We start from the raw sequence: 144,179 nt of genomic DNA on the forward strand, positions 1-144,179 counted from the left end.
CTCTTCCACGCAGGGGGTGCTTAGGAAGATTCGTAATGCGTCTTAGTATGGTGTTCACAGAAAAATATTCAAGAGGGAATTTAAAACAGAGCGCAGCACGTTGATTCATTTCTGTCCTTTTTCAACATTACTTCTGATGCTGATGCAGCGATGACATAAAAGTGACACTTTATTTTCGTCAAGGAAACTAGTACCCTTTTTTAAAGGAATGAACTATAAAAGTGGTTTAAATACACTACTAATCATAGTGATGCATTGCCTTGGATTCTCTGCATTTCAAAATGCTTGTGTAGATGACATACGTACACATTAAGGTTGGGGGTGCTGGAATGATTTACCCATAAAGTGTTATTATCTTTGCATTTGTCTATTTTGAAAAACTCTGAAAAAAGCAGATCGTCTCCGCCAAAAATGCTTTCAAAGAGGAATAAAAATTTAGCATGTTGTCTCTTAGATATTTCTAAATGCATAGAAATTGCCTTGTGCTATTTATCTCTAGAGGCTATAGTAATATATTTTCATATTTTAGATATACAGAGATGGCTAGTGGGACTCTCAGATTTCCATCTTAGCTCTTGTTTCTATTTTTTTTTAATTCTCTAGATAAATTACTCTTTTCTTGGGGCCTTACATTTCTAATCTACAGAACAGGGAAAATGCTGATAGTTCTCTACTGTAGCTTTGTCGGACTCTGTAAGGTAGATAGAGATATTCATAGTTTCTGCACTCAGCACTCCTTGCACACTCATCCCCTCAGGGTACCTCTAGCTGGTGATAACTAAAGCTCTGACAGATTTCTGCCATCCGTTCAACACTCCGTTCTTTGGCACTCCGGACTGACAGTTATCTCTAAGAAACCTCATAGGAAGTTTCTTGGATACTTACACTCAGATCAAGTCTTGTAATCAATTCTGAAAAGCGAGGTTTCTTGTAGCAGAAACAGATGGTGAGCTCTAATGTTGTGATGCTGGACTGTTAGCTTACTGGGTTTTCCTGCCTCCCATAGAACATCCAAACAAGCCTTCAGGTGCCAAAGGGGTATTTCCTCCTTGATCAACATACTTGAAATGCTCCTCACTCTATCTGTATGAGGCAGTTACTGAATTCTTACATTACGTAATGAGCTGCTGACTGAAAAAAAAAAAAAAAAAAACACAGGGAGATATCTGAAAATTTGCTTTAGATCAGGAATCAGGATTACTGATCCTATTCTTAACCCTATAAATCAATCACCCCAGGAACAGGCAAACTTTCATAGAATACTTGAATTGCTTACTAAATTTTATGGAATAAACTAAAACTAGTGTATCAATGTTATGTCTATGATTAAATGTTTTAAATAAAATTAAAGCTAATTAAGAGCTACATTATGTACTGTCAGAAAATTTGAATGAAACATTCAGTAAATATTTATTGAGAGCCAAAGAAATGTGTAAAGTGATCTTCATGATTTTAAAAATATGGTAATGAGGAAAAGTTACCATAAAAATTACTAATTTGTTTGCATGCCATATTGGAAATTACTACCCAAACAACGTGATGTCAATAAATTAGAACAAGAGAATAATTAACATGTTGTCAAAATAAGATTGATGCAGCCTATTGTCTTAGATTGTCTTAGATTGCCTTGTGTTGCTGGATTAAATTCTGACCAAAAGTGACTTTGGGAGGACAGAGTGCGTATGCCTTCCATGACTCTGTCATGGCCCATGTCTTTATTAATTTTGGTAAAGTGGGAGTTTTAGTATAATTTGAAATTTGTTGTTTTGTTTTATTTTTGATTTTGCTTTTGCTGTAAAAGGGTTGATTTTCTTGACTCAACCTGTAATTATATTATTACTCTTCATGAAGTCTGGGACCCCATAGACATAAACTGTATCATTATACTGTTTACCATTATGAATAATGAAAGTTTGGGTGTAAGAGTGTGAGTGTGTGAACTGTATATTGAAATATGTCCTATTAAATCCAGAGAGAACAGAATGATATGTGAGTGTGTGTGTAAATATGTATTTTAAGTCAATAAAAAAAGTTGGGCAAATCACCAGAAAGTCTGAAAAAGAATATTTAATATCATTGTCTTAATTTCTGTTCCATTGCTATAAAAAGACACCAGAAGCAAGGCAACTCTTTCAAACCAAAGCATTTTATTAGGATTGGGAGCTTTCTTAAGGTTTTAGAGAGTTGGTGCACAAACATCATGGCAAGAAGCAGACAGGCATAACACTGAGAGGTTTATATCTGATCCCTAGGCAGCAGGCAGAGAGAGAGAGAGAGAGAGAGAGAGAGAGAGAGAGAGAGAGAGAGAGAGAGAGAGAGAGAGAGAGAGAGAGACAGAGAGAGAGACTAAGCCTAGAGTGGGCCATTAAAACATCAAAGCCCACTCATCATCACTTCAAGGCCCACAGCTTCTAATCATTCTGTCCTTCTCAGACAACTCTACTCTCTGGTTACTGAGCATTCAAGCATTTAAACTTATGGTCTATTCTTATTGAAAGTACCACTGTCACCAGTCATCACAGAGCTTCAAGCTGAAGCCACAAGGAGATATTTCTTGACATGTGTTGGTCATTACGTGAAAGAGAGAATTTTTTGTGGAATTCAAGTAGGATTGGAAATTAGTATTTGCACAATGAAAAGTAGTCAGGAAGTTACTTAAAACTTAGAACCACCACATAATATAGTGATCGCACTTCTAAATACTTGATCTAAGGAAATGAGCTAAGGATGTCAGAAACTCCTGCATCCTTACACTCATTCATCATTATTTACATTTTAGATGTAGCATCAACTAGAGTATGCACCAACAAGTAAGCAGGCAAAGACAACATGATACATATGTATACATACTGCCCATCCTTAAACAAGATGGAAATTATGTCTGCTGCCTGTGTAAATATAGATGAACCTGGGGGACATTATGCTATCCATCATGAAAACATTGTTTACCTACATGTGAGGCCTAAAAATGTCAAGATTTCATAAGCAGAGACTGGAAGGATAGTAGTAGGTGATGTTTGTACTTAGGCCAATGTGGAGGTGTTGGGCAAAGCCTACAACATTTTAATCAGTTAGGAGAACTTAGTTTTTGGTGGTTTATTTTCTAGTATGCTGAGTGTAATTAATACTAATGCTTCTACAGGTGAGGATTGCTGAGTGTGGATGATGAATGTGCGTGTCACACACAAAAATTAATGAGAATGTGGATGGTCTGTTATTAGTCAGCTTAATCATTTGCAATATAAACATCTATCAACATATCATGTTGTGAACAGTAAGTGTACATATTTCATTTGGCAATCATACCTTAATAAAAATGAAAAAAAATTAACAAAACTTTCATTTCTTTACCATCTTTCACAGTAGAATTCAAGGTCAAGGAAAACAAAGCATTTTGTGTGTGTCATTTATCAATGCCTTTTCCTGAGGCTAGAACTAGATATTTAGCAGATATTTGCCAAAATAATAATGGGAAAATTAATAGTTTCTACCTTCGGTCTTTTTTCTTTTATATCCATTCCTTTCTCTCTTTGGCCTATAATGGTCTTCAGGGATATAACTATCTAGATTGAATTTTAGGGTCAACAACGATAAACAGGGGGCTTTCAAACTATAGGAATGTCTTGAGCCTGTCCACAAGTCAGTTTCTTGTCATAAACAAACACAAATGCTACTCGGCTGACTTTCCAATTCACCACATACATCAGAGTTTCCCACCATGCAATTCTCTCAAGTCTCTCACCCATGCAACCTACACCCATGCAGTCCTTGGCATCTCAGAAAGGCAGTGTCTTCTTTATAAGAGATTCCATTACTTGCTCAATGAGAATCAGGTTTACAAAGGAAATCATTTATATAGGAGTAGAAGTCCAGAATGCTTGGATGATACACATACGTGAACTGTGTGATTTGATCTTAGGTCATTGAGGAAAGACCATTGTAAACAAGGTACAATGGTCTGAAACAGGAAAACAATCTGAATTTGTCAGTGATGGTTGGCATAAGGGGACAGAGATGGATCTGCACACTTCATAGCTTTATGATGTAAGAAAACAAACTACTGTAGTCCATACTTTTCTCCATATTCAGATAAAATTTCCAAATCAGTGTGTTAGTATTAGCAGAATACCATGGTGAGGCTAACTAATCTCCGTGTGCTGTTCACTGTCTTAACAAGTTCTCTAGAATATGGATCCACCTATACGTCCATGTCAGACCTCAGCTGCAGTCCTAAGGTGGGCTGATCGTCACCTGTCTATTCCACTCCCACGCTCAGCACCGTTTCTCATCTTCCCACCCCTACTACTTGGAACCTCCCTGTTGGTTTAACTCAGCAGCATAAACCGAGGCAACAGCAGTCTGCTCACAGCCCTGCAGCATTTGAAAGATGCTTGATTCTCTTATGAGCAAGGGCCCTTTTTCATTCATCATTTCATTAAATCATGATTCTGTCCTCTCTCCCCTGAGGAAATCTAATTAGCAAACTCAGGCCCTTCGAAAACAGATTGAAACAGGCTAAGAAGTAATGACCTATTATCTACTAGAAAATAACAGCTTGAGAACTTAGGGTCAATTTTGTTCTTTATCTTCCCAGGAAATCCATCTCAACATCTCCAATGTGCGAAAACCAGTTTTCCTTGAGGGTGAAGAGAGCTATTAAGCTCACATTCTCATTCTCTAAAGCAGAAAGTACTTACTAGAATTAGAAGGGATCAGTTTCCACCGCCAAGCATCTGGACTTAGATGGTCTTATCCACATAGAGAAGATATCCAATAAAGCATTTTCCTGAAATAATCATTGAAGATGCTTAGAATCACCAGTTGCCATGAAAATGTAGGCAAAGCAGGCCCATTGTTTTAAAATCTTTAGGAATAAACCTAATTTCCCCCTTGAGTATGTCATAATTATTAAAATGTTAATAACATCAACAATCCTAAAAAGCTGTAATTCCCAAGGTTTTCTATCACATAATTATACTCCTAAATAGGGAATTCGACATCTCCCATCGATGTTTACATTTGTAAAGAAATGACAACTCCACCCTCAGTTTTTTTGAAGTTTCCTTTCACATTTAAGCCTTGTGACTGCATGCAGAGCCATGCATTCTAGGTACACATTTTTAAGCAGTGTTTACTCAGCTCAGTCCATACCCTTGACAATGTGGCCGACATATTATGGGAAAATGCTTTCTACTGTTTCTTTATCAAGCAAGAATTTGGAAGAGTCTACGAGATTCTGTAGTAAATCGGGCATGCAATGAATTAATCCACCCACAAAGCAGGTCTAACTCCAGTATGTATGATTGTGCCCTGGTAAACAGATTGAAGTCCCCCTACATTCCATCTTCCAAACTGTTAACAGTTCTGCAAAATCTTTGTACATACAGAACAAATGGGTGTCATGAATTAAGGCGGTTTTCAAATACTTTGGGTGAAAACCTTAAGTAGTCGGGTTATATCTAAGGGAGGAAATCTCTTCTGTAGATCTCAGATGCTAAGCAATGTGATCTTCATGGGGTTGGTAGAAGCTGGCAGTATTTTACATTAATACATTCAGGACTTATGTACTCCATAGGATACTCTCAAGGATATTATATCAGAGACACACAGTCAATAAATGGGCTAAAGATAACTCAAGATAAAAATTTGACTCTACAACCTTTCAACTCTCCACAATGACATAAGTCCAGTCAATCCTGTAGAACCTTTAACACAACTGTGGCCTCTTTTATAGCTACTTCAGCCCTTACGAGTTTCAACATTTGGTTCCCATCTGATGGTGTTGACTGAGACAAGTGTGGAACTTTTAGGAGGTAGTATCTAACTAGAATAAGTAGATTCGTGGGCACTGGCAGGGAAGTTTCATGGCCATACCCCACTTCCCGTCTCATCCTAGACTAGCCACTGTTATGCCTGCTGGCATATGGAAAGCATCCACTAGAACCTCAGCCAGAGACAATCCTTTCTCTTTAAATTTCATCTTGCCAGATATTAGGTCACAGCAATGCAAAATATTGTGAATACAATCTGGGCAATCCTGAGATCTCCTGTTTATTTCTGTTCTGGCACACACAATACGACTCCCATGTCTCCAACAAGGATCTCCATCCACACCTCCAGTAACTTGCTTACCCCCAAGAATTTCAATCGCACAGTTTAAACCATCGTTTTACAACCCGGAAAACCCTTCTTCCCACAGCTCTCACCAACCTGCCGAGGACGTGCTGTTTATAGCCTTCCTAATTAGTACTTAAGGCTAATATCGTCCATTGCTCTAATTTGATGGGAATTTATTGACATCCTTTTGACAGTAAGTATCAGACTTACTTTCAGAAAGCAGATGCGGTAGAAGAAAATTGAGACACATCTAGGCAGGGTGAAATGAACATGAACGTGCAGTCATACCCTGGCTGAGGACACTGCTGACTGGGGTAAGGAACATCTCGTTCATCTGGCTGTAGTGAAGGGTAGAACCCCGCCCCCGGGACAGCTGCTGGGTTACAGCCTCGGTTTGCAGCGGGTTCCCCATGCCCCTTCCTTTCTTTTGGAGATTATCCCTGTTTGCTCAGTCCTTCCTCTCCAGCACCTTTACACTACTGTTCATCATGAACAGCACAGGATTGACCAGCACTGAGTGATGGTGCCAGAGCCAAGAGAAATTTCGGATCAACCGCTCTCAATCCCTTGTTCATAGTAGCTTTGTCTAGGTTAGATAAATATGGTCAAAGCAACTCATGCATCTGGTGTACGTTTGTTGCTGCAGATGCCCCAAGAAGTACAGCTAGCCTGAAAAATCAACAGTAGCAGAGGATTGCTCAAGGTATCTGTCACATTTTACCTGGGACAGTACCATTTTTAACTGAGTATTTTATGTATTTACATTTTCAATGTTTTCCCCTTTCCCAGTTTCCCTATCGCAATTCCTCTGATATCTAATTCCCCCTCCCTTGCTTCTATGAGGGTGCTCCCCCACCCACTCTCACTTCACTGCCCTGGCATTTCCTACACTGAAGGATGGAGCCTTCACAGGACCAAGGGCCTCTCCTCCCATTGATGATAGACAATGCCATCCTCTGTTACATATGCAGCTGGGGCCGGTGGGTCTCTCCATATGTACTCTTTGGTTGGTGGTTTAGTCCCTGGGAGATTAGGGGGGGTCTGGTTAGTTGAAATTGTTGTTCTTCCTATGGGATTGCAAACCCCTTCAGCTCCTTCACTCCTTTCTCTAACTCCTCCATTGGGGACACCATGCTCAGTCCAGTGGTTGGCTGTGAGCATCTGCCTCTGCATTTGTCATGATCTAGCAGAGCCTCTCTGGAGAAAAGTATAACAGGCTCCTTTCAGCATGCACTTCTTGGGATCCACAATAGTGTCTGGGTTTGGTGTCTGTATATGGGATGGATCCCCACGTGGGGCAGTCTCCGGTCGGCCTTTCCTTCAGTCTCTGCTCTATGCCTAGTCCTTGTATTTCCTTTAGACAGGAGCAATTCTGGATTGAAAATCTGGAGATGAGTGGGTGGCCCTACTACCCAGCCTGTGACCTTTCTTAACCTCTGGATAAGGTCTCTAGAGGTTCTCTCTCCCCTTTGTTGGGCATTTCACCTAATCTCATCCTGTTGGGTTCTGGGAGTCTCTTGTTTTTCTGGCATCTGAGACTTGCTGGTGGCTACCACAAGGTTCCCATTCCCCATTATTACACACCTTGTTTCAAGTTCGTGACCCTCTGTATATCATACCCATCTTCTTCCATACCTTATTCTGCCACATTTTCCCCTCCCAATCCTCTCTTCCTTCCAAGTCCCTCCTACCATCTACCTACTGTACATATTTTGTTCTCCCTTCTAAGAACAGAATCATTTACACTTTGGTCTTCTTTCTTCTTGAGATTCATATGGTCTGTGAATTGTATCTTGAGTATTCTGAGATTTTGGACTCATATTCAGTTATCAGTGAGTGAATAGCATGTATGTTCTAGAAGAGAAAGTAGGGAAGAGGGTTGAGCATATGGGCACAGGGGAAATTTTTTCTGAACAGAACAACAATGGCTTATGCTCTAATATCAATAATAGACAAATGGGACCTTATAAAATTGCAAATCTTAAGTCAAAGGACAATGTTACTAGGACAAATGACAACCAAGAGTTTGAGAAAAGATCTTTACCAATCTTACTCTGACAAAGGGCTAATATCTAATATATACAAAGAACTCAAGAATGAGAGTCCAGAGAACCAAATAATCTTATTAAAAATGAGGTACATCTTGCAGCTAACTATCACTGAACATGAGGACCCCAATGAAGGAACAAAAAAATGGGTACAGAGCTAAACAAAGAATTCTCAACTAAGGAATATCAAATGACTGAGAATAACCTAAAGAAATGATCACTATCTTTAGTCATCAGAGAAATGCAAATAAAAACAACCCTGAGAGTCTATGTCACACCGGTCAGAGTGGCTAAGATCAAAAACTCAGGTGACAGCAGATGCTGGAAAGGATGTGGAGACAAAGAAACACTCCTCCACTGTTGGTGGGATTGTAAGCTAATACAACCACTCTGGAAATCAGTCTGTCAGTTCCTCAGAAAAAGGGACATAGGACCTGAGGACCCAGCTATTCCACTCCTGGGCTTATACCCAAAAGATGCTCCAACATATAACAAGGACACATGCTCCACCATGTTCATAGCAGCCTTATTTATAATTCCCAGAAGCTGGAAAGAACCCAGATGTCCTTCAACAGAGGAATGGATACAGAAAATGGTACATTTACACAATGGAGTACTACTCAGCTATTAGAAACAATGGCTTTATGAAATTCTTAGGCAAAGGGATGGAACTAGAAAATATCATCTGAATGAGGTAACTCAGACACAAAAGAGCACACATGAACAGTATCTTCAGTTGAGCTCTAAGAGGAAAAAAAACATTAGACAGCTGTTATGACCAGTATATATCATAGGACTTCATGTAGAGGACTATGCAATCCCACACGTTAAAAGACCACCAACCCTATTAATATTTAAAACTTGAAGTATTTACAATATGTTTATTGTTTCTGCGTTTGTTGAATAGAATCTTTCTCTGGAGTCCAAGCTGTCCTTAGAACACATCACTTACTCCAGCTAAGCAGCACAAGCACGCTTCAAACTTGTGATCCTTCTGTCTCTACTTGCTAAATTTGATTAACTTTAAAACAAAGCACAAAAACAAAAAAGTTATCATTAATCTATCTGGGCAAAAAGCTACTCACTAAACTTATATTAGTATGAGATACCTGCCAATAAGAAAGGCAGAAATGCCTTAGTAGTTAGGAGTCCTTGTTGCCCTTGCAGGCAACCCAATTTCAGGGTGCAGCCACATCAAGGCAGTTTACATACAATTCGATGAATCTCCTGCCCTCTCGTGGCCTCCGGAGGAACTACAGTTACGGGGTGCACAGACATACACAGGAAAACCCAGATACAAAGCAAGCATTATTTTTATCTTTTTAAAGTCTTCTGTATATATAAAAAAAGAAAATCAATTGCAGTTTACAAAAGATTTCTAACAACCAGTTTACTCAGTGTTCTCTAGAAGTCGTGTAAAAATCAATGTGGGGTCAAGACTTTCCAGTCTTTTCCATCATCACTACACATTCACAGGAGCGGGTTCATTTCTTTGTCCTTTTGTTGCGGTTGTTGAGAGTTATTGTTGCTGTTGTTTTGGTGTTGTTGTTGATGATGATGCGTGCCTTGGGTAGGCACACAGGCAGGCAGACAGACAGAAAGACACACACACACACACACACACACACACACACACACACACACACACACACACGGCATTTTTAAACAAAGTATGTTTTAGTAGGATCTGCTTCCCCCACCTCTTCCACTCCCCCTGCAGCCCCTAATTTACCCCTTTGTGTCTTTTGGTCCACTCCATCCTCCCTTATCACCTAACTACCTCTCTCCGTGTCCTTTGTACTCTAGGTTTTACATCCATTTACGTACATTTTCTGTATACAATATATTACAAACTCAGACCCATATGTGAGAGAGAATACAGATTTTGTCTTTCTGACCTTAGGTCACCTCACTTAATATACTTTCCAAATCCACTTTTTTTTTTTACCTTGCAAAACATAATTTGTGTTCCCCCCTTTCAGTGAAATAAAATTCCACTGTGTGCATGAGCCTCCTTCCCTTTGACCATTTGCCTATTAATAGGCATTTAGGCTGCTTTCCTCACTGTCCTGAAAAAAGCAGCAAGAAACATGGATGTAGCTTTATTTGGAAAATATCAGAACAAAATTTTGTTTTAAGTTTTGATTCCTCTGCCTAAGAGATCCATACATCCAAAATGCCTCTAATCTGTAAGCCCCTGGCACACGGACAGACACTCTCACAATGCTGGATGCTACAGTTTATGTCTCAGTCCTGTAAACAAGTCTGTGACCCAATGGTGCCTGCTGATCTTGCTCAGATGAGGTTGGGAAGTTTGTAGGCAGGAACTATGTCCGGATGTATGCCTGCCCCTGATTAGACACAGGCAGGAGGCATGCAGGCAGAAAGTACATCAGGGTGTATGCTTACCCCCCTGATTGAGCCAAGTGGTCTTGCCTTTGTAACCCTCTGCACATTGAGATTCATTACATTTCCTGGGAACTGTAGAACAGAGTTGGCCAGATTACATCATTTCTGGCCAATGTTTCATTAAAGCTGGCTGCAAATTTGTCTCAAAATTGTCCTAGTGGTCTTACTCCCAAACAGTTGGATTGACAATATGTGCCCATGTTATAGCTGGGTCACAGGACGTTTTTCCAGTTTTTGATGAACCTCCAAACTGAGTTCTATGGTTGTTTTTTTTTTTTTTTTTAATTTTGGCTTGTTTATGCTCTCCACAGCAATGAAAATGGTCCTCACCAGCCTTTATTGTCAGATCTCTTTATGGTAATATAGACTGATGTGAGGTGTGCTCAGAAGTAGCTTTAAATCGCATTTTCCTAGTGGCAAAGCATGCTTCTCAATTTTATCATGAACATTAGTCATTTGCATTGCTCCTCTTGAGAAGAATGTATTCATTTCCTTAGTTTATTTGTTGTTTGGCAGGATGTGTGTGTGTGTGTGTGTGTGTGTGTGTGTTTCTGGTCTGCAATTCTTTGTATATTCTGAATATTATCCCTCTCTGAGGAATAGATGAAGATTTTCCTCCCCTCAGCGAGCTGCTCTTTTCTTTTGCTGTGCGGAAACTTTTTACAAAATTTGTCTTAACCTTTTTTTTTAAAATGGTTTTGAACCCTTATACTAAGTTTTCACACATGTAGGCACCACTGGAAACACGTTATACACATTTTATTAAGGCCTTTTTAGACTCTCCTGAGATCGATGCAGACAGCGCCACGTGACTTACAGAAGGGGAATTGACCAGTGCCTCGGTGATTCATGGCCCAGTGGTGGTAGGATGGTCCAGTCTCCCCAGGAAGGCTCCCTTGGTAGCCGTGCATCTCTCTGAGAACCTTTGATAAGCACTGGTCTTGGATGCCATCTGCCTTTCTTTTGGTACTAGAAGCAGTCAGAGCAGAACTGCTAACATATTCATTTTTAAGACAACTTAAAAGATCAAAAGTCTACGAAAATGCATCCCAGACATAGTAAAACCTAATTATTTTTCTTATAGACTACATAAATTTAGTAAGCTTTCCCAAAGACTATTATTAAGTTCTTTTCTATCTCTTTAGCCAAAATTTTAATAAAATTTTGAGCAGTATGTTACTTAAAGTTGTCAGTTCAAGTAGGTAAACATTAAAAATTCATATTAAGTTGATTTTTTTTTAGCTGTGATTTTTTTTCTTCTTAAAAGTTAAAATACAGAGCTAAGGATAAAAAAAAAAGTCAAACCCATGTTTTTCTAAACTAGTGTTCAGCCAGATTCTTAGAAGAAGCATGTGATCTTCCTTTGAAATAAAGAGTCTTTGCAGCCATAAGAGGCTAAGATTAAGTTATAATCGAACTCAATGACTAAAATGTCAATGAGGACTCTGCAAGGAAAGGCACACCGGAAGTATGGTCACAACCCCTCAAAGCCAAGCAGAGGGCTCCATTTTGCAGATGCCTGGCTTTTACATTCCAATGCTGTGAGGGAATCAATATGTATAGTTTGAAGTTACCATGTTGCTAAGGAGCTCCTGCAATGGAAAAGTACAGATATAGACACCAAAGTCAGTTTCCAGTACTTCAAGATTTACATGAACATTTTCTAAAACACCAGTTGTTTAAACATTAGCAAAACACAGTTTTAAAGCATCCTTGTTTCTTTGTTTCTACATATGTGGTCTTAATTTATCTAAAATGAACTTCTTCACAGCACTATTTAAAAACACTATTTAGACCTCTAAATAAACAATTGCTTAAATAAATCCTTTATGCACAGTAATATGTAGTTGTATGCATTCCACCAGCATTAGTGATGGATTAGTTTGTTCCTTCATGACAAATAATGCTTTAGGCTTTTCATACCTTACAAGGAATTTCATAGAGCCCTTGATGAAGGACAGGGCAGACCTGCACACTGACAGCTCTAAACAATGACCTTGATCTCTCCAGTCTTCAGTCAAGATCACATAACAGCTTGGTAGCAGTTCCCACAGCCGAGTTTAATTCATTCATCAATTAAATGTGAAATTATCGGATGATGAATTCATCAATTGTTTTATTAAGGAAAAAGAAGACAGGAATTTCTAAGTCAGCTTTGATCACATGAGTCCATTTAATAGCTACACAAAGACACACACGTCTCTTTTTTGTTGTTGGTGTTCTAAGAATTTTCACTTTGAAATTAAAAGCTAAAAAAATATACTCACAGTTAGATTTTGCCTTTGATATGACTTGGCAATCATAGTAAACTACAAAATACAAATTAAGGACGGACACTAAGTACCCTGCAACATTAACTGGACCTCTCAGTTCCTCAGCATCCTCTCCCTCTTTTTAAGAGAAACTTCTTGATATTTTGTTTTGAGAAATACTAGTTGAGAGACTAAATGTATTTCCAAGTAACAGGAAAAAATATGTCATTTTCCAGCTGGTGTGAAAGTAATATTTACTATTTGAGTAGTTTTTCAAATGTTGCATTTGGGATAACATGTGCTTAAGTTCTTGGAAAAGTTTGCCTGTTGTTGATATCAGCTACAGAACTGAAGACTTTCTGGCATTCTGTCTCCGACGCAAATAACAGGAAAAGATTATGAAGAATATGAGATAAAGACTCTGAATGCTTCCTTTTTTTAGCTATGAAAATATAAACTTTTTATTTGTGAGATGATTACAATAAAATTGTAAAATAGAATGATATTTCATTATTTTTTTCAGATTTAAAGTAATGACATAGCTATAATTTCTTGGCAACATGGTGATACAGTAAAATCCTAAAATGATTTTCTCTTCCAATTTTAGGCTGGTGATATATGCAAACAAATTCATCTCTATCATTCTATATGAGGATGGGATCTGTTGACATTCCTCTTTATTAAAAGGCACCATTGCTTCTCCTAGGTTCTCAGCCACATGTCCCATTGATATTTATGGTACAGTTCTCAGGGAACTAATATAACAGTTTCTGTGATGATTCTTAGTGGCTACGAAAAGCTCTATACAAAAGAAAAAAATTTCACTACCTTTTCTTTTGTAAGTTGTTTAAAAACATAAAAATTAGGTAAATTATTGTTTAGAATAAACATCTTTTTAAATTGTTACTCTTGTGAAATGGGGCTGGAGAAATAGACATCTGAATGGTTAAGAACATGGACTATTCTTCTCTTCTAGAAGACCTGGATTTGATTCCCAGCACCCACATGGTTCCTCATAATTATTTGGGACTCCAGTTCTAATGGATCTGCTGTCATCTTCTGGCCTTCATTAGCACCGGATGCAGTGGTCTACAGATACATACACACGAAACACCCATTTTGATGGTTAACTTATGCTTGGCCCATGGAGTGGCACTATTAGAAGGTGTGGCCTTATTGAAGGAAGTGTGTCACTCTGGGGGTGGGCTTGGAGACACTTCTAGTTGCCTGAGAATTCTCAGTCTGCTCCTGGTTTCCTTCAAATGAAGAGGTAGAACTCTCAGCTCCTCCTGCACCATGCCTGCCTGGAAGCTGCCATGCTTCTCACCTTGATGATACTAAACTGAACTTCTGAACCTGTAAGCCATCCCCAATTAAATGTTGTCATTTATAAGACTTGCCTTGGTCATGGTATCTGTTCACAGCAATAAAACCCTAACTAAGATACTCATGCCCTTAAAAATAAAAATAAACAAATTAAATTAAAAAACAATCAGAACTAACATGATCAGAAACCTATAGTATGCACTGTATTTTATGTGAAGATTAGCAAACCAGTCTAGGAGAATGACAGGTGGAATGGGCAGCAGGGGGTTATAGCCAGGTTTGCTGGAAAGGACAGATCACATGTCACTTGAAGTGCAAGAAATATGCCAAGGATAATGCCTGATGGATGTATAATCAGCTTCAGGTGAAAATGTACAGGTATTTTGTTTTAAATTAGTGAATCATTATCAAAAACTAAGGTCATTTATAGACATGCAGATGAAGGAAGGAAAATTATTGGTATCCTGGTTCCCCTTCTGTTGGGTGAGTCTGGGTCTATGTAACTTGACAGCAATGAAGAAAATGAAAACTAAAGGGGAACAGGACTTCTGACTACAGTGAATACCTATTGAGAGTTGGGATACAGAATAACATCACTGAACCAGTCAAGCATTCAGATCAAGATGTGCCCACAGTCACTGAAATTCAGTACAAGTTTGAGCGTTTCATTGTTCCAGACAAACAGGCTGGGCAGAGTTTAGACTTACTGCTAATGTCCTCGTTCCACATCTCCAGGCAACAAGCACCCACTGCATCTTCAGTCTGCAGTACCCTAACCCGGCATCATCAGGATTCAGTGAAACATCTTAGCTTGGCTACTGCAGAAACGGTGAAGATGGGGAACGTGCTCATCCAGACAGAACCAATAAGCCATTCATCTTGACCCCAGTTACCTGCCTTATCAGGATTCAGTAACGCCAGTCAAGAAAATGTTAAATCTCAGTCAGTTCATTAGCAAGAAGGGGGGAATCAAGAAGGGAAACATGGTTTTTGTGGTTCATTGGTATTTGCAATAATTTTTTTGTGATTTTACCCATAAGGTCAGGAGAACTTTGTAAGACATCCAGACAGAAGAAACTGACCTTGACTATCTGGTGGTGTCAAACTATCATACTATCTCATACTATCCAAAGGTCAAAATTTTTAATGAATGTGTGCATACTAAACAAAATGCATGTTTAAGAAAACAGTCAATATTTTTTACTGGCAGTACTATGCAGTAGACCCAATTGCTTACTTTTCTAAATATAGAACTTAACTTTTTCCAAGCTCTTTCCCTGATTCTTATTAATCAGGCATCTTGCCTTTGGATACCTTCATAAACTTCTGTATGAGCTTTTACAATATAAAACCCATGGGGGAGGGGTACTTGCTACAAGTACTTGAAACTTAGCCACACCTTTTATTTAAAAAAATCAGAAATATTTATTTTTATTCAGTGTATTCTAATAAAGGTATCTCCTCCCTCTGCAAAGTCCTCTCAAAGCCACACTCTTTGTATTAAAAAGACAATGTTTTCTCTCATCTCTCAAAATAGTTTCTGGTTCAAGCTTAACTAGACAGATGTTGGACTGAGAGCACATGCTTGTGAATTTGACCTGCTGCTAATGTGCGAACAAGCGGCAGAAATGGCTGCTGGGAGAAATACCTTGTCTGCCCCTGCCAGAAATAACAGAATCAAGAGGCCAAAAAACACAGCTGCCAGTGACTTGCAATTTTACTTTTTTTTCCGTATTTACCTAATGATTTATTTTCATGTTTGCAGAGCATATTTTTGCATGCCTCTAAAGTTTTTTTTTGAAGTTGCCTAGGAAATATGCCAAATAAACTGAGTTTGCTAACTCCAGGTTTTTCCCAGAAGCCCTCACAGGGAATGAAGGATCAGAAAATCAACCAGGGCTGTTGGAGTATATTTTCCTTTTACGGCAATGACAAGAATTCACCTTAGCTCAGATGGTTATTCCTTTCTGCCTAATATATGCTATTAGTTTGTCACAAGTCAAATCCATAAAAGCAAACCTTGCCTGATTATCTTAAGGTTAGGGGTATGGGTGGGACAGTTCAGCACGGATTACTTCAGCTTTCTTTTGTGAAACAGACTACCTAGTCTTTCCTTACACTTCAAGACAGAATACTTGAATCATGGGAGTTGAAAGAATTTCTACTTCCTCTGATACCTTTTAATATCTCATACATTGAACGTTCTAGCGAGGCTTCAACTACCTCTGTTCCTTTCTCAGAAGTGGAAGATAACACATGGAGATTCAGTCTTTGGGCGACTAAGGTAAGACTTAGGTTTTAATTGCCAGCTTCCTGCTCAGTGGCAATGTGAATGGTGGGAAGGAAATGAAGGAATGGAGTGAGTGGGTCAGATGATTTAGTACCTCTCAATTCCTACCTGAATGACATCACAATTATGCCAACATGATGCCTATGTAAAGCAAGTACAGGTGGCCAAAGAACTTGAGTAACATTTATGAGCAGAGCCACCTGTGGTAAAAGTGCTGCTACATTGCCTCTGCACAGGAAGAAGCAAAGATGTCCTATGGAATATTAGTCATGATTTCCTTTCCACGGATACATTACAAGATGGCAACGGAGTGAAATATGCAAGGCCTTTCTTCTTGTTAAAGTTCTTATAGTCTGTGGGTGATTCTGTACATTTTGGCTACCATCCACTTATCAGTGAATATAAACCATGTATATCCTTCTGGGTCTGAGTCACCTCACTCAGGATGGTATTTTCTAGTTCCATCCACTTGCCTGCAAAGTTCATGATGTCCTTGTTTTTAATAGCTGAAGAATATTCTGTTGTGTAAATGTACCACATTTTCTGTATCAATTTTTCTGTTGTGGGACATATGGGTTATTTCCATCTTATGGTTATTACAAATAAGGCCATTGTGAACATCATAGAGTACATGTCCCTCTGGTATGATGTGGGCATCTTTTGGGTATATGCTCAAGAGTGCTATATCTGGGTCTTTAATCCCACTTAGTGGGGGGGGCGGAAATAATCCCGAGAGAGGCAGAGTAATGGAGGGATTTGGGCAGGAGAGGGGAGGAGGAGGGGAAAGGAGAATAGGATTAGGTATAGGGCAAACAGAATGAATGGAAGTATGCAGCCTCAGAAGGTGGGAGGTAAGGAGCCCCTCAGAGAGTACCAGGGACCTGGGAGGTGAGAGACTTTCAGGACTCAATGGGAGTGACCTTAGATAATGTGACCGACCAACAGTTGAGAGAAGGAACTTGGAGTCCACCTCCAGTAAAAAGATGGAACCCCAAGAAGAGGGATGGTCATACCACCCACATTCGAAATGACTGACCCAGAAGCATTCCTGTCTTTAAGAACTGCAGGGACAAAAATGAAGAAAAGACTAAAGGAAAGCGACCTGTTCAACTGGGGACCCACCTGATGGGGAAACACCGAGGCCTGACACTATTACTGATGCTATGGTGTGGTTGTAAACAAGAGCCTAGCATGGCTGTCCTATGAGAGGCTCAGCAAGCAGATACTTACACCCAACCGTTGGACAAAAATTGGGGACTCCTGTGGTTGAAGTAGAGGAAGAATGGAAAGGCAAAAGAGCAGAGTGATCTCATAGAAAGACCAGCAATCTCAACTCACTCAGACCTCTGGGAGCTCCCAGACACTGCTACCAACCAGGCATCATACAGAAGCTGGTCTAAGGCCACTGACACATATATAGCAGAGGACTCCCTGGTCTGGTCTCAGTGGAAAAAGCTGTGCTGGAGAACCTTGAGTTCCCCAGGAAGTGGGGAGGTCTGGTTGTGGTGGAACATCCTCTTGGTGGGGGGTTGGGGGAAGCAGGGAGGAAGAATGGGCCACAGAATTGTGTGAGGGGAATTGGGGACAGGGGAGGGGTAACGGTGGATGTAAATAAAAAAAAAGATAGCCAGTTATAAAAAATATGAAAGACCAGAGTATTCTTTCTTTTTTAAAGACGTTTTTCTTTTATTTAATATTTTCTTTATTTATATTTCGAGTGTTATCCCCTTTCTCAGTTTCCCCTCTGGAAACCTGCTATCCCATCTTCGGTCATCTTCCTGCTTCTATAAGGGTGCTCCCCCCCACCTATCAACTCCTTCCCACATCCCCACCCTGGCATTCCCCTATGAGTCTTCACAGGACAAAGGCCCTCTCTTCACACTGATGACAGACAAAGCCATCCTCTGCTACATATGGGTCTGGAGCCATGGCTCCCTCCATGTGTGCTCTTTGATTGGCGGTTTAGTTTAAGAAAGCTCTGGGTAGGGTCTGGTTGGTTGATAGTGTTTTTCTTCTTATGGGGTTGCTAACCCCTTGGCTCCTTCAGTCCTTTCTCTAATGCCTACAGAACTCCAAATAGACTGGACCAGAAAAGAAACTTCTGCTGTCACTTAATAATCAAAACACCAAATCCACAAAACAAAGAAAGTATATTAAAAGCTCTAAGGGAAAAAGATCAAGTAACATATAAAGGCAAACCTATCAGAATTACACCAGACTTTTCACCAGAGACTCTAAAAGCCAGCAGGTCCTGGACAGATCTCATACAGACTGGAAGAGAACAGAAATGGCAGCCCAGAGTATTCTTTCTTAAAATTTGTATTTCACACATATATATTTAGATCGATTTATATTTTAGGATAAATGTACTTCTTTCCATAGTTCTAGTCAGAAATAAAATTAAACAGTTAAAATGTTCTTCTTTGGGGGATTCTCTGTTATTGAATAGCTGCAGTCTATAGGCTCCAGAAGCAATGCTTTCTGGAGATACAATTATCTGATGAGGATGTTTCATGTTTTTCCTCTAAGACTGGAGAATAGTAGGACTTCTGGCTCAAACAATTCCCCCATGTAGTATTCAGAAATCTCCCAGTGTGAATCTACAAAAGACAGCTGCAGCTCTAGTTTCAGGGTTTGTAATTTACTTTAAAATACTTGAGCCCAGACAACCTGATGCACCCCTACAGAGGGTTGGAAAGTGTGTATTCATGGATGCAGTTTCTTAACATGGGATGCTAATAAAGGTAGAGCCCTAGGTGTGAATGCCTACACCAGAGATGCTCCATCATCCCTTAGACTCACAGACCCAGGAAACTCACCCTGGCTGAACATTCATCATCTGAGGTATAAGCTACATTATTTCATTTTCAATTATCATTCAATACAAGCAATCTTATAGTTTATTTGTTGAAGGCAACTCATTGAAGTCCATGGCATGTATGGATTCGTATAATCACCTCTTCAATCAGAATTAAGATCCTCACCAAGCTTCACTGTGTGTTTTATTTATGTAGAATCTTAGTATCGCTGCGATGACATTGGTTGGGATGATGCTGTTGCTGTTTTTCTTTTAAGTAAATACTAGTGCTTAGGCTTTTCTCTCATGATTCTCATCTAATCATATTGAGAAAAAGCTTGAACAAAGCAACACAAGAAAACAAAAAACCAAAAATTCATTACCAAGTGACGATCCACATCTATTAAAATCATCTAATAATTTTCAACAAATGAATTGGCTTAAGCTTCTCCAGCACACTGGGATGAACTCCACCTTTTATACTAGTGTAGGGGTGCCTGGCTAGACAGCCCCTGGTTGTGTTACTGTATGCCATAGTCACACTGTGTAGCTCACTTTTTATTTATAAGTATCTGAACATAGGTACCATACCAACTGCTGTGTACCCAATTCTCTGAAATCTAGGGGAGACTGGGAAGATTGGTTTTAGGCCATTCTGCTGAGTTGCTCATGACATACAATCAAATTGCTTCATCTGAAGGTTTGACAGGATTTGAAGTTTTACTCAATCCATGTTCTCTAGTGTTGCCTTTGTTAGGAAACACCAGCTCCTTTCTGTGTGGATATCAGCCTCCTTCAAAGGCTGGTGAAGTGTCCCTGGGGTGTGGTGGGTGGGATGATCATAGTGAGAGACCCAAAAGCCAGAGTAAGGAGAATGCATTGCCTTTTATGGCTTGACTCTGAGTCCCACATGGTTATTGCTATTAATCTTTTTTGTTTGTTTCTTAAGTCAGTAAGCCAATCTTTTGAATAACCAAGAGAAGGAAAGCTAGAGAGACACCAGATTTCTTCAGCAGATTTTCAAACCATCGAAGGAAAGTAATTAGCTAGGATTGAGGGGTATAAATCTAGGATTGAGGGGTATAAATGCCCCTTTTTTGACAGCATTTATTGGAATGCCTAAGGGAGGGCCAAAGGGGGTAGCTCAGTTGGTAATGTGCTTGTTTTATAGGTATAAGCAGCTGAGTTTGATTCTTAGGCCCTATATTTTAGAAGTATTAGGCAGAGTGATACTCACATATAATCCCCATGTTACAGAGGGGAACACAGGCATGTCTGTGGGGCTCAGTGTCCAGCCAACCTAACCTACTTGGCAAGTTCCAGACCCAGGGAAACAAATGAAAGAAACTTTTTATTTGAACAGCAAGGTAGAGAGCTTCCGGGAAATGACACCTGGGCTTGTCTTCTGAACCCCACATGCACATTTACACATGCTTTTATGACTCCTTCTACTGACAGGAGCTATACTTGGCCATCTTCAAACACTCACATATGTACATCTAAGCCATGCTCAGACCTTGCAAGCCATTAATTCCAACTGCTAGATGACTGAAGCTAGGAGAATCCAAAGTTCAAACCCAACCTGAGTAATTTAACAAGCCCACATCTCTACATTAAAATAAATCAATCAATAAAACATTTTAATGACTAATTCTTGTAGAGTACATAAATTTGACAAAAGTCAAATATCTACCAAGGCCAAAGCTCCCAAAGCTGCAATCAATGAACAGGATAATTGTTACACAGTATAGCCAGCAGAATTATTACACATACTTTAAATTGTCAGAGAAGAAAGGGCATACCAAATCAAAAGACATCATCTGGTCTTGTTCAAGCCTATGTTGCCCAATGAACCAGTTCTTTAGAAGGCATGTACTTTTGAGGCAATGCTGTATATGTGTTAATAGAAAAACAGAAATGTGTTAACAGATAAACAGAAATGACATTTAATTTCAAGCTCCATTAGTAACAAACAGAGAATGGAGAGAACAAGGTCAGCCAAGATGGTAAAGGACAAATACATTTTGTTTCCAATTACTTAAAATGGTGTATGGATGTAGCAGCCCAGAGAATGTTGGGTGTGTGCCAACTAAAAAGTCAAAGGGATAATAACAAAGCAATAGAAATCTGTATCTGAAGACCACCAAATCTCGTTTACTACTGAAATAATGTTTTCACCAGAGTATCTGTGCCGTATAGACCAGCATTCTTCAGGGGTGAGCCAGACCCACTCTGCCTTTTCATAAAGCTTTATGAGAGTGAAGACACCCTTATCCTTCTCCCTGTTGTACACAGCAGCTCTCACTGGGTGCCAGTGACTCCTCAGTGCAGGTCTCTGTGCACCACAACTGTTCACTAAGCATATTCCAACTTAAAAATCAGTCCCCAGAGGAACTGGTACTTAAGGTGAGACAGAAAGCAGTCATCTAGCAACGGAAAGAAATAGGTAACCTTGTAAACTGCTGATGGGATATATTGCTCTCTATCTTAGGAAACTATCGTTTTATAAACATTCATATGGGAAACTTGTCCAAATCTTGGCCTAAGGGCAAACCAGAAGACAACCTCTATCCCGTGGTTCTGAGTCATATATCTCTAGCTTTGAAGGCAGCTACTAGTTCTACTAATATTCTTGAAAATATAATTCCCAATGAACACTGTTACAATTTATCCAGAGATTCCATGTTAAAATTGCCTTCCAAAAAGTAATAACCCAAAGAGGAAATCAAGTTGAAATGTGTTCACTCAAGTATCTGTTCTGTCTGGATCATGTGCTTTTTGCAAATCAATGGGGTAGTATCATCAGCTCTGCTAGTTGATTTCTTATTCAGAGAACACAGCCAAGGCCTGTTATCTAGAACATCAGGGGAAGATGTGTTTGACTTAGACAAATTATACTATTATAGTTCATTAGATATTAATTATACAGCTGAAGAATTCAGATGGGGCTAAATCATGAAGTATTGTGTAGTAGACCATGTTCAAAAGTTCTGTATTTTTCCAACATGCAATGGCCGTTTCTTAAATAATTGCACAATGGAGTGGTGTTAAGCTTACCCTTATAGCTCTACTGGCTCAGACTTTAGAGATTAGGAGGAAGGAAGAGAAGAAAGGAACAGGTAAATATTGATAAGTGAGGGAGGCCTAGACCAGGACAATGAGCAAACAGAAAGGATGCTGATAGGGACCTATGGGATGAGATACAGGGTTAAGGATGGACTTCACGTGTGTATTTGGCAATATATAATGAAAGGAGACACAATTTAGAAAGAGAAGGTTTTATTTATTGAGAAAGATTCTACAAGGTAAAGGAAATATAGTTTTAAAAATTATGACTTTGAAGGTAGTAAAAAGAACATTAAAAAAATGATGAAATGAATGAGACCTGGGAGGAGGGTCACACAGAGACAGGTCTCGGGTATAAAACTTGAAAAGAACAAGGGTTTAAAGAGGAGGTATAAGAAGCTATCACATTGACTGACTGTCTTAGGGTTTCCATTGCTGTGAAGAGACACTATGACCAATGCTTACAAAGGACATTTAATTGAGGCTAGTTTATGTTCCTGAGGTTCAGTTATTATCATAATGTCTGGAAGCAGACACTGCACTGGAGAAGGAACTGAGTGTTCTACATCTTGATATGGAGGGCATCCAGAAAAGCCTGTTCTACAGATAGCTAGGAGAAGGTTCTCTCTGCACTGGGTAGAGCTTGAGCCCTAGGAATCCTCTAAGTCCACTGCCACAGTGACACAATTCCTGCAACAAGGCTCAAGCTATTCTAACAAGGCCACCACTATAATAGTGTCATTTACTGTGGGCAGTGCATTCAAACACATATGTCTATGGGGCTAAACCTATTCACTACACTGAGAGAACAGTCAGTCAGGAAATACATATGGACAAATCAAGAGATAGACAGAAGAGCTGCGGGAAGGTATCCAAATGGAAGAGGCATAAGCCACTCCTTTGCAACTTGCCATACTACGAATGGATCATAATGTGATCAAAGGTACACACGAAATGATAAACCCAAAAGAGGTAAGCAATTTCAGATGTTCTAGTGGAAGCTCCATAAACTTTAAGAGAAATGCCCTCAGTGTTAAGGGAGCAGTGGGAATGGAAGAGGGTCCAAGTCACCTAGCTCCCACATTCAATACATGTATGTTATTTTCCTTGGTAAGATTGAACCACTGGTGCCTGTGGCTAAGGTTATACTCTATAGTGCTCTATCTTGTCTGATCATTCTTGCAAATAAGCAGTCATTATGTGTGTACTCTTTCGTGCTACAGTGAACATATGACAAATTATCTGTACTTATCATCCTCTTATGTTTTGAAGCAGGGTCTCTCTCTGAACTTGGAACTCACTGGTTCAGCTACACTGAGCCCCAGGGATCCCCTTGTTTATGTGTTCCCAATGCTAAAATGACAGGTGCACCTGGTTCTTTGGATAGGTGCTAGGGATCTAACTCAAGTCCACATGCTGGTAAAGCAAGCTCTGAACCAACTGTAGAGCCCTCTAGAGCCCTCCTCTGACTTTTGGCCAGCCAAAAGTGACAAAGTAATTGGCAAGATGAATTTGTGATCATTTATGTCTACTCTGGTCACTAATGGAAGTCAGGTCTGATTTAGCTCTCACTAGAATGTTCTTTCAACAAGGTGTTAGAAATATTCTAGAATGGTTTGTGATTGCTGCTTTAATGGAGAGATTTACATATGAATTGTGGATACAACATTCATACTTTTACATACTTCTTTAACTCAGTTTCTTATTCTTTTTAGCCCTTAAAGATAGTGAACATTATTAGCTTCTTTTTTTAAGGAAAGGGCTCAGGATGAGAAGTCAAGAGCCAGTTAAAGCAGAAAAAGAAAGAAAAATGAAGCAGTTTGATGAAGGCATTTAATAATTCATTAATTTATAATGTCCTATAAAGAAAAATCATAGATCACAAACCATTAAAAAATCATATGCTTTAAAAGACTTACCCTTAACTTTTTATAGCTTTATTGATTATTACTCAAGTTTCAATATGTTTCAAATAATTAAATACTGCAAAGGGACATTAAAAATACAAACTAATTTACCAAAATAATTGTATTTTGAGTATTATGTACAATATAATACATTTTACATTACATATGGAGCATTTATACATAAAGATGAGATTTGATTTATGGTTACTGGAAATTCAAACTAAATTTGAACAGAACATTTCTATGCATACATACACAATTGCTCAGCTGGAAAAACCGAAATCATACGTCAGTGTGGTTATTAAAAACTAAAACTACATCTACCCGATAATAACAGAAAATGAAATTTGCCTTATTTTGAAAGTACCACACACAGATTAACTGTGGCCCAGTTCAATGTGTTTGACAATATCAATGATCTACAGTAAAATATGTGCTCATTTCAGGGAAATATTTCCAGTTTGAGTTTTCTTTTAAAGAACGAATTATTCTTTATAGACATTAGAATGCCTCACACATGGGCAAAGGCAGGTCAATTCTGGGTAAATAGTAAAGCCTATCACAGTGCTATAGATATTGTACCATATGCTCTGAAAAATAATCCTATTAAACTGTAGTTTTGCATCCTTTCCTGTCCATAACTGGAAACCAAATGTTTACATACCAAGGCACAGAGCTTAAGAGAGAAACATATGCTGTAGAAAGCGGATACTGGTGAGCAGGTAACTTAGAGACTTTAGAGATGGAATGGAGACTGGGAGTTCACCCGGGAAGTGTCATCACACATACTACACCTCTTTTCAAGTGTGTCAGTTCCTTTGGCCTCTATAGCAGGACTGACTTCGTGATACTTTCATAGCGGTATTAATATTACTCAACTTTCATCCTTGATTCCTCTCAAGCAAGACAGCCATGATTTAAAGCATTGCTATGCACTCTTGTAAGTGATCTGAAAGTTTGAAAAACAATGTCTTTATACACACACACACACACACACACACTCACACACACACACTTTCTAATTGCATGTCAACTGTGCAGATGGATCTCATTCGCCAATACCTGCAGTAGTGACATCCTTTCAGAGCTGTGAACCTGCAAGAGCAGTTGCTAGGCCACCAGCCATTCCTTTGATGTTTGCACAGTGCTTTTCAGTACATCTTTTTTCTATATCCTGCATTTTATCTGAGATAAACAGTAGACTACCCAGAAGCTAGAAAACAAAATAGTGCTGAGCTGAGACATGCACCAAGATCAAGTCCATCATCATCCTACCATGGCTGAGCAATGGGATTGAGACCTGAAGGCAAGTCTTACTGGTTTTCTTCTTGTCCATGTTTACCTTGACTATAAAAGAAGTTCTCACCTAAGGTATCAAAATATATTCATATAAATGTATAGCATTTCTAATAAAAAAAGTTAAAAAAGTCTAAACCCTTACTTTTGTATGTAATTAAATACTCTAGAATTCAGTAGGAGGGATTTGTTTTAGAGCAGCTTGGAACAAAAACTGTTGGCTGAGCGCAGGCTAGAAACTGGGTCCAGTTACATTTCAGCTCTACGATGTGATTTTTCAGCAATGGCGGCCCCATCTTCTTCATCTTCCTCCTCTTCATAATTCTCCTGTCTTCCTTTGGGATGGGCACCACGATGAACTCCTTGTTCTTCAACATCATTATTCTTTTCATCAGGCTAAAAGATAAAAGAAAAAAAAAACAATTACGAGAAGATGTAAGAGGATCTTTTAACAAAGGATGAAACATAATTCATTTTTGAGGAGTAAAGGATGTGAAGGAAAATGATCTCATAAACAACACTGTCACAGCCTCAGTTTTCCAGTTAGCATAACTTTTCTTAATTATAGTATATATATAACTATCACATGCACACACATGTATACATCCTGGCACAATTACACACATATGCACATGTGCAAGGACATAAACATACATTTTCACCATATGTCTCTTCAGCGTTATGCTCCAATTCCCTTTTTTTCTCTTCAGTCAAATCTTCCTGAACCTAAAACAGACCACAAAGACTGAGTGCTACTTTCCCATTTAAATACTTGTAACAAAATATTCCTATTCCTGAGATATTAACTCAAAATAGCACATCTTTAGAAAAATGAATTAAAATTAAAGATGAAAAAAGACTAACGTCAAAATTTTGACTTGTCAGCTAGATATAAAGAACTGTGTGATATGCCTCTGTAGACATTATTGGCAGTTCCTAGCAGTTGAAGGAACAGGTGTCATTTTCTTCAGTTACGTAGCCACTGATGACATGACTTTGCTCTGATAAATTACCTCCCCTCACACTTGGACAAGAAACTGATTAGAGTCAGTGGGCCACACTTGACAGGAAGACATGACAGTAAGACGAAGACGGGTTGAAAGACAGCATCCCAGAAGGAAAGGAAGTTGGATGAGGGAAGAAGATGTGGAAGGGTTGTGGGGAGTTAAGTGATTAAAATGTATTAAATAAATATATGAAATTCTCAAATAATAAGGAAATTGTTATAGTCAATATGACTGTCAAAGAAAGACACCTGGATTTGAATTTCTCATTTGTTTGGATATGAATTAATTCTACAAAGTCAATAGCTAGAGATGCAGGTCTCTTTACAAACTGTTGTACTTCTTCTTACAAATGGGAAAGCTCTAGAAATCTTTCTGTCAGGCAGGATGGAAGTCCTAGAAAGACAAAATAGCCTGTTCTATGCTCTGCACATACAGTCTTAACACTGTACAGTGTTCTGCCTGCCTATGCTGCTGAAAGCCAGAAGAGGGCACCAGATCCCATTACAGATGGTTGGGAGCCACCATGTGTTTGCTAGGAACTGAACTCACGACCTCGAAAAGAGCAGGAGAAACCCAGAGGGGCTTGAGGACTCTTGTGCTAGAGGGGTCAGGGACACCCCAGAAGACCTACAGAGGCAACTCTCCTTAGCCATGCTCACAGAGACTAAACCATCAACCAAAGAGCATGCATAGACAGGACCCATATTTGTAGCAGATGTGCAACTGAGGTTTGCTGGGAACTACAGAACTGAAGAAAAGGCAGGGCATGAAAGAGTAGTAAAGGTGAGTGGGAACTGGATATGAGCATACACAAAGGCATGCCAGTGATCTGTTTCCATTGTATTGGCAAGGCCCCTGGACGTGCTTGCGATGACAGAGTAAGGCTGTGCTTAGTCAGTGACTGCAGATGGCCAACCCAGTCACTCCACAGAAAGGTCCCTGACTTCTGTTCATTCAGTGACATCATTCATGACTATGTGTGTTTTGTTTGTTTTTTTGTTATAATCAACACCAAGTCACTCTCTGTAGCCCTGGCTGTCCTGGACTTCACTCAATAGACAAGTCTGGCCTCAATCTCACAGAGATCCAAATGCCTCTGCCACCTGAGAGCTGGGATTAAAGATGTCACTTCCCAGTTATAACTGTGTCTTAAGTCAATTGTTTTATTTAAGAGTCACAGCATGGTGACTTTCTGTTTCTATTATTTTTCTATATAAATTTCCACCAAGAACTTAACAATACTTAACATAAAATAAAATACTTAACAATGTCAACCTTATGCCAGGCCTGGGTAAGCTATATTTAGAGTTTAATTATAAATTATGTGATTCTGAAAATTTAACTGTCCTTTCTGAATCTCAAAGTTCTTATGCATGAAAGTGCTGAATAAAAGTCCATGGCCTAGGTGTTTATGTGTGTTTTGGGGGAAAAAGTGGTCTGAGAGTTGTGGACCCCTTTAAGCATCTACTGAGAAAATTTTTAGCAAATGGGTGGAACCACTCACACCAGTTCTAGGGGTCACAATTTGCAAAGAGGTCATCTGCAGTTGCTTTTACTAGGATGACTTATCTAAATAGAGGTTCCCAAAATAGCATTATTTACTTGGTGCAAGGTAGAGCTTTTAAAGGGCTCTGATTTCTAGGGCCCTTGAAAGATAAGTTGCAGTTTCCAGCAGGGAACCTTTGGTGTATTTTTCATGAACTTCTCTAGGTGACTCTTGGTCACAGCTGAGACAGGACGATACTTCCTGGAGTACAATGAATGCTAGTTAGAAATGTCTGGCTCGGGAGATAACAACCTTTCTAAGAATGTTTTCCCTTTTCTCTACTCATTGGATCTATTGTAGAGATTTTAGCTTACATCCCGGTTGCCATTTGAATTATAGTTGGGAGCTGATGATTTAAATGGGCCTCTCATTTGAGGAATCAAAAATGATGTTCTATAATAATTGAGCCATAGAGACAATAGGCTCCCACAAATATAATAGCATCACAGTCATCATGCTTGAGGCAAAAAGCAAAGCGAGCTCATTTTAATTACCTTACTAAATAAGAACAGATGATGTCATGTTTCTGAGCTTTGCAGGATGCTTAAGTGGATAGCCCAGGGTCAAAAGTTCACCTCTGACCATTTACATCATCCACAACACCTGGCTTAACATCCCACTAGGGCAGCAAGCTCCCCTGAACACATCCCCGAGACGCTGCTTCTCATGTGCAGCCCTGAAGTCTGTCTGTGCTTCTGAAAGAGGAGAAAAGAATTCAACCAGATGGGGGCAAACTCTGTGTCTGTGTGTCGTGTTGTCTCGCTATCTTGTGCCATCATAGGCAGTCAAGAGTTGCTTCATAGGAGAGAAACTGTGTCCTAGCTGCGAACCGGGAGGCATCACCTTCAGAAGCCAAGCATGGAAGGATCCAGAGCTGGTGGCATGTGACAGTCAAAAGCTTTCAGCATTAGCTACAGTGGCTGATCTGATCTACAAGGTCTAAGAGCTGTTCCCATTTCAAAGCTGCCCTACCCTCTCTCCCTCCTTCCCTCTCTTCTTCCTTTTCTCCTTCTCTCTCTCCCTCCCTCTTCCTCCCCACCTCCCTCACTCCCTTCTTCCTTCTCTCCTTCTCTCTCTCTCCCTCCCTCTCTCCTCCCTCCCTCCCTCCTGCCTTTCCTTTCTCCCTCCCACCCTCTTTCCTTTGTAGCAGGACCTCATATACCTAGATGGGCTCAAATTTACTGTGGAACTAAGAACAACCTTGAACTTCTGATCCCCCTGCCTCTATTCCCAGAGTGCTGGGATTCAAAGTGTGCACCCCGACACCCAGCTTGCCAAAGAACTATAAGCTTCCTATTTGTTGGCCAAGAACTCTACCAGCTGAGCCATACTCTCAGCCCTGGAAAAGTTTCTTGACATATAGATCATGTGACCATGTCACATCAGGTGTCAATTGTGTGCTCCTTTGGCTACAGAAGGTAAGCAAGTAGCCTTTTCCTTCTCTCTGTGAATATTCTTATTAATCTATTTTTTGTTGTCCAGGAGTCATGAAAATATTCAAATTGTTCATGAGCTCATTTAAACTATTTTCAACATTTAAATACTTTAAAATACCTAATACTTTTTAGTTAGGTAATAATGCCTCTTCACTCAAAATTAGATAAAACATCTAGAATGCTAGCAATAAGAGAGAGATATTACCATAAGTATTTTTGCTCTAAAAATAGTAAACAAATAAACAAGGTGGGCAGGTCAGGAATCGACAGTTTTGTGTCTTAGAAAGAGAACATGCTGGGATACGAGAAGTGAAGAGCTGGGGGCATAGTGCAGTCATCAAAGTGTTTACTGGATAAGCAATCGGACCACATGCCAATCCTCAGAACCTACGTACAAAGGCCTCACTGGTGGTATGCACATAATCCCAGCACTGGTGAGGCAGCGACAGGCAGATTCCTGGGGCTTTCTGGACAGGCAGCATGTCTACCTGACGACTGCTTGGCCAAATGACAGACCTTATTTCTGAAAACTAAGGTGATGTCCCTGGAGAGAGAGATGACATGCAAGACTGCCCTCTGGCCCCCACTCTCATGGTGTTCCTTCATCACATATGTGTTCCCATTCATCAGAATATACACATGTACACACACACACAAGCTCTCTCTCCCCTTCCTCCCTCTTTCTCCCCTCCATTCCTTTGCTTCCCATTCTCAAGCTAGGAAGTCTAATGATTGCAGCTCTGACTGATGTAAGGCTGATGGGATACAGTTCTCAAGGACTAAACAGTAATACCAGTGCATCTGAGTGTTGTCCTGGAGGGAAAGGAACTGAGGGCACTTAGAAGTCTACAGCTCAGCAGCTACAGAGCAGCTGAAACTCGGAGGCTATAAAAAGAAGAGGATGAAGCCACTTTGGAATTTCACTGATTTTATAATCCACAAGTGCTGCCTAACCACACACTGAAACAATGATCTATGCTTTTAGTTCACCGCTCCTCTTGCTTCAGGCTGCTCAGTAATGTCTCGTCTCTGTCACTAATACTCAAGAAATGTGACATCTCCTCTTTCCTCTCCTGTATGGGAAGTCTGGGAGCACTGGAAAGAGCTGGCAGAAATCAAACCAGCAAGGGATACTCAGTGGACAGGGAAAGAAAAGCTTTTCGGAGAGTTGCAGGAAGTAATTGTAGTCTCTCTCTCTCTCTCTGTGTGTGTGTGTGTGTGTGTGTGTGTGTGTGTGTGAGAGAGAGAGAGAGAGAGAGAGAGAGAGAGAGAGAGAGAGAGAGAGAGAGACAGAGAGAGACAGAGACAGAGAGAGACAGACAGAGACAGAGAGAGAGAGAGAAAGAGAGAGAGAGAGAGAGAGAGAGAGAGAGAGAGAGAGAGAGAGAGAGAGAGAGAGAGAGAGAGAGAGAGACTTCAGAACTAATGCAGCAGGGGATTAGAAAGTACAGACACTGACCTTCCATAAGACTCTGAGGAAGCGCCTCGGGCTTTGTATAACAAGACAGTGCTATAGCAGCAGAAGCGCCCAGAGGAGAGGACTACTGGGCACAAGGGAGGGGAAGGATGCTCTCGGGGAGAAGGCTGCAGTGGACAGCACAAGCCTTTGTCATTTTGCAGGCTCTTGCTTGCATTTCTTGTCCTCTGTCCCTATCCCTCTCCCATCTCAGGATTGCCCCCCTTCACCTTAACTGCTCATACTACAGGGCTGAGAAGGAATCAGCAAACACTGATTAAACTTTTATGTTTACCCTTCTGAATTTTTAAAAGGAAGCCAAGGTGAACCCTTTCTCTCTTAATCCCTCAAAGTTGCCCCCCCCCTTTGACATAAGGAAACAAAGGACTATTAGTCTAGACATCTTGCTACAAGAGCAGTTCTGATGAATCGCTCTCTCTAGCAAATGTCTTAATATTCAAGGCTGCTTTTTGCTCTTCCTGGGAAGACAATTTCTGGGTCTTCATGAAGACAAACAGCAGGAGGGGAAATGTGACAGAATGCTAAGCTCAAGCGTGTCATAAGGAACGGCATGCTTTTCTCTTTCCTTGGGAAAAGTACCGCAGTAAAATGCTAACCAAGATGCACTCACTCACAGGAGTCCACTCAAGAGACAGCTGCATCACACAGGCTCCTACACGCTTACCTTACCAGCTATCTCGTCACAAGAAGGAGACACTATGATAGGGTTTCTATACGAGTCACTGATGATAATGAGCCAAAAGTTTACAATGGAACGAAAATTAAAATTTATTATTAAAATTAGACCTAAATGTATCTTGTTCAAACTTTTTGATATTTTACCTCCTTTCTTTTCCTTTTGGTGGAGGAGGTGGGCTAGACGCCTCCTCGCCCTTGACAGGTGGCCCTTATTATTAAGTTTAATTAAGAAGTTGCATTCATGTGAGGAAAGAGGTCAGAATGAAAGACTGATACATCTCTAGGAACATTTGCAGTTAGCTGGGTTCCATTTCACTCTGTGGGGTGTAGAGGAATTTTTAATCCAGCAACATAGCTTCTCTGGCAAGGAATGACACCCAAAGACCTAGGTCTGTGTGACCCAGCTGGAATGCACACATGCCACACCCCTTTAATACTCCTCTCTGGCACACACATACACCCTTAGCATATACCTTTAAGGTAAAATTAGTTTATAGAAAGAAGCAGTCATGTTGGAAAGTGACATCTAATTGAGGGTCAAAGGGACACGTCAGAGAAAGATTGGGCAGAATGAGCCAGATATAGGTTTGTCCAGCTGTCAGGAGAAATGCTGTTGAAGAACAGCACATGGAGAGCTCGGGTGCATCAGGAGTTGATTAGTTGGGAGTCGGTACAGTGAGTGCAGTGCCTTCTGGTGCAGTGAGGGTGAGTGTGTTCCTGAGTTGATGCAGGTCAGCAGACGCAGTTGAAGCCGGAGAATAAGAAGGAGCCAGAAGATTAGAACGAATTGCCAGGGTTACTTTCAAGTCATGCAGAGAAATTCAGTCAGAAGCTGTGAGAAGCCAATTTGAATCAGTCAGCTTGAAGAAGAGTTTGAGCCAGAACGACTGAGTTGAACCAGCCAGCCAGAGTTCAGAAAGAACTAAAAATGGTAAAGTTATTCAACAGTAAGCCTGCTAGATGAGAATTCCATCAGGTGAAAACAATTTATTGTCACAGTGACAATAATTTCTGTGACAGGCATGGGAAGATCCCACAGAAAAAGCTCAAGGGGTCAGTCCATACTCACAGGATACATGAGAAAATACATGTATGGCTACTCCCAGAGAGATCACATAAATCTCAGTATGCCACAGGTCCTCTCAGTTCCACATCTGTGATCATTTAAAGTTACTCTGCTTTACCTTCTGAGCCTTTCAACTGCCATGATCCATATATAGTCCTCAAAATCCCTCCTACCTTTTTCTCATTCCATTTAAGTCTGAATGTTACGGTCCACAGAACTGAGATTTGTTTGAGGGTAGCATGCCCAGTGTGCCCTGTCCCATGCTAATCCTATACCTCTTCCTCTCCTTCTTCCTGGTACTGCTCGTCAACATTATCCTCCTGCTGGTCTGGGTTCCCTGCCATCTGTGGAAACAAAAGGAGAGGCTCACGTTACTATACCTTGCAGAATCGTCTCACAGGATACTGGGTCAAAGAATAAACATACCACGATGAAAAGTACACTTGCAATTGCATCAGCAGCCAGAAGATGCTGAATGTTCATTTCTCAAGTGGAGTGTGGGTCATCCCTTGCCTGGTTCTGGGATACAGGCTTCCAAGCACAGCATCTCACATAAGGGTCCATGACTTATTAATGTGGCAAATCTTCTCTAACCCACCCAAATACTAGGCATTTCCTAAAATGCTCAGGATGAATGACTCTTCACCCCAGGCATTATCTCACCACAAGGTGCTCATCCATTTCTACATTCCCTTGCTTTGCCTCGCTTTGTTTTTGCTCTTCACTTTCCTCTGGCAAATTTTCTTCTCTCACTTGCTCGGCTTCCTCAAATTCATCTTCACCTTGATTGTTGGGGTCATCTGCTGGGTTTATGTCCTCCACAGCTGCCCTCTGCAAAATGTTCATAAAAAGCATCCACCACGTTAAGACCGAGGCTCAAGTTTAATCTCGCTGAGAAAAGATCATACAATGGCAGAAAATGAGTTCACCCTTCATGGGACTGTTCACATCACTCTTTCCCAAGACATGCAAAGATGGAATTCTTGCTTTGTCAGTGTTTCAGGAATTAGATCGATTGAGGAGGTACAAAGAGTACTTCATTTGTGCAAGTGGTTCCTCGAAATTCTAGCAGTAAGTAAGCAGGCATCACGGCAAAGCCAGCAGTGGTGAGAGAAGTCAGAGGGGAAGCATCAAGTCAGTCATAATCAAGAGGAGCAAGTGAGATGGGCAAATAACTCTTTTTTTCTGATCTGGTGACTTTCACACAAACTTCACTTTTTGAGAAATTTGTGTGAGAGAGGTGTGTATTGGTTCCAAGTGTGTGCACTTGCAGATATATGCACCTGCTGGGGGTAGGGGGGTGGTACTAGAGTGGAGACCAGAGGTGAACTTCAAGTGTCACTCATCAGAAACCATTGACAGTCAATTTTTAGATGGGATATCTTATAGTGAGACATGAGGCCCATCCATTAAGCTAGACTGCCTTGTTATCAAGCTCTTGAGTATCCAGTTACCAGCTCCCCAGCGCTGGGCTTAAAGCATGTACCACCACATCCGATTTTATGTGTGGGTGCTGGAGACTGAGTGTGTATCTATCTCTTCAGCCGGGAAAGAAAGCCCACATGCCACAGTAAAAGGTCCTTTTGTAGCATGGCCAAATTCCTTTAACAGCTAGGCCTACTGTGAAGAAGAGGAATATTGCTTTAGAAATGGATAGGAAAAAATCAGACAATACATCACCAGAGATATTTCACAGGAGTTCTCCGTAATTGTGTTGGCTTCACAATTACTTCAGTCATCCATTTAAGCACCCAGGATTCTGGTTAAATCATACCCATCCTCAAGAAGATCCTGAGATGGGCAGATGAACCGTTGCTGCTTATGGGTGTCCCCAATCCTTTGGTAAGCCTTGGGAAACTGACTGAAGTGGGAATTGCTCTCATGAGATGCCGAAGCCACAGAGTAGGATTCAGTCTTTCAGCATTGGGCAGACAAGGGGCTCTTGCTACCATTCACTGTGCCACTTGACCATGGTCAAGAGCTCCCTGCAGTGTCAGATGGCTTATTACTGAGCAGCCTTTGCCTCAAGTTTCAAGTGCAAATGACCACTGCTCTCAATATAAATGATAAGCCATCACCTTCATATCCATTTCCAATTATTCTACAGTCTCTTGTTTTATAGGCTTTCTTGTATGAATTATTCATGATTTGAGTAAAGAGTAAAGAAAAAAGTGTAACCCACTCCAAGCAGGAGAAAAAAAAAAAACTTTAAATATCATTCTTTAAGTTCATAAAAATGCAAATGCTAGCTCCAACTTTAACCAAGCAGCAATTAGGGGGTTACAGAGAAAAAAAATGTTTCATCACATAAAATAGTGAATACAGATTTGAATCAGAGGTAACTCACAATCTCTGGTTAAAAGAAGAGAGGTAAAAAGCCTCCATCTTTTCCAGTGCATTGAATGGAATATACAGAAAGATGTCAGGAGAGTAAAGAATGCTACAGGTCAGGGAGCAGATTCTAAACCTAAGTGCCTGTGGGACCCACCTGTCCCCACTGGCAGCATTCTCCTCCTACACACTCACAGGCGTTTCTGCTCTGGCTTTCTTATTCTCAGGGGATAAATCTCATGCCCTCACATGTTCCTCCTCTATTATTGGAAATAGTTCAATGCTAGGCTCACAGATACATATTTCCCTAAAGGTTATTGCAGACAGAATAAAACAAAAAAAAGGCATTCTGAAAGCTAAGTAGGAAAGCCATCTGCAATCAAGGTGCTCCAAGTCACTACCAAATCATGCTGGCACCAATAATCAGAATTTCGGAATCAGTTTATACAGAGTTCAGGGACTGAATGCCATCCCAACATGTCTTTTGATTTATTAGCAGTATTTGCTAGGAGAGCTAAAGTAGACTGCAAACATCATCTACACAAAACAGGATTGCATCTACTCCAAAACTGCTTGCATTTCTTCTGCATAGGGCTAAGGACCTGGACTGCCCAACCTGAAAGGTGAGGGTCCTGATTTCAGTCAACAGAAAGACTAACCAGACATCTACATAATTGCACTCTAAAGTGTGTATACTATCTTGGCATCTGATGACCTCTTTTCAAACCTGCAGCACACATCCCTATTCATTGTTCTCAGCGTGGTCACAAAGCATAGAAGAAAGGCACGTAACACACTTAACAGACCCCCATGACACGATCAGCAAACATGAAGTCTCTTCTCCTGTCCCTGCTCTAACCTGGCTTGTCCCCTCCTCTTCATCTTTTACAGTCACTGTATTTTTCAATACTTCTCCATTTTGCAGTTCTAAGCTAAAGTCTTATCAGTATAAAAGATGCCAAAGTTGATGCTCTTTTTAATCCCGAGAACAACCTTCTGCCCATCTCCTCATGGTTCCACCATGGAAAGCACAGCCTAGAATGATCACTGGAGAAACCAGAATTCTTAAGCACATAGACCTGCTGTCTTCACTGGAAAGATGAGATTCCTGGTCTGGAATGCAGGAATGATGCGCTCAAACAACCCGGTGATTGTTTGCTTTTCTATTAGGGATCAGCCTTCACCTGAATTTCCCCCAAACTCTGAGAATTATTTAGGCACTGATCCTGGACTTTGTCTTTCAGAGAATAGAACTTATCCTTAAAAGACCCCACGTGTTGGGATTCAGATCAGGCCAAAGGCTGAGGTGTATATTTTTATATCGAAGTGGACACTGGATCCAGGTTCTCTCAGCATCCTTCAATCCCAACATGTTACAGGGCATGTCTGGTACCCTCTGCCCAATACCCAGAACTTTCAAGCCCAGGAGCTGGGCTTCCTCTCTCCTAGAAGCTCTTCTAATTATAATCTATACATTTTGGTTTTTCTTTCCTTTCTCCCTCTGCTACATTTTTTCTCTGTGTGTGCACATGTTCTTTCTCATGTCCCTTGCCTTTGTCACCCTCCTCATGGCAACTTCCCTGCCAGAGAGCAGCTTCCCAATAAACCTGCCTTAATATCCTTTAATTTGACTTGTGCTGGCTCATTCCACTGATGAAGAATACGTATCAGCATGTACTTGGCATCCTCCATCAACAGAACTCATCTGTACTACAATTTATTTTTCCCTCTAGATATGAGCCTTGGGCACTGCTCCCCAGTCAATAGACTAATCCTTATAGAAAAGGTCTCAGGTCCTTTTCTATAGCAGTACATTATGTGAAGGAATTCCAATATGGCCGTCCCTGAAGCTTGGTTGTGAGGATTGTTACATGGAGACTCTCCTACCCACACACCAAAGTTCTACTGTGTTTAAATGTATAAGAATTCTCTAGAAGGTTTGATCTAGTCTGAACAACCAAGGCTGACTGTACCACACTTCATTTTCATTTCTTTGTGCTTGTTTCTTTGTTAGGTGTGATTCCTACAGGGAATCTGCCATTCCCAACATCCCACCTAATGCTTCGCTGTTAAATCCTTTTGATTTGTTCCTATACAGTTACTGAAGATGCCCTCATCTGTCTGATGAGAAAGCACATCTGAAGCCAGGAGCTTGAGAACGGCACAGGTTCTTGTGAGTTACTAACTTTAAGAGCCAGAGGAGAACACTTACATCTGCTTCAGCTTCTGGGTCGCCTTCTTGGTGTCCTGGTTCATGAATTTCCTGTCTGTTGCCTGGGTCTCCTTCAGCTTCATCTTGGCGTTGGTTATCTCTTTCATAGGCTAGCAAAGCAAAGGAAGCAAAATCAGCCCTGCATGGATTGGACAGGATTTTTCCTCTGGAAAAGCAACCTACAAAATGTCTATCTCATCCCTATCACGAGCCCTGTCATGTCTGTGCTTTGGGGTTGGGCTTTGTTTGGTTTTGTTTCTTGTTTTTCCTGAACAGTTTCTGTTCTTTATCTGCATGTCAAAGGGATGGGTAAATGTCCCATTCTATCCCTCTTAAGGAACAGTTATAGCAAAGGCTGGCCTTTCCCTACCAAATATAAAAACAATAGTCAAAACTTGCATAATAAAAGAAATTTGACAGATTTTTTTTTCTTTCTTTTTCTTTTTTTTTTTTTTTGGCTATTGAATGTCAGGAGAAAAGAGAGTTTACCAAGATTAGGACAAGTGCTTCTGGGAACTCAGAAGCAGACAGACCGCTGCACAGCCCGTGCTTAAATTGCTTAGCGAGAGTTTATTTGCTAGTCTTTGAGGCAGGGGAAGTGGTGAGATTAGCAGAATTATAAGAGCTCACAAGAATTGTAAGTCCTTTGAAAAGTAAGGTATAAGACAGAAGGTTAAGCATATAGAGACAGATTTAGTTTGTAGATGAAAAAGAAGTGGGGAGCCTGCTGGGGCAAGCTGCAAGTGCTCAGAGGGACTTATTAAACAAGAAGGGAGCAAACAACTCTCAGTCTTATGAACAGGAAGTGGAAGAAGTTAAAGTAACCCATGGGGGACATAAATGCAACAATTTCCTGACTCTTAGCGTTATGAAATACAACAACAGGCTGCCAATGGAGCGCGAGCCTTTGGTTTTCTCTAAACACTTTCTAGAAAAATCAAACACTCCTAAGACTCGGTGGTACCAAGGAGAGTTAACTGCAGCTCTGTCTTCACAGGAAGCAGCGTTTGACAATTTCATACTAGATGTTTGCTATAAATATTGACAAGGGTATGCCATTTCTAAGTTAAGTAGGAAACAAGGAAATCCGCTAAAGAATACCAACCCTAAGATTGGTTATCTGAAACAACTGTTAAGCACACAAGGGGATTCCACAGACCGGGTAATGATGTACCAGGGTCTCCATCTTGATCAGGTTTCAGTACTGGTATATGTTTTTACTAGCACCTAGTGTGGCAACTGTACTAGCATGGGTCAGAGCTGTCCTCTGCATTTACTGGGAACACAGTAGGCCTGTTGGAGCTACAGTACGCGCTCCTTGCTATGGGTCATATGACCAAATAGTTTGTCTAGAGTCATCATCTAAGAAGTCTTACCACCTCCCTCTTCTTCAGGGATTCCCTGGTCCTCCGCTCCCTGTGCGACTTCATTCTCCACCGCATTGTAATGAGCTTGCTGCCTGCCAGGGACCCGAATCCAGACATAACAATCAGCCAGCACAGTTTGACAAAGGTCATTTATCTTTCAAGACAGGAATAAATAAAGACTTCAGCTTTCAGAATAAGCCATAACTTGTTCCTGAGATTTAGACATGTAATAAATTGTCATCCCCTGATGAAATAAAATTAGGACTGAGGATGCTAGACTGATTTGAGATTGCTTGCTTTTATTTTCCAGGTGTCCGGTGCACATGCATGTACGTCTTGTGAGGGTGCAACAATGAGCAGCCGCACATGCAGCTTCCGCAGCGCTGGAGACAACCTTGCATGTTGTCCTTGCCTTCAACCCTGTTTGACTCAGAGCCTCACTTCTGCTGTTTGCTGGCACACAGTCCATGCTGATTGGCTGAAAACTTCCAGAAATTCTCCTTCTCCCCATCCCATACTAACGAACTAGCCTGAATTATAGACTGAATGCCACCATACTTAGAGTTACAGAGATTCTGGCGATTTGAATGTAGGTTCTAATGTTTGTGTGGTAAGCCCCTTTATCACCAAGACTTCTTCTTAATTGATGAGTATCAAGTTTAGGCAGAAAAAAAATTATCCATAAAATTAAGTATCTAGCATTTAATTCCCTAATACTTTTTTTTCTATCTTGTCTTCACAAGCAAAATGAGTTTGAATGCTTGCCAAATGCCACACGTAGACAATGCTGATTTGACACCGGAGGAAGGACTGTCCACCAAGGAAAGGGGCAGCCTACCTTAGCTGCTTCTGGTGCTGCTGCTGGCCTTCCTCATGGTCGGCCTGCTTCTGCTGAGCCATCTCTCTGGCCAGGAACTGCTGCTGCTGCTGTTGTCGTAGCAACTGTCCATGGAGCCTCTGTTGATGCAAAGCTTCCTGATGTTCTCTGAGCCGCTGGGCTTCCTCATCTCTCCTTGCTGCCAGTCTCTGCTGTTCCAGCTGCTCCTCATATGGGGATCGGAAGTTTGTAGCTGCCTTGGTTGAATGCTCAACCTAGAATCAAAGGGGTTCATTCTGAGCTAGAAGGGTTAGACCCTCCCCACTCCATCTGCTTATCAGGACAAACTCAGGAGGAAGGATAGGCTCCTAGACACTTTACATTCAGGTAAATGCTAATTGCACATGAAACCCAAGATCTTGCAATTTTTCTAAATGGACTTGGCTTTCTTCTGGACCTGTCAGCTGGAGGGCCACCTCTGAGTGCACTCCAGCCCCAATGCTACAGGGCACAATACAATAAATCAGTTCCAACCGGAATTACATTTATGCTTTTAGGTTCTGAATCAAGCTGGTTACCCCACACTACCTGCACAATTTGGGAGGCTAAGGCTTTGTCTAGGAATCGTTAAAGACCCAAGGATGCTACGTCCATAAATGCATATGTCAGTCTCTGGCTAAAGAAAATGTCAAATTTCAGCTTATACTGGTGAAGACAGTACACAAAGAAAGAGAGGGGGAGAGAGAGCTAAAGACAGATGAGAAATAGAAAAAGACAGAGAGGAGGGAGAAACTGTGTGTGTGTGTGTGTGTGTGTGTGTGTGTGTGTGTGTGTGTGTGTATGTGTGTGTCTCAAGTGTCCTTATTTAAGTACTATTCACCTTGCTTTTAAAGGCATGATCTCTCTCTCTCTCTGAAACCTGGGCTTTCTTGTCAGGTTAGCTTGGCTGGGAAGGACTATAGGAACATATCACTACACCCAGCTTTTTACACAGAAATCTGGAATCAAACTAAGGTTTAGCTTGTACTTCAGTGACTGAGCATCTCCACAGCCCCGGTATATGATTATGATTACTATTAGTAGTAGTAGTGTTTAAACCTAAAGCCAAGCTCCCTGCCACTGAGAACTTCTAGTGAGCACCCATGCACCTCAGCTTGAGGGTGGCCGTCCAGGAGGTGGGCTGCGTTCCGTCCCTGCTGATCGCTCCACTCTCGATCCTGCTCCTCTGGTAACGGGTCATGTTCTTCCTCTAGATGCTCCGCCTGCCCCACTTGCTCCATTTCCTCCTCCTCCAGTGCCTTCCTGTGCTCCTCTTCCACGTGACGCTCCTCTGGCTCTCTGGCTTCTACTTGATGCTGCTCTTCTGGAGCCTGAAATCCGGCTTCCTTCTGCCTGGATGACAAAGGTTTCTCTTCCATTCTTCGAGGCATCTCCTCATGGTTCTGCTGCACCTTGTTATTTCAAGATAATCACATCACAAGAGATGACACTTTTCTATTTCAAATGCGGTGACATTATGCTTCTGTTACCACATCGAAAGGGCTACAGCACAAGCAAAATCCTGGAGTCTAGAAATATACAGTCATGACTAAAAAGGAAGAGAGGTGCGAGGGAGCTATTTCATTCGCGCTGTGTCATAGCACCCGGAGACAGAAATAATCTAGGCAGCATTTTATCTCAGAGAATGCTTAGAGACCAGGGATCCGAAGCCTACAGTAAGCATGGAATAGAAAAACACTTCCCTCAAAGGCCATCTGACTCCAGCTCTGCTTAGACTGGAAAAGAAATAAACAAGTGAAAAATAATAAAAATTGCTAATCTTCAATCCTCATGCCTATGAAAGCTACTCCAAGGTCAGTCTTCTTCTTGACAGATATTTGAACGAACCAGGATAAGCTTTAAGATTCAGTTGAAGGGGTTGATTTCTCATTTTCTTCATTTCCTAGTAAGGAGAAGGGGCTTGCACTACCAATGGACATTCATGTTCTTTTAAAATAGTTTCAGCTAAGTGAGACAGAAACTATATTACGACATTTCAATTTGTGCTAGCCAGTGTACAGACACACAGACATTTATGTTGGGAGAGCATGTGGGAAGATGTGGAACATATTGCCAGTCTCAGGTCACACTTCTCAGGAGGCTGACATCTTCGGAATTTAGACACGGTCCCTCATTAGGATCCCCAGGGAAAGGAATTCGACTAGACTGGCTGGCAAAAAAGCCTCCTGTCTCTGCTTCTCCAATACTAACATTATAGGCACATCCCACATAAAAATTAGCCTTTTATGTGGGATTCAACTCAGGCTTGTGGCAGAAATTTTACTGAATCACCTTCCCAGGCCCAGTCAAATATTAATGCATCTTGTTTCATCTTTTTTGTAAACCAAAGGCAGTATATCCATTTATTATAATAAGCAATGCAATTATATATGATATTATTATAATACATAATACATTGACAGGATAAACACTGTCAAAACAGAAAACTAAACCAAGGAAATAAAAACTTGTTTAGAAAATATCTTCCATTAATTTGTTGAGTCCTAGCCAAATCTTCTGGTAAGTTCCACTCTTTCTTTAATCTCTATTAGCTTGGAGGATGGAACACTGATGGGAAATTTTGTGGTGCCCTTTCCTCTTCTCTATCGAAAGAAGTTACTTCTGTGGTCAGATTAACTTCTTATAATTGAGATGCTTAAGGGAGCACAGCATCAGCAAATTGAAACAAGAAACCCTCTTCTGGAGCTAGCAGGGAGATACTTATCACTCTTGTAAAAGTCAAGAGTGTAAGGCATGATGTGGGGAGAAAAGTTTTCCTTTGGATAGCTGAGACCTTCTAGAGGTGTATATTTGAAGAAGTCCTATGGCAAGCTGTAACACTGCCTTGTAGAACGTGTTTCCCTCAAGGGTTCTGAGGACTTTCAGACATCTGCTGTTTACCTCCACTCTGTCTGTGAGGAAGAAGGGCAAATCACTTCTAACTCCCAATCACAGTTGGAGAAGACCAAGCTCTGAATCATGAGATGGTGATCGCAGTGAGCTGGAAGCCAGATTAGCAGGACACAGAATCAAATGACAGGCCTGCTTTTCTATCGCGCTGTTGAAATTGCTGGATATAATATCCCAGAGAACTGGACTGCAAGAACCCCAAGCCTGTTTTGGAAGGAATGCCCTGCTCCTGATGAAAACACTCATACTGCCAACTCTATCCATGTTGACTTCATCATCCACATAAGATGGCCAGCCACTTGCAGTCAAGACTTCTCAAACATTTACTGTAAACCTGCCACAGCATGCACGTGGAGATGCCAGGACAACTCCTAACCTTCCTCCACTCGGGTCCTATGAACTGAACTCAGGCCATTAATCTTGAGAGCAGGGGCCTTCACCCGCACAGCCATTTCACCAGCCCATACAAAGAACTTTCTAAGAATTAGCGATAAGCAAGACCATATGGTAATGTTATACTTTTGAAACATAGTCAAGCACATGTTGATTTTCATGAAGAATAAAGTGAACTGTGACCAGGTTACAAAGGTATTTTAGTATGATTTGGTGAGTTCTATAAGACACCAGAAGTGTGCCAAGTTCTCTTAGATTAGCGTTAATGTGGAAGTGGGCTGCTACATAATATCTCATGCTGTCCAAAACCTGTCCACCTATTCAAAGGAGAGAAAAACTATCTCACCTGCAAATACTCAGAGACCAGAGCTCCTTTAATACAAGTAAATTTACATGGATACAGACAAAGGCAGAAAATTCTTTCCCGGTAAATGCTACAGATTTAATTATCAACGTGTTCCCCAGACTAGCTGAACTGGTTGGAAATACAAATCCCCAAGCCAAATCTCAAATTAACTGAATTGCAAAGTAGAGCTGTGGCCGAGAAGCCTGTGGTGTTTTTATCTACCCCACTGGGGATTCTACTGTGTAAGAACTTCTAGGAATCTGCTTGGTAGGAAAAGTGGGCCATACAGAGGACAGTTCTCAGGACAGCTTCACCGGGAACTTCAGCTCCCAGAGATCCCCAGGTTGAACCGCTCACCTCGGGTAGCTCTCCAGTCAGCTTCTCTCTTGCGTTGTAACCTTGAGGAGAGTGGCCGCCATGGGTAAGGGTGGCATTTTGCTGCTCAGCTGGGTCAGGATTTCGGAAGCTGGGAATCCTGTTCAGTGTATCTTTCAGCTGTTTATATTCTGCAACTTGACTCTGGATATCAATGGTACAGTTGACAGAAAATTGCACCATTTGAGGGAAGATAAAAAAAGAACATTCATTCATAAGTCATTAGATGGGCCTCAGGTTCACTGGACGACTAGAAAAAGCATTAAACTTAGGTTTGTTAGCAAAGCTGCAGATTGCCTTCGTGCACTGGTGCTGCCTCAGTGGACATGCTTGACCATTTCTGAGCACATGCAAATTAGCATCAGAATTAAGAGACAAAAAGAGCAACAACAACAAACCCCCAAAACAAAAAAAAAGACATGTTAGTTTTCAAGGCCATGGGAGACAAAATAAGATCTTTGTCAATTATTCTATTATAAACATATTTTATTAAAAGGCACCTATGTAATCAATGCTTTATCACATTAAAAGGCTACTTGAAGACTTACATAATTATTCAAATTGAGACCCATTAACAGTATGTCCTGCGTATCTCCTGGGTTACAGCTTTCAAGGAATGCTATCTTTCTATCATCTGTCTGTCTATCTACCTATGCATCCATCCATCTATCCATCCATCCTTCCATCCATCCATCCATCCATCCATCCATCCATCCATCCATCCATTCATCCATCCATCTCTCTAACTCTCTAACTCTCTCTCTCTCTCTCTCTCTCTCTCTCTCTCTCTCTCTCTCTCTCTCTCTCTCTTTCTCTCTCCATCCACCCATTCATCTATCTATCTTTGCTCAGCTTCTCCTTAGGTAATTTACGCTCAACTATGGCTATTTACTTGCTATACTGATTACTTTCTATACTGTGCTCTGAGGTAGCAGAGATCAGCAAAACAAGGGAGAAGTGAATCTGGGTTTTACTCATCAAATCTGAATGTCCTTTTGGCTTAAAATGATTAAAACAGCATATGACTTTAAGCTTGGTAGAGGGCATGCACGTACATTTGGTAGGGGAGATACAAAGGAGTGTGCCACTTTTTTTTTAAACAAAAAATCAGGAAGGTAGAAAAATAAACCAATAACTTCAACAAAATCAGTATAAACATTTCATGTACACTACCCCTCTTATTTGAAAACCAGAATTACTGTGTAATAAACTTACATCAAACCTCTGTAATTCTATGCTTGGAGAAAAGCAGTCTTTTAGCTCTTCTTCTTTTTTAATATGTACATATATGTGTGCGGTGTTGTGTCCACATATAATATACATATAGGGTATGGGCATATGTGCATATACGTGTGCAGGTACATGTGTGCCCATGCATGTGGAAGCCCAAGGTCTACGTCAAGTGGCTTTTCTCTATCATTATTTATCACGTTTGTTTTTTTTTTTTTTTTTTTTAAAGACAAGGTCTCTCATTGATCTGAATCACACTGATTCGGTTAGCAGGCTGGCCAATGAGCTCAGAGGTCTACTTGTCTTGACTTCAGTCTACTCACAGCTGGGATTATAAGTATATGCTTCCATATCTGCCCTTTTTGTGGGGATTGGGGATCCAAACTCTGGTCCTCATGATTCCATGGCAGGCACTCTACTGCCTGAGTCATCGTCCTAGCTGTGTAGTCTCTTCTTGTTTCCAAACAGTGAAGGCATTAGCTGGTGAAATACATGTCACAGGAGTGCTAGCATATAGTTTGTATAAAAATGTAACATATAGCTGGCAGTGGGTTGTACTTGAGAAATCAATCAGAACATTTGGTATTCAACTTTGGAGCCCAAAACAAAACAAAAAAACATATACAAAAACAACAACAAAACACCCAAAACAAAACCAACAAAATAAAACAAAACACAACAAATGACATCCGGATAGCCATGCTCTCACATGGAGAGATACAGAAAACTCAATTCCATCCATTATTTTTCTCTTCCTTTAAGGCAGTGGTTGTCAACCCATGCATTGCGACCCCTTTGTGTGTGGGGGGGTGGGTCTCAGATGACACTTTCACAAGGGTCACTAGGACCATCTGCACATCATATGCTCACACTACAAATCATAACTATAGCAAAATTACAATTATGGAGTAGTAACAAAAGCGATGTTATACTTGGGGTTCACCACAGTATAAAGAAATGTATTAAGGTGTTGCAACATTAGGAAGGCTAAAAACTACTGCTCTAAGGTGTACAACCCATGAAGGTAGTAAAGTTGTGGTTCTGTGTACACTAAGAATCATATTGAAATAGTAGAGACTATGCCCTTTCCTCCAGAAATAATATATTTAAAAAAACTTATGTGTGTATGGGGGGGAAGAGGGGGAGAGAAAGGGAGAGAAGGGAAGAGAAGGAAAGAGGGAGAGAGAGAGAGAGAAAGATGCTACATGCCTCAGCATCTTTGTGGGTATCAGAGGACTTTCCTTTCATTTCTGGTTGATTCTGGGCATCAAAGTATGATTGAAAGGCCCATGTGACAAGCATTTTTCCCATTAAACCATCAATAAGCCCTAGATTTGCTTAAAGAATTTTGCACATGATAATACCAGAAAGAGCAATTTTCCCTCTTTTGGAGAATTGGATAACTGTGTGATATAATGTTATATGCTCAATGTATGTACCCTTCAAAATTTGTGTATCTGAAATTTGATCTTTTTATTTTTGATACCAACCAAGGACCAAAGGTTGGTGTATTAGAAGGTACTCAGGTACTAAGGGTATAATCCTCATAAATGAAGTTAGCGCCATGACAATAGAAAACCAGAAAGCATTCTCAGTCTCCTTCTACAACATGACAATAGAAGAAGCTAGGAACAACCAAGGCAGACTCGAGGCCTCACAGGAATCTAAATGTAGGCAGTGCAATGGAGAACTCCCTGCCTCTGAGGACTGATTTGTCAAGTCTAGGTCACTAGTCAATGGTGTTTTCTTACATCAGCCCAAATTAATAAAGACATATGGCGCTAATTAAGGCAATTAAGGGATGTACTAGTTATAGAATAAATATTAAGATTAAACAAATGCCCTCAAAAGGCAGACCTTTTATCATTCTCTTAATAAAATCTTTAAGGTTGCACAAGCAGTTAACAATACTAAATAATTAAATAGAACACAATACACAGGTTCTTTGTGTATATTTATTTTTTTCTATTATAAGACTCTTTGAGGTCTGGGGAAGGGAAACTATGTGGATTCCTGGGGGTGAGTGGAAACAGGGAGTTCCAGACCAATGAGAGACCGTCTCAAAGTGGAGGATGTCCCAAGGGGTGACCCTTGCGGTTGACCTTCTGGCTTCTACTGACACACACGTGTGCACAGTCACACATATAATAATGACAGGAACCCTGAAAGCTGGCTCAGTAGTCCTACTAATATGCTACTTCAGAATTGGTTTGGGTCATTAAAGAAAATATTCAAATTCCAGTTCCGCACATTTTCAGACTGTTGCTTCTTGTAATATTTATGGCTAGTGCAGCACAATGTTCAGCTCAGCTCCCCACATTTTACTGCGGGAGCCTCACAGAAAAGAACACTCGGCAAACCTTAAAATTTGGAACGCAACAATGCTTAGAAAACAATCAGTTCATACCCAGGTAAACACCACCCCAGGCAGTACAGGAACAGAGAGGCAGCAAGGTCCCCAAGTAGGGGCAGTTTACAGTGCCCTAGCCCTAGCTGAGGAAGTTATGGGTGGGTGGTTGATGGCATCTGAAGAAGGATAATCATGTTTCTCCGTGATTGTGGCAACAGTTAGGTTTCTAGTGTTTCAGCATATAGACCCAAACCTGTGTCCATACAGGCAGCAAATTGGGTGCGATGAGATAAAATGGAAAAGGAAGGGGACATGAAGTTGGGTGGGAGATGGGTCAGTGACTCAAAGGGATTTGAGGGAAAAATGCCAGCTGACTGTCATCATATATTGCAGATATGTATAAAACCATTAAGGAGTAACTTAAAATATTAAAGGAAAAAAACGTAACGTGAAAACACACTTAGAAAACTGCAGAGCAAATTGATTCTTTTTATAATGTAAAAACGAATACCGTAGTCCCTTAAATGCAAACAGGAGCCATTGAAAGAGATGGAAACAGGCATGAGCCCAATGTATTGCAGCTTTTAGTAATTTTTCAAAGTCAAAACTGAGTGAGGAAGCTAGGCAGCCCTATGTCTCCTGCTCTCCAGCTGTGAAATATGCATCTGGACATCACCCAGCCAAGCTCTCCATCATTAACAGTTGTGTACCGTGAGAGCAGCTTATTCCAAGGGCTATTCCAGTCACTGAAGAAATGGAGATAATGACTTGGTTTTCTATTCCACTGCCTTTTCTGCTTTTCTGTAGTATGGACAGCCCTATATAAACCTTATTCTAAAAGGAGTACGCATATAGGTTGGGATGCTGGGAATAAAGGAAAGAGAGAACTCAAGGTCTTGGAATGGTTTATTTAGAAAGTCAGCGTCACAAACACTACACCTACTTTACCAAGAGTTGACCAGAGAGATGCAAAAGTCCAGATTCACAGGTCACACTGTGACTTAAGTAAGAGAATCTTTCACGTAGGGCATAGCAGAGGCAGATGCAGTTATGTATAAAAAGCAATGGAGAGTGTATTTAGTAGTCTCTTTGGTGACTTTGAAAAGCATGCATTTCCCCGGGATTAGGAGTGCTGTCATAACCCTCTGAAGACTGTGTTGTCAGAAACCGACATGCACAGAAGAGATTCAGAAATAGTAAGCTGACTTCAAAAGGACCCAACAGAGGCTGCTCCCTCCTAACCTGCGCAGCAGCCAGTGCACTCTTGTGGTCTTCCAAAGTCACTACAAGCTGTTCATGCTCGGAGAGTAAATTCTTATGCTGTTGCTACACAAAAAAGAAGTTTACACATTGAGCTAAATGAACATCACAAAACAAAACTCTTTGGCGTGGTCACCCAAATGTTGTCTGCTCATTTGATGGAAGTGACAGCAGCATTCGTTAGGTTGAAAAATCACTGGAGAACAGGCATGAGAGTATTCTAAAATCTCTCAGAGCTGCTGCCCTGCTACCCAGACACACCTTTCACTAGAAGCTAGCCTTTGCAAGGAAAAAGCATCATACACCGTATTTATCCAACAAAACAATGAGTTCAGTATCTATAGAAATATTCAGATGTCCCAGGACACCTTTAATTTATGATACCAAAGTGGTAAAAGTATCAAATATACTCCAGGAATGCAAACCTCATGTCAGTGATGAGTTTGCAAAGCAGATCAATTAAGGAATAAATTTTTAAAAGAAATTTTTTAAAAATTGTGTGTGTGTGTGTGTGTTGTGTGTGTGTGTGTGTGTGTGTCCACAGAGGATCAACAAGGACATTATATTCCCTAGCGTTGGGGTTACATGTGGTTGTGAGCTACAGTGCTAGGGGCCAAATGTGGTTCTTCTGCAACAGCGGCAAGTACTCATAATCTCTCAGCCATCTTTCCAGCTCCCAGGAATGATCTCTGAAGCCATTCTGCAAAGTAAGGGAAACAAATGCCCCAGAGCCAAGTGTCTGATTCATCTTACCTTGACATCTTGAAGCTGTGTGTGAATGTCTTGGTGTGCTTTTCTTAGTTGTCTATTTTCTTCTCTCAAGTTATATACAGTTTCTGTTTTACAGGAACAACCATACATAAACACTGAGATTTTTATGACATTATTTGAAACTTGAAAACCCATTTAAAGATGTATTTTGAACTTCAACAGTAAAATATTCCAAGTCAACAAAAGACCACAGCATATAGGCATATAACATGGGTTTAAAGGCTCACTGTAAAATGACCTGGGTCATTGACTTAAGCCTCTGCAAACTATTTATGTATTTCATATGAACTCAATAATCACACTGCTGTTGAAAATGAAATATTTCTGTTAATTAACAATCCCTTGGGACTGAATGTTATGGGCAAGTGGTCTCAGATTTGAGGACCTTCACAAACAAAAAGTAGTTATAAACAGAACAGACATTATTTCTCATAGTATGAATAATTTTTACATCCCTTCAGAAGAGACTAGAGATAATAGAAACTCGACTTATCTGATGATAACCTCTAACTTTTTTCTTAGTTCTATCATTGAGTTCTTGGTTGATCTGAAGGTGACTCTGAGTAGGTCTTTTCCAAGCTAGAATATGAGAGTGTGGAGACAGAGCAAAGTCCCAAAACCTCTTCACCCCATTCGGGTACCAGCCTGCTCTTGCAAATTCTAGATTGACATCTCTACTTTTAGGAGCCCTGTCATTACATGTGTTTTACATGTGAAACACTATTCAAGCTTACAGACTTGGTCGTCTCTAGAAAAAAAAAAAACGTGCCAATGTAGTGTTTTCCATCTTTGTGTTCTCATCACTGTTTAAAAATGGATCTAATAATATCTGTCAGTATTAGGCCAATGCACGCATGACAATACATAACACAACGGAAGCTAAGTCCTGGCTTGGTGATTTTATAAATTATTTTGAAAGAGGCTTTGCTTTGCTTTGCTCTAGAGAATCATGCTTGTGGTGCACAGGCACGTGTGCAGGCAAAACACCCTTTACATAAAACAAAAATTAGAAGAGTAAAAAAATGAGTGGATTATGCATAAGAGAGATTGCTATTCAGTGTGATTATTAAAGTTAAATGCACTAAATAATCTAAAGGCCTTAAAGTAGGTCAGCATCATAGCTCTTGTGTGTGTTCTCGTTGAAACGGTGTACAAAGACACTTGTCCCTGTCTGATACCTTTTAGCTTAGAAAGTTCTTGTTCCTTTTCTTGCTGAAGCTGCAGGTATCTCTGCTTGTGGTCATTGAATGTTCTACTGAAATCTTCCCCTTGCTTACGATGTTCCTCCTCCAGGTCACTGTGCTGTTTCTTCAGCTCCTCATGCTGACTCTGCAAGATGAGCATTTGAGCAGCCAAGTTTTCGAAATAGCACATGCGTTTACTTCTGGACACACAAGCCTTTATTTCTTCACTGAGTGGCCTTTCTCTTATCAGAATGTGAGAATCAGGACAGAATAAGCTCAGGTCTCAAGGCTGTGTTCTGTTTCTGTGTCCTGGTCATTTCTTTTCATTTCAATTGAGTAGTTGGAGATAATGTCCAAACATAAACCTCCTATTGGTTTTAAACATCCAAATGAATAAGAAGCTGGCACAAGCTACAGAAAGGAGGGGGGATCTGGGACAATTTTCCTAGAGTCAAATGACCATAGAAAGGAGGTAAAGGTAATAATAAATTTGACCTTGGCTACTTTGTGTATCTTCTCTAGTTGACAAGCAGGATCGAGGATCCAGAATATTCATGAATATCATGGGAGGTTCCACAATTACTCTAGCTAAGCTACCTAAATCTATAAATGCTCAAGACTCTTCATGATATCGCATTTGCACATGTCTGCCACTAAGCTTTCAACCTTTTGGACATTGCTTGTTCTTCCTAATTCAAGATAAACGCTACGCAAACCACTGACGTTATACTGGCTACAATGTCTAAGAAATAATGGCAAGAAAAAGTCTGCTTATGTTCAATGTGTACACAATCCTTTTCTAGATATTTTAGAAACACTCAAAGGCAGGACCATTGACTACAAAGGACCATCTTATTCAACATTTCTTTGATTCTCAGTTTTCCAGTGACCCAGTTTGAGAGGAGTCGCAGAAGTGAAAAGGTGGAAGGGGACAATCTTGCCACTGGGGAAAGCAATGAATTGTTTCGAGAATTAATTTTTATTTATTAGATTTCATATCAGAATTTACCATCGTTACAAGTGTGTTAAATTCTACAGTCTCCAAATGCTTATATGGAAGGATGGCCTGCTGTAAGTACTGCACTCTTGAAGATGGGAAAGGTTCTGGTTTCAACATAAGGTGTGTTCCCTTATGATGTGAAGTAATAGGAAGCAGAAAATTAACACACAGGACTAACGTGGGGCAGAGACCATGGAAGGATTTGCACATGGTGCTGAAAGCTGTGTTACTGTCTATCGGGTTGACTGAATTACTGACTCATATTTTGTGGTTTTGATCTTCCTTTGACACTTGAGAGTGAGTTTTTACCAAGGCCCAAAGAAGGAAAATATTCAAATAATAAATTTTGATCTTTGAGTAGCTAAAAGTACACTTCTGAGCCATTAGTCACACAAAGATTTTGAGTTCTACACACTCCAGTCTGTGTAAAATAAAAGAAACCCCACTGTGAGAGACTAAGCAAACCAGGAACTCCAAAGATATCAAAGAGTACAAAATTAAAAAAAAAAATAGGTAACCAGAAAGCCCAATTATTGTATGAAAAAGTAAGTAATACATTAATCACATTTTTAACAAAAAAGTAACGCTCATGCTGAGATATTAAACAATTGACAATTTCTAGGCAACTATGACAATACACACCAAGTCACCTTTCTCTAGACCTTCTTGTTTATTATATTAAACATCATTAACCGGTTCAAATGTCACCTGCTCTTTTTTCATTCAAACAGGAAAGTTTAGGTTACTTACTTTTAGCATCTGATGTTGAACATTCAATGCACTGTATCTGCTATTGGAATCTTGCTGTAAATAAAAGAAAACGAAATTAACAAAAAGATAGACAGCCGATCTGGTTCTTTTGCTGTGGACAGTTTCATTCCCTATTAAAAGATTTTCGTTTCACTTTTGCTTTTGTAACCTAACATAAATTCTGTGTTAGAGACAGGGTGTCTTTAGGCCATTTCTTTGATTTTTTAAGTTAGCAGTACTGGAAATTGAACTCAGGACCTTGCATATACTAGGCAATCACTCTACCCATGAGCCACCCTCTTAGAAGTCCCATTTCTAATTGAACAGCAGAAATGAGGCTTCAATGTTCTTCTGGGTTTCTAAGTTCTGAGTAATAAAAAAAGATTAGACATGGAATACTAAAATGATAGGTTGACAGGACCCTTAGAATTGTTTGGTTCTGTTTTTCATAATCCAAGGAAGCCTACAGGTCCAGACATTCAATGACCTTCTGAAAGGCACTATATATGGCTAATACTGGGTTTCGTGCCCAGGACAGGTGAGATGGATGGGGGGTACATCAATCAAGGGCAGACCTCACAGGTCTTAAGGAAGGAATCAAAAGACTGCTCTCTTTCCTCAACTTCAGTGGGTATTCCCATAATCTTCACTGCATCACCACAGCGGAAAAAACCAGAACCAACACCAGTACTTTACACAGAAGGAAAGGGAGAAATACAGGTTGAGCCCAAGCTGATGAGGGATGAAGTCTTCCGTTCTGATCCCACATTCTAGAACATCCCTGTGGTCTAAGGTAGCAGCCGCCCTGACAGCCCTCCTGGTTCCAAACTCCTAGGCTGCCACTCCCTTGTCTGGGTTGATTTGTTTTGCGCAGTGTGACTCTAGCATTTTCTTCTTATAACTTGTAAAATAAACTACACTCCTGGTTGGTCATTTCATCTCCTGTCTTATTATTTCTTTCTTTCTTTTTGTTTATAAAGAAATTACACTACAAAGTATACATTTGTGTACACTTAGGTCTGGTTGGGGGCTGAACATGTCCTTCAGGCAATTCAAAGAACTGACTTTCCTCAGCTTAGAAATTACTAAACATTAATGTATTATTCAATTAGCCCTCATGCATTTTTCTAGTGTAAGACAAAGACTGGCTTTTCTCAAGCCAATTTTAACCTTAAAATATTTTAAAATGGCAACATCACTCATCCGGCCCATATCTCATTCTTCAGATTCCTGCAGTGTCAACTCTAAGACAGTTCTCCTGTTGACAGTACATTGTAAGCAAACAGAAGGTGTACATGTCATAGAAAAGAGACACATGAGCAAATAATAGGGAATAAAAATGCCTTCCGTGCTGGCACACATGGGAGCACTTACCTGTAATCCCAGCACTAGGGAAGGAAAGGAAGGAGGATAAGGATTCAAATTCCTGCTATACAGTGATTTCGAGGTCTTCTTGGATATAAGAGAACCTGTCCCAAAATGCATTCCAGATCCAAATGCAACCAAATAAACCTCAAGCAGCACAGAGAAGTACCTCAGTGTATCACTGGTTATCAGCCATGTGTCAGGAAGCAGAGACTGTAACTCTTAAGTAAACAATGCATACAAGTTTTCCTCTCAGTGTTTTCTGTAACAACAATGTATATCCACCATACAACACTTGTGATGAATAGTGTAATTTTTTTCTTAGTTATATTTTTATCTTCCTCAACGTTCATGAAAACAAATTAAAAATCAAACCGAACAAAGCCTTACCCTTCCTTTGTTAAGTGTTTCTTGTGCTTCTAACTTATACACAAGGAAATCTAGGAAAGATAAAAATAGAGAAAGTAAAGTATCAGTCAATCCATTTAATAACTTTTCCACATCTCTGAGAAAAAAAAATGGTATACTTTACTCAGACTTACAAAGTTGATTTCCGTTCAAATGAACATGTCTAATGATTTATCTGTCTCTCTTTTCCTCTTGAAGCTTTGGAAAACAGATGACAGAGCTTACAGTTTCCACTTTCCCTGCTGTCTGTGAACCCTGCATCACCACAATTCATGATAAGTGACTAATGGCACGCTTAAGATATCTCCGTGAAATCAGTCTATGAAACAGGCGAGGCAGGGGGTGCATTTGTGACAAGGGTGATTTATAGCTGCCCACTAGAGGGCACACTAAATTCCTTCAGGAACCCAGGAACCGAAAAGACAATCAAACCATCTAAGCCATCTTCAATGCTCTGAAAACTTTATTATCCACTAGATGGCTCTATAAAATCACTCTGCAGGGGAAGACAGGGCAAAGACAAGTCTTAAAGCGTTTCTCGGAAGTTTGCAGTCTGTTCGACCTGAGTCAGGAGAGTATTGCATAGTACTCAGCCCCCACCCCCACATTCACCAAAGGAGCTGAGGGTTTAAATGCCAAGATTCATCATGAAGCATGAATAAATAAGAACTAAGAATAAAGACAACTTCCAGTATCTGGATGTTAGAGTGTATACTTGCTTCAAAAGCTCTGACAAAATCTAACAGCATTGCCTGTGTTTGGTGGCAATTTCTAACTGAACAGCTGTGCTAGTCAAACTTTTTACTAACTTATAGTAACAGCTGCTTCATTCAGAAGATTCCAGGTAGTGGGTCATGTTCCAAACAATTCATGTTTTCCCAAACCCAAATTGTCAACAGCATTTTGTTGTATTAGTAATAGACCTATGTAATATTTAGAATGGAAGTCATGTGTTAATTCTGATATAATCTGTATGACAATGTACACGCTCCAGGAAGGATGCAGAAACAGAAGGTAAGGCTTCTAAACCCAATTCTGAGCCTCTAATACAGATGGTTCTCTATAGGACTGAAGGAAATGAAGACCTTTGAGTCATAACCTGATGATGAAGCTCGCACATCTTCCATTTGCTACCTGACTTGAATTCCCAAAGGAAATGAAAGGGTTACTCCCCATTAGCAAGACTACATAAAAATGTGTGCATTGTACCTAACACATTTATTGACAACTCTTTCTCTGTCCACCTATAGCACTGGCTTCAGGAAGTGAGACAACTTAACAAAACCCACAAAACTAGAAAGCGTCATAGTTCAAGTACATCATCCATCAAAGAAAGGTAGGAGGAAACATCAGGGCTCAAGTTTGCATTGTCTTACCTTCCTTTGCTTTCTTGTGCTCAAGCCTTTCCTTCTGCAAAGATTTTTCTAATCTTGATCTGTGCTCATATACAACTGAAAGAGAGAGAGTTAAATTCATCAGAGAGCTAAATGGCCCAGAGTAAAATTAATAGCAATTTTCACAAACATACGACAGCACAAGGCTCACATCAAATTAAAACACAAACATACAGTTTCCCATTTGTGGTAAAGGAAGCAGGTAGATCTGTCTATTCAAAGATCTAGATTTTGTGCAAACAATATGTACAAGAAAACACATGGAATTAGGCAGAATTCTGAGTGGGCTCCCTAGCAAACACTCACATGTCAGCATGCTAGAAACTTTCTCCTTTCTTCCCTTTTAACCATGTGTTTCTAGGAGTTCTATCATATCTCTTCCCAGGCACTGTGTCCACCGGGCATGACTTTAATTACTGGCCAGAAAGCAGTTGCTCGCTCATCCACATCCCCTACTCTAACTTCCCTGGTGAGTATCAGAGAGCATTTCCCTCTCAGTGTCTCTCATCTGAAAAGTCAGTATGTTCTGCATCTCAACCAGTGTGAGCTAAGCCAATTGCCATCGGAAGCCAAGTGACACACCAGTAGAATGTTGGAGCCAAACACGTAAAAGAAACACAAAGGAAAAGAAATGAGAGTCACCCCAAAGAACCCGTGAAAGAAAATACTCACAAAGAGTGGGATTCACTATCCATGATAGCAAACTGATATCTATTCCAGACGCCCTTCCTGCCTTCTCTGATTATTGCTTATTGATACCTGAAGAAGTCCGGTCGTGGAGAGTAGGGGAGAAGGTAGACGGAGTGGAGGGAACAAAGGAACAGGGCTCACCGCAGCCCTTAATGCACTGACAGATGTCAATCAGAAGCTGCAAGTGAGAGGAACTTCCCCTTATAGTGAATGAAATATGATTTATTACACTAGACTAGATCAAACACAATAATCAACAAGCCAAAGCCTTGTGTGCAGCTATAAACTATTGAAAAATTCAGGGGCACTTGATTTTCTTTTAACTCCCAGAGGGGCCTGAAAAAAAAAAAAAAAAAAAAAAAAAAAAAAAAAAAAACGCCTTTCAGACTTGATCTGGGGAGAGAAGGCTCAGTTGCAGAGTGAGTGAGCAGTAAAGGGCTGAGAAAGGGATAAATTCAATCTCAGCTGTACCCTCCAACTCCTGTTCGCTCAGCATTATGTCAACTATGATCTCATCCTCCAGCAAGCTCAGCCAATTCCCTAACTCCATTCTTTGATCAGACCCAAGCTCCCTTTGGTTATATATAATTCCATCATCTTTGGTCAATAGCTGTCTGTATACAACACAAGAACTGTCTTCCCACAAATGACCGCTGCCACAGTTGTCACGATCCCAGTAGCTCCCCTCCTCTCTCTGTTGCCATGGCCTACTGCTGCTGCTGCTGAGGGATTGCCTGCTTCCTCCTCTGATCTCTCTCTCAGTCACAGCTCCCTGGTACTCGTGACTGCTGCTCTCCTGCCTGTGTTCACTAGATAGATACTAAACACCCCATCCTGAATGACTGCTGGAATGAGGCAGGAAAAGGTAAAGTATATCCATATTGTTTATCCACTGCTGATAATAATTACCCTATTTCCTTTTACTTGAAAAATCCCATTGAAAAGACTGCAAGTAAGCATTTTTCCAGTTCATTAGAATCTGGAATCCCATATGTCCACAATCATTCATAAGTGAGAAACATAAGAAAGGCCAGGTAGAGTCTTTGTCTTTCTAGAGAACATGATCACAAAACACACACACACACACACACACACACACACACACACACACACACGGTTATCTCACCATGCATAACTCAGGCTTTTGAGTTGGTGACCTATCTAGTGGGTTTATTGTTTCATTTGGAAGAAAGATTGCTAATCAATCCTTGTCACTCATCTCTATTTTCCTATTTATACCTTGAAGGGCATTAGTCAAGATGAACCAAAGCTACACAATGACATAGAATGGATATTCTCATAGCAACAGGCAAGTCTAGTGGGGGATAGTTTGAAGCAATGATTCAAACCTGCCACTCAAACTCTTTAATTTGATGTAAGGTGGCATTGGAATAAGATTGGAAATGTCGGGACTCAAGTAAAACCAGAAAACTCTGGAATACTCATCCCCTAAGTTTCCGGAAAGAGGATGGACTATTTTCCATGCAGTAAAGAACAGAAAAAGGGGCTCATTTCCATTTAAAACAAAACAAAATAAATCAAGAAAGGAAAGAAAAAGCTCATAGAGGTTTAAACCAACATCCAAGAGCTTTCTCCAACCATTTGGCATCTTAACACTGGCTTTCATCTCAAAGTTACAAAAGAAATGCTGCATGCATTCATTTTTGGGTGAAAGACTATTTTCAGAACTTCAGAGCTTCAGAGCAAAATGCCCCCAATTCAGAACTCAGAAGCAACTCTTGCCGGGGCTGGAGAGATAGTCCAGTGGTATGAGCTCTTGTTGCTCCAGCCAAGGACCCAGGTTTGGTCGCCAGAACCCAAGGATGCTTCACAGCTATCAGATTAGCACTCCCTCTTCTGCCTTCACAAGCAGGAAGCATGCTTGTGACCCATTTACACACAAAAGCACATGGACATATAAAATAGACAAATATTTTATTTTTTAAAGTGACATTTAAAAATCTTAAAGTGGAATCTCAGAGTTGTTTTGATTTGCATTTTTCTGATCACTAAGAACTTTGAACGTTTCTTTAAGTGCTTCTCAGTCATTTGAAATCTGTCGTCCATTTTTGGATTAGTTCTCTACCCCATTTTTTTGATTGGTTGGTGTTTGTTTGTTTGTTTGTTTGCTTGTTTGGTGAGCTTCTTGAGTTCTTTATATATTTCAGATATTATCCTCTCTCTCAGGTATGGGGTTTGTGAAGAACTTTTTCCATTCTGTAGGTTGCTGATTTGTCTTATTGACTATGTCCTTTGCCTTATAGAAGCTTTGTAGTTTCATGAGTTTCCATTTATCAATTCTTAATTTTAGAGCGTGAGCCATTGGAATTCTGTTTTGGAAATTTCCCCCTGTGTCAATGAGTTCAAGGCTCTTTTCTACTTTCTCTTCTAATAGATTCAGTGTGTCTGGTTTTATGTTGAGGTCCTTGATCCACTTGGACTTGAACTTTGTGCAAAGTGACAATTATGGGGCTATTTTCATTTTTCTGCATACAGACAGCCAGTTAGACCAGCACCATAATTTTCAATACACAAATTTGTAGTTTCAAAATTTGTGGCTATAGCAAGTCACAAATATAGTTAAAAAATTTATAAAAGCAATGCATACATCTTAGAACAGAATGTTTTAAAAGGCTTTTGGGTAACTTCAGGACTAAAATCAGGTAGTTAGGATAATTTGCATGTGAATGAGTGTTATATACATTTCTATGGGTGTGTGTGTAGGGGGGGGTTCATGTGCATGGAGAGGCAAGACAGAAATTAGGGATCTCCACTTATAGCTCCCTGTCTCGTTTATTTTGAGACAGGACCTTTCTCTGAACATGAAGCCTGTCTATCCAGTTAGGCCATTTGACCAATGAAACCCAAGGGACCCATCTATGATATTGGTAGTGTAGATGTAACAGGCATGTTCCATGGCTCCTGGCTCTTTATTTGGGCTCTGAGGAAGTGAACAAGTTTTCATATTTGTGCAGCAGGTACTTTGCCAGCTGATTTCTCTCCCCAGTCCCATTATGTTAGCTTTTAAGAACCACTTTGATCTGTAGGACTAATTCATATAGTACAGAAGGTAGGTCAACATAAAGATAATATTACAGATATATTTTTCTGTTATCTTTTTTCTTGTTTTTGTAATTTTACTTCATACACAGTATGAGGCCAATACAGAAAGTTTTAGAAAATCCACAGCAAACAAATACTTAATGGAACAAGGGAGACGCCTGCTAGGCTTCATCCTCACACTGGTTCTTTCCTCAGGCTCCGAGGGGAGGTAAAGGGCACCCCAGTAGAGCACAGGGTTAAGGTACCTCTTCCTGGTCTTCCATTTGGATGACTCTTGTGTCAAGGATTTTCATCTCAGTCCATCCCATGTGCATGCTGCTGAAGTTTGGATTTTTTAATGTATTCCAAGATCTATAGGTTCAAAGCTCAGTCTCAGAGTAACACCATTGGAACTTTAGCAGGTGAGATCTAGTGAGGGTCCCTTGGTCCCTCGAGTATTATGTGAAGGTCATTTTCTTCATTTTCTACTTGTTTGTGGCTACTGGTAAGAAGTTATTTGTGATCCCCAGAATATGCCAAAAACAAAACAAAATCAAAAACATACAAGCAAACAAAAAACAACAGCAAAGCAAACAGACAAAACAAACAGGGTTAAGCGTTATAGTCTGGGACTTTCAAGACCGAGCCCAAACAAACCTTGTCTCTACGTAAGTTCATTGTCTCCGGGATTTGGTGAATTGGTGGCATGAAGGCAATACATATTTTCCATGAAAACTTTCCCTGCCTGGTGTATAATTTTTACTTTAATTTGGTTACTAGCTAACTCTCCTGCATGTTTAAGACCCAGACTGTGAGATAATGCCCTCTCATGTCTTCCAGTCACATTCTCAAGGATTCATTTATTGTTCATCTTCCAGCCCCATGGCCTTCTTGTTTCTCCCTGAATATGTGCGATCCACACTAAACTGGGCAGAATAGTGGGTTTTTTTTTTTTTTTTTTTTTTTTAATTTTCTTTAGGTATCTGCATAAATGAGCTTGAAGTTCCCTTTATGCTCTTGGGCTAGGGAGGTGGCTCTGGGCAGGAGTACTTATTGACGTAGTGTGAGGACCCATCCATAAATCCCTGACAGAAACAAAGGCTGAGCCAGAAAACTGTTTATGGGAAACTCCAGAGCTGATAAGAAAATGTCCAGCTGTGTGGGAGTCTTCCACTGCACAGGGGCAAAGCTACATTTTAAACAGCATCCATGGCTGAATAGGCACAAGGGTTACAAGTGTGCACGCTGTGGGAATCGAAGCAAAGGTCACTCGAAAGAAAAACAGATTGTATATACACTTTATATGGGTACCTTCTTATCTAGCAGTAAGATTTCAGCCAGACCACTTTAAAGTATTTTGGAAAAAATAATGACGAAGAGAAAGATATGAAGGAAATAGGCAAACGAAGGTAGGGAAACGTAAAATGCCCCCAACCGGCTCGTGTGTTTGAACAGTTGAACTCCAGCTGATGGCGATGTCTTGGAAGACTGTGGAGTGTTAGGGAGCACAGGTCGCTTCAGAGAGCAACCGCCATACTGTCTGCTCTCAGCTTCCTTCCAATGTGTACAATGCGTCCACTGGCTTCAGTGACTTTCCTCAAGCCTTCTCTAGAATGAGGGTGGTATCTCTTTGAGCTGTCAGCCAGAATAGACACTATTTTTTTTTAAAGTTGTTTGTCCTCAGGTATTTGGTCAGGGCAACAAGGAAAGTATCTAATGCGGTATTAAGGGCAAATGGATTTTTATAATGAAAGAATGGATCTATAATCTTTGCAGCCGATGCACTTGAAGCAAGCATAAAAGTCAACTTTCAAAATCATCTTGCTTTTTAATGAGAATTTGCTTTCACAGAGAGTTTACATAATTTTACCAAAGATACTAGAGTTCAGTAGTTAAATACCAGCTCTTATGTGGTTTCCATGTAACAAACAAATATTTATTGATTACACAGTATGTTCCAGGCACTGTTCTGACATCTGGGACTATGGCCATGAACAGATTTTTGTTTGTTTGTTTGTTTTTGTCTTTCATTTTTATTGGATATTTATATTTTAAATGTTATCCCCTTCTCCCCTCCCCCTCTGCCTCCATGAAGGTGCTCCCTTTCACAACCACCCTCTCCACCTCAGCACCTTGATATTCCCCTACACTGAGAAAACACACCTTCACTGGACCAAAGGCCTCTCCTTGCATTGATGGCAGACAATGCCTTCTTCTGCTACATATGTGGCTGGAGCCATGGGTCACTCCAGGTGTAAGCTTTGGTTGGTGGTTTAGTCCTTGAGAGCTCAGCAGGGGGTGAGGGAGGTCTGGTTGGTTGATGATTTTGCTCTTCCCATGGGGTTGCAAACCCTTTCAGCTCCTTCAGTCCTTTCTGCAGCTCCTCCATTGCGGTCCCAGATTTTTTTTTTTTTTTTTATTAAGTCTGCCTTGTAGAAACCAACATTCTATTCTGACTGAGACGTACACATGACGAATAGTGAACAAAATAAACACTATTCTATATACGATAATTGAAACAGCAAGATAAAAAAGACAGAAAGATATTGAAAGGATGGAGATGGATGAGAAGGCAGGTTTTTCTCCCATGTGCAAGAAGAAGGATCCATTGGAAGCAAAACTTAAAAGGATTAAAGAGATGCAGAGGGAGAATGCAAGTGCTGCAGACAGAGAAAGCAGATCAGAAGCATGCTTGTGCTAAAAGACAGATGCTCAGAGATCTGAGCACCTGATTATTCACAGCCTCTGGAGCAAAGGCTTGGGGAGAGGGAAAGGGAACTTTCCATAGGCATCTAACTTGGATCTTTACTCACATGGACATGGGGAAATCATTGGTTTTCTGTGAACAGAAATGTGATGGAAATTTGTACTAAAGAGAATTCATGGGGTACAAGATACAATTAGGGTGTCGGGTAGCTCTTTCCTCCAAAGTGAAGCATTCCCTAGTTGAGGGAAGAAGGAGACTCAAGATTCAAGAGCTCACATAAACTTAAGCAGCTCAGAAGCAGTCAGTTACAAAATCCACAGATCTCCTCCCCAGGGAAGAACAGGAACAATGACCACAGAGAGGAGACTTCATTGAACTATGTGTAAGTCAGACAGGGTGGCCTAGAAAAGCAGCTTTGGGGGATTAATGCCTGCAGAGTAGGCTGTTTGCAGACATCACTGTCCTTAAGTCACGCATGCTCATTAATGCTACCCCTCTGGCGAAGTTCCTGTAAGCAGTGCCCTTATGTTACTGAGCTCTGAGACACTGAGACAGACCGAGCCTGTCAACGTTCCAGCCCAGAGAGGGAGGGCGCTCACGAGTTCTCACTCTGAGGACCTATGCACAGTTGGCAGCTTTTAGGAGAGGGACACTCACTCAGTTTGCTTTAAGTTTGTGTCTCTTGGTGGGTCAACTACATTCAGGAGGAAAGTCCTACACCCATGAATACAAGGGTGGCACAAATCCCAGTTGTTGAGTAACTTTTAAAAAACGTATGAGTTGGAAGTAAATCTGAGGAGTTAGGGGGCAAAGTGGGGAGTAAATATGACCAAACTGCTTTTATAGTTATCAGAAATTAATAAAATATTTTTAAAAATAAATTAAGCCAGGCATCAAGTTGGTACTCACTGAATAAATTCTATTTATACGAAGTTCAAAAGCCCGAAAACTAGTGCTATGGACTAGTGCTTAATGATGTGTGTTGTGGCTGAGGAACCCTGTCTCAAACCAAAAAGAACAACAAGAACAACAACAACAAAAACAAGAACAGAAAAAACGTTTGAAGTTCCATTTTGTCTGTATCTCTAGACATAATTCTATTTAAACTTGTACACAAAATGACATCAGTATCGACATGAGCTGAGGTTTTAAATTCTCACACAGTTTCCAGGAGATACAAATTGTCTCTTGATATAGACATAGGGAGATATATGTCATATGCCTTTTCTGGAAACTTTGCTCTATGTCTCATGATGATTAAGATGACTGTCACCTCTATTTGTCCGGTGAGAGCACAGACATGCTTTCTGTTTAGCCAACTCCTAGACTGATGGATTTTTGTTTCATTTTTGTGCAAAGCCTTGCTTCCAAAGACATTTTCTATTTGCAATTTTGAGGATACATTCCTGGGAATAAATACCCACTGTTTTTAAATGCTCCTGTAGGTTTAAAAAGATGTCAGGTGCCTTCCATAAATATCTAACTGCACCAAATGAGGTCACTTTGAGCTCAAGTATCTTCCTTATGCAGATCTGCTCCCTAAAATGAAGCAGTGGAGAAGGTACCTAGGGAATGCAAAGGCTCTGCCATGATTCTAGTGTGAAATGACTTTTTTTTTTCAGAGGTCAGAGCTCCTGGTTATGGACACCACCCAGGGCAGAAGGCTTGGAGACAGTGGCCTCTATCTTGGATCTTTACTCATGTTGACATGGGAAAACAGAGATTTGTTGTGAACAGAAATGTGATGGAAAGTTTGTACTAATGAGACTTCATGGGGTACAAGGTACAATTAGGATTTTTCCTCTTTCTTCCAAATTGAAGCATTCCCTCTTGGAGGAAAAAAGAAGGTCACATAACTTGATAAGTTACAAGAGGTCACATAACTTGATAAGTTACAAAATCAGAGGACTAATTTTACAAGGAGATGAAAACCCTCTCTAGTCAGTGAGCATGGTTGACAAGCACTGAATAGGAAAGAAGAATACACAAAGGTAAAGTATCTTTAGGCACATAAATCAAGATGCACTATAAAAATACATTCAGAAGGATGGGGATGCAATTCATTTGCCAAAGGAATTGCTTAACATGCATGAAGCACTGTGTTCAATTCCCAAACTACTGTTCTCTGAAGGTAGAGACATTGTAGGCAGAAGAATCAAGAGGTCAAGGTTATTCTTGGCCATATGCACATTGAGTTTCAGGTCTTAGATACATAAGGCCTTGCCTCATACATTAAAAACAAACCTCTGTATATATGTCTGTCTGTCTGTCTGTCTGTCTGTCTGTCTATCTATCTATCTATCTATCTATCTATCTATCTATCTATCTATCTATCTACCTACCTATCTACCTACCCACCTACCTACCTACCTACCTACCTACCTACCTACCTACCTACCTACCTACCTATCTATTGTTCTGTCTCTCTACCTACCTATCTTTCTAAATTACATGAAAGTAAGTAAACCTGTCTAGAGGCACTGGAGGGAGGGATTAGAAAAGCACTATATCAGGGTATAAGTGGGAAGATACTCAACGTTCAAGGCAGACATGCACAAAATCTTTAGGAGATAATGTTTTTAAAGAAAGGAAATGGTTCTAATGATGGGGTCAATATTTATGGTTTAGCTACTGGATTTATTTCATAAGCAAACTTTTTGTTTGCTGCAACTATAAGCATAGAGAAGTATATAAAGCTTATCTTAAAAACCCCCAGGCTGTATTTCCTTGTCACATTGCAGCCCTAAGGCTTTGCACAGAAGTCTCCTAGTTCAATCCCTGTCTGGATCCACCTACAGCCACTGCTTAGCTTATTCTTCCTGGCAGTTTATGCCCAACTCCTGCCAAACCGTTTAGCTACCGATGTTTACAAGTGAAGAGCCTTAAATCCCTGCTAATGAGAAAAGAGTTGGGGGCAAAAGTAAACACAGGGATTCTGAAATTGGCAGTAGACACTTAACACTGATTTCATCAGCTTGACCAAAACTGGTAATATCCTTTCCTCTTGTTTTACTTTTTGATCAAAACTCCTTTACGATGAGAAGCTGATTAAGGACAAACTTTCTACAACTTTTGAGATTTTGGAAAGAGAATGTTTATGTTCATATAACAAAGTTTAGTAAAGGTACTGTGCTCTTCCGTATCTCTCTGTACTATTTTTTCCCTTATATTTACAGAAGATGGGTATTTTTCTTGAAGGTTCTCTAAGAACACACAGGCCTATGAATGAGATTGACTTCTGCACTGAGATTCCAGGCAAAGCCTGGTTACAGGAAGGGGAACATGCCAATCACTAATCTCTACATTGCTGGTAAAAGCCCTGAAGTGTAGAAGGCTGTGATTGCTGGGGGAGACATGTCAAGGTCAAGAACAAGAGTTATTTTTTTTCTTCCTTTAAGAAAGGGCACAGTATTTATAGGAGGTGTTGGTTTTGCAGAGGATTATAGGAGATTCTCAATGATGATCTGAGGATTTGGAGGATTTTTGGAAAGCTTTTTCTGAGCAGCCTTGAGTACTTCCTTCACACTAGCAAGCATCAAGTGAGCAGCCTTCTATCTGTGTTGGCTGTACCAGTGCTCACCCAGGCTTGGAGAGACAGCAGGGATTCCTCTCTCCAATCCCTTTAAAATGCCACACATGGCCTCTATGCAGAAACTTTACTATGCTTCATGTATATATTCTGGTCATTTCTACTGCTTTGTGGGATTACTTATGAAAATGTTAGTCTTTATAAATCATGGAGTCATTCACCTTGTGAGAGAGGAGAGTCGCAAAGGAATAACATGAAAATATACACATTAATATACAATTAAGCCTTATGCCCACAATAACCATTAACAGTCATGGAGGCCCCCGCCCTGCTGGCTCTGTTCCAGGGGCAGAAACCAAGTCACTCTGTTTGGCCAGGCCAGCAGGTAGCCTTGAGTAAAAAAAAAAAAAAAAAAAAAAAATATATATATATATATATATATATATATATATATATGTAATTTTCTGCAGTGTATTTTTTTTTAAGTGTGGGCAGAAAAAAAGGTTTAGATTGGGTAAGAGTTCTTGATCACAGAGCCTGGTGAACTAAGCTGTAAACCTGAAATCTATGTGACAAAAGTAGAAAGACAACCTATCCTCTGACTTCTACATGTGCCCTGATCTATGACTGAATACACACAAAAGCACATATGTGCACACACACACACACACACACACACACACACAAGCAATACATAAGTTTTAGAATAAACATATATTTGTTAGTTGACTAGACTAATACAAATTAAAGAATGTCCAAGTCCAAAGTAAACCACATGAGCATTATAGCCTTCTTGTCAATCTTTACATTTAAAATTTACATACGAAAAAATGGCTACATATCAAGACAGACTCTATGAGTCCAGTTTCAATCACCTTTACATTAGATATAGCTTATTCACACCAACACAGACACTTTATGTTCAATGAAAGACAGAAAATCTCCCCGTCATTTAGTCATCTAGCAAAGTACATTTGGGATTTTCAGAAAGAAGTACAATAATATCAATAACTTGTGTCTATTGAAAGTATATGACTAGAAAATAAAAGAAGAGAAACTACTTCTTTGAATACATCAGCGTACCACTGAGACTTCCTAGATTTCTTTTAAAATTTCTTCAATAATTGGAACTCAGATAAAAATCTACTCAAAAGGGAGCATCAAATGGATTAATCTAAGAGTGAAAAACAAAAGGAAAATGAAAGAGAAACACACAGTGATTAGAGATTATTAAATAATGATTTTCAAGTAGTCCAAAGACATAACTTTGGCCAGAGCCAAGAGCTACCTGATGCTGATCAGTTCTGAGCACAGAGCTAGGAAATTTCACTTTTATATGTCTGTTTTCTGTGGAATAAAAATAAGTAGGTAGAGAGCTGAGTCAACAACATCTTTCCAATGGTGAAATCTGATGACACATATTTATACTAATAAAAGTCATGTGAATGTAAAGAGTAGAACTCAGCCCAGAAAAGGTGAATTTTTTCACTTTATAACTGTGTAAAAAAGACATGCATTCACCGAAAAGAGCCTGTCAACTTTTGATCATTTTCCAGGCAAGCAATATCCTGCTGATGGTTTCTGGGAGCTGAGAGATTTCATTCCCTATCTTAGCTACTGTTCTATTGCTCTGAAGAGACACTGTGACCAAGGCAACATATAAAAGGAAGGTTTTAAATGGAGGTTTGCACCAAGTTTCAGAAGCTTCGTTCATGGTCACCATGGTAAGCATGGTGATTCAGTAGTAGATGAGAGCTTACATGTTCACATAACAACCATGAGACAAAGAAAAACTAAGACCAGATTGGGAATAGTGTGGGCTTATAAAACCCCAATGCTCACCCTTAGTGACTCACATCCTACAAAAGATCACACCTTCTAACTGTTCTGAGGTTCACCACCCGGAAACCAATTTTTCAAATATATGAGACTATGGGGCTATTCCAATTCAAACCAGTGCACTCCCAGCCAGTCACATAGTATCAAGGGCAATGACAGATACTTATCAATGTCTTATTTTGCTCAGCTGTCCTCTGGGATAGGTGTGCTGAATGCATTACTGACTTGTGATATTCTCAACTTGTGGTGAGTTTATCAAGTGATACCATCCTGTGCTGAGGTGTACCTACAGTTACACCAGCCAAACCAATGAAATGATTTAATCCAAACTGGCTTTAACATTCTTGGGGACTTAAGTTTGAACAGAAGAGGAAATACCCAGTTTAGCAGAACACTGAAGGCTGTGATTGTTAGAAAAGAGATGATGATGAAGGAAGTCATTCTATTTTATTTGTCACTGATGATTTTCAATAACTTGAAAACTACTACATATTAATATAATCTAAGACTGTCATTTGTCTGCCTCTATTATACACTATATACATACATAATATACACGAATGTATATATGTACATATATTCAATGCCTCAAATGTCATCACTGACAAAATGGAACATCCTACCAAGCAACTTCTAAGGCTTCTTCCTGCTCTGTCACTCTCTTACTCTTTGAACTGGCTTAGCAGGCACAGATACAGAATTATGATAGGCCTTGTGTAAATAATTCCATCTTCAACGTAATATAGTAAAGCTCAGAAGCAATGAAAGCCTAAGAAGAACCAAGAACTCAGCAAATGACTGAAAAGCCAAGCTTAAAAGAAGCAACATCTCCTTTGCTGGTGGTTTAAGGCCTTTGATGAGAGGACTTATCGTCCCCTTTCCTCTGCAAAGCATTGTTTTAACAGCTGCAAAAAATTTCAAAGAAGGTGAAAACAGGAAAGCTCTGCCGGGCACAAAATAATCTCACTGGTTCCAGATTCTGCAAGCCAACATGCACTTGGAACAGCCAGCTCACATTTTAATGTTACACTTCCTTCTTCAAGCAATCCCAAGTAAAATTAATCATAGCCAAAGCTTTTAAGCAAAGGCTCATTAGCATATTAGACAGTTCACCATTGTTGTACATTGTTTTTCCATGGACAAAAGGTAAATTAGAATTTCCCAGGGACAGTAAGCCATCATAAACAAATGTTCCGTTCGATTCTTTATCATGCTCTAGATAAACTCTCACGAAGAGGTTAAATGTACTTGCCGATACGTGTCCATGTATCCAGCAGAAAAATGTCCTTTAAAACACACTTCAGTAGTAATCACAATAAATTACACTTTCATGGTCCATTTCAGTGTGTAGACAACGAACTTTTATGTCCAATTCACTCAAATTAAGGGGGGGGGGATATGTAAGATGATAATTAGAAATTACAGTTATCTGCTCATTAGAGGATCTTGAACCAATCTTGATCTATTGGCTCATCTTATATTTATAGTACTTAAAAAGGCAATTACTTAAAAATCATTACATTTGGGGGCAGTGAGTCAATGTGGCTTACATCTTCTTTTATTGCTTCTGCTTAAAATACATCTTATGGCAATTTTGGGTCATCAAGAGTGTGAGGAAGAAAGGTGGCTTTTGTCCTCAAATTTGCCCTTAAGCCATTGATGCACCATGTCACCCAGATGATAAAGCTGCGTTAACGCAAGTCAAAAGGACAGGAAAATAGGCAGTTAATATTCAAGTTTGCCTCCTGCATCCCTCCTTCAGAATTTTGAGGACACACTAACCTCACTGACTTTCTGTTTAGTATTGTAGAGGGTCCACTTCCGAGTGCGAATTTTAGTAAAGATAAGTGTGTGGTGCCTATTACTTATTCTTGATGGAATGGAAAATACTGTGCTTGGAAGTAGCTCACAGCCCAATCCTTCAGTAAGCTACATTTTTGAATCACGACTCTCTCCACCCCCATCTGCGCCAAATCACAACACTAAGCCCTGGAACACACACTGAGTAGTTACCTAAGTGGTGATTTAATCAGCAAGATATGTAGGCAAACAAAAATTATGGAAATTTAGCTTTATCTTAGAAATTAATTAATTCACTCGATATGAACTATTGGAAAATATAAATAAGCCCCTTTTTGTAATGGTTTGATTGTTTCTTCAGGACATGTGTTGAAAGTCAATTACCAATACAACAGGCATAAATGAGACTTTAAGGCAAAATTTCTAGGACATCTGCATTCACTGCCCAGGACCAAGTATTCCTGTGCACCACAGCCCTGCAGCTGAGACTCAAATCGGCCCAGGTTTAGCTCCAGGAGGCACAAGCCATAAACTAAAGAGCTTATTTTATACATGTGCAGAATACGAGAGCTAAGGATGCATGGCAGTGACTCTTAGATTTCAAGGGGCATATAAAACGGGCTGTGAAAACCCTACTCCAAGGGCACAGTCAGAATGGAGAGCCCCCACTAGAGAGGTACCTAGTGGAGTTGAGGAGCAGAACAGTGCAGGAGTCCACAGATGTACAGTACTACAACACACTAACCTAGCCTCTGCGCGCTGTGGCACCAGACTCCAAACACATGAGATCGTTGATGGACTATACACCCTACAAAGTCATCAGGATGAGGCCACAAGTTGCCTTGTGGGTCCAACCCTCTTGGCCATGTGTCTGTGAAGCTAGTTATGACATCAAACAAGATTAAGCAGCAACTTTAATTTTATGTTGTTTTCTCATTGGGTTTTGAAGTTATGTAGGACTGATTACTCTTGTTGGGTTTTTCCCTTCAGGTATAGGGATGCCTATCTGCCATTGCATTCTGTAAGCAGGAAACTAGTTTAATACCAGAGGCTTACATCTGGGCCAAAGCATTCCCCAGAATAAACTGTACACCCAGAGTGTTGTCTTTTCCTTTTAGCTGAGAGCACGAACTTTGAGCTTTTGAATTGGTGTAAGAAGTACCTAAAGGCATCAGAGGCTCTCACAGTGAGATGAACGCATTCTGTCTCTGAGAGAGAATGAGACCGCAGTGGAGAGGGAAGAATTATGTTATTTTAATCCCCCTCCCCAAGCATGTACTGGATAATTAATCCTGAATTCTATAACAGTAGGTTAGAACACTTTACAGAACTTAGGTCATAGGTGTCTCGCCCTCATGCATAATAGTTTTGGCGAGTATAAAAGGGCTCCCTACTGCTGACTCAGTCCCTGTTTTTGTTTCTTCCCTTAAGTTCTCTCTGTCCCCACCCCCTTAACTCCATTTCCCTGACCTTTTCCTCCCCATGTCCTCTCTCTATTCCCCACCTCTGCTTCCCACTGTGGCATGAAGTTCCACACCAAATATGAACCCCTCAGGACCTCCCAGCCTCCCAAGCTGCAAGAAATCATTTTGTGCACCTTACGAATTATCCAGACACGGGTCTGTCACCATTGCAGTACACAGGGCCAAAAGGAAAAGGACACGTTCTGATCCAAAGGGAGTTGTGAAAATACTGACAGAACTCAGTAAACCAGACTGATACGGAGACTGATACTATGCACATTGGAAGGGATGACAGACATTTGAGAAATGATAAAAAAAAAAAAAAAAAAAAAAAAAAAAAAAAAAAAAAAAAACCATGAGACCAGCACTCAGAAAAAATTGCACTAAGGCAGAAAAGACAGCTACATTATCGCAATGTGGAACATATATGGAATTTATGTGCAGGGCAGAGGAGCATACTTCTACCTACTATCCAGAGTTTCATAACTCAAAAAAATGAGCAGAGATGAAATCTAGAAAAATATACTAACATTTTCTAGCCTTGTGTTTTATTAGGAAAATACACAAAATATTTATAGTTTTTTTTTTTTTTTTAACTTCGGAACTAAGAAATAGAGGATGCTACAGTTTTAAGTTTTCATTTGTAATTTAAGTATGTTTACAAACTATCTCAATCAAGCAGAAAGGTTTATGGCTAACAGTGTACTGAAGAAAGTAAAACAGATTTTCCCAAATATTAATAATGCATGAGGAATTTCCTAAAAGGGCTATATTCTTTGCCACAATGAGTCCAAGAGAAAATCAATACAAGGTTATGATTAAAATTGCTAACTTAACACTCCCAGTAAGAAAAAAAAGTGGCTTTTTAAAGGTTCCCCTTTCCGAGTGACTATTTTTGGAGGTCTGAACGTACTGTTATTACACATATCAACTTGGTGCAGGATCGATGTGTTTACAGCTGATCTGTCTTTGGTCCTTTCTTCACTTCACGGAACAATGCCCTGCAATGCTGAGTCAGTACCAACATTCAAACCATGAAGAGATGCTTTATTTCTGCCTTCATCTAACTTTCACCATCATTTTACTAAAATGTGAACTGGAAAGCAGATACGTAAGTCAAAGCAGCATAGCTAGATAAGAAGGTCTAAGTATCCACTCTTCGTTCTGTAAACAAAAGGTACAACAAGCCCTAAAATCTACCAGAAGTGCAGCTCTTTGGAGATAAAGTGTCAAGCCTTTACTTCCTTTTTTAAAAATTAGATATTCTCTGCCTTTACTTCTTAAGACTCTCCACACCTTCTAAACTTACCAGCAACCAGGAACTAGTGCTTCGAGTTCATACTGTAGTGTTTATATTATGATTCTAACAGTGCTCTCACTGGCTTTTTTATTGTTTGTTTTTTGCATCAAATTTTTAGATGAGAAAGAGCAATGCTTCCTAACACGGAGAGTTAAGTGTTACACCCGGGGGAAAATACTTCACATGTGACTTACGTTAGCACGGCATGAGAACCAACGTTTCTGATAACTTCATTTCTTATTTCCAGTGACATAAAGTAAGTTAATACAGCTTCTAAGAATTTTTCCTAAGCCTTGAAAACAAAAGATATCATACAGTTTTCAATATAAACTCAAATGCAACAGAATTATTTAAACACTGAGACCAGAAACCATCCAGGAACATAAGGTTTATTTTTTTAACACAGATACTTAAATGGACCAGAATATTCTGTTTCCTCAGTGGTCTACTGAATTGAATTTTGTTGCTTTGATGTTCAAAATCTCTAAGTGAAATGAATTAAGGACAGGAACAGCAGGCATCCAAAGATTGCTCCCAAATCTGCAGCAGAAGACTGCATGTATTTTGATATGCTAAACTGACTTTCCTTAGGGAAATCTTAAGAGGGTTATTAGAGTTTTATGGCAGCTCTACTTGACTTCACAAGCCATTCTCCCTAAAATCATTCCATCTAATGGTCAGGTTTCAAGCACTCAAGAATCAAGCCCTGGAAAGTAAAGATGAGCTTACTAACACACTGGGCATTCCTAAGGTAGAAGCCTACTAGTGGTTTTTGGTTTTTTGTTTTTGTTTTTCCCCTCAGTTGTACTTTATCAACTATAAGTGATGGGTGAGCATTACTGAAGTTTCTATCACATGATGTGTACAGTGCTGGTTCTTTTCCAGCATTCAGAATTCTAGAAAAATTGACAGTGATATTGGCTACTTGGATAGAAAGTTTTATATATGCTGAAGGTTATAGTATATATGTTATTATATACATATATTATTATTATTATATGTTATTGATATCTATGTTAATATCACACACACACACACACACACACACACACATATATATATGAAATAGAGTACAAATTTGAAATCAGGTTTATGTGAATTTCAAATACTAAGAAAGCATGAATTTCTTTGCCTTCTTGAGCTTGGCTTTCACACCATGGCTTTAGTAAAATCAAAGCAGTAATATTTCTTGCCAAATACAGACTCAAAGATGAACTAAAACAATACATATAGAAACTCAGAACAAATTACTACTATTACTCGTCCAATAATTCAGTCAACCAACTTGTCAGCATTTCCACCTATGGAAACCGCCTTAAGGTGTGAGAAGCTGTGCAAGGGCCCCTCCCTAAGAGGATGGAACTACAAACAGCTGGAGGGGAGGCAGCTGCTAGGGAAAGCCTAGCTGCTTAAAGGATGTTCTCTGCCTAGCTGCCTGTCTGCAAACTGCACAGAGCTTTGGGGCAGAATTTCCACTGATGTGGCTGTTTTTAAGTTGTTCCTGTGAGTAGTCCCTCACCCATACTCCTGTCAGCAGCTCCTCATGCATACCTGTTAGGTACTCTAACCAACTCATTGGTTCACAAGTTCGACTTAGAACTGTTACTTTGATCGGTGGCGGTTTCCGGGGTGAGCAGGATACGCATGAGATGTGTCTCCCCAGCAAATGTCTCACACTACAGCTGCTTTTGTTTCAGTTCTGAGGTTTTGAGGATGGATCTTCTTATGTAGCCTAAGTTGACCTCAAATTCCCAATCTCCTGCCACGAGAAGATTCCTGTGCTAAGAATGGAGCTGTACTCCTCCTTGGCAGTGGCTACTTTTGTAATTTTAGACAGATATTTTGAGTCTTTTTCTTTGGTCCCATAATGTCACATGTAAGACTCTAATTCATCGTGCAACTCCCAGTAGACATCCAGCGAATTTCCAACTAAATTTAGAGTAAGATAAGAGCAGAGTCTAAACACTGCTGTCCCCAGGATACAAGAGACTAAGGAATAAAAATTGCCACATTTTTAAGAGAGGGAGTCACTGTGACATATTCTGATGGGTGGTGAAAAATAGACCAAATGGGAACTAAGTCACCATAGCGGCGGGCAGGGGGCTACTCTGACATGAGACTGTTTGGGCAGGCACAGTCTAGTGAGCCAGGCGGGTGACCCAGTTCAGCTTGATGACCCAAAGAAAATGCTGACTTCATTTGATTTTGCTCCCAAGTGAGTCAAGAAGGTGGGAACCCTGAGAAAACACGGGAAGGAGTGGGGAAAATGTAAGTCATCATTGGATGGTGTGAACGTTTAATTAAAAAATTCCTTCCTCTGAATGTTTTGTTGACTTTATGGACCTGTTGTGACCAGTAGATCTGCCTACAGAAACACGTATGGCTTTACTCTCAGAGCCTGGAATGCCTGTACAATGCTGTTGTTCTAATCAACAGGGGGAAGCGGAAGCAGAACATAGTTGTTAAATAAGCTTCTATTCTCTGACGTTGGAAGAAGACAGAAAGAATCAGCCCAATGCCATGGTCAGCCCTGAACTTGGAATTTTACACAGGATAAGACCCCTGTTCCTACTGCAGTGAAACTCAACTACTGTGGTCCCTATGTTGCTACGCTTGTCTTTGCTATAACAAAAATACCAGACAAGTTGGACTTAAGGATGGAAGTGTTTAATGTGGCGCCCTGTTTGAGGGAACAGACGGTCATGGCACAGGAGTGAAGAAAAGAGCAGCTAGCCACATTGTGTGGATAGTAAGAGTGCCTTACTCAGCTGTTTACATCACTCAGAGGTAAATGGTAAAACAAACTTTAATGAAAGTATGCCCTGTCTGTGGGTACTGTTGCACACAGCACCACTGTCAGTGTTGACCCAGGGAACCAAAAAAGAAATTTGATTCAGTTCAACTCATTAGCTGGTATGAGTCTGGGTACCTTATTTTAGACATATATAAGTATATCACAGTTTGAAAAAAATTTTCCTGAAGATAATTAAGTCGGTTCTTTGTGCAGAAAAAAGCTTAAGACACAATGATATCAAAACTCTTTGTAAAATACATGTAATGTGCTTCATAAAGGTTCTAAAGATTGACTGAGAAAGACAAGCTTATGATAAGGGTCTGTGGGAGGATCTGGTGTGGTCTCAGTCAAACAGATAGTGTAAATGTCACCAGACTATAAACTGCCTCTACTCCCAGCCTTCTGGACAGAAAATAGGCTACATATCATCTCTCCCTTCGAAGAGACAACCCTGTTTGTCTAGCATTTCTAGTTTCCCTGGTGTTGGTCTGTGAGCACAAGGAACTCTATGCCTCCTACACCTGTCTGCTAATTGCAGTTTTTAATACTAGGAAAGGAGTAGACTCTCCATCCATACACAGGCACTAGGTTATTTTTAAGAAAGGAAGAATAAGACACACAGGTGGGAGGAGTTTGTGATACATGTGGGCCTGGAAGCTGTTGGAAGTGGAAGGGGGGGAAGAGATATGACTAAGTTACATTGTATGAATTATGACAGCCTTAAGGCTAAAAATCATATTAAAGATATTGGGTTCTATAGCAATGTAAAATGGAAAACATATAGATAAACTAAAGACTGCATCTCCCTTACTGTAAACTTAACTTTCATTTGCCAGGTGTAATTGTCATCTCTAGAGCTTACTGCTGCATTAGCTCACACTTTCTAGTTCTCTCTGAAAACAGAGAAGCTTCAACATGACAACAAAGACAGTCATTCAGACAAAGTGACAGCAAACATAATGAAAACAAGATTGGACAACGACATATGCACAGAGAGGGCTAATACCCAAAATATATAAAGAACTATAAAATCTAGTCATCAGGTGTATCAATAACCCAATTAAAAATGGAGTAGAGATCTAAACAGAGTTCTGCAAGAGAAAATCCAAATGGCTGAGAAACACATAAAAAAATGTTCGACATTTTTAGTTATCTGTAAAATGCAAATCAATACTACTTTGAGATTTTATTTTATACCTGTCAGAATGACTAAGATCAACAACACAAGTGATAGTTCATGCTGGCCAGGATATGGAGTAAGAGAAACACTCATCCATTGCTGATGGGAGTGCACACTTGGAAGGCCATTGTGGAAATCATTGTGATGGTTCCTAAGGCAGATAGGAATTGACTTATCTCAACAGCCAGCTATACCACTCTTGGTCACATACCAAAAAGATGTTCCATCCTATCACAAAGACACTTGCTCAAACATGATCTGTTTGTAGCTGCTGCATTCACAATAGTCAATAATTGGAAACAACCTAGATTATCTTCAGCTGCTGAATGAATAAAGAAATGTGTTGCGTTTACACAATGGAATATTACTTATGAAATAAATGAGAAGAAAAACTGCACAACTAAATGGATAGAAGTGCCATAGTAAGCTAACCTGGGCCCAGGAAGACAAGTACGGTATGTAGGATATGTGTTAAATCACTAAGCAAGCTACAATCTCTAGAGACAAAGTAGGGGCTGTAAAGCCTGCAGAAGAAAGTAAGGGGCTAGGTAGAAGGGATAGTTCTCCCTAGGATGGAGGAATAGGATAGATATTTATGAATGTACAAGGTAGGAAAGACTAGAATGGGAGGATCAAATGGTAGAGTGAAGAAAATGGGATATAAGAATAGGAACGCTAAGATGAACAACTAAAGTTAAGGGTCATGTGGGGAAAACTTGTTAGGCTTGGAAACCCAATAAAGTTAAGCTTCTATCTATCTATCTATCTATCTATCTATCTATCTATCTATCTATCTATCTATGTATGTATCTATTTATCTATCTATCTATCTATATGTGTGTGTATGTATAAGTATATGCAATCTCAATGAAATCACAAAAATAAAAATGAGGACTGAATATTTCTCATCACCAAATTGAGCTTCCAGTACTGGAAATGTGTTATATCTAATTGAGTTTGTGGCCAAAGGGGTTCCATGGGAACCTCCCCAAATCCCAGGCTGTTGCCAAGTCTATAGGTTACTCCCCATAATCTGAAAGTATAGACCTATAGCTAATAACAACACCTACACAACTCACTAAACTCAGAGAAGTAGAGCTAGTACCTACTTAAAGACTCTGCCTAGTATAAGCTAGTCTTAGTGCCAGAAAGCACACTGTAAGCTACTAAAGGAGAAACATAAAGCTAGCAACAGACCTTTAACTATACAATGGTGTTTCACCTGCTAGATGCCATAGCACAATGGTGGAACAAAGCATATGGGATTAACCAATTAATATCTGATGTGATTTAAGACCCACCCCTATGAGATTGAACCCATACCTGTTGCTATTGGGTAGCCACAAACCTGAGACTAGGAATTTAGAGAAGAACCAAGTACTACTAATCTACTGAATGAATGTAGCAATAAAAAAACTTTTAATAACATTCTGTTACATTCATAGATTAATGCCTTGCCCAGTCACCACCAGAGAAGCTTCTTCCTGCAATGTCTCCATGAAATCCCTCCTCCCCTTGATTTGGGATACCCTATTGAAAACGTGCTGGGAAGAATGTAAGAGAGAGAGGAGACAGAAGATGCAAAGACCTGGAAACAGCAGGACCAAAGCCCGACCTCACAGAGACAATGGGAGCGTGCATAGGGCCAGAGAGTTTCTTGACCTAGGGCTGAGAGGAGAAATGGACCTACCTCTGACTCAGAAGCTACCTCAATTCAGAAATGAAAACATTTCTATAAGGAAGTTTCACTGTGGCAACAAACTATTCTTAAGGGTAGGCCCCATGCCAATCAGTAGAGAGATAACAAAAAACAAACTCAGTGGCATCTTTGGAATGTTCTGTTCTCATGTTTGTAATGGTCTGTATATGCCTGGCCCAGTGAGTGGCACTTTCAGTAGCCACTTGTTGCAGTAGGTGAGTCACTATGAGCATGGACTTTAATACGCTCATCCTAGCTGCCTGGAAGCTAGTCTCCTGCTGGTTGCCTTTGGGACGAGAGGTGAAACTCTACACTCCTCCAGGCCCTTGTCTGCCTTGGTGCTGCCATGTTCTGGCCTTTATGATGACATACTGAACCTCTGAACCTGTAAGCCAGCCCCAATTAAATGCTGTCCTTATAAGAGTTGCCTTGGTCATGTACATATTATGGCTTCCAGTTCTGTGCCTCTAGGGATTCCTGTGGCTTTGAACATGCATATTTCCGTGTCTATATGTCTGTCGTGTGCTTTTGCTTTGTTCTTTTTGGTTCTGTTCATTTGTTTTGTCAAATTCCAATAGATTTGTATTTATTTTATCTTATAAAATTTTGTTTATTATCATTCTATTTTATTATTGCTTATTTTTTTCTAATGAAAGACAGAAAGAGGTAGATACTGATAAGAGGGGAAGTAGAAAGGAACTGTGAGAAGTTATGGACAGATAAAATATTATATATATATTCGTAAAATAAAAAAGAAAACCTTAGATTTCAAAACATAAAACAAAAATGGACTAAAATATCAACCTATATGTATATGTTTACCCAAAGCACTAATTGCCTACTAAATTGCCTACTATATTTTGACATTATTCTAAATTTGATCCCTGGACAATGGGGGATAAAATACCAGTTGTCCACACCGTGCCCTTACAACCTCATGAAAATAAGATAGGCGAGAATGAGATGACCTTATGAAAATTCCTCAGTTAGGACACTCAGCAAAGCTACTTTTAGATTTATGTGGAAAAGGAAGCACATAAGAAAGCAAATATGATTCTTTTGTTATCTGAAGGAACTATGTTTTAGAGTTCTTGTTCTGCAGCAAGGGATCATTCAAGCTTCCTCTTCAAGGACAGGCCTGTGTGGATGAACTGTGAGCAGAGAGCTGAAAGACTCATGATCAACAATGAAGGAAGAACACTCTAGACAGACCATGTAGTAGGTCTTAAGATCTTGAGACAGACATGAACTCAGGACGTCCCTGAAATAGCTGGCAGATTTCCACTGAGGGAATCATGTTGGTAAAGTAAAACAATACAGAAAAGTGGGACAAACTACAATTTCAAAGAGAATTCAAAAGTTGTATACCCATGTTATAATTATAACTAATTGTCATAAATTTCTGGGCTGTGATGTGAGAAGTAATAGAAACAAACAAATCTACAAAAAAATATGGACATCTACTGTATTAGTTGAGTCAAGAGATTATCATATTTTTCTGTCATAAACTCAGAGGAATACCTTAAAAATTAGTTGGGGAATTGGCTCAGAATTTAAAATTCTACCCTTCTTTGCTTAAAGACCTGAATTAAGTCCAGAAAACCTCAGTAAAAAGGTAGGGTTTTGGTTCTTTGAGAAAATCAACAATATTGATAAACCCCTAGCCAGACTAACTAGAGGGCAAAGAGAGAGTATCCAAATTAACAAAATCAGAAAGGAAAGTGGTGACAGAACAACTGAAACTGAGGAAATTCACGAAATCATCAGATCCTACTACAAAAACTTATACTCCACAAAATTGGAAAATCTGGAGGAAATGGACGAATTCCTAGAGAGATACAAGGTCCCAAAGTTAAACCAGGCCCAAGTAAACCATCTAAATAACCCTATAACACCTAAAGAAATAGAAGAAGTCGTCAAAAGCCTCCCAACCAAAAAAAGCCCAGGTCCAGACGGGTTCAGTGCAGAATTTTATCAGATATTTATTGGGGATATAACACCAATACTCGCAAAACTATTCCAAAAGATAGATTAGATGGAATATTACCCACCTCATTTTTTGAGGCTACAATAACCCTAATACCTAAATCACACAAAGACCCTACAAGGAAAGAGAACTTCAGACCAATCTCACTTATGAACATTGATGCAAAAATACTCAACAAAACCCTTGCAAACCGAATCCAAGAACACATCAAAACGATCATTCATCATGACCAAGTAGGCTTCATCCCTGGGATGCAGGGATGGTTTAACATAAGGAAATCCATCAACGTAATTCACCATATAAACAAACTCAAAGACCAAAATCACATGGTCATCTCACTAGACACTGAGAAAGCGTTTGACAAAATCCAACAACCCTTCATGTTAAAAGTCCTGGAAAGAACAGGAATCCAAGGCCCATACCTAAACATAATAAAAGCAATAAACAGCAAACCAACAGCCAACATCAAACTTAATGGTGAGAAACTTGAAGCAATCCCACTAAAATCAGAGACTCGACAAGGCTGCCCACTCTCCCCCTACCTATTCAACATAGTACTGGAAGTCCTGGCTGGAGCAGTTAGACAGCAAAAGGAGATCAAGGGGATACAAATCAGAAAGGAAGAGATAAAAACATCACTCTTTGCTGATGACATGATAGTGTACTTGAGTGACCCCAAAAATTCCACCAGAGAACTCCTACAGCTGATAAACAAGTTCAGCAAAGTGGCTGGATACAAAATTAACTCAAACAAATCAGTAGCCTTCCTATACTCAAAGGACAAACATGTGGAGAAAGAAATTAGGGAAAAGGTACCCTTCATAATCGTCACAAAAACTATGAAATACCTTGGTGTGACTCTAACTAAGCAAGTGAAGGACCTGTATGACAAGAACTTCAAACCTCTAAAGAAAAAAATTGAGGAGGATCTCAGAAAATGGAAAGATATCCCATGCTCATGAATTAGAAAGATCAACATCTTAAAAATGGCCATCCTACCAAAAGCAATCTACAGATTCAATGCAATCCCCATCAAAATTCCAACTCAGTTCTTCATGGAATTGGAAAGATCGATGTGCAATTTCATATGGAATAACAAAGACCTAGAATAGCGAAATCCATCCTCAACAACAAAAAAACATCTGTGGGAATCACTATCCCTGACCTCAAGCTATATTACAAGGCAATTGTGCTGAAAACTGCATGGTACAGGTACAGAAATAGGCATGTGGATCAATGGAATAGAATAGAAGATCCAGAAATGAGCCCTCATGTATATGGTCACCTGATTTTTGACAAAGGAGCTGTAAACATTCAATGAAAAAAGGACAGCCTATTCAACAAATGGTGCTGGTCCAACTGGCACTCAGCATGCAAAAGAATGAAAATAGACCCTTTCTTATCTCCTTGTACAAAGCTCAATTGTAAGTGGATCAAAGATCTCCACATTAAACCAGATACACTGAAACTATTCGATGAGAAAGTAGGGAAAACCTTAGAACACATAGGCACAGGAGAAAACTTCCTGAACAAAACACCAATGGCTCAAGCTCTAAGGTCAAAGATTAACAAATGGGACTTAATGAGATTGCAAAGTTTCTGTAAGGCTAAGGACATCTTCAAGAAAACAAAACGGCAACCAACAGAATGGGAAAAGATCTTTACCAACACCACATCAAATAGAGGTCTAATATCCAAAGTGTACAAGAAACTCAAAAAGCTAGACAGCAGAGAATCAAATAACCCTATTAAAAATGGGGTACAGAGCTAAACAAAACACTCTCAGTTGAGGAACACCAAATGGCCGAGAAACATCTGAGGAAGTGCTCGACATCCTTAGCCATCAGGGAAATGCAAATCAAAACAACCCTGAGATTCCACCTCAGACCAGTCAGATTGGCCAAGATCCAAAACTCAGATGACAGCAGATGCTGGCGAGGCTGCGGAGAAAGAGGAAAACTTCTCCACTGTTGGTGGGGTTGCAAGCTAATACAACCACTCTGGAAATCTGTCTGGCGATACCTCAGAAAATTGGATATAGTACTACCTGAAGACCCAGCTATTCCACTTCTGGGCATATACCCCAGAGACACTTTAATACACAAAAAAGATATATGCACCACAATGTTCATAGCGGCTCTATTTATAATAGCCAGAAGCTGGAAAGAACCCAGATGTCCTTCAGAAGATGAATGGATACAAAATTGTGGTACATATACACAATGGAATACTACTCTGCCACCAAAAACAATGACTTAACCAAATTCTTAAGAAAATGGCTGCATCTAGAGAATGTCATCCTGAGTGAGATAACCCAGTCACAAAAGAACAGACATAATATGCAGTCACTGATAGTGGGATGCTAACCCCAGAGGCTTGCACTCCCCCAGAAACAACTCACAGACTGTATGAAGTCCAAGAAATAAAGAAAACAAAACAAAACAAAACAAAAAAATCTTTACACAACAAGAAAACTTTGACTATTTCCATGTTACATTTTGTTTTACATGTACTTTAGCTCATTGTAACTATTAAGTTTTCAAGGCATACAATCAAACCTTGAAAAAAATCAAGTACTGACTAAAAAAATATATTCATATAGTTTTATGTAAAAATTATGTTAAAATCTGAAAAAAAAGTACTGACAAAAATGTATAATTTTAAGCAGAAAATGTTTAAAATCTGTACATTTATCTTTGTTTTGTAAAATAAAGTTGTTTTATAAAAAAAAAAAGTTAAGAAATTGAATTGGACCAACAATGGTTCTATAAGTAAAAAAAAAAAAAAAAAAAAAAAAAAGGTAGGGTTTGCTGTTCAGGACTTCGTTGGTGTAGCTCTCCTGACATTTCTAGACTAACAGGCATGCTAACAGGGAAGAGGAGAATCTCAGAGGTCTCCAATCCTAGACAAAGGACTACAGGCAAAGAAAAAGCTGAGAGCAAGAGAAATAATCCTCCCCAGGGAAAAGTCATTCAAACTGGTTACCCATAACAGGTGGTCAGCCATGAAATCATATATATACAAGTAACATTATACAGATTGAGTCCATTGTATTTCTACACTTAAGAAAAACATAGCAAATTAAAGCAAAAAGCCCATGAATCTGAGAGAGATCTAGAGAGGCACAATGGATGGGTTGGAAGGAGAAAGATAAAGGGGGAAATGACAGAATTATATTTCAATTCACATAGTATTAGGAGGGGGCAGGCCAAGAGCGCTGATGTTTGCTTTTTGTTTCAGACCTGGGGAGGAAGAACATGAACATCCTTGAGGTTCAGTCACCAGCTAGTCTGGCCTACACTAGACTAGCATTTTCCACGCTAGAGAGAGACACTCTCTTAAAACAAGGTCAGTGGTACCTTAGGAAGGACCCTTGATATTGTCCTTTGTCCTCCCTATGCCAGCTTCTTCCTTACCAAGACATAAAACCGTATCAATAAAAATACTCATTTGGTAAGATGCAATATATCTATTTTTATTAGCATGTTTTAATTACATATGATAATGGTGTTTTATCAAGATATCTCCATGCATGCATATGATACTTCAGTATTCTAAAGGAAGTGAAAATATATGAAAATCCTATTCCATAGCCTTTATCCAGCCAATAGTTTCTGGTTTTGCAGTGGCTCAGTCAACAAAACAAACCTAGGCAACGATGGTATTAAATGTCACTTAGTGAGACATACAAACAAACTAAAAGTGTTGGAGACATGGTAATGGAAAATTACCACATGTAATTAAGATATTTCTAAGGCCTCTGTATATAAAAGGATGAAAGAGAACTGGTTCTGTGGTGTCTGTTCTATGCAGTGCCAGCCAGACTGCTGAATAAACATTCAAATAAAAGGTTACAAAGGGAGCAAATAAAACAAAAGTTAAATAAATCATGATCAAAGATACTAAAGGTGAGGCTAGATTTACCCATTTCATGTCAGCTAAGGAGCTGAACTAAAGATAGGAATCTTCCAAGTATATTCAGTGCCTTGAGTCTTAGGAGGAGTCACTACTGGGTTGAGAGACTTAGAGTTCCATTCAGTAGGGCTTAACAAGAACAGGCACGTTCCCACTCTGAAACCTTTCTTAAAAGACACAATAGATACATTAGAAAGACAGTTTCTTCTATTGCACATACAAAAATCATGGGAGGATGACTAATGGGAAATACCCATCACAAATCACGTCTGTATTTGTCTATCTCAGGACCAACGCTGAGCTTCTGACATTCTTAGTCTGAGACATTAAGAACTGAAGTTTACCCCCCAAAAGGCAAACAAACTGCTATTAAAGTTATTTAACCAATGGGATAATTGGGAAGCTTCCATAAACACACAGGAATGGTTTGCACACATTGGTATGCATACACATTTTACCTATGCACAAAGAACTCTCTCGGAGCATGCAAAGGATAAATGTACAACTTGAAAAACAGAAACGCTCCAATTAGATGAGTTCTTTATAAGCCAGACAAAGGCAAGGCCTCTCTCTACCTGGCTTTCCCCACAGGCCGTTTCTAAGGCTCTGCTTACACGCAGAAATGGCTGTCATGGTAGGTGCTAGCTAAAGCTACGAATAAATAGCAATGGCTTCATTACTTCATTTAATTTTGCTTACAACAGAATTTAAGTGAGCATCCGTTTTTAATGGAAAACAGCACATTTACCCAACAGAATTTTGCATAATTTTCAAATGTTCAAGCCTGCCTGTAGACATTAAGCCTTCTTTCTTTTATGTTGTATACATCAGTGTATAAAATAAGCCCAGAGCCTTAGCAAATCTTATGCTGATAAAATCAGGCTACTTCTCTGGAAAAGACAGTCCACTTACTTTATGTCACTAAAAGAACTGTAATAAAAGTCCAGTGGGAAAACATGTAGCTAGCTACTTTTTCCCATCACACTGAGATTGAGACCAGGGTCTCGAATGTCCTGGATGAGCACTCTATTACTGAATGGCAAGCTGGGAAATCCCTTTGGACTACTTTATTTTGGCACAGAGTCTGACTAAATTGACCAGGCTGCCCTTGAACTCACTTGGCAGCTCAAGCCATCATTAAACTCAGTCTTTCTGAGTAGTGAAGATTATAGTCACATACCACCAGATCTGGTTTATTCTCTACTTGTTCTCTTAAATAATTTTGTTTTATTTGTCTGTGTGGGGGGCACATATGTCTGTAGGTATATGTCCGTCCTCTGAAGTATCAGATCCCCTAAATATGGAGTTGTAAGAGTAGTTGGGATACAGGTGATGTAGGTGCTAAAAAGCAAACTCATGACCACATTAAGTCTGAAGCCACTCTTGGGTCTCCACCCAACTCCTGCTGGCAGCTTTTGAGTGAGCAAGTTCATTGCCCAAGCAATCTACTAAGTTGTAGAAAAATCTTGCTGTGTTGCCTTTTGCTTAGAAATGATTCCAGGGGCTTGCTCATTCCAAGTTTGCCTCTTCCATCTAAAGATGCACAGATATGATTAAATTATGTTACTTGGCATTATTCTTGATTAAATTCCTGTCAGGTAACTGTAAAATGATTCTCCAGATACAGTCACTTTTTCTCTTTGATGTCAAACCACAGGCATTTTGAAAGTGATTGTGGTAAAGGATGTGTGATCACTTAGGTACTCGCTGTCAGGTTACATTAGTGTAATCCCATCATGCCTAGCAGTCTTCGCTATCCCATAATTTCTAAGCTTGTCTATGAGACATACTGGCCCAGAGAGAATGTGACACAGGTGACAGTGTGCCAAATTCGAGGTGCTCACACTGGCTGGCCAGTGCTACTGTCATCTTCTTAGGGAAAACCTTTCCCAGGTCACAATCCATGCAGCTCCAGTTAGAGACTACAGACTTGGGGAGTGCATCCAAGACGGTGTCCACCCTGAGTCTGTGGTCCAGGTAATATGAGCCACATAATGGCCAAAATCAGTCAAACTGGCAGACAAATTTAGCTTTCTTATTTTATACCGTGAGCTGTTGTTCCATGGGGAAAGGTAACATACAAAAACTAAATTCCGAGTCCTGATTTTGTAACCTCAGTTATTTCAATGACTTACAAAAGAGTCCTCCAAGTGAACCTAAGGTGACATCTCCGGAAACATCTGGCATTCTCTCGGGACCTCTTCGGTGTTTAACTCTTTTTGGTAGGACTCTTTCCAAAGCCTCACAACAGTATGTAACTTACAGCACAGGGTCCCGAGATGTGACTTAATTTAGCAAAAATCTTGACTTTAAAATCCAGATGATTATATTTAGGGGCAGGAGTGGTGACTCCAGTGGTCAGAGTGCTTTTGATGCCACCACAAGGAATTGAGATCAGATCCCTGTACCCACTTGAAAGCCACATACGGCCCATCATAACTCTATAGAGATCGGAGGCAGGAGAATTGCTAGAGCTTCCTGATTACCTGCCTAGCTCTGGGTTCAGTGAAGGGAGAACCCATCTCCAAAGAATAAGGCTGAGGGATAGAGCAGGCCACTCAGTGGTTTAAAGAACAGTCTAAGACAAAAAATTCTGGATCAAGAAGAATGTACTAGAGACAGAGGGAAAAGATGGTGAAGATAAGTTCACCACATGGTCATTCACCCTTCCTGACCTAGCATCTGGTCCGTAGAAAACAGGCTTATACCCTAGAAGGCATGTGGGGTCCCCAGCAAAGCAACGAAAAGATGATTTGGGAAGCAAAGGGCATGGCAGTGAGTTCTTGTTGGTAGCTGGAACAGCCATCATCATTGGCCAAGAACACAGATAAAAGAAGTGAAAAGGGGGTCTCCAAGGACAGCAGCTCTTAACATAACTCCAAATGAGATCACTATGTGATCCAGGCTAACCTGTTACTCAGGACCCTCGTGCCTTAGCCTGGAAAATATTGGCATTGAGTATAGGTATGCTCTGCCATGTCTCACGCAGTGAGTATTGTTAACCCTGGTAGAATTTGAGACATTTGCATGCTCTCACAGGGGAAAAGCTAGGAGTCTAACCTATTTTGTCAAAACTATTAGGAGTTCAATTTTAGTTCCAGGATGAGGGAGTGTTGGAAGCAGGATTGATTATATTAGTAAGAAACCTGTGTTATAAATTAGACAGCCTGCAATTCAGTTTTTAAAGTTGTCAGTATCTTGTTGTGTGTTTGCAAACTTCCTAAATTTAAAACAGTAATAGTAACAACAGACGTGTTTTCAAGTCAAATAATATCACTTGAAAGAGTGAGATTTTCATGAAAGTTCAATTCTTTTATTATCACTTATTATTGTTATTAAATTACTGAGCAGTTATTCATGTTTATTATCCTAATATATTAGCATTAATTACTGAACTGTTATTAATCAATTCTAGGCAGTCCAATCCCTAGATGCCATGTAAGTTTCTAATCAGAATTCTCATTTAATTGGGAATGGCAGTTAGGTGGTTAAGGCTGTAGGTATAATAGGAACAGCATTAACTACCCATTATAGTCTCAGGCTCCAGGAAGCCATCTCTAATGTGTTCCCGGGCAGGACATAAAGCAAGTAAAATTCTAAGTTCCACTTGAAAAACCTGAGAAGGAGGAATTTGCCCTAAAGCGGTTGGATTTAACCTTCTTTATGTCTTGGATGCTTTTAGCGGTTGACTGAAACACTGGTTCCTGTCTGAAACAAAGGAACCTATAGAAAACTGACATAAGTTTCCAGAAAGCTCATGGACTCTCACAGACCCTACCATAAGGGAGAGGAGGTTACAGGTCAGGCGCTCACCATGGTCTGTTTTGAAATAGGAGGTGTTTTGAGATGATCTGGAGGCCAAGGGTAAGAACAAAACAGACTTTCTTTGTAAAGGTTCTGCCCGCCCCTAAAGCCCCATTCACAGTATACTTATTGTAGAATCTTCAGGTGACTTGACTTCTTGGAATTTGCATACAAGATCTCACATGCATTCCTAAATACCAGTGAGCTAACTGCTACTCTTTTCTTGGACACTTTCGGCAAAACAGAGCATCCTGGAGCTTAAGCCAGATGGATGCCAGCCAATACAGAGCTAAGAAGAAAAATACCATATGTCAGTTTCTCTAAAAGCCTCGCTACATAATCTCAATACAATATCACAGAACATGAAGAGAATTTTTCCCCCTAATTTCCATTTCTGGAGCACAGAAGAGAATAAAGATTACACATCCAAAGGAACCTGGGTGATCCGATTTCATAGCACAGCAGGTCATAGGGCGGTGTCAGCTGGTATCATAGCAACAATCTGATACACACAGCTATTTGGTGGGAGGAGAACAGGAGAGTCTACAGAAATGGAACAGCATCTTCTCCATTAATTGAGTACAACTCTTCTTGAGTCTCGACTAAAATATGGCCCCATACAGCTTTTAACAAAATACTCTCTACTCATTTCTCAAGCAGCATAGAGGTTTGTGTGTGTGTGTGTGTGTGTGTATGTGTGTTTGTGTGTCTTCCTGTGTGCATACACATGTAGAAGCCATCGATATTTGATATGACATTCCATTGCTCTTCACCTTAGTTTTTGAGAAAGATTCTCTCACTGAACCTGGAGCTGGCTAATTTGCTGACTAGCCCTAGGAACTCTCTTATGGCTGCCTCTTCAGCTATGAGGTTGCAGTAATGTATCACTGCATCTGACTTTTCACTGAGTACTGGGGATCTGAACCCCAGGTCTTTAGACTTACACAGCAAGGACTTTATTCATTCAGCTGTTTCCCCAAACTTGAAATACACTTGACTGTTCTAACATATTGTACTGAAATCCATTATAATATGTGATGACTTAAAAACATAAAATGCTTTTAGATAGAGAACATATCAGATATAAACCAGACAAGAACAGTTAATGCACTTCAGCAGAGCCAAAGGCAGAAAGAGGATATATTTAGAAAGTCCAATAATGGTCAAACGGAAAGTAGAAACACTTACCTCATACATTTTATGTTATGAAGATATGTTTATAAGCATGAGGAAATGAGGAGCTTAGAATTATTAACTACCCAGAAAAATAGCAAATGACCTTTCCTAAATATGCTTTAAAGCTGAACTTTTGGTTTTATTAATATTATGCAAGACTCCTGACAGCAAAATGCTTAACTTGACTTTCAAACTAGGGCTGAATGGACAAACTGAAATGACCCGTCATGCAATCGGTGCTAACTTCCAATGTCAACGATGACATTCTAAGAGTAGCAGATTCTGTAGAGTAGAGAGCTTCAGTGAGGATTGTAAGTTATAAGATAGAAGCACGGGAAAGCCCTTTTCAGTGACCACGAGGAACTGCTTTTCTCTCTGCTAAGTGATCCAGTCATATTTAGTTGTGATTAACATTCACAAGGACCTCTGAAACTTTCCAGGTGAGATGCCTTCCCCTTTACTGTTAACTGCAAAAGCCCACTCCCCGTATCTGCACTTCAAGCAATCCCACAGAGTTTTAATTTTCTAAGGTTGAATGATCTAAATATTAAATATTTGCCCTCAAAAGTGCGAGTTCAGTGTCCACTTATCGCTAATACACTTCAAATTTAATTAAAAAACCACACATTAGTGCATATTAAAATATTTTTTACAAAACAACTGTCTACAGCCATTTTCCCCTGACTGAAAACAGAACTCAATGATCTCTTTCAAATAACAGAATATGGAAAAATGATGATGTATAGCTTCCAAGATCCTTCCTGTTATTAAAGTCAGTCCTCTTTCATCTTCAATACTTGGCGGACACACAGCCAGCACTGTTCCAGGCAGTCTGAGGTCTTCTGCCTACTGGGATCCTCATTCAGATACAAAGTTTTGACAGGGCCACAGGAAAGAATGTCAGGACAAATCCGAGAGGATGAATGATGTTAGCAAGCGGAAATAAGGGATCGTACATGGTTTAGATGTAAGGACCAGCTGGCACTGAGAACTGATGCACATAGAAAAGGACAGTGTGCATTTACTGTAGTTCCAGGCTTCTTACTGACTGTCACACCTTTACAATAGCCGCGTGATATGTGACTCTGTGGCTTAAGTTAACATTGCTTAAGGGATGTAATTCACACTATGACTTAAATGTGAAGCGAAGTTCAGAAATTAAGTACAAAGGTATGAAGGAGTTTACTTATTTCTCCAAATGTGTTTCCTTTGTGTAAATGTGGCATCATGAGGCACATTGTTTAGAACGATGGGTAAAGGGAGGTGTGTGGATAGGTTACACTTACAGGTCAGAAGCATTGTAGCTCTAAACATGCACAGCTCTGCTGTTGTTCACAACATCCTGGTTACAACATCTCTTGTAACAGGGAACACTGACTCTGTAAGCACGCTTGACTTTGCTGGCTGTGTGGAAGTTTCTGACCCTCAGCCAGCAGGAAACAAATGCTAGAAACCAAGGTAAGATGTTTGGCTTTCTTCTGTATACCCTTAAGTTTGTCTGTCTTTTTGCCACATCACATGCCCCAGGTTGCTCATATTTCTTTCCCACTATTATGTTTTAAGATAGCCCTGTGAACGAGCCTGGATGAGAACTAGATTGGAAGAGAATCTTCCAAAGCCTTCCAGTCAATCCAAGTAAACCCTGAAGCAGCTCTCAATTCCAGTGCTGTTCTGAGATGACTCAAATCCTGTTTAACAACGCTGCTGTGGCTTACCCACTCACTTGCTACAGAACTTACTACATTGCCCTTAGGCAATGACTGTCTTTTAGAGCCAATTTAGTTTGGGGATGATGTGCTTTACAAAATAATAATTATTTCAGGTTTGAGAGAAGGGTGCCACCATAGAAAACTGAAGGTGGAAGACTGGAAATGATGGTGAGGGCCTTTGAGTTCAGCATCTGGGAGTCAGAAGCCTGAGGTAAGTTCAATCCAGTCTTCATAGTGAGTTCCAGGCTCCTCAGGGCTAGACTGTGAGACCCTCCCTCAAGATTAAAATAAATATAAATGTGAGAATGTGCTTAGAATTGTATATGTTAAAAAGAGGGCTGGTTTGGATCACATGGTTCAGAGAAGTTTGAAATTTAAGACAATCGATGGATGGATGGATCGATGATTGATCGATCAATTGATGGAGAAATTGACTTTTTAAAAAGGTAAGAAAAGCTCACTGGAAATTTGAAATGACATAGCACAGCAATTTTCCCACTGCCCACATTTCTATGCAGCTACGTGATCCACAGTTCCCTGTAGGTATATTGAGAGTAAAAATTGCCACATTAATTGATTAACCCAATTAAATAGATTTCCTCAAAAAAGAATACTGAAAATGTCACCAGATTTCTTTTACTATAGTATATGTGGTATGTCATTTGAAAAAGGTAAAATGAGAGATATAGTTAGAGAAACCCAGGACTTGACAGGTTGATAATTATAAAATACAAATGACAGCATCATTGTTGAAGACATGTCTCAGTGGTGAAGAGCCTTGCTGCTCTTACAGCAGACCCAGGTTTGGTTCCTAGCACTCATACGAAAGCCCACAGCAATTGTTATCTCCCATTCCACAGGAAATGACACAGTCTCCTGGCTCCACGGAGCTCCTGTACACATATGGTATATTTATACACACTCTGGAACACACACACACACACACAGACACACAGACACAGACACACACACACATATACACACACACACACCCAGACAGACAGACACACACACACAGAGACAGACAAACAGACAGACAGACAGACAGACACACACACACACACGGAGAGAGAGAGAGAGAGAGAGAGAGAGAGAGAGAGAGAGAGAGAGAGAGAGAGAAATAAATAAATTTTCTTCTTGAAAGACAGGACCAGAAAACGAGGCCATAATATGACACTACAAGAATATCATTAGATACAAGCTCAGCTTCTAGCTATGAAATCTTTCTGTTAAAGCCATGGAACAGTTTAAAAAGAAAAAAAAAATACCACACCAAAGGGCCTCCTAGGGCCTCCTAAGACTGTCAAGGTTTCTCTCAACAGAACTGTAAGGAACCTGGATGACATTCTTCATGGAAGTTCGGTTTTTAAGAGGTCTCATGATCTACTGATGAGATTAAAGAAAAGGCAGACATTTAAGAGGTGTGTTGCTCATCTGTTCCAGGATGAGCACAAAGCAGAGAACTCCGCTCAGAGGACAGGCTATGAACACACATTCTGTGAATGGGGAACAAGCCCGGACAGCAGAAGAGACAAAATCTACCAAGTGTGGCAGGAAACTCACAAAATCTTTGAGATTTTTTTTTAATCAGATTACCAACAGCTTGGACCAAAGGGAAGCGAAGAAAATGAGAAGAAACTATCGACCCAGCCACATTTCACTGGCAGAGAATGCTGTGGAAAAGGCAGGGCAGCAAGCATGTACAGGATCCATGAAGTCAAGAAGACAACCAAGAGCCCCGAGTACCACAGACCTGGAGACTGACTGGAAGGCCTGGGGACCTAACAGGTCATCTCTACTTAGATTTCAGAGCAGCTGTGGATCAGTGACTTCCTTGTTGGTTTCTTCCACTGACACCTCAGAATGCCAACATCCCAGTGTCTCCTTCCTGTCTTGTGAAGGTTGGTAGTACTAAGAATTGATCATTTTTCCTTTAGGGTTGAAGCTCTAAAGAAAAGGAGGAGTAAACAGGAAGAGTTGCACTAAAAACCTGTATCAGAGGTCACCCGAGAAGCCTCGTCCTCACTGAGACTGAACTTGGATTTCTGAATTTTGAGCCATCACTCATTCATAAAAAAAGAAGGATTGTTTTGAGGAAGATACAAGAATAAAAGTGATTCCTGACACTAACATTACTTAATTTGTTCTACACCACAATCAAGATCTCTAAATAAAACTTCAAATCCATTTAACATTTTCTCTTAGTGTCGATGAAAAGCTTGAGCAACGGAAGCTGGATTTATGACTCAGCTTGTCACAATCATGAAGACCAGAGTTTGATCCCCCAAAACCCATGCAAGCAAATCAGGCAAGGATGAGATGCCTCAGAGAGTGAAAATGCTCATCGACAAGTAGAAGGTGCTGAGTTGGATTTTCAAGAATCCACATGGAGCCAGACACTGTAGCTCATATTTGTAATCCTGGTGCTCTTATTAGTGAGATAGGAGTCAGAAACTGGGGCATCCCTAAAGTTCTGATGGCCAGCAAGTTTAGTATAGTGAGTGGTAAAACAAGAGAAACTGTCTAAAGAAGACAGAAGTTACAGAGTGATACCCAGGGTTGTCCCATGACCTGCCCTTGCACCTTCTGGCATGTGTGTCCCTGCACTCATACATGAACCTACACATAGACATACATTATAACCACACATCACACCCATGCACACACACACACAACTCTTTTTTAAAGTCAAGTACAACAGTGACATCTGACCTCTACATATAGGTACAGATGTGCACATTTACCCTCCCAATACAACATACACAAAAATGAATAGTTCAATCAGTATCACTGAAACTATGTTTATAACATAAAATCTCCAGAATGTAAACATGATAAATTGCTGCATTCAAAGCTAAGTAACCAAATCATTATCATCTGTCCAACTGTAATCTGTTTATATTTATTTTATCATTGTAGCTATACTTAAGAGAGCTTATAAGTAATGTCAAAGAAAAAAATCGCACGTTAAATGAAATGAAAACTAGAAGATGGAGTATTCGACTCCACTGAAGTGATTCTAATTCTTTGATTCATTTGTCCTCAGAGGAAAGCAAATTACATCATTCAAATGGGTTACAGTGCCTGTTCTTCACAGTGACCACTCACTGGCACACGGTGTCATTTCATGGGAGAAAAATGGCTAAAGCAATATTTTCTAAAATGTCAGCAATTTATCTCATAGGCTTGTCCCCCTGGGCTATGAGGCCCTTTAGCAAAGGCTTATTAGTGAGGGGCAATGACGGGCAGACATATTTTCACTCTAAGCATTCATGGGCCAATGAAAACAAAGAACATAAACATTTTCTTCGGAAACATATGGCATTGTTTAAAAATAGCAGTACCATTATAATTAAAACTGAAAAGGGCCCACTTCTGGCCTTCAGGGGGCCCAGGCCATTGGTGAACATTGCCTTCTCAATACAAAATGGTATTTAGCTCTGGGCTCAGCTTGAACCCCAAGGTAAGCGAATTATCCTTCACAAAGTGTAGGGAATTTCAAAATTCGGGGTTCCCATCAGATCTGATCAGTGTATTCCCAAACCTCAAGCCTACAGACCGTCTCACTTGAGGTCTCGCCAGCCCACTCAACACCTATCAAGTAAAGAGAGTTGCCAAGTGATTCTCCTCCCCTGCAACCGTCCCGGAAATGAAAATAGTGATATGTGCTACACTAATGAGTGACAATTAATGGGTTGCTTAATAAGATTAGAGACCATAAAACAAAGCTACATTGTTGTCTGCCTGAAGTTGTTCCCTTTTCATGAAACAGTTGTGGAAAGAGTCTAACATCAAACCAAGAGTTTCTCCTTGACTTGCCAAGAAAGCCTTGAGTAGGGATCGTAAGTTTTGTACCATGTGGTTCAGTGCGATTTCAGGGAGCACCTGCTTCATCTAAAAATCAACTTATCATGTGGCGACCCATGTTAGAAACCCTGACATACTGCCACAGAAAGTGACACCTTAATTCTTAGTCTAAGTTTTATTCAAATCCCCCTTTGATTCTGACTTTCTCAGAACACATTTATGTCATTAGTCAAAGTACTAAGGTCATGGAAAAAGCAACCTAGACATGAAGTTACACTGGGGTTCCACACTTTGTCTCAATAGACCTCATCTTGACATGGCAAAATACCTATGCCTGCAGAGTACTTGAAGGATACCTTGGCATTCTGGGCCCTCAATAAAGGTTATTAAATGCCATTCCTTGTGGAAATAGACTCCAAAATTCTACCAGAAAAAAATTACTCTCAGAAGAAAAGAGGTTTACTCTTCTTGTACAATCAAAGGATAGACTCACAGAACTTTCACTTTTAACAAGTCTATGAATCCCACACACCACTTAGCAGTAAAAGTCACAATTATGTTTTCTCCTCCATGATAGAATACAAGCACTTTTAGGTCTAAATGAAAAGCAGTAACTCTAAGTTTCTGTTGTGTAAGATGTCGATATGTACTTTTTCGCTAAAATAGAATCCAAAAATAAAAAAAAAAAAAAAAAAAGAAGAAAGGACAACAAAAGAAAAGAAAGAAAAAGTAAGATAAAAAGAGGGTCATAAAGTTTCAGTAAAACAGGACACCAAGTTCTGAAATTGTTCCATTTAAACTTGTAGTCCCACCAAATACATAGAACAAGAAACAGCCCAGTGAGCCAAAGCCCAGTGATCCAGCAGCCACTGCCCAGTGTCCTGATGAACTGCCTGCCTAATGTTCTGGACTCATGTGAGTCCTACCAGAGTGACCTTCGTGTCACCTTTGACCTCCTAGCCCACTCATTCTCCCTTCCCCATACCCTGTGGCTCCCCACCTCCTTTTTGTCTTCTATAAGAACAAGGATGACAGCACTAAACACTCACCAGCCACCACTAATCCCTTTCCCAGTCTCACCCCTACTGTGGTCCCCTCAACACTCTGACTTTTGGTCCGATTCTCATTCGGTTCATTTCCAACCGTCATTGCCCTAACTCTTGGATTCTTGCAACCAGTGTCCAGAGAACAATGTTCTTTGCAAAGACAGGAAAACGAAGCAAAGTCAAGGTGAGGTTTCCTATCTCTCGATGCTGGCACTAGAGGTCTCTGTGGCGTGAACGATTTTGACACAGCCATTGCTTCCCTTTGCACAGAGTGGTGACGGCTGTCACAACATTCAGAGATGGCTGTAAGTTCTTGTACCCGACATTTACATGGGACCAGAGTTCTTTTCCTGGAGTTGCATGACGGATTTATAAGCATTTATTATTTAATTAGGGAATGAATCCTGCATGTTAATACATAAACATCTACCAACTGGTTTCCTTGTTGCTGTGACAAAAGACTTCATAGAGGCAACATAAAAGAGTAGGGGTTTATTAGACTCCCAGTTAGGGAAAGCATAGTCCATCATGGTCAGGTAGGCACGGTGAATAGTGAGCCTAGAGCTCCTCACATACCACAAACCATCGGGCACCCCTGAAATCAGAGGGAGTTACTCCTTTCCCCATTGCACAAAGTGACCCACTTCAAGTTTAGGCACCACGTCCTAAAAATTTTACAACCTTCTAACAACCGCACTGCCATGGGACAATCAACTGGTCAAACACATACACCCAAGGGGCAAATTTCACATTTAAACCACATCAGTACTTTTAAAGAGCATTTCTTTTATGGGTAAGATATACATTAATACAAATGGCTATTTGAAGGTAATGTTTAATTTACGTTACAAGTCTTAACTTGGCACACGGTAAAGATAATACCTACAAAGAACACTGTACATTTTGGACAACTTACGAATGAAACATGAAGGTCTTGAAGACCTCTGGCGCACAGAAGCCTCCAAAGTTAATCCAAATGCAAGCTCCATTCATCTTGCATTGGACAGGAGATATTGGGTCATATGGAAACCTTGAAATCTACATGAGAAGCAACAGTGCCATGAGAGGGTAACTAACTTTACCAAGATCACACAGGTAGTAGAAGGCACAACAAAGGAATGCCCTCTGCCTCACTAGCCAGTACCAAGAAATAGTGCCGCACGATCTTTCAGCAGCACATCTTTCTACATCTGCTGTTGCTGAGTACCAGTTATATGACAGGCACCAGGAGGAAAGAGGAAGGACATCAAAGAGCCTGAGTTTGACCTCAAAGACTGTTGTTTTGTTAAAGCAAATTAGAGCTTTGGAAAACAGAAAGACCATAGCAAAATGGTTAGGCTATGATTTCACCCTGGTGGCAGCAAACTCAGGTAACAAATGGGGCTTTTACATAGAGCTCCTTTCTCCTGAATAATCACAAGCTACTTGTTTGATTTTAGAACATGCAAAACATTGTATAACCCGTCTTCGGTGGTATGTGATGATCATGGTCATAACAGGGAACAGGTTTTCCAGAAAGCACACTTAATATTCTTCAAGGTGTTCTAGCCTCCTCTCATTCCAGACCTTCATGCACACCATCATTAGTTCAGACGCTGCACACCTCTCTTAATCTACTGTGATACAGAGGTGTTAATCAGTAACCAAACTCCAATTCTGTGTTTAAATTGTCAAGGAAGAGCCTTTCCATGGCCAGGGTAAAGTGCACCGGCTTATGTCAGTTTATGTATTTTCCTAGTGCTTTCTTAGAAACAAAGGAGGATGTATAACTGTACAAAAAAAACTTAGCCAGTGTCAACCCTGACCCGAGGACCAAGCAGGGAAGAGAAATGTCATAGACTGTCAATCTCAAAGGAGGAATCAGACAATCACACAGTTGTACTGCATTCCTTTCTTGTGTACACATAGAACAACCCTGATGCACTGAATCAATGTAATCTCCCTTTTATAAGTAAGAAAAAGTAGGTCTAACTTCACACAAAAAGTTGTAGAACTAGAATTTGAAACACAGTCCAGAAACCGGTCTTCTTTTAATCACATGCCCAGGATAAGAGGTGAAAACACCCTTGGGGCCAAACACGTAAAGACGACGTTTGAAGTGGCTTAGCATTAAGATTAGAGATCCAGGGTTCTTAACCATGGCTGCTCTCGGAATCACCTAGGGAGCATTAAAGATTGTTGGTTGAAGCCGGGGTTCCACCCTCACAGATGGGATTTAATTGATGTGGGAGTTGTAAGGTGCTCCAAATGTGCAATCTAGCCAGAGGCAGGCTGCTTTCAGCACAGGATAGCATGTGGCTCACTTGAAAGTAGCAAGAGACAATGTTCAAATGTTAAATAAATACCGCACCGGACAAAGGTTGGTACCATTTCTGCTAGCAGCATGTGATCTCTGCACCAGTCTTTGGTATACTCACAGTTCTGGTACGGGAGGTCGACACGCAGATTATTGATACATACACAGACCATTGATCCATAAGGAGATTATTGATAGAAGAGAAGATACATAGCTATATAGAGAGATGCAAAAGATATTGTCATGGAATTTTGTGGAGAAGGTCATCTGGTCTCTGAACCTCTCCATGTCATTCCGCAGCTCCAACTAATGGCCTATTGTACAAAAAAAAAATAACTTCCGTTCAAAGGACCCTAGAGAAGAGTTTATACTTCAAATGAAGATTGCTTAACTATGGTCACTTAGCACATGCATATCATTTGGCACAGACACAATCACTTCAACACTTTTGAAGAGTCATGTTTTAAAAGAAGGCCACTCAAAATTAACTCTGACCTTTATCCAAGTCAACTCAAGAGATCTATCTCACTTAACTAAGCAAGTCTTAACAAAGGTTCTAGGGAGGAAGGGAAGGAGAGAGGGAGAGTTTCAGGAGATGGTGCAGGAAATAACATACAGCCTGCAGACCTACATTTTGCTCTATAACCTTATGGCTGTAGAGGAGAGACAAGCAGATACCCAAAGCCAGCCAGTCTGGCCCAAACCAATCACCCTCAGGTTCAGTGAATGACATCATCTCAAAGTGTAAAGGTGGACAGCAAAGGAGAAAAGACATGTGGCATCAACCTCCTCACTCATGAACACCCCACATGCAGACACAGACCTCAAAAACAAAGAAGTAAAGAATCTAAAAAAGAATGAAATGAGACCCTCTGAAAGCTCATCTATGAAGGTGGTGTGTGGCACCACACGGTAAAATACCACCTGTCCCGGGGAAGGAGAAACAAGAGCTGCATGCCCGCAGAAAATGTTCCTTATTAAATAAATGGCCTGCAGACATAAATATGAATGTTGCTAAAGGCAAGCCTGAATGCTTTTCTGGAAATAAGCAGAAACTTTAGCTACCTTGTGAACTATTTTTTTTTTCTATACAACCATTTCAACTGTTGCAAGGTCAATGCAAAGGAAACCACCAAAGCAACAGTTAGGTAACATTTCAAGGGCTTAGCACACTATGGCTCAACAGCTCAGCCAGGCAAGTCCTTGCTTGCTGTGCAGGGTTGAGGACCTCAGTCTAGATCCCCACGACCAGTGTAAGAACCCAGGTGTAATGGTGTGTGCCAGCAATCTGGGTGCTAGGGGATACCGGGTGAGAACAGAGCATCCTTGGAGCCCAGTGGCTAGACAGTCTGGCTGAATAATTGAGATCAAAGCTTGAATTGAGTGGCCATGTCTCAAGAAATAAAGTGGAGAGTGAAAAACAAACAATGGTCAACACACACACACACACACACACACACACACACACACACAAGCACAGCCATAAAGATCCCAGGTGTTAGTTGATTAGTCAACCTAGCCAAAATAGGTACTCAAGGCTCTGGTAGAGACCTGTCACAGAAGAAAATAAAGACTAGATTAAGAGAGAAAACCTCTGGGCCTCATATGTTTACATGGCAAGTCAACACATGCACACGCATTCACTGAAACCTATGAGGAAGGCACTGATTTTCTATATAAATAAATGAGTATCCACCCTTCTCATAGCAACAACTCATAGGTAAATTTCCACACTTGAAACTTTCTTTTTTATAAAATATGAAAGTATCAAAAACAAGCTTTCCCTTTGAAGGACGCCCAGCCACATATTTTCATTGGCTGGAGGCATGCAGCACCAAGGAGCTAAAAATACTTTCTTTTCTTCTAAGTTGGGAGGAACAAATCAGACCAAGCAAATAATTACATATCATTTTCTCCCATCTTAAATGTCTTACTAGATGATGTTCTGAGTAGCAGGATCAAAGTAAAGAGGCCTGTTTTATATTTGTGTACACATCTACTTTCAGAAACACCCCCTCCGGCTTATTTCTGCCCAGGATGATTCAATAAGCCATATTTGCATTCACAAGAAGGATGGTGAGCATCAAGGTAGGAATTTTTTTTTTTATTTCTCACTAGCTTTGGATTGGAGAGAGTTTCATGAGCGTTGCAAACAATTCAGCGGGACAGGTTAAATCATTCATATGAATATATACAAGGGGCATGTCCTTAAGGGAACCACAAAGTGTTTACATGCATTCACACATGAATCATCTGGAATGTAGAAACTCACAATGTGAGTCTTTAAAAATGGAAGGATACGAGCTACGAACATCTTGCACAAGTTGAGTCTTCTGTGGCTGGCAAAGGGAAATTTTATGTTGCTTCCTTTTGACGTCTCAAAGCAAACTCTAAAACACGCATGTGCATTCCTGGATACACACATACACACAGAGAGAGCTCTATGGATCAGATAAATAAACGCTTTCCCCAGTAAGACGGGTCTTTTAGAAGGCAATTATCTATAGGATAATCAGCAGTCAGGTAGTGTGGACTTTTCCATCACAGCTAACACTTCTCAAGGTAACTACTAAATGAACAAACTTAATAACAAGAGCAATAGTAACACAAGCTTGCAGGCTCCATTCATGAGCCACTAGTGTGTAGCCTTTCTTCTTTCTTTCTTTCTTGAAAAAGAACGCGGGTTAGGAAATGTCTGCGTAGCTCTTTATGTCTACAAACCAAGGCGTGCCTCTTGGGAAAGGATTGGCAGATGTAACAGAAGGGCTGTTTGCCTAGATTGCAGCTGGGCCTTTGACAAGTGCTTTGGGTAAAAGATGTGGTGTTATATGTACCCACCAAACGCCAGGCGGGACCATGCGCTGGTGCTATGGATTTCAAAGATAACTCTGGGGAGGAAGCAGGAAAACCGGGATATTATCTGCCCACACACACTCAGAAGGCAACATCCCCGGGGCAGCTCCCTCAGATGCACCAGAAGGCCAATGTGTGGTACCTGCAAAGCCAACTGTACCCTAAGCTACTTTTTCAGCCCCAGCACCAGCTCAGAGAGAACTTGGCCGCGCGCTTCCCCTTAACTGTACCTTGCAGTTGAGCAGAGAGTGAGTCCTGGTGTTGTTGGTACTTGAGCGCCACTGCCTCGGCTTTGCGCAGCTGCGTCTGCAGTTCCAAGTAGAGCATCGCGCCATAGAGGAAGCCGAAGACCACCGTGAGTAGCAGCAGCGTCTGGAAGATCCGCTTCTGCTTTCGGGAGCACATCCCGTTTCCCATAGTCCCTCCTGCGCCCCGCGCTGCGGCGGCGGGAGCCGTCGTGTCCTCGGTCCTCGGCTGCGTCGGACAGCTCAGCAGTGGCCACCGCGAGAAGTAGCTGGACAAGGCATGAGCAGAAGACGCGAGACACAAAAGCTGGACCAGGGACCAGAGGGGGAAGAGGCGGCCGCTCAGCCCCGGCGGGCGGCGGGGCGCCAGGTCATCGACGCCACCTGGCCAGCAGCCACCAAACTTCAGCTATGTCCGATCTCCGCGAGTGGCTGGTCCGGCGTGGAGTCCTTTTGCATACTTCAGAGTCCGCTGCCCTCGCTACCGGTCCCCGCGCACCGCCGGCTCCGCTTTCCCCACTCCCCACTTCTTGGCCTCACTGTCCCCACCGTCAGTCCCCGCCCCCCGCGCCGGCTCCGGCTGCTGGACTTTGTCGCTACCACTGGTAGGGGACTCGCGCCCAACAAAGAGACCTGGTTCCCAGTGGTGTCCCTTCGCGCGGTTCCCCGGGATGCTGAAGAGATGGGGACTGGTTGGTCTGGTCAGGTTAAGGGGGGCGGTGGGCTGGTGTCACTGATCTGGCAGCTCCAGCCGCCCGCCACCTCCCACCCAACTTACGTGTCACCCACGGCCCCGCTATCATGGCCAACGGGATTCCGGGAGGAAGTCCCACTCGGGCTCCCCGCTCATTGGGTCCGCGCGAGCCGCCGCTCCCTCCTTTCGGGGAGCTAATGCTGGGCTCCATTGGACGCCAGGTTTGTCCGTCCCGCCCCGGGCCGCGCCTTCCCTCTCAGCTCGGGGCAGGCTCTGAGCTCCGTGGGCCGCGCGGCCGCCTGGCGCCTGGGTGTGCCCACGTGGAGCCCGGATGGGTGAGGAGAGGCGGAGGAGCAGGGTTGGGGTGGTGGTGGTAGGGACTTGTCCTGGCCTGAGGCTTGGCGATCACTGTGCACGTGTGCGCATGTATGTGCACGCATGTCCCAGCACTTGGAATGCACGTGGAGCGAGAGTACAGTGCAAATGCACACCAACATTCGCAAAGCAGCCATGCATGCACTCTGGCTTAGCTCTGCTCATTTCTTAACATAATGAGCTCCGGTTATAAACACTATGTTCTTTACACATGCTTTCAAGGGCTGCTTACTGAGTCCTGTCCCATCAGAGGTACTAGGCTTTGTGCAAACTTACCAAAGATGGTAGAAATTAAGCTGGGACCCTGAAGCTAACTTGACTGTCTACTTGGGGTGGGGAAATCACTTCGTTGGCAGAGGGAAAGAAATGATCTCATGTTTCCTCTGGCTGCAAATTGAATAATTTAAAAACAACTCTTTACAGGCTGAAACGAGTATGCATTCATTTTGCTGTGTGTATTTCTCTTAATGGTGGCAGAATAAAAATATCAGTTACATTTTTAAATTACATTTTCAAGGCCAACAAAACTCGCTATGTTTAACAAAAGGTTGGACAAGCAGAATAAAACGCCAAACCACTTCAGTTGGTTTCGTCAATGGAATAAGTGTTTGTGTGGAACTGAGGTTACCCATAAATGATAAATTTGTTTCTCTTCTTGACCTAAATTCTAAAGGAAAGAAATTATTTCTGAAAAGTATCAGTTGTGCAGTGGCATTTATTTCCTTCTGCATATTGTATGCTAGTTTTTTTTTTGTTTGTTTGTTTTTGTTTTTTTTTTTATCTCTTGCTTGGGTTTTAGTCATCACCATTCATTATGGGGAATGAGTGCTTACAATGAAAAAAAATCTACTTAAACCAGATTTATTTTCAAGACAGTCCCTGTGCTGAATGTTTTAGGTCAGCCCTGAAATCATAGGTTAACAAGAGCCACGCACGCAGACTGGGTGGGCCATTTCACTGAAAAATGAGCAAGACTGGCAGTGTATGCATTTACCGAATAAAGATCATATTTCATTGTTCAAATGCTGTTACACTGATGCTTAGCCAGGACATTCGATTTGCATGTTGGAAACAAAGACATGAAATTTGACCAATATGACAATTGTAGTTGTGGTCTAGTTCTTACAAAAAGATAACCTGCTCACAACCGAGAATCTATCGGAATCTTTTCCAGCTTTTCTTTCTGTAGAAAATAAATCATTACTCCATTAAAACATGTAATCAAAGTGTGAACCTGTGCCAGGCAGGTCTGGTGGTACAACCTGTAATCCCAGCTACATGGGAGATCAAGGCAACAGGATTCCAGGATCAGAATGAGCAATTTAGAGAGACCTTATCTCAAATCATAAGTCAAAAAAGGCCTAAGGATGATGGCTTGGTTGTTGCAGCATCTACCTAGAATGTGGTAGACGCTGGGTTCAAGCCCCAGTAGCAGAAAAAAGAAAGAACCCTTCATTTATAAGCAAAATTGTCTAAAGAAGCTCATTTTGTTCCCTGGTAATTGTTTAACTCCCAGAGTCTCCAGTCTTAAGAGATTTTGCCACCATTTAAGGACTTCTCTTTTTGTTTTACTCATAGAAATTGGGAGAAATTAGTGGGATTCCTTTTGAATTCCTTAGAACTAAATTTGTTCATAAACTGCAAAATCTCTGCTGAAATTACTCAAGGGAATGATATTTTCAGCGATAATTTTAGCCTATGCTTAAATATGAGATTACTCTAGAGACACCACACACACACACACACATACACACACACACACACACACACAGAGAGAGAGAGAGAGAGAGAGAGAGAGAGAGAGAGAGAGAGAGAGAGAGAGAGAGAGAGAGAGAGAGAGACTGTACAGGGAGGATGGAAAGAACAGACAGAAATTTTATGGCACATAGCCTTCAGTTGTATCTCTGACCTCTGGAGAATGCCTGTGCTTCCTGAATTCAGGATTCCTCATTTTAAACCCCTGAGTTCACACTTCCAGTCTGGTTTCTTAAGTTCTTTGCCCAAAGCAGACAAGCGATTCTACAGAATATAATAAAGGCCATAAAATGCAACTCATTATTTTAGTCATAAAATTTGGAAGACAGGAAAATTATTACCTGAACTTATTCATTATCTCAAATTTAAGAAGGGTGTGCCGAAGTACATAAAATCACTAATTGCAGTGTCTTTATAATAGTCCACTTTCAAGGTGACCAATGCTTCTAGATTCTTGATATATGAATATAGAGCTTTTGAGCAGCCAACATGGGAAGCAATCAGGGCTTACAAATTAAATTTACATAGTGCTGCCTTTGGGTAGAGTTCATAATATATGAGGTACTTACACTGGTCTTGGAAGGTCTTTTGTTAGTTGTATTTTATTTGTATTTCTTTATTGTTTTAGAGCACTTGCTTCATAAGTAAATATCGATACATCATATATATTTACAATGTAGGCATATAGTTTGGAATTGCAAGTACTGGAGACTTTAACCTACTTAGTATTCTGTTTCTAAGTCAAGAAAAAGACAATCAGAACTGTACACATGAGAAGCATTAAGATAGCATTTGAGAACTGTAGCATGTTCTCTAGTTTAAATGGATGAGGTTCAGCTATGCTTATGTTCCAGAGAGGAAAGGTTAAGGAAAATGGACTTGAGAAAAGCAGCTGATGCATGATTTGGAACAATCCAATATATGGAAAAATTACAGTAAGTGATCTCCATCGTGTGGAAACTTTTACTGACATAGCCTCACTACAAATAAGATGTGATGGGTTTCAGTAACTTGTCTGAGAAACAAACAGCACCCAACATTAGGAATGCTGAGCATTCCACTTTAAAATTGTGAGCTCAGATGCAGGCTTGTGTTTGTCCAGCATGTGTTAACCTGGGGGCTCAATTTCTAGCATGTAAATATCCTAATTTAACTGTAAACTTGACACAGCATAGAAAACCGTGTACATACTGACCTGCGGGAAGGTTTGTGGAGGACTGCCTATATTGCCTGGTCATTGATGTAGGACAGTGCAGCCCACTGTGGACTATCACATTCCTACAAAGATTGCCCTGCATAAGAAAGCTAGCTGAGCATGAACCAGTGGACCAGCCAACAAGCATTTCTCCTCTATGGATTTCGTTTTAAGTTCTTATCCTGATTTCCTTCAGTGATGGGATATGGCCTGTAATTATAAGCCCTTTCTTCCCCAATGTTGCTTTTGGCAAGAGGGTTTTACACTGCAAGAGGAAAGATAGTAAATAAGAAAGAAAGAAAGGAAGGAAGGAAGGAAGGAAGGAAGGAAGAAAGAAAGAAAGAAAGAAAGAAAGAAAGAGCAAATAAATAAACCGGTAGCTCAGTCAATAAATGTGAAATGGCTGTTAAGTGCAAGTAACTCACAGAAGGAATGGTGTCCTGTAACAATGACAGAAATGCATCTCTATCTCTTAAAGAACTTTTGCCCTGTGTCCCACTGCCATTGCATTCTTTCCCCTCTACCTCACATGTTTGTTTTCACCTAATTAGTACACCCACCTCATCTCTTGTCACCTTTAAGACCTGCTTAAGGAGTAAGGACACTCTGTTATTTTGAAAGGTCTGTGTGAAAGATGTGAAAACCTCCTTTTTCTCACGGATTTGTTAATGACCTGGCAGTAGCTGCCAGTAGATTAAAAAAAGCAAAAAGGCAGGTATGGGACTGAGGGTAGAACCTTTCAGTTTACTGGACTCACGTATTGGTGCCTTTCTTGGGTATGTTAATCACAGTACCTTTGTAATTTCTAACTATTTGAAGAGTTGAAAGAGAGCAAAGAAAGCCCAGCATGGTGGCACATGCCTTTAAGTCCAGCACTTGAGGAGGCAGAGGCAGGTGAGTTCAGGGACAGCTGGTCTACAGAGAAGTCCAGGAAAGACAAGGCTGATTTCACTGAGAAACCATGACTTGACAAAACAAACACTACCACCAAGAAAAACAAAAGAGAACAAAACAAGTCAGGTAGGCCTAGTCCTGAGGTCTGATGTTCAGACCCTACACAAAGCCAGTAGAGTTAGGAGCACCCATCGGCAGCGATATCTGCATGGTTGGAATATGGAGCTGGAAGCTTCCTCAGAAGCTCACAGGCTTAACATGGTGTAAGCAGGTACAAAATGACACCCTGTTTTACAAATGGGGAAAGGGGAAGACCAACACTTAAGGTTGTCCCCTGATCTCTATATGAATGATATGCAACTCAAATGCATAAAACTCACCTAACCCAACCACACACAAAGAACATTGTGGAAAATGTGTTAAAAAACAAACCTAATCTGTACAACTGTGCCTATAAACAAACTGAGAACAAAAAAGGAATGATTTGGTATTCTAGGGCTTGACCATTTCTACTACACAGTCCCGGAAAATAATCCTTGCCAGTTGTAAAGATGCTTGGGAATCTTTCAAACGTGAACAGAGATGAACAGTGCCAGGTTCAAGCTTCATTTACTCTTCCATGATCTGCTCCATCAAGAGTTAGTCAGTAACTATTCAGACAATTAGTTCCAGAGTTTATAAAATGAAAAGAGTATTTCTGTGTGTTCTACATGGTTCGCTGAAAACCCAGAGGGATCAAGAAGGAATTAAAGCATCAAATACTAGATCAAACTAAAAGCTATAGTGGCGTCTCTTCATATCTAGTGTCTTGAAAATCTATATTTGATTTTAAAAATTAAGCTCTAGCTTGCCAATGGAAAGGATGATACTGCTCCCTAACTAAGCACCCCCTGTTTCACTTCTGAAACTGGAGTTTCCCAATACAAGGATGTACACATAACTTACATTCATAAAAGCTGAACTTCTACTTCTTAGGTTACAATTCAGGGACTGACATTTTCAGTAGATATGACATCTCACCTTTTTAAAAATAGCTACTGTGTTTAGCATGTGGAAGGCAGGCATAAGGAAGGCGGTGGATGCGCTCACAGAATGAGGTTGCAGAGAACGACCAGGTGTGGGGCTTATGTCTTTAATGCTGCAAAGAGTGAAAGGCTTAAAAGGTAAATTGTTTAAAGAGGAAAAAAAATAAAACACTAAGAGGAACAGACGTGGCCTCATGGTGCAATCATGACTCCTCAGATCAGCAGCTTCACAGGCACAACAATTAGCATAAGCAGTTGGTTAATTAGAGCTGGTGAAAGCCAGCAATCATTAAAGGGACACTTAGACACCTTCAAACATATATGTGTACACCTATTAAGGTTTCCTTTAATGTGAGGCCAAGCCTTTGCTTGCAGGTCTGAATCCATCATTAGGTGAAGATTAGCTTTGTCTTTTCAGACTTGGTGTGTCACTCACAAATCCTACATGCAGCTTTGCCAAGTACTCCTTGGTGAGATGTTTCAGTCTTAAATGAAGCCAGATGTCAAGTATTATGGGTTTTTTGGTCTTATTTATTTTTTTTTTTTACCTACGTTGACTGTACTTTTCTACACGTCACTAATTACTGTTGAGCTTTTCAAAGCATTCATCTAAATGTCTATAGAAACAACTATTTTACCCCCATACTTCTTATTTGATAGAATATTAATTTTACCATACAATTAAGATGGCAAATGCAATGGTGTAATTGCTTCTCAGAGCACCAGCAGTCTGCACCTAGTTCACTCGGAAAATGCAGGTCTAAAAGACACTAGTTTACGTGCCAGGGGTCTTCAGGAGAGAATTCATATACGTGTTTACCCAGTAAGGAAGAACCTCTGCTAAACCAAAAAGTTGCTTTGTTGTTGTTGTGTTTAGATATTATTTGTTTAAATTACAGCTAGAGGGATAAAGGGAGGAGTCAAACAGAAACAAGTGTGTGTGGGGGGGTAACAGGATAGTGTAGAACAAAAAGGCACTTAATGTCAAAACTTATGACATGAGGGTGATCTGCAAGACTCCTAGGTGAGAAGAATATTGATTGCCAGTAATAGTGTCTGTAAAAACAAATACACCATGGCACCTGCATGGAAAGAAGGAAGGAAGGAAAGAAGGCAAAAAGAAAAGAAGTAACAAAGAAAGAGAGAAAAAAGTAGGTAGAAACACAAAAGAAATGGGAAGAGGACTCTTCCAGGAGAAGGGATGTGGATGTTGCTGATAAGAAAGTAAATGAAGCTTTTTAAAAAAAAAAAAAAAACTCATGAACAGACATCTACCGAACATTTCATCCTAAAACAAAAGAATATACCTTCTTCTCAGCACCTCATGGCACCTTCTCTAAAATTGACCATATGATCTGTCACAAAACAGGCCTCAACAGATATAAGAAGATCAAACTAGTCCCATGCATTCTATCAGATCACCATGTACTAAGGCTGGTCTTTAATAACAACAAAAACAACAAAAATCTCACATACACATGGAATCTGAAAATGTTCTACTCAATGATAACATAGTCAAGGAAGAAATAAGGAAAGAAATTAAGGAATTTTAAGAATTTAATGAAAATGAAGGTCCAACATATCCAAGTTTATGGGATGCAACGGAACCAGTACTAAGAGGAAAACTCCAAAAAGACACTGGAGAGAACATACACTAGCAACTTGACAGTACTGTTGAAAGCTGTAGAACAAAAAGAAGCAGATACACCCAAGAAGAGTAGACAGCAGGCAATAATCAAACTCAGAGCAGAAATCAACCAAGTAGAAACAAACAAACAAACAAACAAAAAACCATACAAAGAATCAACAAAACCAGGAGCTGGTCCTTTGAGAGAATCAACAAGATCGATAAAACCTTAGCCATACTAACTAGAGAACACAGAGAGAGTAGCCAAATTAAGAAAAGTAGAAATGAAAGGGGAGACAGAACAACAAAAACTGAGGAAATTCAAGAAATTATCAGATCCTACTACAAAAGCTTATACTCAACAAAACTGAGAAGTCTAGAGAAAATGCACAACTTTCTAGACAAGAACCAGGTACCAAAGTTAAATCAGGATCAGATAAACCATATAAACAGTCCCATAACACCTAAAGAAATAGAAGCAGTCCTCAAAAACCTGCCAACCAAAAAAAGTCCCAACCAGATGAGTTCAGTGCAGAATTCTATCAGACTTTCATAGAAGATCTAATACCAATACTCTCCAAAAAATTCCAGAAAACATAAACAGAAGGAATCCTACTGTTTTAGTCAGGGTTTCTATTCCTGCACAAACATCATGACCAAAAAGCAAGTGGTTACAATTCCATATCACTGTTCTTCACCAAAGGAAGTCGGGACTGGAACCCAAACAGATCAGGAAGCAGGAGCTGATGCAGAGGCCATGGAGGGATGTTACTTAATTACTTACTGGCTTGCTTCCATTGGCTTTCTCAGCCTGCTTTCTTATACAACCCAGGTTTACCAGCCCAGGGATGGCACCACTACAATTGGCTGAACCCTCCCCCTTGATCCCTGGTTGTGAAAATACCTTGCAGCTGGATCTCATGGAGGCATTTTCTCAACTGAGGCTCCTTCTCTGTTAACTTTAGCTTGTGTCAAGTTGACATAAAACCAGCCAGTACAACTCTGCAACTCATTCTTAGAAGCCACAATTATACTCATACCTAACCCACACAAAGACCCTACAAAAAAGAGAACTTTAGATCAATTGCCCTCATAAATGGCAATGCAAAAAATACTCAATAACTTTCTTGCCAACCGAATCCAGGAACACGTCAAAATGGTCATTTACCATAATCAAGTAGGCTTCATTTTAGGGATGAAGGGCTGGTTCAACATACAGAAATCCATTAATGTAATCCACTATATGAAGAAACTTAAATAAAACAAAACAAAACAAACAAACAAACAAACAAAACCCCATGATCATCTGGTTAGATGATGAGAAGGCATTTAACAAAATTCAACACACCTTCAGGTTAAAAGTCTTGGAAACGTCAGGAATTTAAGACTCATACTAAAACATAGTGAAAGCAATATACAGCAAACCAGTAGCCAACTTCAAACTAAATGGTAAGAAACTTGAAGCTATCCCACTAGAATCAAGGACTATACAGGCTGCCCACTCTCTTTCTACCTATTCAATAGAGTACTGGAAGTCTGAGCCAAAGAAATCAGACAGAGAAAGGAAGTCAAAGGGATACAAACTGGAAAGGAGGAAATCAAAATATCACTATTTGCCAATGTTATGATGGTATACTTAAGTGACGCCCCAAAATTCTACCACAGAACTACTGCTGATAAACAACTTTAACAACGTGGTTGGGTATAATGTTAACTCAAAAAAATTTAGTAGCCTTCGTCTACTCAACTGATAAACAGGCTGAGGAAGAAGTTGGGAAATTGACACCCATCACAATAGTTAAAAATGATATAAAACACCATAGTGTGACCATAACCGAGCAAGTCTAAGATCTGTATGACAAGAACTTCAAGTCTATGAACAAAGAAATTAATGAAGATCTCAGAAGATGGAAAGATTTTCCATGCTCATGGATTAAAAGAATCAATACAGTAAAAATTATCATTTTTCCAAAAGCAATCTATTGATTCAATGCAATCCCATCAAAATTCCAACTAAATTTTTCCTAAAATTAGAAAGAGCAATTTCCAAACTCATTTGGAATAACAAAAAAAAAAAAAAAAAAAAAAAAAAAAAAAACCAGAATATTTAAAACTATTCTCAACAATAAAAGAACTTCCAGGGGAATCACCATCCTTGACCTCAAGCAGATCAATCATGATTTAAAAAAGGAATGCTATTAGTACAGAGATAGGTAGGTAGATCAATGGAATAGATTGAATTAAAGACCCGGAAAGGAACCCACACACCTATGGTCACGTGATCTTTTAAAAAGTAGCTAAAAACATTCAATAGAAAAAGGACAGCCTCTTTAACAAATGGTGTTGGTTCAACTGGCAGTCAGCATGCAGAAGAATGTAAATCAATTCCTTCTTATCTCCTTGTACAAATCACAAATCCAAGTGAATCAAAGACCTCCACATAAAACAAGGTACACTAAATCTAATAGAAGAGAAAATGGGGAAGAGCTTAGACAAAAGAGACCCAGGTGAAAATTTCCTGAACTGAACACCAATGGTTAATGCTCTAAGATCAAGAATTGACAAATGGGACCTCATGAAATTGCAGTTTATGTAAGGCTAAGGACACTGTTATGAAAAGAAAATGGCAGCCAACAGATTGGGAAAAGATTTTTACCAGTCCTACATCTGATAGAGGGCTAATATCAAATATATATAAAGAACTCAAGAAGGTAGACTCCACAGAACCAAATAATGCTATTAAAAATGGGGTACAGAGCTAAACAAAGAAATATCAACTGAGGAATACTAAATGGCTGAGAAGTACCTAAAGAAATGTTCTGCATCCCTAATCATCAGGGAAATTCAAATTAAAAACAACCCTGAGAATATAAAGTGAATAAATAAATAATAAATAAATAAACAAAATGGAAAGAAAGAAAGAGAAGATAACCAAGCCAGAAATGTATAGTGAAAATGAGATTATAACTTTAATAATTGGTGTTGATCAAACTGCATCATCATTGATTGTAGATGAATGCAAATAGATCCATATTATAACTCTGTACAATACTCATCTCCACATGAAATGAAGACCTTAAAATAAGACACTGAATCAGATAGAAAAGAAAGTGAGGAGTAATCTTGAACTCACTGGTTCAAGAAAAATAACTATCCAAATATGACAATGATAACACATGTGCTAAGACCAACAGTTAATAAATGGAAAGCCATGAAACTGAAAAGCTTATGTGTTCAATAGTAATAATAATTATTATTTTTATTTAATTATATATTTAATAAATATTTTGTTATAATAGTTATTATATATTATAATTATATTTACTGTTATAATAATTATTATAATGTGATGAGTACAACATGGAGCAAAAAATCTTTGCCAATTACACATTCAGTAGAAGGTGAATACAATAGAAGAAGAACTAAAGGGGGGCATCAAAAAACCCAGCTAACCTAAATTTAAAATAGGGCATAGAATAAATAGATTTCTAAAAAAATAAAACACAGATGAGTAAGAGATACTTAAGGAAAATGCTGAACAACCTTAGTTTTTGTGAAATACAAATTAAAAATGCTCTAAGATTTTTCTTACAACACACAGAATGTCCTAGATCAGCAAAACAACAACAAAATACCAGTTTATGTTGGTGAGGATTCAAGGTAAGAGGAACACTCATCAGTGTGGTGGTTATTCTGGAAGCTAGAAATAAATCTACCTCACTGTCCAGCTATATAACTTCTGGACATATACCTTAAGGACTCTGCATGTTACTACAAAGATGCTTGCTTGTCCATGTTCATTGATACACAATTCAGATGTAGGAAGCAGATTACATGTCCACCAATATATTTATGAATAATGAAAATGTACTTTATGCAATGTAGAATACTATCTGGCAGTCAAAACAGATCAAACCATAGCATTTACAGATGAATGCATGGAGCTAGAAAAAAATAAGTGAGCCCAGACCCCAAAAGACAGTTATTATCTGCATTCCCATATATATGGATATTGTCTTTTACGTCTTCATAATTTCTGTTACAATCAGGAAAACCATAAAAGGTAAGTATAGAATAATGGACTATGAGGGAAGGGGACAATCTCAGAGAGGAGAGAAATTGAATAAAGAGAGACAAAAGAGACTTGTGTGGGGGTCTCTCTCTCTATTCAATTAAATGGAGAAGGACAAGAAAAAGAGATATAAGGGAGACAATCTGAAGAGGAACAGCTATCATGAAGGGCCATTAGAAAGATCGTAAGGAAACTTACTATATAGAAACCCTCTCAAAATATATACATATATGAGATAAATCTAAATAAAGTCATCAAATAATAGGAGAGACAAAGGGTCAACTAGACATCTCTATCCACTGAGTAAAACCACCAGTTAGAGAAATGTGCTATGTATAATTAGGTTGTTGACCAAAGAGTCCCCATGAAAACTCCTAAATAACCCAGGCTAATGCCAAAGCTATTGGTTGGTCTATCTAAACTGATGGTAGATACCTATAACCTCTGATAATACTTAACATACCTAATTGAATATGTGAACATCAAGTTGGTGCTTCTCTAAAGCCTTCACCCCTATTGACTAGTGTTTACTGTACCAGAAAGTACTCTGCATCCTACTTATTGGAAGAGTAAGGAAACAATGATACAGTTGCAAAATCTTGCATCTTAAAGGGTAATTTACCTGCATGGTATGCTGGTGCAATAATAGCACATATGTTGTGTGTGCACTAGTCACTGATTGTATTAAAGGCCCACTCAATGGGATGGAAACAGTACCTGACACTGCTTGGTGACCAAGAACCTAAGATTAGATATGTCAAATGGAACCAGGAACCAGGGTAAAACCAGACACTGATTTTCTGCTACCAGAGTGTATCAATAAAATTACTCCTAATGGCACCCTGCTATCTTTCAGAAAGTGAGAGACCTTGGGCCACACAGTGCTAAATGAGATATCATCAAACCTTGCCCTCAGATCTCTGGAACTATGAATAATAGGAGGCAGAAATTTATCAGCCAGAAAGTATGAATCATATCAAGGAAATAGTGTCTTCCAGATACAACACGATTGACATCCATATAAACAGAAATTGTGAGAGTGTGCGCAGACCCTGCACAGGTTAAACCAGATGTGCATCCTATGCTGAGATGGGGAAATGAACACAACTTCCCAGACTTAACCAAAAAGCTTTTTGACAATTTCTTGCAATAGAAAAATTAGTTTTTTTAAAGGCACCCTATAAAAACCAAACGTATAGGTATATTTAATGCCCAGCAATGGATGGCCAGCACAGAGCAAACTCAATGGTATTTTGAAAAATTTTACCTCATGTTGCTTTGTTAGGCATTTTTTAACCTTCCTGGTGTTTTGCTTGTGTTTTATTGTTTCAGATTTTGCATTTTTATGATTTTTGTGTGTGTGTATTATGTGTGTGTCTTGTGCATGTGTGTGTGTGTGTAAACATTCAGTTTGCATGCTCTACCTTTGTTTTTTGCATATACATTTATCCATTTTGTTTTGATCTCTTTTAAAAAATTCTCTTATTTTCTTCTTAGAAGAATGGGAATGAAGGCATGGAGTTTGAAGGGTAAGGAGGTAAGAAGCACTTCCCAACTTGCTTCTTGGCCATGATGTTTGTGCAGGAATAGAAACCTTGACTAAGACACCTAGTAACTTGCTTTTATTATTCATTTTCTAGTCTCTAGACTACATCACCTTCCTAAATATAAATAGAGAGCCACATGTCGAGAATATAGCCTATGGCAGGCATTCAAAGTTCTAGCCATAATACCCATTCTAATATTCAGTCATGTGCACTTTCCAGTTGATTTGAACTATATTTTAAATACTGATTCCCATATCTGCCTCATAATTATATGTAGCTTTGCACTTACTATGTAATGAATAATGAGTAAATTTCTGATAAGTGAATTGATTTTAGATTTGACATGAAATCTTTTTTTCTACTGACATTGAACATTAAAACTTCAAAAATACCTAAAAACCATTAAAAATAAATGTTAAAATGAGAATAAAAATAACAGTAAATGTTAAAGTTTTGAAGATAAAAGAGCATAAAGAGCATAAAAATCTGAGTTTTAAATTAAGTGCTGTTTTGCAAATGTAGACAAGTTTGAAGGAATAACATAGGAGGCGAATTAATACATTAATATGATTGATAATTAAATTACTGAATTTTGAATTCCTTTAAAAATTTTAAGTTTTACTACTATTTGTTAATGTGTACAGAGTATTGTATCTGTAAATATATGTATACATGTATGAAAATGCCTGCAGAAACTAGAGAAAGGAGTTCTGCACTTTTGAGCTGGAGGTATAAGTAGTTCTGAGCCACAGAATTTAGATGCAGGAAACTGCAAGAACATCAAGTGCTTGTAAGCACTGTACCATCTCGCCAGCTAAGCTATTGCAGTCAAACCATGCTGATGAAGTTGAAATGTAAATAAAGCATGAAGAACCATTTGTGGGGCCACATAGTAGCTCACAAGTGTCTGTATAAGAGTTTCAGCAGGGGATGCACCTCCTCTGTTCTCTGTGGTGTCAGACACACAAGTGATACATATATATTTGTAGATAAAACAATCCTATACATAAAAAGATGGATCTTTTAAAAAGAAAACAGTTGTATAGATAAAATAAACATGATTTAATAAATTTATATAATGTTACATACGTTGGTAAAACACTGAAAATTACAGTAATATATTTCAGAAATGTATAATTGATAAAAGAGAAACAACAGGAAAATGCTCATTTGCTCAATCTCTTCAATAATCAAAATTGAAAGCAATAATATTAATTCTTTTATTACCAGTAATCCTAGAAAATTCTATTTTGAAGGTTGTATCAAATATGACTCACATAAAATATTTAAGAAAGACAATAATTCCAAAGGAATTCTAAATAAGGACACAATTTCTGGAGAGCAAGTTGGCAGTATACCTTAAGTGCCATAAAATATTCATCTCATTTGATTTATGAATTTCTCTTTTAGAAATGTACCCATGGAAATGCTATTTGCTCACAAATGTAATCTGAGAAAAGCAATCTCTATGAAAAGATTATCATTTCAAAGGGAGTATTATTCTTCAGATATGGTTTGCTCATTTCTTATGCTGGAGGACTGGTCTTCACAGCAGTGATGTAAAAGGTAGTTGAGCCTAAGAGAAGGCAATAGGGGAGGGGCAGTTACCAGAGGAAATCGAGGTTAGTCTCATGGGAACTTGAACTAGTTCTTAGTCATGGATTGCTAAAAGAATGGTAAGACTGCACCTTCCCTTCATTCCTCAAACTCAGGCATGATGTGTTTTCTTCCTCTTAGAGATGTTTCTGCCCCACTGTCATATATCATGATGTGATGCAAGGTCCTCACATGTTCTGGCATGATGATATTTGAACTTTCAGCTTCAAGAACTATATAATCAATAATACTACTTTCTTTGTAAGTTTTCAAGTCTCAAATATTTTATAATATTGATAAATTAAGGCAAATCAATACAGCTAATTTCTGTAGTCTATTAGAACCAAGTGGTTAACAAACAGGGTATTTAATAAACAGTTTATTTTAGATGGATAGAGTGATAGATAGATAGATAGATAAATAGATAGATAGAGAGAGAGAGATAGATAGAGAGATAGATAGATATATAGACAGACAGAAAGATAGATAAATAGATAGATAGATGATAGATGATAGATAGATAGATAGATAGATAGATAGATAGATAGATAGATGGAGATATGTAGAAGATAGATGATATGTAGATAGTTAGATGATAGAAATGTCATAAATAAATGATGATAAAGAGACAGATGATAGGTAGGTAGATATGACAGACTGATTATACATCAATGATATGTAGAAATAGATATAGATATACAGACAGATGGCAGATTAGATAGATGATATATAGATGATTTATATATGATATAAAAATAAATGACAAATATATAGAAGAAATAATGATAGATCAATATATAGAAATAGCTATAGATAGCTGATATAGATAGATGAGAGATAATTGGTGTATAAAGATGAGACAGATGATAAATAAAAGATATAGATAATGACAATATACAGATAGATGGTAGATAATAATTAGATGTTAGGTATAGATAGATGATAGAGGTGTGGATGGAACATAGATAGATATTTATATTTATAACAAAGAAGACACATGAATCTTATAAAAATCAAAGTTAACATTCCAGTAACTGGCAATTTGGCTATACACACCGTGTATAACTTTATTTATCTAATTACCTGGTCTGTGTTACCTAGTCTTCAGTTGACTGCAGCTGGACATTTTTTAACCTAATACAGTGATAAAAACCTTTCTTGCCAGATAAACTGGCTCATTTCTAAAATTTATTAGGTCATATTTTTAATTTTCTTACCTTTATCATAGGGCATAGCAACATAAATAAAATAAAATAAAAGTTATTAAAAAACTTTCAAATCCATTCTTTTTTATCTCTATTGTTGCAGAATAGTATTTAATTTTCTCTTGATAACCAAAATAAATGACCCCAGCCAATATGACAAAAACTTCCTTAGCCTGACAATTGGTGATATTGATTTGTTACATTTGAATACTTCTGTTTTCGGATCATTTGGTAGATTGTCATTACTTCTATACTAATAACATTAGAGAGATTGGTATTGTTAAGTTCAACAGGTTCCAAGGGCTGCCTTAGTCAATTTAGGTCTCTGTAATAAAAGTATTTCATAATGGGCAATTTATAGAAGTAGAAATATTTCTCACATCTTTGTAGCCAGAAAAAATACAAATCAAGATACAAAGAAATTCAAATCTGTCATAGCCTTGTTCTCTGTGTCAAAGGTGGCATTTTTTGCTACATTCTTACTTGGTGGGAAAGACAAATGTACTCTCTTAGGGTTTTTATAATAATGCCAGTAGTACTCATCATGAGAATCACCATGACTTAATCACCAACTAAAGGGCCTCAACTACTAAAACTGTCATATTAACAATTAACTTTCAACATATTTAGAACCAAGAGAGAACTATTGTCTAAAGCCCTGGAGCTAATACACTTCTTCAGAGAAAATAACCGAGAGGATATCTAACCTTTTTCACAGAAATAAATTAATGTAAGAGTGTCTGCTTGGTTATAGAGGCTGAAAGTTCAAGCCCTCAAGTCTCAAAGATGGACAACTAAAAGCACTAATGATATTGTTCCGGTCCTTTAGGTGCATAATATTTTTGTGCATGATGTAAAGGGTATGCATGGGTTATTCCAATGCCAATTTCTCTCCTTCATATCTTGGTTCAGTTCAGACATGGAAATGTAAAACTTATATCAAGAATCTCCTGTATCAAATTTGTATCAATAATTCATACCATTTATTCTCTACATTGTCAATAAAATGTCATCACCCAACGGTGAGGAAGAAGAGAGAATCAGATGGGACTTCTGCTAGTCAGAGGAAGGAGAAAGAGGGAGAAAGAGAGGGGAGAAGAATAGTAGAAGGGAACAAGTGAGTGACAGAGCAAGGGAGAGAGAGAGAGAGAGAGAGAGAGAGAGAGAGAGAGAGAGAGAGAGAGAGAGAGAGAGAGAGAGAAATGTGGAGTCATATTTGTTTAGGGAATTAAAACAGATCAAATGATTGCACAGGGGTTGCAATAAAGCCTTAAAATACATCTTCATCTCTCTGTGCCTTTATTGGGAAATGAGCTAGGGAAAAACAAAACAAACAAGACAAGTAAACAAACCCCCAAACAAACAAAAAGCCCACAAAAACTAAAAATACCCTAGCTGCTGTATTAATTTACTACAAACATTTAAATTAAATTAACATTTATAATTAGTGGGTAGCATTGCTCAGCAAATGTAAAATGGTTTTTATTGAACTCTATTAAATACTAATATGACATGGTCTTACTGTATGGTATTTATTATTGTAAGAGAAGGAGACTTTTATTTATACAATAAGTAGGAAATGTTGGGGACTGGTCTAATGCTGTTATGTATGCAAATGCTAAATACTGGTCCCCAAGTTCTTGTTGGCCCTGAAGAGCAAAATCTCATGTATATCAAGAGATGCTATGTAAAACTATTGGTTAGATGAATGTGGCTACAGTCAATTACTGGGGAGAACAGAGGACCTAGAGTTTCGGTTTCTGGGCAGAAGGGTTATATGTAGATAGGACCAAGAAGAGGAAGCAGGGCAGAAGAGAGTAGAGGAAGAAAACTGATAGAATAGAACTCCATTAGTTATGCACATGCCAGAGTGCAAGGGAACCTGAGGACAGCCTGGTGGAGCAAAAATAATCTGGCAAGACACAGACAGCAAGTATTTGAGAGGCCACACCTGGGAAGGTGGACAGTCTAGCAGAGAACGATAGATTATGGGCAATTCCCCCAATACTTATGCAAATGCTGATTAAATAAATTCATAAATGTCTGACTCAATTATTGGGGAGGCTGGGTCATAGTAATAATTATAGAGTATATTAAAAACCATTTTACACAGTCTAAGTCCAAAGGCTTGAGGATCAGCAGGAGCAAAAGGGAAAATTTCCAACTTAGTATAAATCTGAGAAAGGAGATAAAGGTTTTGCAAGACAACAAACACTGAAGAAAACATATCTTCCTTAGCCTTTCATTCAGTTCAGACCTCTCTTTCAGGAGATGAATTCTCTCAGCCCAACAATTTGAATGCTCATCTCATCCCACAATGGACTGTGCCTCTTTGGGACACCCAGAAGACTAGATTCAAGTTGGCACATAATATCAATTGTCACATGAAGGCTAAAATAGATGACAAGATCAGGCACATTCAAGGTGGTTTGGGCATGGTAAGGGTAAAAGAAAAAAAATGAAGTATAACTTTTTTGTACTTTAGGTCCCTGGATGAATATGTGCCTCCACATATTCTGAAGATGCAGTAAAAGGAAGAATAAATTGGAAACACAGTCAAGATGGGGGTTGTAATGCATGTGTGAGTCATTCAGTTGTCTCTGGGTTAGAGACAGAGTGGAGAGTTCCAAGTATATAAACATGAAAAGGATAGTTGACATCGCACAGATTAAGGATATACAATTAGAATATGGGGTGGTAAAAGGCAAAGCCTTGGAGAATTCTTAACATGAAAGGGCAGAAGAAACCTAACTTTACCTGTCTGTTGGATAATGAATGTCAAGTTTATAAGCAACACAAAACAAAGGATCATAACTCAGAAGTATTTGTGTTGGACGTTTGATATCTGTCTACTTAACTTCTATCTTGTAGTGCAACTAACAAAGCCAGTCTTAGATGTCTGTGAGTATTGCTTCTTAAAGTGGAAATGTAGACCTATTTACCTGTAGTGAACCATGTATGATGGGGTAGAAGGAGAGCTTGCTTATAGCACTCACAACCAACCAATACATCCAAGAAGCTTTTAAAACTTACTTCTCAGACCAAGATATACCATTCATGGGCATATAACCATCTAACATCTAACAAGGAAACATGCTCAAACATGTTCATAGCAGACTTATTTATAATAACCAGAAGCTTGAAAGAATCTAGATGTTCTTCAACCACAGAAATTGTGTACATATACAAAATGGAATGCTACTCAGCTATTAAAAACAATGAGTTCATGAAATTCCTAAAAAAATGGAACTTGAAGCTATCATCCTGAGTAAAAATAACCTAGTCACAAAAGAGCATTCATAGTATGTACTCACTTATAAGTAGATACTAGCCCCAAAAGCTCAGAATACCTAAGAAACCGCCCACAGAACTTATGAAGCTCAAAGAAAAGAAAGGACAGAAAGTAGATTCCTCAGTACTTCTAAGAAGGAAGAATAAAATATTTACAAAATAAAAAAAATGAGCAAATAGCGGAGCAGGGATTGGAGAAAAGATCATCCAGAGACTGCTTCACCTGGGGATCTGCCCGATATGCCACCATGAAACCCAAGCACTATTTCTGATGCTGAGAAGTGCTTACTGGCAGGAACCAGATATGGATGCCTTCTCAGAGACTCTGCCAGAGTCATACAGATACAGCTGAACACACTTGAAGCTAACCATTGGACTGAACATGGGAACCCCAATGAAGTGGCTAGAGAAAGGTCTGAAGGAGAAGAAAAGGTTTGCAACCTCATTGGAAGAACAATATTATCAACCAACCAAATCCTCCACAACTCTCATGGACTAAAACAACAACTATTGAGCACATATAGAGACCCATGGTTCCAGCTGCATATGTAGCAGTGTCTGGCATCAAGACTAGAAGAGACCTTGGGTCCAGTGAAGGCGTATTTTCCCAATGTAGAGGAATGCCAAGGTACTGAGATGAAGAGGGTGATTGGGAGAGGGTGCACCTTCGAGAAGACAAGTTGAAGGGGAGAAGGTTTGGGAACAGGGGAAGGGAAGGAGATAACATTTGAAATGTAAATACAGAGAGTATCCAATAAAATAATAAAAAATAATATAAATAAAAAATCTTTCTTCTCTTCAGTAACCAAAAAAGATGCATGCTTAGTTACTAGATTTTTTTGCTTGTTCAGTGACTATAATAAGCGTATTTCCTCTTTGGTTCTTATGTGTTCATATGCAGGAGGAGATGAAGGCTTATTATACAAAAAGTATTTGTGCTAGTTGTTTGAATTTTGGCCACTTGTGGAAGTTTGAATGGGAATTATTCCAAAAATTTATATATATCATTGATTAGTAACCAAGGAGGGGAGCTGTGAGGATTAGAGTGTGTGGCCTTGTTAGAGAAATTATGTCACATGAGATGGGCTTTGAGATTTCAAATGTCTCTGTCACTTTCCCTGCCTGCTGTCTACAGATCAGTATGTAGTTATTTGTCTAACATCAGGCCTGTCTGTGTGATGCTACACTTCCCACCATGATGATAACAGACTAACTTCCCGACACTGTAAGAAAGCCCACAATTAAATGCTTTCTTTCTTAAGAGTTTCTCTGGTCTTCCTTCTTCTTAAGCTTCATATGGTCTGTGAATTGAATCATGGGTATTCTTAGCTTTTGGGATAATATCCACTTATCAGTGAGTATATACCAGAGCTCCCATGGATTAACCTACAAACCAAAGAGTACACATGGAGGGAATCATGGCTCCAGCTGCATATATAGCAGAGAATGGAAGTGTCTGGCATTAGTGGGAGGAGAGGCCCTTAGTCTGGTGGAGGCTGGATGCCCCACCATAAGGGGATGCTAGTGCAGTGAGACAGGAGTGGGTGGATGGGTGCAGGAGCACCCTCATAGAATCAGGAGGGAGGAGGGAGCAGATACAGAATGTAGAGGGAAAACAGGGAAGGGCGATGTAAAACATTTGAGATGTAAATAAATAAAATAACCAATAAAAAAGTTACTTTGTTCGCAGTGCTTCACAACAATAAAACATTAATTAAGACACCTCCTTATTTTCTTTTCCAGTGGATGTAACAAAACTTGTTTTAGGCTACTGGCCATTTTGATGTATGAAGTAGTATATAGGCTCTTTGTCTATAGTTAACAAAGAATGGTAAATGGGAATAAAGACAGCTCGTAACACCACCACCACCTTTTGAGATGTATCAAAATTATTTAAACTTACTCTTTTTCTGGAGTCAAGTAGGCAGCATATTAACTTGTTTCCCGTTAACAATATATATATATATATATATATATATATATATATATATATATATATATATGTGTGTGTGTGTGTGTGTGTGTGTGTGTGTATAATACATTCCTATTAACATTTCCAACAGGTCAGTGGGGATTTTGAAAACTATAACAGTAATGTTAAATGAAGACTTACTACTCAATGAGTATTACTAGTAGCTGTAGAAAGTTTGGTCCATTTAATTTATCCTTTATAGTGCAACTCAAAACATTATTAGGTTTCAGAGAGAGAGCTGTTTTCCAAAATTTACACAGATGTCTCTTTATCATTACTGAGGATTCATGGTAGCCTGGAAATCTAGGCTACTCATAACACAGGCACTGTTTGAAATACATCCAGGATACTCACTATGTTTACTTCTTTCAATGAGTCAAGACCAGAACATATGTAATTGAATTTTGATTTATCAGCAACAGTTTCTCTTCTCTTTGAGAATAATGGAATCATATGCTACAAGAAATAAAGGAATATTATTTACAAACTATTTTTGGTAGCTGTTAGAGCTTTGTCCACTTATCTTCTGAATGCAACCAGCATAACCAGTCTTGGGTTTCTTAAAGTAATGTCTTTGTATTTGTAATACCAATGCTCTTTATTGGCCATTAAAATGCAAAGGGAGTGAGAAAGACTGCTAACATCACAACCACCACTGGGATACATCCCAGAAACATGTTAAGCTTCTCCTACATATCAAGGAAAAGAATTCACTTACCTTGCTACCTGCTTGCTTTTTTTAAGACTACAGTTGGCTTCCTTTTCTATGTAGTGAAAACAAAGGATTGTAATGTTGAATCTATTTCCTAGTTCACATCTTTGTACAAGTAAAATAGTACAAGTGACAAAACCAGTGTTGGGCTTCTGAAACAATCAATTTTGAAATTATATGTGAATGTTATTTGCAAAGAAAGATGATCTATAATAAAGCTCACCTTTGACATATTTCCAAGAATTATACTAAATTTCTGTAAAGAAAGGAAATATATCCACTTGCTTGCTTTTAGTTTGCCTTTATATAAAACTGCATTTTATTAATTCTTTGATAATTTCATGCAACATATTTTGGTTATATACATCCATCTCCCTCAACTCCTCCCAGATCTACCCTCATACACCTACCCAGTAGATTTAATTTCTCTCTGTGTCTCTGTATCTCTGTGTCTCTGTCTCTCTCTGTTTGTCTCTCTCTGTCTTTTTCTTGTTGTTTTGTTTGTTTAAACCCATCAAATCTAGTTTGAACTCTTCTATTACTCTTGGGTATGAGCATGTGTTGTAGTGTGTTTGACATAAGAGGGCATATACTATTAAACAAAACTAGCTATACTTCTCCCAGAAACTATCAAAGGTCAAAATCTCTTAGGATTTGCATATGACTTCCTGTCCAACTTTCTCTCTCCAGGCTGAAGAGCTTTTATTCTGGTTTGAATTTTTGCAAGTCTAATAAATGTTGTCCCAATCATTATGAGAACATATGCACAGCTTTTATGTGTTTACAAACACTTTTACCATGTAGTCACTTTTCATTTCTAGTTCTTACAGTCTTTCCAATCTCTCTTCTCTGAGGATCCCTACATTTTCGAGGTAAGAATAGTGTCTTAGAGTTTCTATTCTGGTTATAAGACAATAAGAACGATAGTAAATTATTAATTTTATTTTACAGTGTGTATTTCATCATTTAGGGATGTCAGGAGAGGAACTCAAGGCAGGAACTTGATGGCAGGAACTAATGTAGAATCCATGTGAGAATACTGCTTACTGCTCACTTCTGAGGGCTTGCTCAGCCTGCTTTCTTATAGCATACATGACTACTATCCCCAAAATAGCATTGCCTACAATGATCTGGACACCCCTTTATCGATCATCAATAAAGAAAATGAACTACATGTATCTCATGGGTGTATTTTTTCAAATGAGTGTAACTCTTCTAAAATTATGCTAGCTTGTATCAAGTTGAGATAAAAATGAGCAGCACACTTGTAATCCAGACATCTCATTTATGGCTGAGAACTTCAAAGATGCTTATTTTCTGTATATGGAGCAGTTGTGAATCTTTGTGTCATCACCTACTGCAGAAAGGTGTTTTTATGACATGGGTTTAAGGATGCACTGATCAGTGAGTATAACAAGAAGTCACTAGGAGTCATTTTAATACCTACATCCACTTAGCAAAACAATCATGATAGAGTCTTCCCTAAATCCTCTGACCTACCTAGCTTAGGTGTGGTAACATTGCTATCTATGGGTTGCATCCTCTGGAGTAGCCCTTAGATTAATTCACATGTAGCAATTTCTCCAACATCTGTACCATTAATGCATCAGAGAATATCCTGTCAGGCCAGTTACTATTATAGATCCCAGTTTCCATGGACAGGTGAGTTTGAGGACTATCTTTCTTCTGCAGGAACATACATGATACTATTCATCACTATGAAAGCTAGCCAGTAGGAATGAAACATTCTGCTTAGTATCAATTTGATCTTTCTATACTTTATAGCTTCAGTAAAAGAATCTTGCGATCAAGTTCTTGAGTGTAAAACAGAATGACAATAGTATGTAAAGTTTTAAGGAGGCCACAGATGTGCAAACATATATGTTGACCTTCAATTACATTTCATTGATTCACATATGTATTTTGATATCAGTGCCTTAATGTTTATATCACTAATATACCTGTGTAGTTTATCTTAACCTTCATCAGTGATACCTCTAGCTGTTGCGTTGTTCAGTATTGTTTGGACTATCCTGATATTTTTGTGTTTCAATAAAATATTTAAGATTTTTTTTTAAATTTCTGTGAAGAGTTGCACTGAAATTTTGATGAAGATTGCATTGAATGGCTATTTTCAGAATATTAATCCTATCAATTCTTGAGCATCAGTGATACTTCCACTTCCTGGTCCTTCTTGAGTGTTTTTGTCAGTTTTTGACAGTTTTTATCCAACAAGTCTTTCATTTCCATAGTTAGACTTATTCTAATATATTTATTTACTTATTCATTTTATTTGTTCTTTGAGTTTTGTTTGCATTCAGCCATACTCTTAACCAGATTTTCCAAATCGACAACCTTTCTTTACCAAAAATCTTCTCTGTTTAAAAAAAATCTTCAAGATCAACTTATTCTTCCCAAATAATTTTGGAAGCATGGTTTTCCACTGGACTTTGGCTTTTGTTCTGTCGGTATGGAGCCTAAGATTGTACAATATCTTCAGGTGGAAGTAGGTGAAATGAAAGCCTTTCTGAGATACCTTATCTGTGTGTTAAAGGCAGAAGGATTCCATGTAGTTTCCTGGCCTGATCTATGAGGTTGGGTGGATGCTGTGTTGTGGATAAAGTCTGGGGGTTTCTGTGTGAAGTCTGGAGCACAGGAAGCCATGTGGGACTAGAATGGCATGGTGCATAAGGTGATTGACTTATAGGCAGAAAGGCAGATTGGATCAGGAGATCCTCCACTGGTATTTTAGGTCGTTCCAGGGTGGCACAGTAGGTAGAGTCACTTATAGGTGGGTGGATAAGCTATAGGAGTCTATAATTACAGTTAGGATGGACTCTATGTGGCAGTTAAGTGTCTCAATAGTGAAGCAGCCAGATGACTTTTAAAGCCTATATTATATAGGCTTTCATGTTGACAATAATATATTAATATACAACAAAAGGGTATGCTTATTACTTGAAAATATTTGTGCAATCTATTTGAATTATGTGTTATGTTTATGTAACTTCCTTTTGGAGTGTAATTATCAAAAGTCAATCTTAGGTTTTGGGTACTTTTACTTTTTCTAGTAGTAATATAGGCCTTTGTTCCAATAGTGAACAATGCATACATAGTGTATCAGAAGGAAGACTAATGCTAACACAGCCCCCCATCAAGATGCACTGAAAACTTTTACAGAACTTACATCCATAAAAGCAGTTAAAGAAGGAAGGAAATCTTTTTTCTTGTCATTCCAACAGTTATCCTTTTCAAAATCTATAAAATGCTTCTTTTCTCTTTGACAATAATATGTTCATGTAAAGTAAGAAATTAAGGCTTATTACTCAGAAAGTATTTGTGATGGACCTTTGAGTGCTTAATTTCTTTTGTGGAGTGAAATGATTAAAATCAGTGTACATTTTCTGGGAGCCCTACTCTTTGAAGTAGAAATACAGTATTACTCTCCTATAGTCATTCTGCATGGTGAATTGGATGGAGAGATCATTTGTAATATACTCACTGAAATAATGCATCCTGGACATATATTGAGATTGCTTTTGTCAAGGAGACAGAGAGGGAAGCACATCTGATTGCTTCCTGTTTGCTTTTTCAAAGGCTACCTGGAGATCCCTTTCCCTCTGACCATAACCTGTTTATATGTAAGAAGGAATGAATGGTTGTTTCTCAAAAACTATTTGTGCCAATGCCTCTCTCAGAAAGTCAAAGAATGAGACTTCAATGTTGTAGTACAATTGACAGCATCAGTCTTCTTGGGCTTCTGTGGGTGTTCGATTATTTACCTGTTATAAATAATCCACAGTGAACCAGAAGGAAACACTACTTGTAACACAGTCCCCCTTTGAAAGTCATCCTTGAAAGTTATTAACTCTATATCTCACAGGGAGCCAAACGGGACAGCATGTGTACTTTGTCTAAGTTCACATTTACACAGGCTACAACAGGCTTCTTGTACTTTTGTCAATGATGTATTTACAACATATCAAGAATCAAGGCCTCAATCCTCAGATAATACTTGTGCTAGATATGAGAGCTTTGTCCACTTAAATCTCCTTTTGGAAAACAACTAAAATATTCTTAGGCTTACACAAATGTTGCTTTTGAATTATGAATATAAACTTCATTAGCTACAATCAAATTATATTGACTGTGCACTGGGAAGACAGACTGCTGATAACAGACACCCTTTGATGGAATTCAAGAAGTCCATTAAACTCAGAGTCAAGGAAGAGAATATGACAACTTCCTTCCTATCCATTTGCTTTTGAAAAAACTCCACTAATAGGCAATTTTCCCCTGTGACAGTGATATGTTCATAGCCAACAAAAAAGAATGCTTGTTACTCAGAAATTATTTGTGTGGAATGTTATAACTAACTCCACTTAAATTCCCTTCAAAGTGCATCTAACAAAGTCAATGTCAGGTTTCAGGAAATTGTTTTTAGAAGTGGTGGTGTCAGCATATTTCCCAGTGGTAAACAATGCATAGAAAATTGGAAGTGAAGACCACTTATATATCACAGTCACCTTTTTTGGTGCATTCATCAGTCTTACCAAACTTACCTCAATGAGTGAAGGAAGAAAATATGTCTAATTGTCTCTCAATGACTGTTAGGCTTCTTTGTCCCTTGTGTAATATATTCACATGACAGGAAGTAAAGGCTTATTACTCTGAAAGTATTTTTGCTATCAGTAAGATGTATGCCCATTTCTGTTTTGGAGAGGAACCAGCAAACTGATGGATCAGAAAAAAAAAGTTTTGTAAAATGTACATCTGCCCAGCTGCCAATGGAAACAGATGCAGAAGTTCACAGCTGAACATTAGCCAGAGCTCAGGAAATCTTGTGGAAGAGTTGAGGAAAGGTTGAGGGGCCTGAAGGGGATACAGACTCCATAAGAAGACCAACAGAGTTTACCAGCATGGACTCTTGGGGGCTCCTAGAGACTGAAGCACCAAACATGGGTAAGCATGGGCTAGACCTTGCCCTCCCCATGCACATATGTAGCAGGTGTGCAGCTTGGTCTTTGTGCCACTCCTCCAATAACTGGAGAGTGGGCTGTCCCTAGCTCTGTTGCTTGCCTGTAAATCTAGTTCCCCTAACTGGGCTACCTTGTCTGGCATTAGTGGAAAAGGATGTGTCTAGTTCTACAGTGATATTATGTGTCAGAGTAGGTTGATATGCAAGGTAGGGGCTTCCCCTTTTCAGAGGAGAAAGAGAGAATGGTTGAAGGGAGAGGTTGTGTGTGGGGGTACTGGGAGAGGAATCTGGGACTGAGATGTATAGTGAATAAATAAATGGAAAAAAATGTACATCTAACAAAGGTATCAAAGTGATTTCTATTGGGGGCTGAAGAAATGGCTCAGCAGCTAGCTGAGCTCTTGCCGTGGAGTTTATTTTCAAAAGGTTTTATTGGAATTAATTATATCAATGCTTCTCCTGATTTCTTCCTTCCAGTCCTTCCCAGTTGTCTCCCTCAAATCCTTTCCATGCTTCTCACATTTTAAAGTTTATAACCTGATTTAAAATTATTTGTGACACATACATACATACATACATATATAGTCACACACCTATAAATCTCTCTAAAACCTGCAGAGTGCAATTTTGTTGCTTGTGTGTATATAGTTTGAAATTGACTGCTGTACTCTGGACAACCAATAACAGGGCTCATTCATGGGAGAGGCTAAATCTTTTCCCAGAAGTCAATTGTTAGCTGTAGTTCTTTGTTTACAAAGAGGTGTGTCCCATGAAAGAAATGTTTCTGCTTCTGATTTAAAATGGCCATAGATAATGTTATGTGTCCAGTCTGCTTTATGTACCTATTTTTAAGAGATACACTTCATATAGCCATTTTGACCACAGACTGTTTTACAGGAGACTCCCTGTTATTCTCTCTCTTACATTTTTTCCTACCCCATGTTTCAAAATGTTTCCAGAGACCCAGATGCAGGAGCTTGGGCCTGGGACTCCTAGATCTGTTCATCTCTGCGTTTGTGTTCAGTGGTGGTTTTCTGTGATCATCCCTTTTCTGTAAAGAGACACTCCCTGTGTGAAGGATATCAACTCCACTTAACCTAATATTTGGAGAAGATTTAGATTAGAACAGGATGTGTTAGTTTGTACCACTTGGTTGCCTCTCAAAGTTGAAAATGGGACCCTATTACTGGATGCTACCCACTTAGTTGTAGGCATGCAGTTCAGAATTTTGCAGCTAGATCTGATCTGAAAGTCCCTTTCCTCTCGTCTAGCTTCCATGGTTCTAGAAACTCTATGCAAGCTTCCAAGGGAAGGAAGAAATTAACAGTCCTAGCTACCTGCAACACGTATGGACCATGGATGGCAAGGACATGCATGGTAACACAGGAACAAAGAGCAGTAAGTGACATTGACACTCACATGTTAGCAGTAACCATCAGTTGGTTAATTAGACTTAAGGCTCACTACAAAGGAGGGAAATCATACCTGATACTAGAAACCTAGCTTGCTTCCTGGCTTTGTAATATATGGACCTTAGAATAATCAACCACTACTATCATTTTGCTAGATTACCATTAATTCTTCACTATATTTTAAATCTGATTCTTAAACTCATAGTTGAAGTTACCAAGGATTCTTTAATTTTCAACTAACCATGTAGTGGCTCACAACTGATTGTAACTACTTCTACAGGATCTCTTGCCCTCTTCTGTCCTCTGCAGGCCATGTATGAGCATTCATACTGTGTACTTGTGTGTGTGTGTGTGTGTGTGTGTGTGTGTGTGTGTGTGTGTGGTGTGTGCATGTAGGCAAAACATACAAAATTGTAAAAGATGAATAAAAACAAAACATCTTTTTTTGCTTGACATTTACATTTTCGAATTTCTGTGACTGATGCTAAATAAACCACATCTTGAGCTGGAAACCGCTATCCAAAGAGTAGAAATGGATAGACCCATGGCCCCAGCTGCACATGTAGCAGAGAGAGGCCTTGTTGGGCATCATTGGGAAGAAAAGCCCTTGGTCTTGCCAAGGCTAGATGCCTAAATGTAGGGGAATGTCAAGGCAGGGAGGCAGAAGGAATTCTATAGGGGGAACCCTATAGAAGAAGTCTTTCTAAGAGGGACTGAAGCATCCACATTCTGGCCTTTCTTCCTCTTGAGCTTCATAAGGTCTGTGAATTGTATCTTGGGTAATCCGAGCCTTAGGGCTAGTATCCGCTTATCAGTGAGTGCATATCATGTGTGTTCCTTTATGACTGGGTTACCTCACTGGGGATGATATTTTCTAGTACCATCAATTCGCCTAAGAATTTCATCAAGTAATTGTTTTTAATAGCTGAGTAGTATACCATTGTGTACATGTGCAATATTCTTTTTTGTATCTATTCCTCTGTTGAAGGACATCTGGGTTCTTTCTAGATTCTGAATATTATAAATAAACCTGCTATAAACGTAGTGGAGCATGTGTCTTTGTTATATGTTGGAGCATCTTTTGGGTATATTCCCAGGAGTGGTATAGCTGGATCCTAAGGTAGTACTATGTCCAACTTTCTAAGTAACCAAAAGACAAATTTCAAGAGTGGATGTCCCAGCTTGCAATCCCATCAACAATGGAGGACTGTTCCTCTTTCTCTACATCCTTGCCAACATCTGTTGTTACCTGTTTTTAAACTTAGACATTCTGACTGACATGAGGTAGAATCTCAGATTTTTCTTGATGGCATTTCTCTGATTTTGCACATTTCTTTAGGTACTTTTCAGCTATTCAGAGTTTCTCAGTTGAGAATTCTTTGTTTAGCTCTCTACCTGGATTATTTCAGCTCTGAGTTTGATTATTCTACTGTCTACTCATCCTGGGTATACTGGTTTCTTTTTGTTCTAGAGTTTTCAGCTGTGCTGCCAAGTAGTTAATGTATGCTCTCTCAAGTTTCTTTTTGGAGGCACTCAGAGCTATAAGTTTTCCTCTTAGTACTACTTTTACTGTACCCTATAAGTTTGGGTATGCTGTGCCATCATTTTTATTATTCTAAAAAGTCTTTAATTTTTTTCTTTATTTCTTTCTTGACCATGTTATCATTGAATAGAGCATTGTTCAGCTTCCATATGTATGTGGGCTTTCTGTTGTTTTTGCTGTTATTGACGACCAGCCTTAGTCTATGGTGATCTGATAGATTGCATGGGGTTATTTTAGTATTCTTGTATTTTTTGTGTGACCTGTTTTGTGACTGATTATATTGTCAATTTTGGAGAATGTACTATGAGATGCTAAAAAGAACTTATATTCTTATGCTTGAGGTGAAATTTTCTGTAGATGTTTGTTAAAACCATTTGGTTCAAAATTTATATTTGTTAAACTGTGTCTCTGTTGCTCTGATCTGTTTACTGATGAGAGTGTAGTACTGAAGTCTCCCACTTTTATTGTGTGTGGTGCAACATGTGCTTTGAGCTTTAGTAAAGTTTCTTTTATGAATGTGGGTGCCCAAGCATTTTGGAGAATTGATGTTCAGGATTAAGAGTTCATCTTGATAGATTTTTCTTTTAGGAGTATGAAGTGTTCTACCTTACATATTTTGATAACTTTTGATTGAAAGTCAATTTTATTCAATATTAGAATGGCTACTCTAGCTTTTATTCTGGGACCATTTATTTTGAATTTTTTTTCCAGCTGTTTACTCTTAGGTAGTGTCTTTTGTTTTTTATTTTTGTTTTGGTTTTCTTTTTTACTGAAATGAGTTTTCTATATGCAGCCAAATGCTAGATCTTTTTTACATATTCAGTCTGTTAGCCTATGTCTTTTTTTATTGGGGAAATAATTCCATTGATGTTAGAAATATTCAGAAGTAGTGATTGTTGTTTTTTGTTATTTTTGTTGTTAGAGATAAAATTATGTTTGTGTGGGTATATTCTTTTGGATTTTTTGTAAGATTCCTTTCTTATTTGTCCTTGCATGTAGTTTCACTTCTTGTTTTCAAGTTTTCTGTCTATTACTTTTTGTAGTGCTGGATTTTGAGAGATTTTGTAATTTTGGTTTTTTCATGGAATATCTTGTTTTCTCCATCTATAGTAATTGAGAGTTTTGCTGAATATAATAACCTTGGGTGGCATTTGTGTTTTCTTAGGGTCTTTATAACATCTGTCCATAATCTTCAGTCTTTCATATTCTCTGTTGAGAAGTCTGATGTAATTATGTTAGGTTTGCCTTGTTACTTGTTCTTTTTCCCTTACTGCATTTAGTCTTTCTTTCTTTCTTTCTTTCTTTCTTTCTTTCTTTCTTTCTTTCTTTCTTTCTTCCTTCCTTCCTTCCTTCCTTTCTTTCTTTCTTTCCTTTTTTCTTTCTTTCCTTTTTTCTTTCTTTCTTTCTTTCTTTCTTTCTTTCTTTTTTTCTTTCTCTCTCTCTCTTTCTTTCTTTCTCTCTTTCTTTCTTTCTCTTTCTTTCTTTCTCCCCCCCTCTTTTTCTTTCATTCTTTTTGAATATTTGGTGTTTTAATGCTTATGTGTCAGGAGAAATTTCTTTTCTCATCAAATCTATTTGGAATTTCGTCAGCTTCTTGTATGGCCATGGCCATCTCTTTCTTTAGTTTAGTGAAATTTTCTTCTCTAATTTTCTTGAAGATATTTTCTGGGCCTTTTAGTTTGGAGTCCTCGCTCTCTTCTACATTTATTATCCTTTGGCTTATTTTTTAATTTGTTTTTTACTTTTTATTGTGCTCTGGATTTTCTGTATATTTTGGGTTAGGAGATTTTTAATTTTTGCATTTTCTCTGGCTGTTGTGTCAATGTTTTCTATGATATCTTCTGTACCTGGAGATTCTCTCTCCTATCTCTTGTATTCTGCTGGTGATGCTGGAGTCTATAACTCTTAATATCTTTCTCAGGCTTTCTATTTTCAGTGTTGTTTCATTTTTTGATTTCTTATTGATTCCATTTCCATTTTTAGATCTTTGATGATTTTGTTCAATTTCTTTACCTGTTTGGCTGATTCTTGTATTTTCTTTTTTAAGGGCTACTACCTATTCTACCTGTGTTCTCCTCTATTTCTTTAATGGAGTTATTCATGTCCTTTTTAAAGTTCTCTGTCTTCATCATGAGGTTTATTGTTAAATCCAAATTTTGCTTTTTCAATGTTTTGAGACATCTAGTACTTGCTGTGGTGGGAGAACTGGATTCTGATAATGCCAGGTTGTCTTTGTTTCTGTTGCTTAAAGTCTTGTACTTGCCTCTTGCCACCTTTTTATCTGCTTGTTATTTTGTTGTGTCTAACTAGAACTTATTCCTCTTGTGGGCCTCTGAGCCCATGAGCTTTGGGCTGAGAGTGCTCCTGGGTGATTGGCACTCTGCTGGCAGGTTTTTGGTTCCCGATGGCAATGGGTCGGCTCCAGTTCTGTGTGCATATGGAGACCAGAAGCATCCATTCCTAGATAGCCTCTGATTTCTTTGCCCTATGTGTTCCTGGCATGTCTCTCTTTGGAGAGTCAGAGGAAAGAAAGTGGGATCTTAAGAGTGAGAGTGCTTCTGGGAGATTATATCTCTGTGGGCATGTTTTGTGTCCAGATGGCAGTAGGATGGCTCAGCTCTTGGCACAGATGAATTTGTACCAGAAGGGCCAAATATATCTTCTAAAATTGACTTATTTTTTAATATTAACTTATCTCATGTGGTCAAGGGCAGACACACATTCATATGTTGCTGTCTGTTTCTTTTTAAAGGCCACAAAAGCTTTCCTTCTCATTGAATATAGAATGTTGTGATGTAATACAATGTGGAGTATTATTGCTCAGAAAGTATTATACTGGCTGATATACATTTACTTGTCTACCTTCTCTTTGAGACTTCAAGTAACAAACTTGAATTTTGATATACTAAGACTTTCCATTTGAAGACACAGTATAGTTAAGAATGTATCATGAATAAGAAGGAAAGTCTATAAAACAATCAACCTTTGATGCATATTAAAGAAATGTAATAGTTATTTATTTTTAGAAATAACTTTAGAAATAGTCAAGAAAATGTGCTTCTTTGCCCAAATGTCCAGTTCTTAGCACATGTATGATGGCTTACAATGGCCTGTAACTCCAGTTCCATGGGTTCATTACTGTTTTACACTAACATGCCCATACACAGCAAGAAATCTTGGGTTGTTTCTTAGGGAGTATTTGTGCTAGCTTTTAGAGTATTGGCCATTTATCTTCCCTCTTGTAATCCATGCAGATAAAATAATTCTTATGTTTTGGGCATAATGCTTTTTTAAAGCAGCAGTTCAGGCCTCTTTACTGTGGTGAACATTGTGTTCTGAATTGAAAAGAAAGAATACTTATATGAGATAGTCACACGCTGAGATACATACCAAAGTTTATTATGCGAAAGTGTCAATGAAGTCTTGTTCATTGATTCTTAACTCTTCGGGTTTTCAAAGTCTGTGAGTAAACTTCTTTCCTTTTGACACAGATTTGTTCACATCCAACAAGAAACTATGGCTTATTACTCTGAAAATATTTGTGCTAAGTTTTCAAGTTTTTATTACTTACTGTGCTGGTTAGTTTTATGTCAACCTGACATAAAATTGGGTAATTTGGAAAGAGGTACTCTTTAAGAAGTAAATTAAGAAGTAAATATCTTCATAAAATTGCCCCGCAGCCAAGTTTCTTTATTAGTGATTTATGTAAAAGAACCCAGCCCATTATAGATAGTGCCGTTCTGGTTTGATGATACTATTAGAGAGCAAGCTGAGCAAACCAGTAAGCAGCACTCCTTCATGTCCTCTATGTTATTTTCTGCCTCCAGGTTCCAGGCTTGAGTTTCTCTCATGCATTTCCCAAGTGCTGGGATACAAGCTGTAAGATGAAACAAACCTTTACCTCCCTGAGTGGTTTTTGGCAAAGTCATGTAAACCCAGCAATAAAAACTCCAGCTCAGACACATTTTTTTTTCTTTTGGTGTAAAACTCACACCCTTAGTATCTTGTTTCTGCGAGTGGGCAGTGGCGTTACAGGCCTTGACCAATAGTTACCAATCTATGGTGAAATGATTTATAGAAACTCATCCTGTAAGCATAGATGCTTTCTGAAGAGTAATCCATTATCTCTTTTATGTGAACAGGATATTGTTAATGGCAAAATAAACCCTTCTAGTATATGGAGAAAAATATTTAGCAAAGCAGGTAAATGTATTTACTCCTTTGATTCAATCTCATCTGTGCAGGCATTAAGAGTTTCCACACTCAACTTCTCTTTTGCAATATAAGTAACAAAATCAGTCTCATGTCCCTGAGATTATCCTCCTTTGAAGTTCTAACATCTTGAACAATTCAGGAGGAACTCTAACAAAGACACAGTAGAACACACTCATCCCAGAAATGTGCTAAACATATGTTAGTGGGGCTGGAAAGAGGACTCAGAAGTTAGAACTAGCTGAGGTTACTCAGGATAAGTTGTTTCCAGGATGCTCAAAGCCTTCTCTACTTACATCTCCTCATTATCTGTTGCCCTCTTCTGCCCTCTGCAGGCTATAAATGTACAAGTTACACATACATACCTGCTAGCAAATATATTACTGTAAATAAAAGAGGTTATGAATAGGAAGGAGAATGGGGTATGGATATATTAGAAGTTCCAGAAGGGGAAAAGGGAAGGGAGAAATGTTATTATATTTTAACCTTATAAATTAAAAAAGTTGTTTAAGAAGAATGGAAAATTCATATGCATGATCTTAGAAATGGTTTTTTAAATGTTACTTTTCTCAAAGTGTAGAAGGAAATGCATTTTGCTTTCTTCCTACTTGCCTTTTAAAGTTTGTAATAGGACTGTCTTCACTTTTATAGTAATGTGTTTATGTGCAACAAAAAATTAAGGCTTTTTACTAAAAAACTATATAGGCTACAGCTAGCTGCCCTTTGTTGCTTCCCAGAAGTAGAAGGTAAGTCTCTATTGCTGAAGACATAATGCACCGAGAAGAGAAGGGAAATCAAGTTGGGTACAACTCTAAAACTTCCTTCATAAGGACTATCTTTCATAATCTTGGAAAATATTGAGCAAGCTGCCCATGAAAAAACAACACTGGATAGGTCTAACCAGCAGTGATGCTTAAAAACCTCAACAATCACCAGCACATAAGTTCCTTAGAGATGATAGTGGCATTCATATCATAGAGCATCACCTACGAATGCCACCACTTCCCTAAACTGTTATAAAGGGCTTTGTCAGTACTTATTCTTAAACTCCCAGACAGTTGCAGTTCTGTCTCCTCAACATAGAAGATTCTGTCCACAGAAAAGAGAGAAGACCACAACTAGCAAAATTCAGGGAAGAGCTGACTGTGGGTATTCTCATAGTAACCTTTATTTTATGTTTCACAGAATATCATGAAAGAGAGGACACAAAGATATTAAGAGACAAAGAATGACAGAGACTGCTGTGAAATTGTGTTTTTTTGGAATATGACAGGAAAGTGAAATCTATAACATCTTCACAATATGGCTGTCTAAATGTTAAGACTTAAAAAACGAAATCACCAGTTTACCAGTCAGCATTAATTATGGGGCTCCAGGCTTCAAGAAAAGGCTACAGGTAATATAAGACTGCCTAGAGACAGAGAATTTGTTATCCTCAGGGATTAGCTCCCATTGGTTTTCCAATACTAAATGGTGAGTCCTAAATAGACACATATGAACTAAGCAGACTTAGCAGGTACATTTATATATTTATTCACGTAAATATGTAAAAAATAAAGAATAAGAGGCTATGAATTCGAAAGGGAGCAGAAGTGGGTAAGCTAAGAAAGATGTTAAAGGAAAAAGAGTGAATAGGCTATGATGTAATTATATATATATATATTTTTTTTTCAAAAGATAACATTCATGAAACTTAAAACACAACTGATAATCCTTCCTCCATACAAGGCATAAGAATACGTGTCTACCTTTGTCTTTATTTTTTTTTCAGCAAAATCTTTTTTTTTACAACTTTATTTTACAAAGCAAAGATAAATGTACAGATTTTAAACATTTTTTGCTTAAAATTATACAATTTTTGTCAGTACTTTTTTTCAGATTTTAACATAATTTTTACATAAAACTATATGAATATATTTTTTAGTCAGTACTTGATTTTTTTTCAAGGTTTGATTGTATGCCTTGAAAACTTAATAGTTACAATGAGCTAAAGTACATGTAAAACGAAATGTAACATGGAAATAGTTAAAGTTTTCTTGTTTTGTAAATATTTTTTTTGTTTTGTTTTGTTTTCTTTATTTCTTGGACTTCATATAGTCTGTGGGTTGTTTCTGGGGGAGTGCAAGCCTCTGGCCTTAGCATCCCACTATCAGTGACTGCATATTATGTCTGTTCTTTTGTGACTGGGTTATCTCACTCAGGATGATATTCTCTAGATGCAGCCATTTTCTTAAGAATTTGGTTAAGTCATTGTTTCTGGTGGCTGAGTAGTATTCCATTGTGTATATGTACCACAATTTTTGTATCCATTCATCTTCTGAAGGACATCTGGGTTCCTTCCAGCTTCTGGCTATTATAAATAGAGCCGCTATGAACATTGTGGTGCATATATCTTTGTTGTGTATTAAAGTGTCTCTGAGGTATATGCCCAGAAGTGGAATAGCTGGGTCTTCAGGTAGTACTATATCCAATTGTCTGAGGTATCGCCAGACAGATTTCCAGAGTGGTTGTATTAGCTTGCAACCCCACCAACAGTGGAGAAGTGTTCCTCTTTCTCCGCAGCCTCGCCAGCATCTGCTGTCCTCTGAGTTTTGGATCTTGGCCAATCTGACTGGTGTGAGGTGGAATCTTAGGGTTGTTTTGATTTGCATTTCCCTGATGGCTAAGGATGTCGAGCATTTCCTGAGATGTTTCTTGGCCATTCGGTGTTCCTCAACTGAAAGCGTTTTGTTTAGCTCTGTACCCCATTTTTTAATAGGGTTATTTGATTCTCTGGTGTCTAGCTTTTTGAGTTCCTTGTACACCTTGGATATTAGGCCTCTATCTGATGTGGTGTTGGTAAAGATCTTTTCCCATTCTGTTGGTTGCCGTGTTGTTTTCTTGACGATGTCCTTAGCCTTACAGAAACTTTGCAATCTCATTAAGTCCCATTTGTTAATCTTTGACCTTAGAGCTTGAGCCATTGGTGTTTTGTTCAGGAAATTTTCTCCTCTGCCTATGTGTTCTAAGGTTTTCCCTACTTTCTCATCTAATAGTTTCAGTGTATCTAATTTAATGTGGAGATTTTTGATCCACTTACACTTGAGCTTTGTACAGGGAGATAAGAAAGGGTCTATTTTCATTCTTTTGCATGCTGAGTGCCAGTTGGACCAGCACCATTTGTTAAATAGGCTGTCTTTTTTCCATTGAATGTTTACTGCTCCTTTGTCAAAAATCAGGTGACCATATACATGAGGGCTCATTTCTGGATCTTCTATTCTATTCCATTGATCCACATGCCTATTTCTGTACCAGTAACATGCAGTTTTCAGCACAATTGCCTTGTAATATAGCTTGAGGTCAGGGATAGAGATTCCCGCAGATGTTTTTTTGTTGTTGAGGATGGATTTCGCTATTCTAGGTCTTTTGTTATTCCATATGAAATTGCACATTGATCTTTCCAATTCCATGAAGAACTGGGTTGGAATTTTGATGGGGATTGCATTGAATCTGTAGATTGCTTTTGGTAGGATGGCCATTTTTAAGATGTTGATTTTTCCAATCCATGAGCATGGGAGATCTTTCCATTTTCTGAGATCCTCCGCAATTTCTTTCTTTAGAGATTTGAAGTTCTTGTCATACAGGTCCTTCACTTGCTTAGTTAGAGTCACACCAAGTTATTTCATAGTTTTTGTGACAATTGTGAAGGGTACCTTTTCCCTAATTTCTTTCTTCACATGTTTGTCCTTTGAGTATAGGAAGGCTACTGATTTGTTTGAGTTAATTTTGTATCCAGCCACTTTGCTGAACTTGTTTATCAGCTGTAGGAGTTCTCTGGTGGAATTTTTTGGGTCACTCAAGTACACTATCATGTCATCAGCAAAGAGTGATGTTTTTATCTCTTCGTTTCCGATTTGTATCCTCTTGATCTCCTTTTGCTCTCTAATTGCTCCAGCCAGGACTTCCAGTACTATGTTGAATAGGTAGGGGGAGAGTGGGCAGCCTTGTCGAGTCCCTGATTTTAGTGGGATTGCTTCAAGTTTCTCGCCATTAAGTTTGATGTTGGCAGTTGGTTTGCTGTATATTGCTTTTATTATGTTTAAGTATGGGCCTTGGATTCCTGTTCTTTCCAGGACTTTTAACATGAAGGGGTGTTGGATTTTGTCGAATGCTTTCTCAGAGTCTAGTGAGATGACCATGTGATTTTGGTCTTTAAGTTTGTTTATATGGTGGGTTACATTGATGGATTTCCTTATGTTAAACATTCCCTGCATCCCAGGGATGAAGCCTACTTTGTCATGATGAATGATGGTTTTGATGTGTTCTTGGATTCGGTTTGCAAGGTTTTTGTTGAGTATTTTTGCATCAATGTTCATAAGTGAGATTGGTCTGAAGTTCTCTTTTCTTGTAGGGTCTTTGTGTGGTTTAGGTACGAGGGTTATTGTAGCCTCAAAAATTGAATTGGGTAATATTCCATCTGATTCTATCTTTTGGAATAGTTTGGTGAGTATTGGTGTTATATCCCCAATAAATATCTGATAAAATTCTGCACTGAACCCGTCTAGACCTGGGCTTTTTTTGGTTGGGAGGCTTTTGATGACTTCTTCTATTTCTTTAGGTGTTATAGGGTTATTTAGATGGTTTACTTGGTCCTGGTTTAACTTTGGGACCTTGTATCTGTCTAGGAATTCGTCCATTTCCTCCAGATTTTCCAATTTTGTGGAGTATAAGTTTTTGTAGTAGGATCTGATGATTTCTTGAATTTCCTTAGTTTCAGTTGTTATGTCACCACTTTCCTTTCTGATTTTGTTAATTTGGATACTCTCTCTTTGCCTTCTAGTTAGTCTGGCTAGGGGTTTATCAATCTTGTTGATTTTCTCAAAGAACCAACTCTTTGTTTTGTTGATTTTTTCAATGGTTCTTTTTGTTTCTATTTGGTCTATTTCTGCCCTAATTTTGATTATTTCTTGCCATCTACTCTTTTTGGGTATATCTGCTTCCTTTTGTTCTAGGGCTTTTAGCTGTGCTGTCAGGTTGCTGATGTGAGCTCTCTCCAGTTTCTTTTTGGAAGCACTTAGGGCTATGAGTTTTACTCTCAAACTGCTTTCATTGCACCCCATAGGTTTGGGTATGTTGTGGTTTCATTTTCATTGAATTCTAGAAAGTCTTTAATTTCTTTCTTTATTTCTTCTTTGACTCTGCTATCCTTTAACAGAGCGTTGTTTAGTTTCCATGTGTATGTGGGCATTTTGTTGTCTTTGTTGTTGTTAAAGACCAGCCATAGACCATGGTGATCTGAGAGGATGCATGGGAGTATTTCAATCTTCTTATATCGATGGAGGCTCGTTCTGTGTCCAATTATGTGGTCAATTTTCGAGAAGGTGCCATGGGGTGGTGAGAAGAAGGTGTATTCTTTTACTTTAGGATAGTATGTTCTGTGTATATCTATTAATTCTAGTTGGTTCAAAGTCTCTGCTAGTTTTGCAGTGTCCTTGTTCAGTTTCTGTTTTTCTGATCTGTCAATTGGTGAGAGTGGGGTATTAAAGTCTCCACTAATATTGTGTGGGGTGAAATGTATTTTTTGAGCTTTAGTAGCGTTTCTTTTATAAATGTGGGTGATTTTTTATTTGGAGCATATATGTTAAGGATTGAGAGTTCCTCCTGACAGATTTCCCCGGTAATGAGTAAAAAGTGTCCTTTCTTATCTTTTTTGATAACTTTTGGTTGGAAATTTACTTTATTCGATATTAGAATAGCCACTCCAGCTTGCTTCTTGGAGCTGTTTGCTTGGAAGTTTTTTTCCAACCCTTTTACTCTGAGATAGTGTCTGTCTCTGTCTTTGAGATGAGTTTCCTGTATGCAGCAAAAGGCTGGATTTTGTTTATGTATCCAGTCTGATAGTCTGTGTCTCTTTATTGGGGAGTTGAGACCATTTATGTTAATAGATATCAAGGAATAGTTGTTTCTGTTTCCTGCCATTATTGCTTTTTTGGGTAGAGTTGTGTCTGTGTTTTTTTCTTCTTTTAGTTTTCTTGTTTAGGAGTTTTCTTGTTCTTACTAGGCTGTATTTTCCCTCATTGTATTGGGTTTTCCACCTATAATTCGTTGTAGTGCTGGGTTTGTGGTCAGATATTGTGTGAATTTTGATTTGTCTTGAAATATCTTTGTCTCTCCATCGATGGTGATTGATAGTTTTGCTGGGTATAGCAGCTTGGGCTGGCACTTGTGCTCTCTTAAGGAGTGCATGATGTCTGTCCATGCTCTTCTAGCTTTCATAGTCTCTGTTGAGAAATCGGGTGTGAGTCTGATTGGTCTGCCTTTATATGTTACCTGACCTTTTTCCCTTACTGCTTTTAGTATTCTTTCTTTACTTTGGGCACTTGATGTTTTTACTATTATGTGTAGGGAGGTATTTCTTTTCTTGTCCAACCTATTTGGAGTTCTGAAGGCTTCTTTTATGCTTGTGGTCATCTCATTCTTGAGGGTAGGGAAGTTTTCTTCTATGATTTTATTGAAGATATTTACTGTGCCTCTTAGTTGATACTCTTCTCCCTCTTCTATTCCTATTATCTTTAGGTTCGGTCTTCTCATTGTGTCTTGGATTTCCTGGACATTTTGGGTTAGGAGCTTTTTGTTTTTTGCATCTTCTCTGGCTGTTTTGTCTATGTTTGCAATGTTGTCTTCTGCCCCCGAGATTCTCTTGTAATCTGTTGGAAATGCTTGCTTCTGTGACTCCTGATTTCTTTTTTTGGTGTTCTGACTCTAGGGTTATCTCTTTTAGCGTTTTCTTTATTGTTTCAATTTCTGTTTTAATTTCCATCTTCCATTCCTTTATTTCTTTGGTTCTGTTTTCCTCTCGTTCTTTGAGTTCTTTGAGTGTTTTTCTTGTTTCTTCTTTAAAAGCTTCTGAATCTTTTTGCTTTTCCTCCCTTTATTGTTTAAGTATCTCTATCAGCATCTTGAGGTATGATTTCAGGTCTGTGTCTTCTTTTTCTGGAGTGTTTGGAATCCCGATGTTTGCTATTATGGGAGAGCTGGGTTCTGGTGTTGCTAGATTGTCTTGGTTTCCTTGGGATATACTCTTTCTCTTTCCTCTTGCCGTTTTGTTGTCAGTGATATGTTCTTGCCTTTTCCTTGTATCTGGTCTGTGTCCCTGGTACACTTTCTGTGTGCACTCTGCAGAGATCTCTCTACTCCCGGCAGCCCAGGTTCCAGGTGGCAGCTGGGCCAGGCTCCGCTCTGAGTCCTGAAGTCGCCTCAGGGTAGAAACAGAAGTTCTAATTTTCTGTTCCCAATCGCTGGATCGGGCAAGGCAGGGCAGGGCAAGTTAGGATATACACTTTCCGTGTGCACTCCACAGAGATCTCTTTGCTCCCCTGCAGCCTAGGTCTCCCACTCACCAGTTGCTCAGCCTCTATGAGCCAGTCGCCGTTCCGGGTGGCAGCTGGGCCAGGCTCCGCTCTGTGTCCTTGTAATTATATTTTAAATATATAAAAATTGTTCCCTTTCAAATGTGTCAAGAATATTATTAAACAATCCTGTGGGTGTTATATATATGACTCAGTGATTATGATCTAACAGAAAATGTCATTTATGTGTACTTTGAAACAGTATTAGGCAAATGAAAATAAGATTAACCTAGTTTACTGATAGAGTGTTAAGGAATGACTGAGGCGTTATTATACCAGGAAGAAAAAATATCATTGTTCTAAGGTAAACATTTATACCACATTGTAAGCTTAGATTTTTCAAAACTTACTTTAATAAGGGTTCTTAAATGCCTTAACATTGCTTCTAGCCTACCTACCAGAGCTAGGGGAAAAGAAATGTTAATAGGAACTGACGAGGATTGGCATAGAGCTATTTAGAAGAAGTTTTTGGGGGTGACTCTAATATTTGTTGACAGGATATCAGCAGTCCTGTCTACAACACCAAACACAAATCTGTAGCAGCAGTTTGATACAGAAGAAACTAGGAGGAAGCTGCAAGAAGCAGCTAGAATTACAAGTTCTCTGGCACAATTCTCTCTGTGAAATCACAAGTGAACACTAGTGAAGGCCAGCAAAGCCTTGCAAGGCAAACCAATGCAGCTAGATTGTCAACAGAGACCAGCGAAGCATTGCAAGGTGAACCAATGCAAGAACGTCTTTTCCCTCTCTGTGTGGTTATATTTATATTCTTTCTGTACATCATGTCCCCTCTCAAGAGTCTGCTCCAGCAAAATATCACATCCCATTTCACAGGACCGCTTTCACATGTCTGCTCTGCGAAACATCCTCTCATAAGACAGCTTCTAGAAAAATATCACACTGCCCAACTGAGTCTCCAAAGAAACTAGAAATTTCCACTTTATATTTCTCCTTCAGTTAAAAAATTGACTTACTTCAACATTAACAATCTACACACAATAGAAATAATAATAAGAGCCAGAAAACAAGAAATTTACACCATGTTTTAAATAAGCAGCTTCTACAGTCTAACAATAGTCTAACAAAACAACCATAACTTCCTATCACTATATAATAATTTAAGCAAGAGAACTTTATGTTTCTATAAATACACAATAATTTAACTAAAGAACCTTAAATTTCTATCCAAGATCACATCAGCACCCACGGCTCAGGAACCCTCAGGGCAGAAGTGGTAAAGAAAACTGAAAACTAAAATGGGAACCAATGGTAGGAATGAGCATCATCTGTAATGACACTATTGTTGTCACCAACTAAACACAGCTATGATTGTGACTGTTGATGTCCTACCATCCCATGACTGGGAAGGGAGTTCATGATGCTTCATGAGTTTTTGCAGGCCTTCAGAAAGTTATTCCTTGCTAAGGCAAAGAGTATCATTTTCTTCACTAGTGTAGCCACTGACAAGTTGCAACAGCTCCAGTAAGTAACTCCTCCAGACACACAATCACTCTCATGCAGACAGCCATAAGTAAACTCAGTGGGTCACAAATAAGACATCAAAGCCTGAGAGGAGCTTATAGAGAAGGGAAGCAGGGGGAGACGGAAGGGAAGAGGAAAGGGAAATGGAAAGTAAAAATGTACTAAGTATGTGCATTAAATTGTAGACTAAAATAGTAGTTGAAAAGGAAATGACTGTATTTTTATGATGCAAGATGATAACATCAACACTCAAAGTCTCTCAAGTATAAGTAATCATTTATTAAGTAAGCTAGCAAAAGGCAATAGGTTAATATTTTAATTGTAAAATCTAAGAATTATACACTAATCTATTACTTTCTTCAAGACTGTGTTAAAATAACCACAGAAAATAATTAAATACTGAACATTCAAAAGGTAGAGTGTGTGGCGACATCTCAAATATTTCACTTTTGAATAAACAAATATGACCAAAATGCATTATATGAAAATTTTAAAGAACTAATAAAATATTTTAAAATAGATTATTTTTCACACATGAACAAGGGAAAATGCATTAAGTATGTTGAAACATAGAACTCTTATTGATTCTTATAATCAGAATATTCCACATGATTTAAATAATTTACAAATATACATTTTAAAAGTCTTTAACATAAAACTCAACCATTTCTACTAGCTCAGTTTAATGAGATTTTACCTACATAATTATTTATGATAAAATTTAAACTCACTGAAGTTCAACTTCTCAATTTTTATTGTGCAATTCATACCCAATTAATTCAAAGACTATTTGTTTAATCAAAACTTAACAAAGATGTTCAGTTTTTTTTTTTTTTTTTTTTTTTTTTTTTTTTTTTTTTTGCCAACAGGTGTGAAATTTAATTTTATTATCATGGGACTATTTGCATGCTGCAGCACTATATCTAAGTAATATTTTTCTATATTTTGTTCCCATGCCTGAGATTCAAGAACTTCTCTGCCATGCACACTCCAACTATAGTAAAGCTTGATGCTAAAACAATGGGACCAAAAGCGTGAGCTCAAATAAACCACTCTTGTTAGATGTATTACCTTTCTTGATGTTCATAGCTTTGGATCCAAAG

The 144,179-nt window shown here is 39.2% G+C and overlaps 1 protein-coding gene across 3 annotated transcripts; it reads right to left on the reverse strand.

The window, feature by feature from the left end:
* Positions 1 to 24,065: 24,065 nt before the first annotated feature.
* On the reverse strand, positions 24,066 to 100,276 carry GOLIM4 (golgi integral membrane protein 4). Of its 3 annotated transcripts, none has more exons than XM_080915264.1 (16): positions 100,087 to 100,276; positions 55,203 to 55,277; positions 53,809 to 53,858; positions 52,054 to 52,107; positions 50,298 to 50,448; positions 49,102 to 49,184; positions 48,331 to 48,414; positions 43,491 to 43,652; positions 40,594 to 40,896; positions 39,467 to 39,720; positions 38,638 to 38,720; positions 37,262 to 37,371; positions 33,472 to 33,549; positions 32,994 to 33,062; positions 26,163 to 26,234; positions 24,066 to 25,904 (listed from the first exon to the last, which is right to left on the reverse strand). In XM_080915264.1, the coding sequence occupies exons 1-16, from the start codon at positions 100,271 to 100,273 to the stop codon at positions 25,758 to 25,760; spliced, it is 1,962 nt and encodes a 653-aa protein (XP_080771390.1). In that variant the 5' UTR covers positions 100,274 to 100,276; the 3' UTR covers positions 24,066 to 25,757. The 3 variants fall into 3 exon arrangements, with proteins under 3 accessions (XP_080771390.1, XP_080771389.1, XP_080771388.1); XM_080915263.1 differs by having other exon boundaries at positions 33,448 to 33,549; XM_080915262.1 differs by having other exon boundaries at positions 33,382 to 33,549.
* Positions 100,277 to 144,179: the final 43,903 nt, after the last annotated feature.

The sequence above is a fragment of the Micromys minutus genome (genome assembly GCF_963924665.1).
Source record: "Micromys minutus genome assembly, chromosome: 4".
In the NCBI taxonomy this organism is placed as follows: domain Eukaryota; kingdom Metazoa; phylum Chordata; class Mammalia; order Rodentia; family Muridae; genus Micromys; species Micromys minutus.

Excerpts from the sequence above, each read along its gene's own strand:
- GOLIM4 (XM_080915262.1), bottom strand. The coding sequence starts at position 100,273 with ATGGGAAACGGGATGTGCTCCCGAAAGCAGAAGCGGATCTTCCAGACG. Across the intron at positions 43,653-48,330 it reads GTGCACTGGCTGCTGCGCAG|AGTCAAGTTGCAGAATATAA; the intron begins GTTAGGAGGGAG and ends ATTGATATCCAG. Across the intron at positions 26,235-32,993 it reads AGGAAGAAGGAGAGGAAGAG|GTTCAGGAAGATTTGACTGA; the intron begins GTATAGGATTAG and ends GGTCTGTTTTAG.